Here is a 144,179-nt window from a genome sequence, read left to right as displayed (position 1 = left end):
ACTGCAGTAAAACCTGCAAAGTTGGTACCTACATGTATGTAGCTGTCAGTATCGGTCTTAAAGGTTAACTTTGTAATGAAGTAAAGTTAAAGACAAACCAAAAACAAACCAGCAAATAAAATGCTTTGCCAAGTTGTAGTTAAATATCAGGAGATGACATTACATATTTTTTCATTTCCAGTAAAGGCTATTTCAATTTTATAGAAATTATTGAAAATCTTGCATTAAAATTGCTTTTTGAACAAACCCCAAGAAAATATGACCGTGAGTTAACTCCCTTGATAGTGCAAGTTTCCCCATCTGCAGCTGAATACTAAAAATCATCAAGAATGATGTCAGATATAAATAACAATGTTATCCTTGTTTTTAAATTTGGAATGTTTAGCTTAGGTATTTCATAAGACACTTTGCAGAACTTATGTGAAAACAAAAGTAGGAAAAACACTTTGCTGATTTTTGAGAATGCAAACTATACAGTAACTCATAGTTACTAATTTTACTGTAAAGTTAACCTTTAAGAAGTCATTTTATTATCCCAAGCTAATCTGTATTAAACAGTCAACTGTGTTTATGGGGACATTTTCTGACACACAAAAACAAGCAACAGCCTTCACAGTTAAAAGATTAAGATACTTTTACCATTAATTGACAAACAATTTACCTTAGTAGGACAAAATTGCTTATTTTCAAGGCTACAAGGCTTTGCTGTGTTTCTCAAAAACGTTTAGGATGCTTGTAATAGTCATTACAGGAATTAATTTTTATGATATTAAATCCATGTGTTCAACCACCTGCTGCATGATTTATACATGTTTGATTTATAAATAACTCCTATAAATGAAAAAGTAAATAACAAACTTTATTGATCAAACTGTCCATATAAAAAACCCCTAAAAAACAAAGCAATACAAAACTGGAAAGATTTAATACACACTGTATTAATTTTGTTATATAATGCATGTTCTGCTTTTTATCTTGAAGTATATTGAGAAGAAAAAAGGTCGATTTGAGCCAGAAGGCGAGGTGATCAAGCCGAAAAAAACAGCGCTCCTTTTGGGTTAAGAAACTGCAGTGAGCCAACACAAGTAGGTGAGTTTTAATTGAGAAGTAACGTTGGTTATTTTTGGATGGGGTTGTTTTTGTTTTGTTTAACGACACCCCTAGAGTCACATTGATTTATTAATCATCGGCTATTGGATGTCAAACATTTGTTAATTTGACATGTAGTCTTAGAGAGGAAACCCGCTACATTTTTCTATTAGTAGCAAGGGATCTTTTATATGCACCATCCCACAGATAGGATGGCACATACCATGACATTTGGTATACCAGTCGTGGTGCACTGGCTGGAACGAAAAAATAACTCAATGGGCCCACCAACGAGGATCGATCCCAGACCCAATGCGCATCAAGTGAGTGCTTTATGCCCCTCTTTTATGATGACATCAGAACCATGAGAATTACTGTTAATAATGTGCATTTCCTATCATCTGTTTCTTTGCATCTGTTAGTTAATTTTGTTGTTAATTTTTATGACTGGCTAAAACATTTTAAATTTTTATCTTAATGCTCTTGATAAATTATGGTGTGGGATGTAGCTCAGAGATAAAGTGCCCATCTAAGGTGTGATGGACTTGGGGTTTTTCACTGTTCCTCAAAGGCTGTGGTATGTACTGTCCTGCCTAGGAAAGAGAAAATAAAAGATACCTTACTGCTTTATTGGTAAGAGCTAGTTCTAAAAGTATTTTTGAAAAAATCTTGACCTAAAAACTACAAGTTATAATGTGTTTGATTTTTTTTTTTTTTTACTGAACAGCTTTTGACAAAATGTATTCCTTGTTACATGATGGAAACTTTTGAACGTCAAAATCTATATCAACTGTGAATGTCTTGATGTTGAATTATTTACACAACAATATTTCTTGAAACTAAATTTGCTAATTTAATGACAGTTAAATAATAACAATTTGTAACAATATTATGTTAAAATGATACACTGAAATGAAATAAGATGTTAATTTGTTTGGTTGTGGGTTTTTTTTTCTTTTTCTTTGGTTGTTGTTGGGTTTGTTGTGGGGTTTTTTTTTTTTGTTGTTGGTTTTTTGGTGTGGGGGGTGGGGAGTGAGGTACTTTTTGTGTGGGTTTTATAAGAAATCGTAACACAAACATGGAATGTTTATTTATTGAAAATTTGAAAGTCCATCTTCTCTTAGAGTTTTGATCGGTAGTTCTGAAAGTTGGTACTATGATTTCCTGGACCAATCTCCACAAACAGAGATATTTTGGAAATTTGGAATTTGTGAATTTTATTAAAATTAAACATTTAAATAAAAAGTTAAGATTGAAAAGATAAAAGTCTATCACCTCATAGAGTTTTAATTCTATAGTTCTGAAACCTAGTCTAAATATTCTCAGGGGCAGCCTTATCAAACTAATAGAGAGAGATTTTGGAAATTGTATTAAATATTTAAAATTTTAAACATTTTCTTTAGTTCTGAAAGAAGTTATTACAATCAGAGCAAGTTTCCAAAAAATAACAAAGATAACAAATTTCATAAAATAATATTTTTAAAAGGTTACTTTACAAATCTTACAATACATCTCATGCAGTTTTAATTTGATAATTCTTAAATTTGAAACAAAAATTTAAAATTTAAATAAAAATTTCATGCTGAACATTTTCTTTAGTTCTGAAAGAAGTTATTACTAGACTTGCTCTAGTCTCCAAAAAATAACAAAGATCACAAATGTCATAAAATAATATTTTTAAAAGGTTACTTTACAAATCTTACAATACATCTCCTGCAGTTTTAATTTGATAATTCTCAAATTTGAAACATGGATATTCTAAGGTGGTCTTTATAAATTAATTAATTATCTACTACTGACAAAATTGAAAATTATATAGCGGAGCTCTGTAGGCCGATAGGCCTATTGTTCTCCTTTCTTCTTGTATTCTGCTTGCTCGTTATTATGTTTTTATTAATAATTCAAGTACTTGTTCATTTATTTTAGGATGTTGGAGGTGAATGTCTTTATGCTGAATTAATGAAGACTTGTCAACGCAGTTCCTATTTCCGTATAGAAGAAGTATAAATTATGAAGTGAACTAAATACATGTTTAAATCAAAATGTTTGTAAATATTTCTTTCTGCATCAGGTATATACCATGTACATAGGTTATGATTATACTTATTGATCCAACCATTCTTTGTACCAGACTTTTTATGATGTGTGTTATACTACCCACCGGTGACAACTGAAACTTGATTTTATTTGGATCTACCATGTTCATAAATATATTCACTGATGGGTTTTTTGTTCGTACTACAATTTACCATGTTTTCTATGACTTGATTTGACTCGGAAGCCTCTATTCTCTAAATATATTTTATTTTCAGTTCAAACTGAAACTGAATGTGTAGTAAGCACCATTAAATGAAAATATGTTCTCTGAGGAAATTTTATACTTAATGTATTTAACATACTGCTTTTGTAAATAGTTGATGTTACATCATCATACTTAAACTGAATTTTAAACCTTCTGTAAATAAGTAAAATTCATTTCATAGTGAAATTTGATTTGTCTCAGAAGTGTGGTATGTTATTGATAATTAAATACATACAGATGTTATGCTCATTTGTTACTAAAACAGAAATTTGTTTTAAATATGTTTTATACATGATGATGCCTTTATAATAATATGTTTTTGTTGACAATTAAAGTCGGGTTATGTTCAGTTGATACTTAAACTGAATTTTGTCTCCGATAAGTTGCATAGATGCCTCTGTGATAAATTGTGTTTTTATTGATAATTAAATAGGGGTTAAGTTCATTTGATACTAAAACTAAATTTTGTCTTGGATATGTTTAGTAGATAACCTTTTTGAGAACATGTGTGTGTGTTGATTATGAAGCTTGGTTTGACTGAAGATATAATTTATATCAATCAGTATTGTATTCACATATAGACAGTACTGGGTTATTACTGAAACAGACATAAAATTCAAGTTCTTAGTTCAAAATAGAATTTTTTTGAACAAAACTAATGACTTGATGAAATGTTCCCAAGTGATGTTGATTTTGTCACAGAAACTGGATTTTACTACTCTGAAGCTGCTATCCTGTAAATAGGTGTTAATTTCATTATATATTGAAACTAAACATGTTTTCAGAGACATTGTTATGTGGATTTTACTTTGAAACTTCTACTTTGTAAATGTTATGTTCACTTCATTAAAAAAAATTAATACCATATTGTGAACATATGCTATATATATATACACACACACACACACAAAACTGTATATTTAAATATCCTGTAAATAGGTGTTAATTTCATTATATATTGAAATTAAAAATGTTTTCAGAGACATTGTTATGTAAACTGATGTGGATTTTACTTTGAAACTTCTACTTTGTAAATAGATGTTATGTTCAATTCATATAAATACCAAATTGTGAACATATGCTATATATATATATATAGATAGATATTTTAATATCCTGTAAATAGGTGTTATTTGATTATATATTGAAACTAAACATGTTTTCCGAGACATTAATTGCTATGTAAACTGATGTGGAGTTTACGTTGAAGCTTCTGCTTTGTAAATAGATGTTATGTTCAGTTCATTAAAAAAAAAATTAATACCAAATTGTGAACATACATGTATGCTATATATATATATATATATTTTATTATTTTTATTTTTTTAAATATCCTGTAAATAGGTGTTCATTTCATTACATATTGAAAATAAACATGTTTTTAGAGACATTGTTATGTAAACTGATGTGGAGTTTACGTTGAAACTTCTTCTTTGTAAATTTCATACCAAATTTGTTTAAATACTAAGATGTGAACATATACTATTTTGTTTTTAAAGACTAAATATCTATTTTTAAATGGTATTGATAAATGAACTTGATTTGTAATTTTTTCACTTTTTCTAAATAGCTGTACTTGTATTCTATTCCTATAGTCAACAACTTCTGTATTTAATAATTGTGCTTTTGTTTTAATACTGCAACTGGATTTTACTGATCATGTGATGGTATCATTGGATGAACTGATGTTTCTTGAAAAACAAATTGACTTGAAGCAGCCTACTTGTAGATATATGATGTTCAATATCGAAACCTGTTTTGTAAATAGATGTTTATGTCAGTTTAAATCTTATGAACTAGTGTGTCCTTTTATACTGGAGCTTTATTTGACTTTACAATTATTTTGTAACTACCTGTATGTGCCATTTTGATATTGAAGCCTCTATTTATAAATAGATGCTTAGTTTAATTTGCATTGAAATTGAATTTAAGTCATACAAACAAATTAACAACAAAATGAACTGATATACAAAGAAACAGATGAATGGAAATGACAAAAGATATTTGACTTGAAGCAACCGATTTGTTAATATATGTGATTTTTTCATTCAGTCAGATCCATTTGATATTGGAACTCTATAAACTGATGTTTTACTTTGAAGTTTCTGCTTTATAAATAGATGTTCTGTTTTGTTCATACCAAAACTGAATCTGTATAGAAATACCATTATGTGAACATGTGTTTCATTTTAAACTAAAGCTGCATTTTATTTGTAACTACCATTTTTGTGAATAGTTAGATGTATTGTACTTAATAATGGTGATACTAAACCTGGATTTAATTTGGTTTGTGTGTGGTGTACTGTATTAAAGTTCTCATAGAGAGTGGATTTGTCTTGAAGATACCATTATTTAAGCTGATGATGTTTTCTTACCGGTAATAAATTTTAATATTATTGAAGCTTCTACTCTGTAAATACATGTATGTTAAGTTCAGTCATTAATGAAGTCTTGAAGTAATGTGAACTGAAGTGCTTTTGATTACACTTAAATTTAAGCTTATTTTAAGCTGATGATGTTTTCTTGCTGGTAATAAATTTCAATATTATTGAAGCTTCTACTCTGTAAATACATGTACATGTACATATATGTATGTTAGTTCAGTCCATATTGAAACTGGATTGTCTATAAGTAATGCGAACTGGAGTGTTTTTGATTATGCTTATTTTAAGCTTATTTTAAGCTATTATTTTTGTAAATATATATATATATATATATATATATATATATATTGTATTCTGTTAGCATTAGTATTGAGTTTTAATCAGTGTTTTTATGGGATAAATTGAAGTTAAAGATGTCTAATGATTTGATCATTATGTGAATGGGTGTTTTGGTTACAATGAAACTTTATTTCACTTGAAGTTACTATTTGTATAAATATGTAATGTATTCTAGTTTATGCAGAAACTAACCTGGATTTTGTTTTTACTTAAAAGTGAATTTGTCTTGGTGACTTGTTCATTTTAGTTTGTCTTGGAAGTTATAATTTTTTAAGTATGTTATTTATATTTGTGATATTTTTATTTTAATGTTATAAATTAATTTTCGTCCTTTTAAAGGGAAGCTTCCATTCTGCAACCTGAATGTGTTTCGCGATACCAAATGACAGTGTGGTGTTACGTTTCAGTATCTTTACCTTTATGTAAACCGCATGTTGCTTTGTTTTGTCATTAAGATTTATGTGGATTCTGAAACTTGATTTGATTTAAAGCTAGATGTAGATATGTGATGTTTTCCTTTTTATATTAAAAGTGGCTTTTAATTGGAGCTGCTGCTAAGTAGATTGGTGGCATGTTAAGTTCATACTAGAAGTGGATTTTATTAGGAGGTATTGCGAAAACTTAACTTGTATACATACTGGTAACAAAACTAAATTATTTCTTTAGTATTATAAATTTGAGATGTACATTGTATTCATATTTACAGAAAAAATGGATTTACTTTAAGAAGTACATATTCACAAATAGTTAATGCATATGCTCATGCTTATATTTTAAGAAAACTGAATGGACAAAATTACTATTGATATGTGTTTTTTCCTTCTTATTATTATTATTGATAAACATGTATATTGTTGAAGTTAATGTGATGTTGTTTTGTAATATATAAAGAGACCCAAGTTATTATTTTTCTGTTGAATTATTGATGTTAAGATTTCTGTTGATGCTAAAACTTGATATGATTGGAGACTATCATTTTTTAAATAGGTGTGATGTTTGCAGTTTATTAGACTAGAATCTATATTAATTAAATACTCGATTCATTTTAATAAGAAACAATTATACTTGGACAGAAATAGAAACAACCATTAAATGACATTGGTTCCAGTTCATACAAATAGTTCATTTGATTGGTCTACCATTTTGTGTATGTGTGTAGAAATATGTCTGTAATGATTATGTGCAGCAGATGCTTTATGTTTTACGTGAATAAATGAATTTATTTAGAGCTATTTCCTATTCTTAAATTTTTACACTAAGTCTTGTGTATCACGTGATAACATGAAGTATTATATTGGTAACATACACAAATAAAAAATATTATTTAATATTACCTTAATATTGTTTTTAATACAATGTATATGTATAAACTTTGTATGTTAACTTTACATGTCTTTTTGTTGTGTTCCATGATTGTGGATATACAACGTACATGTATTTGTATATGTAAATGTTATATTTATTTAGTTGAAAATATTGGGGTGTTTTTTATGAATGCACTTATTAAAGGAACATACCCTAGTTTTTAAACACTAAGGTATATTTTTTACTATTAGAGCCGTTTTTGACAACAGAAATTATACTTTACTTACATTTTATTGTTTAGATTATCAATTTCCATACATTCGAAGTATTTTTGGTCATCCTGGTGTTTTTAATATCACAAAATGCATTTCTCATATTTTTAAAAACGCATGTGCATCTGAGAAATAACAGCTATGGAGTCAAGTTTTAGTCTATTTTTAAAGCGTATTTCACCATTTTAAAGTCACAGACTAATGTTTCACTCAATTGTAAATTTATCCAAATGTATTACAGGTTTGTAGATTAACTAAACTTAGTGTTAATTTTCACGGGTTGAAACTAGGGTCTGTCCCTTTTGATTTTACCATGGTTATACAATTCATAAATATGCCATAAACACACAGTTTTTTTAATTTAATATATTTGATAACAATTGTTCAATAATATTTTCTGTGCAATTAAATCGGTTAATTCTGTGCTGGTATCTGCAATTAAAAACAACACCTCGTCATTTACAAGTCTTAGAAACAATGGCTTAACAGTTATCCAAGGTATACTGGACATGAACCTTTTTTCTTTCTTTTTTGGAATAACCAGGTCCAACAATGTTAGTAATTGTCTCTTTACATCAGCAAATATCTTTTTATGAATATAGACACCTTTTTTTTTAAACTTGCCTCAATTACTGCAAAGCATTTGCTTTGAATAAAACACTACTGGATATTTCATTTCAAATGACGTCAAAATTAACATATTATTTACATTGCAATATGATGTCGAAGTATTTATAAACAGTAACTGTTATTTATAAATCAAAATGATGTCATTACTATTTTTATTACATGGATGAAGAGCTGTTGTAAAAACTTTAGCCATGAAGTAGCCTGATTTATTTGTTGTATTTGAAAAAAACAAAAATGTAAAAAACCCGCTTGTGAGCCCTTTTTTTTCTAATTGTTTTTCAGTTATGTATATATATATATATATATATATATATATATGAAGAGTCCACAGAAATAATCTACAATGTCCACTTTTGACATATTTTTCGACTATCTGCACTAAGCCATATTTAGGGTATATACTTTTTTTTAACTGCAAACTACTCCAGTGATATAACATGCTCATTCACACAATATAAGTGTATTTAAAATGCATTTAACAGGAAACTCCACTCTAGCTATGTATATTTCAATGATGTTACGGAAAAATAGGTCACACAGGTGAACTTTCAACATGTGATAGCTCACTTTCGGTTGAGTTAATTATTGAACTCACTATATTATGGCAAATGTGGTGAATAAATAGAAAGTAGTCAATAATGAAATGAAAATAAGGTGGAGTCATTGTGAACCAGATGTCATATTATGAAAGAACATAAAATACAACAGAATAGCCTGTGATGTCCAAACAGAGAGTCGGTGCTATAAAAGTCATGTATGCCTAGGTCACAGTAACACAATGAAATAAAAAGCTATAACTATGGTAGGCCATTACGGGTTGTTGGCAAAACACACTTTCTTAGGAATAAATAGCTCATGATTGCATTACTACAGTTGAATACTTTAAAATTCAATTACATGTATCTCAAAATACCAAACGTGTGACATTGTAATTGTAGGTTATTCCTGTGTGGAAGAGAGAGAGAGAGAGAGAGAGAGAGAGAGAGAGAGAGAGAGAGAGAGAGAGAGAGAGAGAGAGAGAGAGAGAGAGAGAGAGAGAGAGAGAGAGAGAGAGAGAGAGAGAGAGAGAGAGAGAGAGAGAGAGAGAGAGAGAGAGAGAGAGAGAGAGAGAGATATTGATTGATTTTAAATTTGTTGTGTGGTTTGCAAATAAAATGTTTTGCTTACAAAAAACAACAAAACGTGATGTAGCCCAAGAACTTTATAATGATATGTTTTTTATTTATTTTATACACATACATTATCTGCATATAGAAGTTGATTTATACTTCTGTTAAGCTGAAGAGACATGGTTCTCTGTTGAATATTTTGTGTCAACTAATATTAAGCTGTATATTTTATACTGATATATAGATACATGTATATTTTACTGAGACATTGATACAGTACAAGAACTGTCCAAATACTGGAAGTATTACTTGTATAAGTGTACCAATGTCAGTTTAACCTGTTAATGTAAAAATGATGATTGATGTGAGTAATGCTAGTCATTACAATACAGTTATACATTTTGTATATTAATTTTTTAACAAATCGACTTGGATTTTGAAGAATTCTTATCATGTTTTAATACAAATTGAATTTATAAATGTTAACGAATTTAATGGAGTCAGACGGTGAGATATACATGTATATACTACTTTTATGATGGCAGAGAAAGCATCAACTTTTGCATTTAGATCAATAAAAGTTACTTATTACTTGCATATTTGTTTATCTCAAATTAAATTTACATGTGTGTGTGTATTTTATTTTATTTTTAATTTTTAAAACAAAATGAAATAACTAGCTTGTTTTAAAATTATAATTAATTAATTCCACATTCCTTGAGATGAATATCTATGGATACAAATTTAATATGAGAGACACTGGATTAGTTTATTGTAGGAGAGACATTTAGGGGTGAATGCATGATTTCCCCCAGGAATGGGTGCAACATTTAAAAAGGGCACCTCCAGTATTCAAAAATACTTTAGCCTACATTATACATGGCAATACTCCCCCAAACCAGTGAAGCTATTACATGTCCTCTGCGAAATTTAGCACACACTAGATATTTGGGGGAACTTTGAAATTTAAGGTGGGGTGCACCACACCCCCCCCCCCTCCCCACCCAGTACCCCCTGAATCTGTGTCTGTAGTAGATCAAAGGTTGTAGTAAATGTTGACCTGTCTGTAAGAAAAAGATACCCTAAACAACATTGCTGCTAATAAAAATAATAAAATAGTGGGGATTCTTCTTAAACTTAAAGACATAATGATGTCATTTACTAATACAACTCTAACTAATACCTAAGATCAGGGGTGTCATATGTTCAGTTTTAAAATCTGTCCATAAACCTGTAGACCAAGTCATATATTTTTTATCATATAAGGCCATAATAAAATAAATTCTAGATTTTCAACTCTACTCCAAGGGTAGAGGCCCAACCCCATATATTTTTTATTGACCAAAAGATTTTCTTTGCTTGAGTATTTTCAATGTCCTGAAACTATAAAATAACATAAAATTCCACCCACCACCCACATTTTAAAAAAAAAGAAAAAAGGATAAAAATATAGCTTCCATTTTATTATGGCCTAATAGGTAAAATAATATGATATGCAATAATTTTCAGATCACATTGATGATATCAAAACACACTTGTAATAAAATCTGTATATTGAATTTCATTCTCTTTTATATTAAATATTGTATTAGATATTGCATAGTTAAAACTGTACTGCATGAGTCAGACTCTGTGGTTCAGTAAGTAGATTCCATAATGTGCACAAACTCTGTTACATAATAAAGTATAAATCCAATATTTTAAATAAGAATATGTATGCATATAATTATGGTGAAGTAAGTATAGTATATGTGATACGTATTTATAGCACATTTTATTTTTAACCATACAAATAATATATGATTATATTAATATTTATGAATACATATATGCACTAAAAATAAATATTTCATTAGTTTATAGAGAAACAGCAATGATCTAATGTCAAATGTTTGGTGATAGTAGAAGAGTGAGAGCAACAAAGCTGAATATACAGTGTACCCCTCTAAACTGGACACCCACAGGACCAACTAAAATGTCGGGTTATAAGAGGTATCTGGTTTAGAGAGGTCAAGTTCTGAACTGATTTTTATAATGGGAATGTGAAAAACGTCTGGTTTTGAGGGAATTCCGGTTTACAGAGTGTCCGGTTTTGAGAGGTTTCACTGTACATGTAGTTAAATTCAACACTCAAAACCATTGTTAACAAAAAGGCACATTTTGTTAATTTAATTGCTGAAAAAAAATAAAGCTACCCTAATATCTGCATCCTGCAGATTTTTTAGTGCGCCTTTCCTGATTATTACTCGGTCGACTTCATAAATACAGAAATCAAACATTCATTTATAAATACTACTAGTAGTTTACATTTTTAGAAATTAGTTACTACCGGTATATATATATATATATATATATATATATATATATATATATACATAACCCATGGCCAATTCCAAATGTTTAAATTTGATATTTATTTTATTAGCAATCATGGCCATAAAACCACATCTGTGTCTGCAGGTACATGTAGTTGTTAAAAAAATTTTTTTTTAGAATAAATCTGTGAATATATATTTTTAAAAATATATATATTTATTCTATAACTTGCCCATGATGTCCATGTCACAAACCTGTGTGATGATTTATTTTATAATATAACACTTAGTGAAATATCTTAAAATATTAGTGAAATAAAAGTGTTGTCAGTCACTCATTGACGATAAACACATTTTAGAGTGAAAATTTCTCTATTTCACTCTAAAATGTGTTATCTTCACTGTAAGAAAGCCAGAACTATTTTGCTGCTGGCATTTTAAAAATAAAGGTAAATTGCCAAAAGTTATATAATAAATAGAAAATTTCATGTTTTTTGTCAAATATAATTTATATCTCATCTCATGAAGTTTGCAATCATAGCACACTCGTTGCGCAAGCGCGACTCGTGAAATATGATTTCAAACTTCACTCGATGAGATCTAAATCATATTTGACAAAAAACATGAAATATCCTCTATGTATTAACCCGGTTAGTAGGCCCTAATGGTATGCAAATTTAAAGGTATATGCAAATTTGCAAGGTCTCTAGTTGCTATGAATGGGTCATTTGTTTACAAGACAACAAGACCTGTATATCTGAGCGTAATGTTTTCATAAGATTTACTTAAAATGCGTGACGTTAAACTAATTCTAATCATGATGATGTCATATTATCGATGGAGGTGACTTTAGTACTGTAATTTACTAAATATCGAATGAAAATGTTACTGGTATTTTAGAAGTGTTATAGGATAAATAGAATTCGCTACTCATGGTTTTTTTTAATATCTAAAATATCAACCTCATCTAGTTAATCAGTATTTGTCTCTGCAGAACCTCAACAAATACCGATTAACAGACTTAGTTAATATTTTCCATATTAAAAACCACTCATGACAAATTCTCTATATATTCATGAAATGAAGTAAATAGGCAAACATGAGATGATGTTACAAACATAAAGTTAAACAAATGATAATCTGTGACTATACATTTTGACATGCTTTTTAAGCTGCAGTACGTCTCTTCCCCCCCCACCCCCCCACCCCCTCTCTTTTCAGTGTGTAGACATCGACCGGGAGGTACACCATCAAAGTGTCTGACAAATTGTTTTTTAAAAGTATTTTAACAATGTTTTTACAAGATGTTTTGCGGCACGTATACTTAAGACAATATTTTATGATTGAATGCATCACCGACCATATCCTTTATATTTTAATTATTGTATATTATATAATAGTTCACATTTGATTTTTAGCATAATTGTGTTGTACCATTTTATAATTTAAAGATCACAAGTAACTTACTATATTTTATATTGTTAACACAAGTTTATGTAGTAATAATAATATAGCTTTTTTAGTATTCATATAAGGCTTTTAAAATAAATAGCTCTATTGCTTTTTTGTTTCTTTTCTTGTTTGTTCATAGCAACATTTATCAATGAAATTTAACGAAACTTTGGGAAAGAGTGACGGTTAAAATGTTCAACAAAGGTGAAAATTATTAGCCCAAAAAGTTGGACACAGATCTTATCGAAGAGCAGGATGATGTGACTGTAGGTAACGGGCAGAACTTAGCAATGAACAAATGTCATAGACTCGGGCCGTAGCTAGCGAGGGGGCAAGGGGGGCAGTTGTCCCCCCAGAAAAAAGTCTGGAAAGCATTATAGAAACTTAAAGAAAATTCTCTTCTTAACTGTTTAAGGAGTTTTAGACTATTAACTACTCAATTGCCCCCATAAACAAAAAATCTAGCTACGGCCCTGAGACTGCAGTCTTATAATGAATTTTTTTCGTTTTGGACTCTTAGATAGGCTTTGGGAAAGAGTGACGGTTAAAGGTGAAAAGTATTAGCCCAAAAAGTTGGACACAGATTTTATCGAAGAGCAGGATGATGTGACTGTAGGTAACGGGCAGAACTTAGCAATGAACAAATGTTGTAGACTTCGGTGGCGTCGTGGTTAGGCCATCGGTCTACAGGTTGGTAGGTACTGGGTTCGGATCCCAGTCGAGGCATGGGATTTTTAATCCAGATACCGACTCCAGACCCTGAGTGAGTGGTCCGCAAGGCTCAATGGGTAGGTGTAAACCACTTGCACCGACCAGTGATCCATAACTGGTTCAACAAAGGCCATGGTTTGTGCTATCCTGCCTATGGGAAGCGCAAATAAAAGATCCCTTGCTGCTAATTGGAAAGAGTAGCCCATGTAGTGGCGACAGTGGGTTTCCTCTCAAAATCTGTGTGGTCCTTAACCATATAACCGTAAATAAAATGTGCTGAGTGTCGTTAAATAAAACATTTCTTTCTGGATTAAAAATCCCATGCCTCGACTGGGATCCGAACCCAGTACCTACCAGCCTGTTGACCGATGGCCTAACCACGATGCCGGTATGATGCTGCACAAGTCCCAATCTAATTAAAATTAGCTCCACTATTACATGTGGATCTAACAGCAGCCCGTTAGAGCTCATGTCCAGTTGGCCTTTCATTCGACCAATCAAAACCTTACTTGCAAAATCATGCCAGTGATTTGATGATGATGATGATGATGATGATAACTAGTTTAACGTGCCCATATACCACTAGGGTTTCGAACATGCCCATTCCGAGTCCGACCTCCGATAAGATCAGTGGCCTGACTCGGGATGTGTGGGTGTGTGTGTGTGTGTGTGTGGGGGGGGGGGGGGGGGGGGTAGGGGTAATGTTGAAAATGGGCAGAATATTTATATAATGTGGAGCATTTTAGAAGGACAGTCCAAAAAGAAATAAGAGAAAGAAGAGAGGATCAGACTATTTAATAATATTTTTAAAAAAGAAGTAATTTCGACATAAAATTTCTAAATGTTTAAAGTCCGATCTATATGTCCACGTGAGTGGCCTCGTTACGGCTGTTGGAGGTTGACCTACGGCGAACCGATGAGTGGAGAACCGGCAAAGGCGGTGTGACGGTACATGCTTTAAATTTGTTTTCGCCTGTGGCGATTTTAATTGTGTTAGAGGGCCGTGTGCAGTTTAATGCCCGTAGACCAGGTGGGCAACTTGTTACGTAATACTTCGCGCGATTGGACATTCCAATATGCACTTAGTCCAGCTGTGGAGGCCATGTGGTGAGTAGTTACGTAATACCTCTGCGAGTGCGGTTTTTACAACCGTGATTTGGCGACGTTGGCGTCAGTAAGTCTGACGATCAGAGAGAAATATACCGACTCTAGTAGAGTTGGAATATGAGATGATACGTGAGGTACCGCCTTGTATCCCCAGGCAAAATCCTGATTTATAATAAATAGCTAGTGTTTTAGAGATATCGAGGAGAACGAATTAGGAAGGCTCCAGGGGATCACGGACGTCGTCCACTGAACGAAATATATTAGTTCAGACGGGACTTTGGTAATTATATATTTTCTGCTCTGTGTATAACCTTGATGTGATTGATGTGACTTTAAATATTTTAATACTGTATTATACCAATATTCTTTAGACAGTGTCTTCGGTCATCTGACGAAGTAAATCGTAGACTTTTTGTTCTAACATTATACGAGTATTTGGTAATATAAAGCTTAGCCAGTCATCCTAGACGACCTAGGTACACTGTAGGTTATTGTCTTTATTGTGATCGGTACCAGTATTAATTCTGTGTTACAAGGTTACTGAATGAGTAGTTAGGGGTAATATTAAATTAACCAGTTAGGAATGGTGTTGTAATTCCTTTATTAATTAACTTCTCCTGTAAGCGTTTCTCAATTATCACACGTGTGGGTGTGGTGTAACGGTGAAGTGATTCGCATATTGTGTAACTAGACACCTAGAGATTAACTAATTAAGTGATCAGTTCTGGGTTGTTATTATTGCTGTTATTAATTTACTACTACGGCTGTACATTTGTCAGCGTAGGATAATACAGATTCCAAAGTGTATTGTGTTTTGTTGTGTTTCTAGTGAGCTAAACGGGCTATAATAATATATACTTATATAAGATCGTATCTCTGATCATACCTAGAAACGAGCCATACTAGGGTTTAACAGCCTGTTACAGAGAGATCTAATAGATATACAGTTAGGAGAGACATTTTGATAATCGTGTTTTATTCAGTTACGGGAATTATAGAATCCCCGTGACAGGAGTAGAAAATTGGGGCGCTCGTCCGGGATCTGAAGCGGGACATGCATATTTAAAAAAGTATTGTTTGTAAATGGGGGCTTTATACATTAATTTTACAAATTAACCAGAAGTAGCACGTTGTTCACTAGAAAATTAATTAATAATAAGTGCGTCATATCTAAACATGGATAAGAATTTGCTGGATAGGCCTACGCTCAGTGTAGTGGAGATTAAGCGAGCACGTAAGGCCGAGTTAGTTGAAATCGCGGGTGAGCGAGAAATTGATTTAACATCAGCTAAAACCTTAGGTGATATCAAGACAATTATTATCCAGGAAGTTTTTGGTGATAGGCCTGTTATGGAAGACAGTGAGATTGTTCCAGAGATAGAGATAAATGAGTTAAGTGTGGAACAACAATTAGCTTTTAAAAAGCTTGAGTACGAAAGAGAAGAGAAAGAGAGAGAAAGAGAAGAACGTGCATTAGATAGAGAGAGAGAGAGAGAGAGAGAGAGAGAGAGAGAGAGAGAGAAGAGAGGGATAGAGGATAGAGAGAGATAGAGAAGATAGACATAGAGATAGAGAAGATAGAGAGAGGGATAGAGAGAGAGAAAGAGAAGAGAGGGATAGAGAATTCCAGTTAGAAAAATTAAAAGTGGAACATGAGTTAAAGTTGAATACAGAAGAAGTCAGACGAGAAGCCGGAAATGGGTTTAACATGTCGGAGGCTTATAGATCAGTGCCGGTATTTGATGACCAGGAGTTAAGATATGTTCTTTCAACTTTTTGAACAGGCCGCTAAGCAGCTAAATTGGCCGCAGTCTAAGTGGACATTGTTAGCCGTGTCTAAGTTTAAGGGGAAGGCTAGTATAGCTTATAATTCAATGAGTGATGAGCGAGCAAGTCAGTACGACCTAGTTAAGGCGGCAGTGTTGAGGGCTTATGAATTACGACCTGAGGATTATCGTTTACGGTATAGCGAGTTGAGAAAAACGCAGGGTCAGTCTTATAGTGAGTTTGTGGCTAAGAAGGCAGGGATGTTTGATAAATGGGTGGTGTCTCATCAGGTAGAGTCATATACCGAGTAACGGGAGTTGTTGATCTTACAGGACATTAAAAATGGATTACCAGTTAGCTTACGTATTCATTTAGAGGATCGTGATGTCAAAAAGATAGAGGAGGCAGGTATAGTGGCAGATGATTACGTGTTAATACACAAAGCTCAGGCAGTACCGGGTAGCTCTTTACAACAGGGTGATAAGAAGAAATTTCAGCCAGGTTTTTCCCGGGAAAGTAACTATCGGGGAGAGTCATCTAGTTGGTCAGCTAGTCAGGCAAGGAATGCACCTGGTGGGCAAAGTAAGGATAGGCCTGCATTATCAGCCAATGCACGAACTTTTCGTCCACATTGCAGTTACTGTAAAAAGGATAACCATCTTATCGGAGACTGTTTTAAAAGGAAACGCGATAATGCGCAAGTGGTCGGTTTAGTGAGGTCAGCTCCGTTAGCGAGAGAGTTAATGGTTAGTCCCATGGCAGAGAAAGTAAACCCGTATGTGTCCACTGGTATGGTTTGTGATGTGAAACAAGAGTTGTGTCCTAAGGCAATATCAATCTATAGAGATACCGGGTGTAGTCAGAGTCTGATAACGCAAGAGTGTTTAGCTGGTATTGAAAATTCAGACATAGGACGTAGTTTGGTTTTAACCTCGGTTACTGGAGAAAATATGGTTGTCCGGTTACATAAGGTTTTCTTGTGTTCGAAGTTTGTGACGGGACCAGTCGTTATGGGTGTTGTGAAGGACTTGCCTGTTGAAAACATAGGAGTTTTGTTGGGAAATGATTTGACTAGTCAGTGTTGTCAGCCGAAATGTGACCAACTGTTAATTAAAGACAGCACTTTACCAATAGAAGAGTGTGAGGTTGATGAGATTAAATATCCTGCGTGTGTAATGACTAGGGATATGGCCAGTAAGTTAGCACGAGACCCAGAGGATAGTTGTGATTTGTCTGATACGTGTGTGAGCCATGAAATTGGAATGGATGAGGTTATCAGTAATTTGGTAGATAAGTCAACTGACGAATTAAATGTGGTGGAACCTGTTGTTCTCCCGCAGAGGGGAATTGAACCAGTTGTCTTTGATAGAGGGGATTTACCTTGTAATAGACAAGAGTTAATTCTAGAGCAGGGGGCTGATCCAAAATTGTTGGCAGTTCGCACTACATTGTTAACTGAGAGAGTATTAATAAATAAGAGAGTTAGAGATCGGAGGTTGCCGGCAACCGAACTAGCTAGGACGCAACTGAGCCAGGCTCAGAACAAAATAAAATCAGAGTTTGATAGGAAGGCTAGGAAGCAACTGAGCCATGCTCAGAGCAAAATAAAATCAGTGTTTGATAGGAAGACTAGGAGTCGGGAATTTAAACCAGGGGATAAAGTGCTGCTGTACCTTCCCGTTAAACGGGGTTCTGTGCAGAACAGGTATTTCGGGCCCTATGTTGTGCACAAACGGGTTAATGAGACAGGGTATATGATAAACACTCCTGATAGGGTTAGGAAAAGTAGGTATTGTCACATCAATTTGCTAAAAGGTTATTTTGACAGACTGCCGATAGTTCCAGAGAGACCGGTCCAAATTGAGAGACACTCAATTCCTGTGATGACGTCAAGACTGCAGAGGTCAAGTTGGCCAACGGCCAGATTCTAGCAGACTTGAGCCCCCAGCGAGCAAAGTTGACTACGTTGAAACAAGACAATGTTTCCATTTGTCAGAACCTTCCAACGGTTACCAACACCTTAAGCCAAGATGTGCGTTTGGAACCCAACGCTACACCGATTCGACAGCATGCCTATCGGAGAAAACCTGGAAAACGTGCGACGCTGAAAAAGAAGGAAACGAAGTTCCATTGGTCAGGTGAATGCGAGAAGTCATTCAACCGTCTCAAGCAGAGGCGCTACTCGTCTCCCGTGATGGCAGTACCAGACTACCGAGTGCCTTTCAAGCTAGCTGTGGGTGCCAGTGACGTGGGTGCTGGAGCTGTGCTGGAGCTGTGCTGTTCCAAGAAGACGAAGACGGACTGGACCATCCTATGAAAGCCTCCAACCAGAGAGTTTTGAGATGGAGTCTTCCTCTGCAAGAATACCCAATTACCATTGGACATATCAAGGGCACATCCAATGTAATCGCCGATGCCCTGTCCCGAAGTTGAACGTTATGATAATGTGTTGACATTCTTTATTTCTGTTTTGTTTATATATATTTTATTTGTATACCAGGGACTCAGAGACTCAGTGTGATTACTGGTAGTCACCTTATTATTACATGTGTTATAAATGCCCGTATGCGTCGGGTAACGCACCTTTTTATTTTAATGTAGTATATTTCCCTATTCCTAGAGTAGAGGAAATATCCTTTTTGAGGTGGGGGTGTGTGACGGTACATGCTTTAAATTTGTTTTCGCCTGTGGCGATTTTAATTGTGTTAGAGGGCCGTGTGCAGTTTAATGCCCGTAGCCCAGGTGGGCAACTTGTTACGTAATACTTCGCGCGATCGGACATTCCAATATGCACTTAGTCCAGCTGTGGAGGCCATGTGGTGAGTAGTTACGTAATACCTCTGCGAGTGCGGTTTTTACAACCGTGATTTGGCGACGTTGGCGTCAGTAAGTCTGACGATCAGAGAGAAATATACCGACTCTAGTAGAGTTGGAATATGAGATGATACGTGAGGTACCGCCTTGTATCCCCAGACAAAATCCTGATTTATAATAAATAGCTAGTGTTTTAGAGATATCGAGGAGAACGAATTAGGAAGGCTCCAGGGGATCACGGACGTCGTCCACTGAACGAAATATATTAGTTCAGACGGGACTTTGGTAATTATATATTTTCTGCTCTGTGTATAACCTTGATGTGATTGATGTGACTTTAAATATTTTAATACTGTATTATACCAATATTCTTTAGACAGTGTCTTCGGTCATCTGACGAAGTAAATCGTAGACTTTTTGTTCTAACATTATACGAGTATTTGGTAATATAAAGCTTAGCCAGTCATCCTAGACGACCTAGGTACACTGTAGGTTATTGTCTTTATTGTGATCGGTACCAGTATTAATTCTGTGTTACAAGGTTACTGAATGAGTAGTTAGGGGTAATATTAAATTAACCCGTTAGGAATAGAGCTGTAATTCCTTTATTAATTAAGTTCCCCAAGAAGCGTTCCTAAATTATCACACGTTACTGAACGAGTAGTAAGGGTTAATTAAAAATTAACCAGTTAGGAATGGTGTTGTAATTCCTTTATTAATTAACTTCTCCTGTAAGCGTTTCTCAATTATCACACGTGTGGGTGTGGTGTAACGGTGAAGTGATTCGCATATTGTGTAACTAGACACCTAGAGATTAACTAATTAAGTGATCAGTTCTGGGTTGTTATTATTGCTGTTATTAATTTACTACTACGGCTGTACATTTGTCAGCGTAGGATAATACAGATTCCAAAGTGTATTGTGTTTTGTTGTGTTTCTAGTGAGCTAAACGTGCTATAAATATATATACTTTATATAAGATCGTATCTCTGATCATACCTAGAGACGAGCCATACTAGGGTTTAACAGCCTGTTACAGAGAGATCTAATAGATATACAGTTAGGAGAGAGATTTTGATAATCGTGTTTTATTCAGTTACGGGAATTATAGAATCCCCGTGACAGGCGGGGATGAAGTGCTTCCATCTCTGGTCAGCGACGATGGTTATGACACTCCGGTAGTCGTTGCCGAAAAGGGCCTTGACGATCCTGTGGATGGTGTGGCTATCCATCTCTCTAACCAGGACCGCTTGTCGGTAGACTCCTTCTCGGCGCCGAGTTAGTACCAACCCCGTCTTGCCGGCTGTAGATTTGATGGTGTGTAGCTCGTAAGCGCTTCCATCAGGCAGTTGTTTTAACTCTGGTTTCACTAGTCCGCCCATCAGTGATGCCGGATCCGAGGTGTCCCCCTCCACGAACTTCAGGAAGCCGGACCTGATTTTCCCGATCTGAACTTTCTAGACGGCTTCCGAGTCGGAGGGGGACGGTGCGGGTGTTGGAGGAGGCCGGGCCTTGTCAGGTTGGTCGCTCGGCTGAGCGACGGCCTTCCTCTTTCCAATGGCGGCTGATCGGGCCGGTGGCTTGACGACTGGCAGTACCGGGATACCTGGCCAGTTCTGTCTGTCCCTCTCGGTGGTCGATGGTTCCGGCGTAGCTGGTTTCCTCGACTCAGGCTGGGCTGATTTGATGATGATGATAACTAGTTTAACGTGCCCATATACCACTAGGGTTTCGAACACGCCCATCCCGAGTCCGACCTCCTATAAGATCGGTGGTCTGACTCGGGGGGGGGGGGGGGGGGGGGGGGGGGTTGGGTTGAAAATGGGCAGAATTTTGAAAATAGCAATTAGTAAAAACGTTAATAGAATAAATAAAAAAATAAAAAGGTTACAAGCCAAAAATAAAAAAGAATTGACTGCTCGGCCGAATATTTATATAATTTGGAGCATTTTAGAAGGACAGTCCAAAATTAAATAAGAGAAAGAAGAGGATCGGACTATTTAATAATATTAAAAAAAAGCAATTTCAACATAAAATTTTGAACGCAGATCTAAAAGTTTAAAGTCCGATCGATATGTCCACGCGTGTGGCCTCGTTAAGACCGTTTGGGTGCACAGCTTAAAGGGACGAGATGGGTTGCATCCCGTCAAGAAAACCCCTAGATTCACAGTCGATAGACGTTGAAGGTGTAGTGCTGTGCTGAAATACAGATCTTGAGAAGCTGGATCCGTCTGAACGAGAGAGTATCAGACTAGGGTATAGTCCAGTCGTGATGGGTTGGTATAGTGGTGCGGACGGGCCCTACTCCGGAGGATACAAGATGGTATCACTATTAATCAAGGTAAAGTCTAGAAAAAGAGTAGATGGGGCCGACCCCGCTTCCTATTTCTTCCAGTGCTGCTAGGACAGGCTCGGACATGTTGAGACTAAACGCGAACAACCGTGGCGTTCTGCAGAATGGCCGTCATACGAGTCACGTAAAAACAAGTCGACAGTCAAACGGAGAAATGACGTGGAGGCAAGGAATCTCGCAAAAAAAGAATCCAACCTGGTGGTGCAGGCTGTCGAAACGAGAAGCGTTCCAGCGTTCAATCAGTTCCAATGGCCGCATACATCTCAGTAGAAAACTTCGTTTCGCTGACAAAAACAACGAAATGAAGGACCCCCAAGTCGAGCACACGAAAGCACTAGTTCATCAAGATTAACTTTGGCTACACGTGCAAGCACTTTGGTAGTGCTTGCACTTGTAGCCAAAGTTAATCTTGATGAACTAGTGCCAGGGATGAACATATTTTATAAATAGGGGAAGCTTGGGAGAGTTGGGCCACTTTTCACATTTTAACATATTGCAATCTTCCTATTCATGGCCGATAATTGCTTAATGTGATTATGACATGTACAGATATTAAAATACATATATGTACTAGCTGGTTCCGTATGCAGGCCAACCTGTAGAAGGTGAAGGTGATTTTCAAAAGGTGTCATTTTGGCCCAACTCTCCCTGGGGGTGGTGAGAGTTGGGCCATGTTCAAGGAGAGTTGGGCCACAAAAGGGAGACTTGGGACAGAAAATGTACAGAATAAAACAACTATCCAGTGAAGGAAAATGGTCTCAATTTATTTCCAAACTTATAAAATGACCCTTTAAACAGCATGTAACTAGAAAAGTATCGTTCAGATCCCAAACAGAAGCTTAAAAAACAATATTGAGAATCATAGTCAATCCCATGACTACGAGTAGGTACAATTGGTCCAGTAGCACTCCACTAGGACGAATCAACTTAAATCGGTAAAATATTCAAGTTCAATAATGTTTTAATGATGTCACTGATAGCTTGGTTAGAAAAGTACTTTCAGTGTAACAATCGGAGAAAAATAATACTGATGATGTGAAATTCACAGAAAGTGGTGGTAGGTTTATTGATGTTTTAATAAAGGGATGAGTGGAAATCCCATAGTGTGAAGTCACAAGGAAATGAAAATTTTCCTGCTCGACGAGCTGTGCCACCAAGCTGTTTAGGCGCAGGAAGCTTCTTGATGATGTCATTCTTAGGAAATGATGCATTATCATTGTTGTTGATGCAAAATGTAGGTGTCGTCTGCTGACGACTGAATTCTCGTTTAAGGAAAACCCCTTCACACTCATCCCCATCAATGACATCAATCCGTGCTATATAATGCACAATACGTGATTTGGCAGACTCAAATTTTACAACTGCAAAATCACCTTCAATAATTTCACAATCTAGGTCATCAACATCGCTATCACCACTTTCTGTGAATTTCACATCATCAGAACCACTTTCCTCTGATGAAGTTGATGGAGTTTGGCATTTTTTTGCTTTACTTTTAAACAACTTCTTTCTTGCTTTGGGTTTGACTGGTTGTTTGGCCTTCCGTTTGTTAGTTTGACTGGCAGCTAGTGCCTCAGCTATACTATTGCGTACTGGGGTATTGGTTAAAATTTTTGTATCCCCTCTTTTGCGACCTCTGTTGGTGACTTTTCGTGGCCCAGCTTTTGGCAGTGGAACAATATCAGCAGGTGATACATAAGTGTTACTTGGCCCTGGTTGGGAAGCTGGTGTTCCTAGGGAACTTGGACCTGGTTTGGCAGCTGGTGGTTCTGTAGTACTTGGACCTGGCTGGACAACTAGTGGTTCTGTAGTACGTGGACCTGGCTGGGCAGCTGGTGGTTCTGTAGTATGTGGACCTGGCTGGACAGCTGGTGGTTCTGTAGTACTTGGACCTGGCTGGACAGCTGGTGGTTCTGTAGTACGTGGACCTGGCTGGGCAGCTGGTGGTTCTGTAGTATGTGGACCTGGCTGGACAGCTGGTGGTTCTGTAGTACTTGGACCTGGCTGGACAGCTGGTGGTTCTGTAGTACGTGGACCTGGCTGGACAGCTGGTGGTTCTGTAGTACGTGGACCTGGCTGGACAGCTGGTGGTTCTGTAGTACTTGAACCTGGCTGGACAGCTGGTGGTTCTGTAGTACTTGAACCTGGCTGGACAGCTGGTGGTTCTGTAGTAGTTGGACCTGGCTGGACAACTAGTGGTTCTGTAGTACGTGGACCTGGCTGGACAGCTGGTGGTTCTGTAGTACTTGAACCTGGCTGGACAGCTGGTGGTTCTGTAGTACTTGAACCTGGCTGGACAGCTGGTGGTTCTGTAGTACTTGAACCTGGCTGGACAGCTGGTGGTTCTGTAGTAGTTGGACCTGGCTGGACAACTAGTGGTTCTGTAGTACGTGGACCTGGCTGGACAGCTGGTGGTTCTGTAGTACTTGAACCTGGCTGGACAGCTGGTGGTTCTGTAGTACTTGAACCTGGCTGGACAACTAGTGGTTCTGTAGTACGTGGACCTGGCTGGACAGCTGGTGGTTCTGTAGTACTTGAACCTGCCTTGGGGGTTTCAGTGGTTTGTTCAGAAGGAACTAGCAGTTCAACATTTCCCTCTAATTCCTCTGGAAGATCTCTATTAGTTATTGTGGCTGGCGCAAAGTCGGTTTCACTGAACACATCCCAGTTGTAGGGGTAAATTCCTGTACTTTGAAACGCAGAAATAATGTTTTTGGCAGTAAGACCATGCAACTGAGCATGTGAAGTGAATTCAGGGATTTCATAGATCGTAATTGTTTTTCCTGGATTTGAACGCATCCAATTTTCAACAGCTCGAGCATATGCCGTCTTGAAAGGTTTAAAACAGCTCACATCCAGAGGTTGTAACTTGTGACTAGTGTGTGGTGGTATTGTTAATAATATTACACCATTTTCTTTAGCCAAGTCGATGACTGCAAGAGAGATATGAGTCTCGTGATTATCTAAGATCAGCAAAACTTTCTTCTCCTTGCTGCATCTTGTATGGCGTATGAAATGTTTCAGATAACCCAAGAATAGCTCTTCATTGATCCATCCACTTGGATTTGCACCTCCAATACACCCGGGGGTACCATTTTTGGTGAAATAATCTCGGACGTTTTTCCGTGGGAAAATAAGCATTGGTGGAACGACGCTACCTGCCGCGTTAATGGTGTACACGGCGGTGACAAGTTGCCCCTTTTCTGCAGAGGTGATTGACCCCACTTGTTTAACTCCTTGTTTAGCCACAATGTTTTCAGGCGGCGAAACTGTAGTACACCCCGTCTCGTCGCAGTTGTAGATATCATGACATTCAAATTTGTGCAGGTCCATAACTTGTCCGAGGTTATCATAAAATTTGCCAACGTTATAACGATTGAAGGCACTTGCCCTGGCGAGAGATGTTGCCTCTGGTGTTCGGATTGCAAGATGATTTCTTTCTTTAAATGATATCCAAAAGTGTTCACCAGTCATTCCATTTTCTTTCCACGAATTAGGCACCGTCACATTGTTTCTCATAGCATATTCAAAAATCAGTGAGCGACATTTATTCCTACTAAGTCCGTGAAATTGTTCCGCTAAAGTCTTGATATGTGTCGCCAAGTCATCTTCCATCACTGCAGAAAAAATCATGTTTGTCAGTCGACATTTTTCATAGCCAAAAGCTTCATTTCGTTCATCATGCTGTCCAGTTTGTGCATTACACTTATCCATGTATCTCGTGAGGGTCATTCTTGCAATATTAAAGTCATTAGCAGCTGCACGGATGCTACTTCCTCCCTTTACTTGTTCACTTGCTCTATGTAGAACGTCCTCTGGTGCCCCTCTATTGGATATTCTTTTATATTTTCGTGGCATCTGAAAAAAAATACTGACATCACTAAAGCAAACTTGAAGAAACATTTCAGTATAATATGCAGTACTTTGATCTAGGCCCACAATAATTCTCCCACACACTATCTGTTAATAATAATCCTTAACAGCATGTAGTCAAATTAATAAGCTTTAGAGAAAGGATTATTCATCAAATGTAAATAATGGGAGAGTTGGGACACCATGCGGGGAGAGTTGGGCCATTGCCCAACCCTCCCACCCTGGACTGTCCCAACTCTCCCAAGTCTCACCATTTTTAATTTCAACCAAATTTTCATCTTGGGCGGTGATCACATGGATTTCAAAACTGCCTTGATGGAAGAAGACTGTCACAGCTATCACGCAGAATACACTAGAACAGTGTTCTATATACTGTTTAAGAGATATAAAAATGCTTACCTTGGAGTAAAAATTGTGTCTTTTGTGCGAAAAATGTATTTTTGTCCACAATATATGGACAAGAGCCTGGAAATTCAAGTCCCTTATATCAATAGAAAGATAATGCTTAGTGCTTCAAATAGATGGCAGCACCTGTCTCAAACAACGAGCTATGACAATGATATTAGGGGTGGCTCAACTCTCCCTGTGGCCCAACTCTCCCAAGCTTCCCCTAATTATCTGGCGGCCGCTACTTAATTATCTGGCGGCCGCCACTTAATTGTCACGTGACAAGAAAGACAACTCCATACCACAACCATTACATCGTGGTAGAAATTCAAGGCGAATTTACATTTGTTGGGTACTCGGAGGTGGTTCCCCGGCCATGTTTCATTTAAGTGAATATATTTTGGCACATTCCCATCAAATACAGGTAACTTTAGTGTTAAAGAATCTACGGCATATGTGTAGAAATAGTTATAATATACGGTCGTGTAACAAATGTAGACTGCAGACTGTAGGGCCCGTGCTTATAAAACTTGAAGTTGAAGTCTAGACTTTAATCTAATGCTATTTGAATGACTTTGTCATGGCAACGCCATTCAAATAGCATTACGTTAAGGCCATGAGAATGAAAGTTATAGATTTGCGTCCACCGCCCGCATGCCGTGAAAGGTACCGCTGAAAATTTACATTATTTGCACAAAAAAGGCACTTAATGATCATCACACAAATTCAAGTTTCAAATCGTCAATAGTATCGTCAATAGTGGTAATGTCTACAAGAATTGCCGAACTCTGGATGTGTGGAACGATGTGATTGGTCCTTCTGTTTCAGCACATCCAATAGACCAATGGAAAACTTCGACTCTCGCAGGTCCACCTTCAAACATGTCAAAGACCTCATTTGGACTTTAATCTACTATGGAAATAATAGATCAATAAAAAATAATGAATAATGAAAAAAAGCCTCATGTGTTTTTAAAATTGTTCGGACGCACATCTATAACTTTCATTCTTTTGGCCTAAAGTCTGGACTTTATTAAAGTATAGACTTTAAGTTTTATAAGCATGGGCCAAAAACAAGAAAAGAAAACAATTATTTACACTCTGCAGTCTCTGGCCCAGAGACGTATTTGAGTACTTGGCGCCCCCAGTCCACTAATATTTTTAAACGTGGCGGGGGTGGGGTGGAAGGAGTGGGCGGCTGGATCTGGCATCAAGAATAGATTCTATTACTTAGTGGGGAAAGTGGAATTCCGTGCAGCTTGCAAAAAGAAAAAATTTCCGCCCCCTTTAATTTGCGACCCTTGGCCTGGTCCTAGTCGGCCTGTACACTAATGCGGCTCTGCTCTGAAATTTTTGTCTCTCTAATGTTTGTGGATTCTGGTTCCATAGGGCATATATATGAAGAATCAGCTTGATTAAATATTGTCACCCTTGGGCAATTTTTCTAATTTGCATAAATCCAAAATGGCCGCCTTCCAATCTTTTAACTTACAATTTTTTCATATCTTTACTTTTAGATTGAATTTAAGTTTGATCTAAAATGCTGTTTTGTTGGTATTAGCAATTAAAAACCTAACAATACAACTTTATTTGCATAAATCCAAGATGGCCGTCACTTAACAACAATTGAAGATTTCTATTCTCACCATGTCTCCACTTCTAGAGGGAGTTTTAGGTCAGTGTAAATATTATTTTATTGTTTTTCATTATGCTAAACATAACAAAACAACTATAATTATATTTTGATGAATACCTCATTTGCATAAATCAAACCTTTTAACATGCCAATTTCCCATATCTTGACTTTCAGATGTAATTTCTGATTAGTCTAAAATGCTATTTGTTTGTTTATAAACATTATAAACTCAATACAACAAATTTTGTTACAATTTGACAAATCTTACATTTGCATAATTCAAGATGGGGTCCATCAAACCTTTCAAATACAGTTTTGTCATATCTACTTCTATAGATTGTATTTGACTAACTTGTCACTGTATTACTGCCTGAAACATGGAAAGAAACAAATTCAACCATGTTTGTATGCTGTGTCCAGACAAAAGAACAGTATAGCACTAAGTCTGAAACAAGACAAATCTGGTGGCAAAGGGGACAAAGAAAAGAGATCAAGACCAAAGCTTAATTCCTTGCCACCCACAACCAAGGCAATTCTTGAAAATGTCAAATGAATGCATCTACAGGCTGTTAATTGTGTGGAAATGCTTTGGGTCTAGACCTCTCGCTAGATTCATTGCAGCATGGATGTGTTTGTGATAACAGATCAGTCTTTGTTGCCCAAAGTTACATATGAATATATGTCTCTTGCACCAAAAAAAGATTCTAAAACTGAATTGATGCTGTGTCAACAAGATGCGGATTTGTAAGTGGCAAGCTGCCTTGCCCTGTATTGTGGTGATTGTCATGCTGAGGACTCAATACAAGGTACTAAACTGACAAAATTTGATATGGTATCTGATGTACATTACTTGTAATTATGCGTAATAATGCAAACCAAATTACATTGTAGTTATAAAAATTGCTTTTCCCTAATGAAACAATAATTTAAAATATAAAGTAATCATCTATGAATGGTCAGGAATTCATTTCCTAAACTGTGTTTTAAAAACAAGTATTTAATATCTACTTAGTCAAATACATTGAATCTACAAAAGTAGATCTTGTATTATGTCATCTTGTATTATGCACATGAAGGATTTGTCAAATTATAACTAAAGTTAACTTTATTATTCTTATAAAAATTAAAATGACATTTTAGACATCAGTAATTTTATCTAAAAGTGGAGATATAGGCTAGAGAAAATGGTATGTTAAAAGGTTGGTGGGCCACCATCTTGGATTTATGCAAATGAACAATTAACTTGTAACTAAATTTGTTTAATTAGGTTTATTATACTAAATTATTTTTAAAAACCCCCAATTGAAATAGCATTTTAGATTTTTTTATTAGTAATAAAAAAATCCATCTAGAGGGGGAAATGTAGTGAGAATAGAATCTTTAATTTTAAAATAGTGGCCATCTTGGATTTATGGAAATGAATGGAGTGTCAAATGGCAACTAAAATGATCTTATGTGGTTTTTACGTGTTTAAAGATATTTAAATTGAAGTGAAATTGAAGGGTGTGTCAAATTAAAACTAATTTTGTTGTTTTTCGCTATTAAACCCATTTTTTCACAAATAAATTGCACTTTACTTACATTTTATTATTTAGAATACACATTTCCATTCACCTGAAGTTCTTTTTGGTAATCCTGGTAATCCTGATGTTTGTAAAACCACGAAATGCATTTTTTGTATTTCTTAACAACAGGCATGCACTCGAGAAAAAAACGTTAAGCAAGCGAGGTCCAATCTATTTTTAGAGCGAATCTTCCTGTGTAAACGTCACAGACGTTGGTATACCACGTGACGGTTCGCGCAATCAACATCCGATTTGTTGTCATTTGCTTGTTGTTCATTTGTGAGATTTTTCTTCACAGTTAGTGAAAATTTTCAGTAACAATAAAGTTCAGACAAGTAAGTGTCTCAATACAAAACGTTACAAACCCTTAAAACCAATAATTTTGCTAAGTCTTACGATATCTGGAGAAGGGATACAACCAGGACAGAACAGTTGGAACATGTCCAGGAGAGGTGAAAAGAACGCACCCCAAGTCTGTGCGCACTCTGTGAAATTTGTCGTGATGTAGGCATTGTTGTGCTTCGAACGACATCTACCGGTGACATCAGAATACTAACTTTCAAAATTATTTCAAGCAATTGGGACATGGGGATTCCCATGGTATTTATCGATATAAAACCTGCTTTTTCACTCCATTTGATAAAAACGTGATCTAAGTGTGTTACAGGTTTGTAGATAAACCAAATTATAATTTATTTTCGCTAGATGGAACTAGGGTGTGCGGCTTTAAGCAATAATGTGCATTATATATCGTTGAATATGCATACCAGGCCAAATGCCTTAAATGTCACTTCCTTTAAAGGAAAGAAATGTGTTGTGTTTTTAAACAACACACAACAGTCAGTCAGTAGGTATATTATATTCAACTTGGGAACACACAACAGTCAGTCAGTAGGTAGATTGTATTTAACTTGGGAAAGATGTTTAAAATCTGTTAAGGGGGATAAGGACGACCAGCTGTAACAACATATTATATTTGGCAGGGGGAAATTGATTAGATTAGATTAGATATGTTTTAAACGTCCTCACATACCTCTATGGTTTCGAGCACGCCTATCCCCAGTCCGGCCTCCGATATAATCGGTGGTCTGACTCGGGGCAGGAAAAACCTAACTATAATAAAAAAAATGAAATTTTAAACTGGAGGTCAAAAAGAGTAAATATATTATGTCGACATTAATAATTTTGAATGCGTTCCCAAAAGAAATACAGAAATCCCTACTCTACACCTATATAATTATTTAAAATTAACGCAAATTTAGATGGGGAAGTCTAAAAGTAAAAATACCAAATTTTTAATTTATTTAAAAAAAATAAAAAAATAAAAAAATATTTGGTCCCCAGAGGCAAGGGAAAGGGTAGAGGGGTAAGCAGGGAAATTGATGAACCATTACTGCATTAGCCAAATACATTTACTATGTCCATGACTAAACGAGTCACGGATGAATTTGCAATGCCACTGATGGTCTGTGATTGGCCCCACTCTCCTTCAAACATTCTCAAAATTCTTTTTTTTTTAAATTCCCAATTTTGGACTTTTATCAGATGAACTTTTAATTTTTTGAGAAGGATATCTTGATTTTTAAAACTCATGCCATAAGATCATTATCAAAACATCTTTTGAACACTTTCTTATGCAGAGCTATGGTTTCATGTCATACACCAATAATTCATACATGTACATTAAAATGCTTGGATGGTACAGTATGTTTTATTGAAACAAGGTCATTGCGATTTAATAAACATACAGTTAAAGGTGCATTGTCTGTTTTTCTATTTTTAAATATCTTTTACTAATGAAAAAAACAAGCAAAACTTCAGTTTTAATAAACTTGTGTGTCTGTTCTATCAACAGATATCGTCCACTGTTAACACACAATGCTCAGATTTTTATGCCATTTTCTCTTTGTAAATAGCAGACCACTTTTGCCATTTAACGTAGAGAAAATGTTGTCGAGATTTGAGAGTTGGATATTGGCAGTGAATAATATTCGTTGATAGAAAACAACACACGATTAATTTTTATTAAAACTGCAGTTTTGCTTGTATTTTGCAATTTAGTAAAACATACCGGTAATAAAAGATAGGAAAATAGACACTGTCACTTTAATAAACATTCATTTACAAACAGTTAAATTTGTCTGACTTTAAACATTTTTTATTTCAGTTTTGCGAGCTGGAGTGGTTCTGCTCACTTTGAACACAATCAAACCAAGGTTATCTGTGCAGTGTAAGTTTTAAGTCAAGAGTGTGATATAAGTATGCCATGCCTGAGACTTTCTAAGTCAATGGAATGAATGAATCAATGAAATGTTTTATGACACCTCCGAACAAACGGAAAAATGTTATATCAGGTGTCAGTGGAAAAATTTGCCAAATTATCCATGAAATGTTAATAGTTGGAGAAACCCATTGCAGGGATTAAGCTACCATGTAATTTGGGGCCGGTGACCGGCCCTATTCCCCTAAACTGGATTCCCAATTAGGAATAGAGCTTTTTCCCAATTAAGATTTGCCGATTTCCCAATTACACTTTGACAGTTTCCCCAATCGGCTCAGACAGAGGTTTCTCCATCAGGGGGTCCGGCATGTCCTGGTTTGTGAAATTGGAAAACAAGGCTAGTCCCACTTGGAGACCGGAAGATAGGTGGTCAACACTTGATTTCTCAGGCTATAGTCAACTCTTTTTTTTTTTTTCGAAACTAGTACCATTCGGATCCTTGGTTATTGGCGATTCATCGTTACTAACATAATTAACACAATATTAATACTGAAAAAAAAATATTGAAATAAAACCGGGGGCGAGTGAGGCAAAATTTGTGTCTGTTTCACATAAAATGTTTTATCAAGCAGCCACCTGTCTTCAAATGTCACCTTTATTTTCTCCCCAATCAGCTAATTTGGAAGGGGCGGGATGTAGCCCAGTGGTAAAATGTTCGCTTGATGCGCGGTCGGTCTAGGATCGATCCCCGTTGGTGGGCCCATTGGGCTATTTCTTGTTCCAGCCAGTGCACCACGACTGGTATATCAAAGGCCATGGTATGTGCTATCCTGTCTGTGGGATGGTGCATATAAAAGATCCCTTGCTGCTAATCGAAAGAGTAGCCCATGAAGTGGCGACAGCGGGTTTCCTCTTTTAATATCTGTGTGGTCCTTAACCATATGTCCGACGCCATATAACCATAACCGCACACACACACACAAACACACATAAACACACAAACGCATATATAAATACATATATGTTTAGTTATTGCAAAATTAATGAGGATATCTTTCCAAAGGGATGCATACGTCGTCTTTAAATAACTGATTTGTATACTTGGCACCCCATAAGGTAGTACTAAACTAAATAACTTCCGCCTGGGTCAAAGTTGGAGGTGCACCCAACTTTTGATAGAGAAGTGAACACCACAAGTCCTGTGATTGGTTATAAATGTGAGTGTGTTGGTTGTAAAAAATAATAGTTTCATCTGGGTAAAAAAATATGCAATTTTATTTCATCTAGTACCAATGTGTCAAGTAGCCTTGTGCTTGAAACATGTATGGGGTACCTGTAAAGAAAAGTACTCGAATTTTGTGTGGAACTATGGTAGTCATAGACGCTACCCGTTATCTCAGAAACGAGCAGCTTGACCCCAATTTTTTTCTGATTCACTTTAAGTGTGCGGAGTGGTAGTATTTATATCCATGGTGTTTATGTTGATTGATACGCTGCAGGTAGGAGTTTTAGCCACATATGTTACTATTGTCGTCTATGGGATTTGATTTGGTAGTATACACCCATAAGTGATAGACCTCAAATAGACAGCTGTCAGAGAAATACACTGTGAACAACCTCAGGGCAGGGTAACATGAAATTGGGGCAAGGTAGCCAAAAACGTGACTGGCGCATTACATTATATTTATTGTTAGCTAGAACACTGACTTTTTAATTGTCTTTATTAAATCAATGTTTATGGTCAAGATCAGTCCACGTTTCATCTGTGTATCATGTGTCAGTCCATCCATCTGTCTATTAATAAAATGTCACATTTCTCAAAGACGTTTGGTTTAACTAGCACCATATTGACTGAGAGTTAGAGCTCAGGTTTGAAGACTATCCTGCTTTCTCTACTATATTATTTTTACTGTGATTTATAAATTTTACATTCCAGAATGTCTCTGCAGACTTTCCTGAGAAGCAGGGGAATCCCACCTGAAACTGTTAATAAAATGGAAGCAGATAAGGTGCGTATGAGGAAGAATCTAAGGCCTAATAGCAGTGTTCGAGATTAAAAATTTTGGCCAGTATCCCAGTTGGATACTAACATTTCAAAATCTGGTATTCCACCTGAGAATTTAGTATTATATTGTATCCCGGTGGGATACTGGGTTCTTGAAGTCTGGTATCCAAAATTAAATTCTGGTATCCCCGGGATATCGGGATACCGTTAATCTTGAACACTGGCCTAAGCCTACGATGTAATACCATGTTGGCAACCAAATACACAGGCAACCATCATTTATTATTCTTCTGCCTTGTCAACCGTTTAAGATGCCATGCATTCGAGTATTCAGAGGGTAAACTACAAAGGAGATTATCATCCAACTCAAATTAGCATTAAAATTTCAAAACATAGAGGAATGTACAGTAAAGAAACTAATACATAATCTACCCATAAATCTTTGTTGTAGATTCGAAGGTATCATCAAATTTGCTAAAACAAAATAAAAATAATTGAACCTGAAATAATGGTAATTGACTAAGTAACATTGTTAATAAACCAAATGGTAAATTCTTAGATTTTTCCTAATAAAATAAAAAATTCTTGAGTAATAATTACAATATTTAAGAAAGAGGATCCCATATTATTTTAAAGTTATATCCTATTTCTCTTATCACAACAATATCAAATATCTTAGAAAAAAAATTCATTATTCCGTTATCTTCATACTTTACTGAATAGAAACTTATTTTTGATAATCAGTATTGTTTTATACCTGCAGGAGCGGGATGCAGCTCAAGCGGTAGCGTGTCCGCCTGTGAAACGGTCGATTGTTGGATCAATCTTTTTCAATGCACTCATTTGCAGTTTGGGCTATTTTCCGTTCCAACCTGTGGTCCACAACTGGTTCATCAAAGGCCGTGACATGTGCTGTTCTGTCTGTGGGAAAGTGCATATAAAAGACCCCTTGCTGCTTAGAAAAAGTAGCCTATGTGGCAGCAGCAAGTTTCCTCTAAAAAAATATCACAATGACCATATGTTTGATGTCCAATAGTCGATGATTAAAAAGCATTTAATGTGCTCTAGTGGCGTCATTAAAACAAAAAGCTTTATTTATTTTGTCTTAAACCTAAGCACTGCAATAGTAGATGTAAATAATTCGCCCATTTGTTACTGTTTTTGTTTTACTGGTTTGTTATGCAATAATATACTTCTAAAAAGTATGCAATATACTTCTAAATAAAACATTGTGTAATTTCATTTGAGATATTTGGAGTCAAATGAACATCTTGTTCTTCTTCTTGAGAGCTTTCTTAATTCCTGCGATTACAAAAATTACCTCTCGCAAACCAGATGAATGATTTTTAGCAATGTTAAAATGGTACATTATTTCTTTTTTTTCAGATTGACATAGATGTAATCATTGAAATGAGTGATTTGGATCTCCAGGAATACCTTCCTAGCAAGGGTGACAGGGTAGCTCTCCAGGCTTTTGTCAATAGACAGCAATCTGAAAGTGAAAACGACAAGAGGAAATTATCCCTGATTGAAAACCTAAGAAGTCACATGAAGTTAGCATCCAAGTCGAAATACCCATCAGATTCGGATGATGAGAAAAGCACAGTATCCAACCTGAAGAAACACAAGAAATTGCCTTTCTTCTCCAATTTTCGGAACAATAAAAGTATTAGTGCAAAGCAAGCAGCAATTGCTTCAAAAAATGACCGATCGTTGGTAGTTGGATTTTCTATCTGTGACCCTACTAAAAACAGTGACTCAAAGTACCACCAAGTTCGAGCACCCATGGGGTGAGGCATCAGACATCCCAGTGTTAAGAAACATACAAAGAAAGAGGAGCTAATAGAAATAATTTATCCTTTGTTTTTTACAGATGGAAAGAACTGCTATGGCACTGTCAGTGAATTTGTCTTTGACATATCCAGTGATGTACATGGGACGCAGCTGATGCATACAAGCGAATCAGTGGAAGACATTATCAACAGGCTACATGTGAAACACCTCAGGTGTTATCTTTTGGGTAAAAAAAAGAACTTTGACAATTCTGACAGTGATGAAAATCTACCTGAAATGATTAAATGTGGTGACAGGAAGAGAAAAAGTGTTGGTTCAACCATGACACCAGTATCCGAAAACTTTGTGGCAACTGAATCCATTGCAAACACTGTGGACAGCGTTCAAGTCTTACAGTATTCAACATCAAATGACATGGAAGCTTCTGCAGTTGAACCACATGAGGAATTAGCACATGATGATCAAATGGTCCAGAGTGAATTGATCCTTGTCAAGCATGATGATTCAGTGGATGGAGCACTGCAGTATGATGGCTCTCATGATATGATCGCTCCTGGATTATTTACACTGGCAATAGACCAAAGAGATCTAATGAACCTCGATTACAGTGTTCCATGGGCATGTGCTGATTTGCCCCTTTATGAATTCAAAGCACAGAAAGAGACCCAAGCAAACCAGACAACCTGACACGTTGAAATCAAAATGTTAAAGGATGACGGAACACCAGAGTACTGAGGAATGGAGGCTCCCTGCGAGATGCTCTTGCACTGGGACACCTTGATCTGCATGACATAGAAGGTAACACATATCCGGTTTCAGTTGTTCGCGCTGATATGACAGAGGTACAATGGAAGGCTGTCGTTTAGAACTTTCCAAAGAGTTATGCCAAGATTATGTTTCACTGAAAGAAGAAGTCTATCCATTGATCAAAAGGCTGTCGCAAATCCTTTTATGCAGCAGGAACATCTTTGGTACATGCAATGTTTCTGATTTGCTCGAGTCCTTTCTGAAGTTTGTGCACGAGATGGACAAGACCATTCTTCAAGCTGCTTTGAAGGACTTTGCATTTGTAGATGAGGATGACCTTCTTGATATAATGGAACAGCATGGAGCTAAAAAGCTGATACATGCAGACAATGTTGAACGCATGTATGTGAAATAGCTCACAAAGAACTCGTGCAAACACCAATATTTATTGCTGACTGCTTCTATAAGGTGCTTCACAGCACTAGTCTAGCCCAGGAGGATTTATTTTAAAATTTCTCTACTGCAAGCTGTATCCAACTCCAAGAAAAGTGCTGAAATCACTCATGTTCCCAGAACAGATGAGCCAAGATGAAACGGTGCTGAGTTCACATATAAAGAAACTTGTACGTAAAATGGATGACCCAGAGTACTTGGGACTCTTCCTTAGATTCTGCACTGGATCTGATATCCTGACCAGCAAGGCTATACATATCCGGTTCACCTCAGATTTCATTTCGGCCAATGTGCGCTGTCATCATCACACACATTTGGATGCGTTTTAGGAATTCCAAAGAGTTCTGCACAAGATCCATATGTTTTACTGAAAGCCGATTTCCTTGCATTGCTCAAGAACAGATATTGGCAGATGGACATTGTTTAATGTCCAAGACTGCTCTGCTTTTTTTTACAGATTTGCTAAAACATATTTAAGTTCTTTTTGAAAGTGTTGTAATAGATCAATTTACCAATGCCAGGTGGATGCTGATTTTAGTTTGCCAGAAGTGCACAGGCAATTTAACAGAAACTTACTGTCGGAGAAATACTATTTTTTTTATTCGAGAACTGTTAAATAGTTTACCAGGTAGGGGTAATTTTAATATTGCCAAGTACATGTTGAGTTTTAATTGCCAGGGCAAGTGGACATTTTAAAATTGCCATGAGCATTATGTATTTCAGTTCGTCATTTTATAGTTTGTCTATTTTATTTTGAGTGGATGTTCAGTGCTGTCCTCATAAAGGTACTCAATACACCAACAAAGTAACAGATTTGTTGCATCGATTAACCAGTGACATTTAATATCTTAACCTTGAAGACAGCAAGGGCTTTTTTTTTAATCTGCCAGCAGGTTTCATTTTAGCCTAGTTGGTCAATATTCAGTTATATTTATCAGTTCACATGGACATTGTAATGTTGCTAATAACATGTTTTACTTTGCCAGCAGTGTGCTCGTGTTAATAATTTTCAAATCCATGTTCGGGTTAGTTTACTAGGCACATGTATGTGAAGATATTTTAATATTTAACAGATCTATACATACTGTATAACATTTAACATATGTTCAAATCTTTTATAAATATGTCTAAGCAAATTCTACACGAACTAAACATTTTCCAGTCATATATCCCAGTAATGTCCACATTGGGAGCACTGTACCAGTTATCAAACGATAGTACATTTTGAAAATTTTCAAGTGCAAACATGAATAAAAAAATTTCTGATCTTGATTTTTTACCCTAAAATATTGACTGTCTTTCTTGGAACATTTATAATAAAGTGCCTAATTCAGTGTATACACTTGTATTTCTTTTCTTAAAGTTAATACCCAGGCAGTTCATGATTAACTGGTAGTGGCCTTTGATCAACTGACCTAAAAACAAAAAAGGTTCTTATAGCCCCATCGGTAACGAATTCCGCGTGTGGTTACAGTTTGCAACTTGTACTGAATACTGTGAATATCTACCATATTTCACTAGAGAACCTATCATCCCGTAGCTTTTGTGAAAATTACACTGAAGGGTGTGCTAAACCCAATGTGTGTGTATGGAAATCATGCAGTTCCATGGCACCTCTCAATTTTGTCATTTTTAAAAGGCTGGAGAACCAACTTTGTAGGATAATACTTGGAATCAATGTTGATTTAAACAGTTTCCATATTTCATATTAAACAAGATTGTGAAGATTAAAGAAGATAACCAGGGCAGAACATATTTGATAGACAAAAAATAATAGTTTTGGGTAATATTCAGCACCTTTGGCCGATTTCACCAGCTAATTTCAAGCTAACCACATCTAACTGCTTAGACCGAGTCTTCTTAAATATAATTTTATTTTAGGCATGATTTCTGTTTCATCAACTGTGGTGAATGCTCTTTTTATTCGAAAACATTAGCAATGATAGTGTTTGCGCTGATTTTGCTAATTGAATCAGTTTGAAAATGCTCTATCATTGTATAGCCAGGATTCTTAAAAATGTCTATTCTTCTTGTTTCAACATCTACCATAAGTTAATTTGACATGTGTATGTCACCCACATCTGCATCCTCTATGGTATTTGTCACAAGTGATCTTAACAGAGAACTTAGACGTGGGTAGAAGTTACATGATTAATTCATCATGTTTAGACCACACTTTAAGAGACTTAGACTTTTGATGAAATTAATTCAACAGTTAGACCTGCTTTAACATCATTTTTGACCCGTTTTAAACGTTGTACTTGGTGAAATTGGCCTCTGGTGTCTTAGGGTCCTGTATGTTCTAATCATACATTCTGTTTAACACTGATTAGTTCATTCAAAGGGATTGGACATAATTAAAATCCAAATGTATCTATGAATATGTACTTTCTTAGTGGCACCAATCCACGATGTATGTCAAGTGAAGAGTCGAAAGAAAGAAATGTTTTATTTAACGACGCACTCAACACATTTTATTTACGGTTATATGGCGTTATAAGGACCACACAGAGGTTGAGAGGAAACCCGCTGTCGCCACTACATGGGCTACTCTTTCCAGTTAGCAGCAAGGGATCTTTTATTTGCGCTTCCCACAGGCAGGATAGCACAAACCATGGCCTTTGTTGAACCAGTTATGGATCACTGGTCGGTGCAAGTGGTTTACACCTACCCATTGAGCCTTGCGGAGCACTCACTCAGGGTTTGGAGTCGGTATCTGGATTAAAAATCCCATGCCTCGACTGGGATCCGAACCCAGTACCTACCAGCCTGTAGACCGATGGCCTAACCACGACGCCACCGAGGCCGGTGTGAAGAGTCGATAAATATGATTTTACGTGGATAATTTGAATTTTCAGATATTTCAGAATCATTAAGAAAGCTCATCCGATGCTTCTTCAATTTCTGCGAGAAAGAAAACGTCTGAGTAAAGAGCACCAAATGACTATTCCATATGTCCACAGGAATACGTATTTGATAAAATATACTGTTTACTAAACGCTAACAGAATGGTAACAGTGGTATACAGTAGCAATTAAAAAAAACCCAGACAAGAGTTTCAATTTACATCTGCACCAATGAACATTTAATATGATCAGAAGGTGATGTCACATCAGAGACCTTTCGGTTAAACACTAATAAAAAATATATTCCATTACATCTAAATATGCATGTTTTAATTCCATACTGCGCAAACCAGATCACATTTTGTGAGAGTATCGACCAGACAATAGCTATACACACCAACATAACTAATATTAATACCATTCAATAAATTGATGAATATAGGGTGTATATGTCAAAAAGAAAAGTGTATTAATACGAGCGTCCTCTTTTCAAACAATCTGTATGTTGATTAATTTGTTTAATAATCAACGTAGTGTTTGAGATCATAGACATCATCAATGATGCCCGTTCGTGTCCTTCATTTATAGTATCTCTATGACTAACAATAAGAATGAATGTATCCTGTGATCACGTGTCTGAGCATGCCTGGTGCAACTCCAATACATATGTGTCTTCCAAGAGATTACTATGCCACCAATACTGCCTTAAAGGTACATACAGTGACTGTATGTCCTGTGGTCGTCTGGTAAATGTTTAAATACTATAACTAACTTTAAACTACATAAGCAGAGTAGCGTCATCAAACAAATCACGCAGAACTAGCGGTTTCAGTGTAAGGTACAAATCTACTCCTTCTTGTGCGTTTGTTGGTGGTTCAAGTCCATATTGCAACATGTACATTAACAGTAGTTCAAACATTTCCTGATCACAAGTAAATTCATCTCGGAATAAGCAATCCGTTCTGCAAATATCGACGTCTGTTTGGTTCACTGCTCTCATGTAGTTTCTGACCGAAAACACCTCGGGCATTGAATATAATACCATAGGTCTTCCATGTGGAACGTTTTCATTTTTGCTAGGACGAATTCGATGGCTGTTCCAGACTGTCACAATGCGGTCTAAGTCGTTCTGAAAGTATACATTATTTTGGTTAGAATAACAAAATGCAGTATGGTTAAAGGAAGGGACAATTAAGGCATTTGGCCTGATATGCATATTAAACGATATATAATGCACATTATTGCTTAATATCAACAAGTATAATCGTATAGTTAATTAATAAAATGGTTAAATGTGACGGCTATTATATATATAACGGGCGCAGCCATTTTGTACCATACCAGTGAATACGCCCTCTGACGAGCCTGTGGTTACGTAATACTTAGCGTGTCACGTCAGGAAGTAGTCTTAGAACTGAAGAAACAAAACGTACCTGATTTTTGCGGATGCATCGCAATGTTCTGTAATAATATCTATCCCAGTAAGCCAGCAATAAGTATATATTATTTTTCAACACAAAATAAACCATCATAGTCAAAGTGTCGAAATAACTGTATTATGTTTTGTCACTACATTAACCTATGTACCGAATTGATAATCGGAGTGTTTTCTTAGTTAATTGGGGTTTTTTTCCCCCGTGGCCTGTAGTACCCGTAGTTCCTGATTGGCAGGTGTATATTTTGGATGGTCACCAGCCAGTCAAGTTGTCTAGTCACAAACAAATACGAGCACGTTTCATAAAGATCACAGGGTATTGTGGGGTAGCCGCGCGGCCACCCCTAAAATGATAATGGACATTATCAGCCGTCCTGCTTTATTACTGTAAATAATTCTGTAAAACCCTTGATTAAGTAGACTTTCCCATCTAAAATCACAAAACTGACCAATTACGTAGTCCCAAAGAAAAGAAAATTATCGTGAGTGGTAGTTTTTACTCCAACGTACCCTACCAATAGGCCTAATAATATGCATTTTTCTTGGGATTTTTTTAGAGAGAAAAATACTATAACCCCATTTCGTTTTATTAATGCAAATTGAAATATATTTACTTAAATAGTTTATTATATTATCAAATCATTTATGTTATTTTACAAGTCAGGTTGATAAAGCGAAGCGCCTAGTCGTAAATGACTGCCTTTGTTTACACTTTGCATACTGGAGTTGGATGGAGCTGACGTCACTTCGCCCCAAGCTAGAATTCCTGACGCACCGGAAACAAAAGAAAATGGCTGCCCCCAGTTAGAAGGAATAATCACGGTTTTTTTTTTTTATTAACTGTAAAATTACGCGTTTTTCATTTCTTAAAGTGTCTGTATGTGTTGGTCGTCCGGGTTTGCATCTTTCCCACACACCAGGTTCATATTTGAGTTGACCCTCCCTTTAATACTAGCATTTGTGTGTGTTTAAAATAACACGGAGTTATCATTTTGCATTCGTTGAGGCAAACTTATTTTTTAAAGTGGAGGGTTCATATCCCCTCCAAGCATCCTACTACGACGGCATTTTTTTAGTTTACACGTTAGAGGCCATCCAAATATTACGTAACGCTCGGGTGTGTGTGTGTGGGTGGGTGGGGTCTAATTTTAACAAAAATAGCTTTACGCGCCGTTATAGTCAGCAGTACAAAGCGTTACAGTGGGCGGGGGTCTACTTTTGACAAGAATAGCGTTGCGTAATATTTGAACGGCCCCTTATATTAAGTTGAGTTGACTTGTCTGGAATTGGAATTGGCATAATACCTACTATAACGTTGTGCAAAGTTTCCATAGAACGGGTATCAAACGAGCAATATTGCTCAAATCACAGTTTCAAAAGTCAGTTCTATTTGACCTCCATGCAAACCCGAACCCCCACAGCAGGATAATTCGTAGGGTAACCCATATGATGGCAAAGCGACCTTAATTGCAATTATGTTATATGCAACAGTTATCTTACCTGCACCAAGTTGGAGAAACAGAACTGGATCAGATTTGTATCAGTGGCATCACCAATGAAATCACCTTGGTCTTTCAAAGCTCTGAGAGTGTCCATCCAGAACTGAGCACACTCCTTTCTCAAAATACACCAAAAGCTTTCTATTCTCTGGTTGTGCATGCTTGCTCCATAGAGGAAACTGTCTTGTCCTGATAACAATGTCTGCATTCGTGCTAAGTGACCATTTTCAGTCCCCATGTCTCCGCGCACCAGTTGTGGACAACAGCAAGCTCGCCTACAGCTTCCATATAGTAGCCAGCAATCAACCTGGGATTGCTACTTGTATGAAACACATTCAACCATATGATATACCTTGAAAATCCATCAATGCACCCATTGATACACAAACCGTATGGCTTAAGTTTATCGTATGAATCCACGTGCCAAAGGTAATTGGGACCCTTAGCAAAATACTGTCTCCTTTTCAGTCGACCTTTTTTTCTCAATTTGATACCTTCTGGATCAAGAATTTGCAATATGGTATAGACCATCTTTCTTGAAACAACCATCCCAGCCTGCAGGTACTTGAGATGCATCCATCGGTAACCATGCTGATTCCCAGAACCACGGATTTCTTCATTAATGTAAAGAGCAACATCTAATATGTCAGTGTAATACCTGCGTCGAAACAAATTTTGTCGACTCAACGAGCGTTTAAGCGTCCTCATGCTAATCACAATGCGGTGGTTGACTGCTAGTGCACCGAGAATTTCCATGTAACTTAATCCAGTGTGGAAATACAGAGCAGTCGCAACGTCACAATCCATATTTAAGCACATGTTATGCCGTAGCTTCTTTTACACCAAATTTACTCGCCAGATAAATAAGTAGCGGCCGCCAGATAATTATTTTATAAAATATATTCATCCCTGGCACCAACGGGCTTCCGTAATGTCCAGTGTGCAGAATGATGATTATTTTTGTGTGGAAAAAAAAGTGTGCATTTGGAAATAGCTGAGATAGATGCTGTAAAATATAGTAGGGTGCGAGAAAATAAAGAGGGGTACGCGCAGAAAAAAAAAGGGCGGGCGGCAGAATGTGAAAGGAGAGCGGCAAAATGTAAAAGCGGGGCCGCCCCACTTATATGGAGCAGCGAGAACACTGAATTATTATACTAATAATGTAGATGATCATAACAGTCTTAATACTACAAAGGCCAAGTTAAAAAAAAGAGAAAAAAGTTTGATTCCAGCTACATATCCCCCCCCCCCCCTCCCCCCGGCAAAAAACGGTACGGTTGTGTGATTACGGTATTTGCTGAATATTATTAGGCTAGGATGACATTAAAAGAACATTATAATTTGTTTATTAAAAAAACAACCCACCAAAAAGAGTTTAATATGAAATCTGACAAAGGCAGGGCTTGAAATAAGGAAGTAAAATATTAGGGCCTACCCTTTTCTTTTCTTTTAAATATCGGGGCAAAAGAAGTATATCTAGCTAAACAATAGAATAGGGCCTGCTAGAAATAGGAATAATGGTGTGTGAAAAGTTAGGACCTCTAAGATGCCAGCATGTTTTTTGTTTTAATTTTGATAATTAACCACGTATTGAAATATGGTGAAAGAAACATTGGCTTTGGGTGCGCTGTCCAAAATCACCTTGCCCTGGATGTTTTTGTTTTGTTTATTCTACCACTTATCAGGTTTAATATGGTTGCAAAACTGTTTTCTTCTTGTTTATAACTGCAAATATAACCACACCGTCCCCAATCTCACCCATGGCTGGGTCATTCTACAGAAAGCGTCACTTTTCAAAATAGGCCTACAAATTCAAGATAAAACAATTAAAAGATATCCAATCCAATATTTATTTACATGCTCATATACCACGAAGGTTTCAAGCATGTCTGTCCTGGGCATAATCTCTGGCCTTTGCCAGTGACTAAGTCCAGGACAGAAAAGGGTGGGGGATAAGTTTGAAGTGGGCAGATTTTGGAATAAGAATTTAGTTGTGTCCAGCGACTGCGCGGACCGACTAGTAGACACCGAAAATGGGCCGTGTTCTGACTGGCTGAATTTCGATTCCTTCGGGTCTAACTAGAAAAAGCTAAAGTCTACGGAGAATAACTGCTCCTAACATCATGTCCGGACTAAGAATTTAAACCCAAAAATAAGTTTGACTGCTCGACCAAAAAGGTTTTAAGGTGATTTGAGCAATTGAACGGGCGCCAAAGTAAATTGCGTTGGACTATTTATAAAAAAATAAACATACGAATTTTGAACTCGATCGAAAAGTATTTAAAGTCCAACTAAGCCCAAAAAGGAGGTTACCTGTCCTAGTTAAGGTTGGCGCAGCAGGACTCATGGTGAGTTGATGGGCTGATGGGTGAGAAGTTGGGGAGTCCTTCCATCAAATACTCGGTGTTACATTCAAGGGCTCCTGTGTAGCTGTCCCGCAGCACCATCTTTAAGATGCGATGAATGGTCGCGTTGGGCATCGCAGGCATCAGGAGTCCTTGTCTGTACAGCCCGTCCTGCTGGGCTGTCACATAAAGTTGTTTGGAGTGGGGGGAGCCCCGGATCTGGTACTTCCCTTGTCCTGTCGGAAGTTGGCGCCATTCCTTTTCTGTCCAGGGTCCCTTGAGTTGTTGTGGGTCAGTGAAGTCCCCGATGACCGCTCTTCTATATTTTGCTGGGAGCTTGTCACAGACGATAGTCCAATCGGTTTGGTCGGACCTCTTCGGTGAGGTAACCGAAGACATCTTCCTCCTTTTGGACTCTCGCTGGATCTCCGCTCCAACAACAACAACCGGAGGTGGTGGTGGACTTTCCGGCGGGTCAAGAACGACCACGTGTCCCGTGTCCATCGATGTGGTTCCCTCAACAGGAGGAGCCTCCACTGTCAGTGGAACTGACAGCTTTGGCCCCCCCTGGATGGTTCCTGGCGAGTGCTTCGGTCGAGTGGGTGAAGCCGGTAAAGCAGAATGAACCGCCCCCGGTGGTTTAGCCACCGGGTTTGGATCACCCTGCACCGTTCCGCGTCTCGTCCTCCTCTTCGGAACAGGTGGAACCGCCCCTGGCGGTTGAGCCGCCAAGTTAGGCTCACCCTGTGTAGACTTAGGTCGCCTCCTCCTTCTTCTACTCGGTGCGCGTCTCTTTGTCTCATTGCCGTAGTATAAAGTCACGGTCGCTGATTCACCATTGTGCTCTATTCGGTACTTGGCCAAAGGCCCAAGCGAACAAAGCACAGCCCCTAGGGTGGGGGGGAGAGAAATCGCCACGTTCTCAGAACACAACCTCATCGTTCGAGATCAACTCATTTTACTCAGATATACATTTTATTATTAACTTTTGAAAACTAGATGAAAAAAGAAACATAAAATTATATCTGGTAACGCAGAACTTTAATCGGCCTGCACGTGCAGACACAATATGCAACTATGATGTTGTACAAGTCCCTTTACTTTTCAAATCATCTTCAAAAATAGACAAAACGAGGAAAACGGCATTTTATTAAAACGCATTGTCATTGGTGTTACTAATGGTCATTGGTGTTAGGCTACTCAGTAACTGGTAACACCAATGACAGGTAACACCAATGACAAATACGTGCATAATTAATTCACGTTCTCTAAAGAAACAGTTGAGAAAACTGAAAAAGTGCATGTTGTAGCAGACATACGATGTCTATAATAACATTAAAAAAAAAGTTTCTTAAAATTATTAACCATTACATAAATACGATCGTAACACCAATGACAGTGAATAAACATACTTTTATATTTTGACAACACATTAATGACATTTAAAGAAAACTATTCACAGTTGTTAATATGTCTGCTGTTTTTGACAAATAAGTTTGATGACTGATATCTACCGGTGGAATGTTTCATCCAGAGTGCATTTAGTTTCTTTTGTTTTTGATAAGTATATACAGTAACACCAATGACATAAAACTCCAGGGACAAGCTTATATTGCGCACCATCTTTTGAATACGGAAACATATTTACAAGATTCCTTCTTTAGTGTGTAAGTCAGCCATCAGTACGTATTACATTAAAGGTATTCAGTGTTATGTCTTCTCTTACATATTTTAACAGTGCCTGTTATGTATAGTGTTGTGCTAGGGACAGGTAACACTAATCTCGAATAAAATCTCTATCACAGCTGGTTACCAGAGAGAGAAAAAAAATGCTAAGACAGGATGATATTATTAATAAGGTATCGTTAAAGACAACAAATTTAGTTTTCTATATACATGTATAAATAAAAAAAGAAATTGTGCAGGGACATAAAAGTGACACATTCTGTAGAATGACCCGGCTATGTCAGCGACGGTGTCACAACCAACTTTCTAACTAACGTTTTGCGTTCAACTTCTCATTAAATCATATTATGTAATTGGTAAAATTCACAAATTATCACACAAACTGTTCCAAAGAGAACAGTAGCAAAATAACACTATACTGCCTCGAAAACGCGTCTGTAGGCATCTATATTTCAAAACTTTCCTGAAGGGGCATGCCTCCAGACCCCTCGCTCCCTCCAGGAGCTCAATTCGTTTGCCAAAGGCAAACTCAAAGTTTTTGTAATGCTTTGGAACCCCACCCTTTTAAAAACACTGGATCCGCCCTAGTAATAATAATAATAATAATAATAATAATAATAATAATAATAATAAATAAATATATATATATATATATATATATATATATATATATATATATATATATATATATATATATATATATATATATGTATATATATATACATGTATATATATATATATATATATATATACATACATGTATATATATATATATATGTATGTATATATATATATACATGTATATGTATATATATATATATATATATATATATATATATATATATATATATATATATATATATATACACACACACACACACACACACACACACACATATATATATATATATATATATATATGGTGCATATAAAAGATCCCTTGCAACCGGCCTTTGTGGCGCAGTGGTTAAGCCATCGGACTACATGCAGGCTGATAGGTACAGGATTCGCAGCCCGTTACCGGCTCCAACCCAGAGCGAGTTCTTAATTAAGGGCTCATTGAGTGGGTAGATGTAAAGCTACTATACACCCTCTTCTCTCTCACTAACCACTAACCCACTATCCTGGACAAATAGCACAGATAACTGAGGTGTGTGCCCAGGACAGCGTGCTTAAACCTTAATTGGATATAGCACGAAAATAAGGTGAAATGAAAATGAAATAATTCGTTGCTACTAATGAAAATGAAAAAATGTAGCGGGTTTCTTCTCTAAGACTATATGTCAAAATTACCAAATGTTTGACATCCAATAGACGATGAATAATAAATAAATGTGCTCTAGTGGTGTCGTTAAACAAAACAAACTTTGACCCTATTTACCATCACCCAATGTAACGAATGTTCATGGTCGAAATGGGCCTCCATAGATAATAGACTGACTGTTCAGTCCGGATTCACTTTCGTTCAATGATCGATATTATGTCGGGCAAAGAAGTAACTAAAGTCGTCATTAAGTGTAATCAAGCAAAAGAAGACGGACGTTTAGGTAAATAAATACTAAATGATATAAAGATAGTATGCAAGTGGTAGACCAATTCATTTAGATATGTCAAATTACGCAATTTGAGCGAGGTGTCCAGAAGGAAAAGCGCTCGCTATTAATTTGACTGGCACGACCGTCTTCTATCATACCGCATTCATTTGAACGTTAGGAGCAAACACCAGTCTAGCGAAAGACCGCGATCGCTCGGCCTCCTGAACATTTCTTTTTAACCAAGCAACTTTTACAGATATATGTCAAAATTATTTAGATATTATCAATAATATTATTTTTCAACATTGACTGACTGTTTTTTTATAGTATAATTTGTCTTACCCGTATCATAAAACTAAAAAAATAAAATAAAAAAAGGCACTTTAAAATATTTATGGGGGTGTCTGCACCTCACCCCTTATATCATAGATTGTATTTTGTTTTTTATGGCCTGCAATACTCAAAATAAAAGGATCAACCATTATGGACTAGTTCGTAGCCCAGTGGTTTAGCGCTCGCTAGATGCACGGTCATTGGACTATTTCTCACTCCAGCCAGTGCACCATGACTGGTATATCAAAGACTGTGGTATGTGCTGTTCTGTCTGTGGAATAAAGCATGCTTGTTCAAACGTTACATGTTTTGCATCCAGTTCCAAAAGTGAAATGTTTACATGCAATAAAGTTTATTTTTATAAAGGGCTGCATGCTTGCTGCTAATGGAAAAATGTAGTGGGTTAATTTCCTCTCTAAGACTAAATGTCAAATTACCAAATGTTTAACATCCAATAGCTGATGATTAATAAATCAATGTGCTCTAGTGGTGTCGTTAAACAAACAAACTTATGGACTACCAGTAGTTGTTTTCTTCCTCCCAAGAAATCGGTACATCAAATGCCATGGTACATATACATGTATGTACTGACCTGTAAATGCATAAAAAAAAAATTCTTGCTGCTTTTTGGGTGGAAGTATAGCTTCAGCAGGTTTCCTCTTTTTCTCTCAACACCAAATAGCCATTTTTGATGTGACGTTAAAAATATACTTTTTCCTCAAAAGCTGGCCAATGTGTTGCATACCATAACTAGATTGCTGTGACCTACATTAAACATGATACTGAACACACCTTAATTTTTAAGTAATGGAATGTCCTAGAATATATCAGACATGTTCTTTTTAAGGTCTAAAAGAGCCACTATATATTATTATTACCCATATGGTTAAAAATATCTAGATACATATCAAAGTGATACGTCCCACTAGAATGCCAAGTGGGACGTAACACTTTTGACGTCACACGATGATGTCATCAATTGGCGCACTACAACCAAACAAGTTACAGGAACGTCAATGAAATGAGATGAGTAATATAAATTAAGATTGATTATGGGTAATAAATAGGATATTAAACTCACTACCATTTCGTATCATGTTTAAAGCTCGTGACAATTGAAAATTATTTCACTCGGGACATAAACATCATACGAAATGGAAGCTCGTTTAATATCCTATAAATCTGCACTGATTTAAAAAAAAAAAATATTTTTGGTTAGGCATGGCCTTGATCTTTTTGCTGATGTGATATCAAATCTACATGTAGGTCTCTGTGACAATTTCTTTTCCTTTGCATTGTCATTAATAAAAAGCTAGTGTTAAAGTAGTATGTTTAAAATTAAAACACTAAGTAGTTTTCACTTCTTTACTATTTTAGGTTAGGCATGGCCCTCATCTTCTTTTCTTTTTGCAGAGGTGGATCCAGGGGGGCCCTAGGGCCCCACCCACCCTAAAATTTTATTATATATTAATTTTAATTTTTTAACAACCCCCCTCCAAAAGTTCCCTTAGCATTCCACCTCATGTCTTTGCCCCCCCCCCCACCCTTCCCCCAAATGGATTTTCTGGATCCGTCACTGCTTTGCTACTGTCATATCATGATTAGGTCTCTGTGACCCATTTTTCTCGCATTGCCATACACAGTGTCATCAGAAAACATACATTAAAAATTAAAACACTATTTGCAGTTTTTACATTTTCAGTACTGGGTGGTACTATTTGCAGATCTTTCTGACTGTCAGCTGACACAAATACCTGATGCAATATATATCCTGGTGCGCAGTACAACAATTGAAGTTTGCAATTTGTCTAGAAATCTTCTCAGACAGATTCCACCTAAAGTTGGCACCACATTCCCCAACATCACAGGTAAGCAGGAATTGGGATTCATGTTCAACTTGTTCAAATATTTCAACACAGGCCTACATATCATGTTAATTAAAAAGGAGTGGGTGGGTATATTTAAACACTCTGTCACAGGGACAATATTTAATAGCTAGATGTTGAAATGCGTATCTGTGCTTTGCCAAATCGCAAAACAGTACATGATACAAGTAAAGTTTATTATTTAAAACATGAAATATATGGATTACTTTTGTGTACTAAAGCTTATTAAATAATGTCAGGTCCTTCCCTTTATCACATCTTTCCGACGCCATATAACTGTAAATAAAATGTGTTGAGTGCGTCGTTAAATAAAAAATGTCCTCCTTTATCACATCTTTAAACACGTTTATGAAACCAGTTGAATCTAAGAGGTTTCTGACTGACAACAAACTTTAAATACGGAAATTATTAAGTGAATCAGTACTGGCTGGCCATGGTATGTGCTATCCTGTCTGTGGGATGGTGCATGTAATAGATCCTTTGCTACTATAATGGAAAAATGTAACGGGTTTTGTCTCTAAGACAGTATTTTAAAATTGCCAAATGTTTGACATCCAATAGCCGATGATTAATAGATCCATGTGCTCTAGTGGAGTCCTTAAACAAAACAAAGAAACAAATGGTACTAGCTGGGTGTATTGTAATCTATATTATGTTTCTTTTGAATCATAATATATCCATATACCAATAATACCACATATCCGTAGAAATTGTATATATAAAAGATCCTTTGCTGCTAGTGCGGTGGTGTCTGGTTAGGCCATCGGTCTACAGGCTGGTAGGTACTGGGTTCGGATCCCAGTAGAGGCATGGGATTTTTAATCCAGATACAGACTCCAAACCCCGAGTGAGTGCTCCGCAAAGCTCAATGGGTAGATGTAAACCACTTGCACCGACCAGTGACCCATAACTGGTTCAACAGAGGCCATGGTTTGTGCTACCCTGCCTGTGGGAAGTGCAAATAAAAGATCCCTTGCTGCCTGTCGTAAAAGAGGAGCCTATGTGGCGACAGCGGGTTTCCTCTAAAAAACACCAGTGTCAGAATGACCATATGTTTGATGTCCAGTAGCCGATGATAAGATAAAAAATCAATGTGCTCTAGTGGTGTTGTTAAATAAAAAACAAACTTTACTTTTTGCTGCTAGTGCTAATGGATAATTAAATGTTTGACATGTATGATGTATCCAATAGTCGATGATTAATAAATCAATATGGTTTAGTGGTGTCGTCAAACAAAACAAACTTTAACTTGTTTTGGTACCACATTCAGGCCTCTCCATTTGGAAAAATATTGAGAGCAAGCCACTGCTCTCTTGATAATAACTCCAGTTGAGAAAAATTCAAATATGGAGTGCATTTCCACACATTTAAATGTAGCAAAATGGTGAAAGGCAAGTACAGAAACACTTGCACTTTTCATGAGCAACTACGTCTCCTCATGAACATACCTGACAATTCCATAAAAAATAGAGATTATTACACTTGGGTGTGAGTCATACTGATTTTACGAAACGAGTATCAGGATTTTTGTATTGCGTGAGCAAGAGCGAGGGTAATACATGAATCCTGACACGAGTTTCGTAAAATCAGTACGACTCACATGCGAGTGTAATAATTTCTTTATTATCCATATTATTATTGTTGTTTTCTTTATGAATAACAAGACCCAACTCAAAATGTTTTTGCCACAACTAGAAGAAGATGAAGAAATGATGTCATATTTCAAATGCACAGTCTGAGCTAGGACTGGTCATGGTATGACATCACTTCCCAAAATTACGTCATTACACGTGTGTTTTGCATGATTATTGTTAACTCGGTTATGTTGAACCATATGGATAATAATAAAAATATATATTCTGATTCAGAATGGGATCTACATTTTCATGTTTCAGGTACATATATAATTAGTCGCATCCCAAATTTGCACTGTATTTGAATGTCTCATGTCAATAGATTATAAATCATATATAGGCCTAGTTTTATTTCATTAACAGTGTTACATCTGAGCGGGAACAGATTATCTACGTTGCCAAATGAACTTGCACAAATGACAGGTCTCTGCAGTTTGGATATCGCCAGCAACAATTTCCGCAGCCTTCCGACAGTTACCTTCAGTTTTACAAGCCTTAAACATCTAAATGCCGAAAATAATAACATAACAGGTGAATAGCATAATTTTATGACTGGTTATTAATATTATTTCACCAACTGTGTATTCAAAACTGTTTATGTACAGCTGGGAACCCGTTCTTGTTGTAACACTGTGTGAGGCAGTGTGGGATTTGAGAAAAGGAACATGTGCTTGCCTCTTTGAAACGTATAGGAACATGTTCCGTGCACAGAATCGACAGGAAGACATATACATGCACTTTGTGGCAACAGAAAGTATAAAATTAATGGGGGAGCCTTAACTCGAGCATGCATTTAAAGCAAAGTATACAAAAAATACCGCTTGATATCAGTATTGTGTCATTACAGAATACTGTACAGATACCGAGGTAAAACACCCCTTAAATATTGATACCGTGGTCTAGTGAATAAGCTGCTTACAATCAAGCTGATGACAGTGGTTCAAATCCCATCAAAGCTGGCTCACACTTTCATTCATCTTTCTCATCTATCACCCTCTGCCTATCATTCTCATTATCTTAATATAAAAAAACTTTCCAATTTCTCCCATAATTTCAATCTGTTTCGACCCGGTCTGTCAGTTTCCTCCGACTCTGTCTTCTGAGCTGTCCACACCATCACCTATCTGTCTCAACTTCCTCCATGTGTGCAGTCTCTGCATACTTCACTGCATCCACCTGATATCCTCGTCCTCTGCTGCTAATAAAGCTGGTCTGACCCATGGAACTAATAACAACCGCCAGTAGTAGGGGAGCATAGTAGGTGATTACAAGTTGCTCTTAACAATGTCAGAAGTAACTACTGAACACTCTGAAGTGCCCAAAGCCCACAGCTAAAAGCTGATGGGATATGGCAAACGTGTGACACACAGATAGTTACAAGAGATTGGAGAGACAAGGACTGAGATGTGGAGGTGGACAGCAAAATAAGTTGAAAGATAGGAGCTGCCAGATTGGGAAGAACTGAGATGGAAGTCAAAGGAGAGAAAGGAAAGTGGGCAGTGGGATAAACAAAAATCTAGTTTGAGCTTCTTGAATGATTAGGACAACAAACACCTTGTTTATTCAGATACTGACATTTTAAACAGAAAATTAGCTTTAATATGAAATTTTATCATCCATTGAAGGCTTTTGTAGGAGATATCGTTGGCACTATAATTTGCAATATCTCCTGTGATATACTCCTAGGAGATATCGCTTCTTTTGTTATGTCACTGTGTATGTTTCAATGCTAAACCTATCATTAGTGACGTCACGCCGCTGTCGTTCTGCTATTTAACGAGTCTACCGCTGCCAAATATAGTGAGATTCAACCCACATTACTGACAATTGTTTACAATTGTAGCAAATGATAATGGATGATAAAAAGAATACCCCCTCATGTCTTGTGATATCATAATTTATCAGCACTCGTTGATAAAAGTATTAAAAAGTCTTTAGCCAGCCTCAGATTTCACACTTTTATCAACTCATGCTGATAAATTATGATATCACAAGATACTCGGGGAGTATCCTCCATTTAGTGAAGAAAAAAAAAAAGATACAATGGCAGCAAACTCAGGACAGTCCCTTTAAAATAATATTCTGTAAATATTCTGTTCTTTTTCCTTTTTAATATGACAATATCGCAATACTTTAAGGATATGAATAGGTTTCATTTATCACAATCAAAGGCATATTGTCACAGACCACTGACCTATTTAAAGCCATATTGTCACAGACCACTGACCTATTTAATGGTCTAACAAAGTATTACCTGATCAACAATAATTTAATTTGTCCCTAAATGTACTTTATTCAACCATCTTCATAACCACCATAATCCATTTATTAATGACATTTTGTAATTTAATAATTGAATTATGGCAATGGTCCATAATTCAAAAACTAAAATTGCCGAGAGGGGTGACATGGATTTCACTCTATCATGGTTCAGTTACGGTGATGCGATAGCTAGATTTGGTTTCCAACAATTAATGTAATTTTTATTTATTATCCATTTTAGAGAAATAAGGTCCTTAAATCCGTGACAGTATGCCTTTAAGTAAACAGTGTGTATATTTTGTTTAGATCTGGACGTTGAACGACTGAAATCTCTGACATGCCTTGAAGAGGTTAATTTTGAGAACAACCCATTGACCTCATCTGTGTATAACGAACTTCTTAACATCAAGCTCTTCATCGCCTTGGTTACACCGCAAGACCAGGATCTGGATTCTGTTGACTGACGACTAGAAGAGTCCCTGTAAAACATCTTGAGCTTCTCTTTACCCCAGTAAAGAGTAATAGTATGTCTGTTATAGCCATAATAAAGCAGACTGGTGAAAAGATAAAGGTGCATCACCAAGGGAAGTTTGATGGATGTGAATGAATCCCATTTTCGACAATTGTTTTTTTTCTCCGTTTTTCTTTTCTTTTTTTAACAGTTGATTGCTTTGAAAAATTAAAAATTCCCGGTAACATCCTTGAGTTTACAATATTAATTGTACATCAGTAGATCTGAAAGAATCCCAAACTGCAGGGCTCATTATTATGTATGTTTGTGGTTTTGTTTTTAGACAATTTTTTCCAGAATGCATCTCGTTTTAAATAACCAAACAAAATCAAAAAATAATTTAATATTACATGCGGGCATCCAAATAAGTGGGGCGGGGCGTAGCCTAGTGGTAAAGTACTCGCTCGATGCGCAGTCAGCATTGGATTGATCCCTGTTGGTGGGCCCATTGGGCCATTTCTCGTTCCAACCAGTGCACCACAAGCGGGCACTCAATTGACTACGCTAAATCATGCCCCTCTTATATAAAATGAATGTACATGTCTTGTACAAGAACAGTGAGGTGAAGTCATAAAAACAGTATGTCTGTGAAGGATTGTTGTCATAGTAATAACAATTGGAAATGTAAACTTGAATGTGTTGTGACCTATTGGATACCCATAATTTATTGTAACCTGTACGTGGATTACCTCAGACTGTGCTGTTCTTATTTCGATGCCCGATAAAATTTAGCAGTTGTCCAATTTTGCTACTTGTATGATGGATTTGATGTCCAAACCTATACGATCATATAAAAAAAGATACAAATCAGGGTCCAGTTTCACAAAAACAGCATAAGCCTAGTTTTGCATGTAGACATAACTCTACAACTACACCACAATTCTTATTACTATTATTGTACAACAAATAGTTTAAAAACACATATTTTATTTTGTACTTAAAATGCTCCATCTTCTGTAATGATGTAATATGACCGGTATAACTGGTAGTCCCAGACATAAACTTACAATGTTTTGTGAAATTGGCTCCAGCTGCGTCTTGAATGAAATTTAAAAAAAGAAAAAGAAAAAAAAAGATATGAAATTAATAAATTTTCAGCTCTCAATCTAATACTAATATTCCATTGTTTCCATCTTAAATCTGGTATTTGGCACTGCTAACAACTGGGTATTAATTGCCATTTAATCTTTTCCTCCACCATTTACACTGGAGAAAAGTTGTTCTTATGCAGTATATACATTATATTGTACATGATCATATATTATTTATATCATTTGGATTGTTATAAAATTGTGCTGTTTAAAAGTATACATTAAATATTTATTGTACTTTAGTTTTATTTGTTGTGCTTGTGTGACAAAACAGGATAATCAACACGGCTTCCAATAAATGAATTGCAACACCCCATTACGAAAAAGATACCAGCTATTGGATTTCAAACAAATTGAAAATTGATATCAATAAAAAGAAATTCTGCAATTATACATAAAAAGTGTAAAAGTCAAACTGATGAAACACAAAATGATGCTTTCAACAACATAACTAGAAATAAAATCTTTAAAAAAAAAAAAAAAAAAAATGAATGAAAATGGTTGAACCACAGAAACAGTTAAAAACCCAATATAAAATAAAAAACTTATTTAGAAACATTATCATGGATGCATGTAGATATAATTCTTTTAATTTTAAAGGGATGCTCACACAAAGCTTTTGGACTGGTATGCATATTCAACGATATATGATGCACATTATTGCTTAATATATACAAGTATAATCATATAGTTAGTTAATAAATGGTTAAATGTGACAGCTATTATATATAATGGGCGCAGCCATTTTATACCATCCCAGTGAATACGCCCACTGGAGAGCTAGTGGTTATGTAATACTTAACGTATCATGTCAGGAATTAGTCTTAGAACTGAAGAAACAAAACATACCTGATTTTTGAGGATGCATCGCAATGTTCTGTAATAATATCCATCCCAGTAAGCCAGCAATAAGTATATATTATTTTGCAATACAAAATAAACCACCATTGTCAGTGTCGAAATAACTATTATGTTTTGTCCATAAATTAACCCATGTACTGAAATAATCAGTGTTTTCTTAGTTAATTGGTATTTTCTTTCCATGGCCTGTACCTGTGGTTCCCGATTGGCAGGTGTATATTTAGACGGTCCCCAGTCAACGTATCTAGACACAAAAAATATGTGCCTCTTTTCTTAAGATCACAGGGTATTGTGATAACCGCGCAGACACCTGTAAAATCGTAATGGACATTATCAGCCGTCCTGCTTTATTACTGTAAATAATTCTGTAAAATCCTTGATTAAGTAGACTTTCCCCATCTAAAATCACAAAACTTACCAATTACGTAGTCTCAAAGAAAAGAAAATTATCACTTGGGTATCGTGAGTGGTCGTTTTTGCTCCATCGTACTCTACCAATAGGCCTAATAATATGCATTTTTTCTTTGGATTTTTTAAACGTGAAATACTGCAACTCCCATTTTTTCTATTGATGCAAACTGAAATATATTTAGTTAAATAGTTTATTATACTATCAAGTCATTTATGTGTCTTACAAGTCAGGTTGATGAAGGCGAAGCGCCTTGTAAATTAGAGGGTTTGTTTACACTGTGCAAACAAGAGTTGGTCGGAGGTGACGTCACTTCACCCCAAGCTTTTACACTGGATGCCACAAAAACTAAACAAAATGGCTGCCCCCAGTTAGCAGGAATAATCACGTTTTTTTTATTAACTCTAAAATTACGCATTTTTCATTTATTAAAGTGTCAGTATGTGTTAGTGGTCTGGGTATGCATCTTTCTAACACATAAGGCTCTTCTTTGAGTTGACTGTCCCTTCAAGAGACACTGAGTGTCTTGTATTCACCACTCTCAAGTAACGTACTGAGAGTATTGCCACATCATGAGGAGGAACTGTATGCTACTTCCATTATGTAATAATAATTTCATCTGTGTACGGTTTGCACTGACAAAATATCTCGCCTGAAACATGAATTATATCTAAACAAACGACAAGATCATATTTGTACATGAAATATTTTATTACAATGGTTTTCCCTTTATACCATAACGTAATAATACAGCCTCAAAATAATTTAATAATAAATTAATCATCTTCTTCATTTAGCAGATGGTGTAGTCAGAAATATTTTAATACTGCAGCAGTAGAACACATGAATTGGGATGGAAACTTGACCATGGTGTCCATCTTTCAACATACATGGGACTTTTAAATCCTGGAGTAATAGTATGAAAATTAGCAACTGTACCCCCGTCTGTTATTTTTCTTAACTTCAACCCCCCCCCCCCCCCCCCAATTCCTAGACACTGACTGATACGTATGCTGAGGGTTTTTCCAGTCATTTATTCCTTTTCATCTTAAAAGATTTTTGTTTGTTTTGTTTAATGACATCACTATAGCACATTGATATATTAACCATATGCTACTGGATGTCAAACATTTGGTAATTTTGACAAATAGTCTTAGAGAGAAAACCCACTATATTTTGTTTCATTAGTAGCAAGGGATTTTTATATACACAATCCGACAGACAGGGTAGCACATACCACGGCCTTTAATATATGGCTGGAATGAGCATCTTAAAAGAAGATGAAAAAGATAGGCTGCCTCCTTCTGATCCACTATTTTAGCAACCCCAATATATTTTTTAAAGAATTCTTAAACGAACAATACATTCTCAATTAGAAATACTGTAAATTATTTTAGACCTTCATATAATTTAACAATCGAAAGAGTAACAATGAACTATTTGTTAGACACCAGATGGTCAAAATTTAAAGTATTCTGAGATGTTAAACAAATATTTTTTTTGTTGAGCTTATTAATCAATGTCATTGTAAAAAACCTTTATTTTCAACATTGTTAGGAGACAAAAGTTTCATTCATCTACCATTGTGTTCGAAATAATGATGAGGCAGTAACTAATGAAGCAAAATTAACTTTTCTATTTGATATAAATAATTTTTAAAAACGTTTTCACATGCACTTCTTGAGACAGTTGAAAATAGTAGAATTATGTTTACAATATGGAAAATATATAATTTAATATATACTTTCCATAGCATATTGAAATTATAACACTGCTGGATATATTTATCCTAAATGGTATAATATTGTAGAAATGTGTTTACAATATCAACACTTTATATATTGTCCACAAACTATTAAAATTATCATTGGTGAATGTCAAAATATTTAATACTGTAGAAACATGTTTACTATGTGAACCCTTTATACATTTACATTCAATTTGTAAACCATTTATACATTTTACACACAAACTGTATTATTGAAATTATAACATTTATGTATGTTTAAGTATTTAATACTATAAAAACATTCACAATATGCACCCTTCATACACTGTACACATAACATGTTTACAATATGAATCTTTTGTCTTTTTTGTTTTTACATTTTATACAGATTATAACACTGTAAATACATTTTGTGTACTTACACATTCAGCAATATAAACCTTTTTTTTTTTTTTTACATTTTATACAGATTACTGAAATTATGACATTGCTGAATGTGTAAGTAAATAGAATGTGTTGACAGTCATGTGAATCATTCATACCTTTGTCACAATACTATAACTGAAATCACAAAACCATTGTTGAATGTGTAAGTACACAGAATGCATTGACAGTCATGTGAATCATTCATACCTTTGTCACAATACTATAATTGAAATCACAAAACCATTGTTGAATGTGTAAGTACACAGAATGCATTGACAGTCATGTGAATCATTCATACCTTTGTCACAATACTATAACTGAAATCACAAAACCATTGTTGAATGTGTAAGTACACAGAATGGTTTACAGTCATGTGAATCATTCATACCTTTGTCACAATATTATACTTAAAATCACAAAACCATTGCTGAATGTGTAAGTACGTAATACTGTTGCTGGGTGTTGGTTTAATACTGGACGGAATGTCATAAACCATGTCATCTCCATGCTTTACCAGGCTTTGTTTTCACCTTGGTGACTGGTGCCACTTTAGCCTTGGTCGAAGCACCTCCAGCAGCCAGTTTGTTCTGCTTACCTGCAATCGGAAACATTTTATAGACTGATGGTGAATTCTGATCAATGTCATTGTCTGATCTGCAACAAGGTTTAAATTGGACCTCCCTCCACCCTCAAAAAAACAAAAAAAAAAAAAACAAAAAAACCCGAAAAAGAAAGATAAAAAAAAGAAAAGAAAAACGTTAGCTGTTTGATACACCTTAGCTATTATCAAAATGTCATGAGTGATAAATTTAAATTTTTTATTTAATGCTATAAAAATATATATGCCAAAGATGGAGAGAAAGAAACTGAAAATATATTGTTGCTAAAAACAAAAAACAAAACTTCAGTTCATAATCTTCATATGAAGACCTGCTATCATAAACATTTTTATATTTAATCGGTGTTTCATTTTGAGCAATCAAAAACATTGTCCTTGCACTTGAATAAAACAACTTTTTTGTACCAGTGAAAATATTAGCAGACAATTAAGATTTGTAAATGTACTTGTCTGGTGGACTAGTGAATATTTCTACTTATTTCTATCGCTGTTTAATATAAATGTACATACTTTGCTGAAGCCCACCATTCCAGTGGTCAGTTCCTAGAACAACCTATTTAACGCTAACTACATATTACACAATTCATCGTTAAATATCTGACCATTCAGTCGATGCTTATTAGTTGACTTTGAAAAAACTTTTGATTCTGTGTCATGGAAATTTATTAAATAAACTTTGGAGCTTTTTAATTTTAAAACATCAATAAAACAATGGGTACAAATATTTTATAAAAATTCAGAATCTAGAGTAATGCAAAATGGTTTCTTATCGGAAAGCTTTAAATTAGAAAGAGGCTGTAGACAAGACGATCCTCTCTCCCCTATATTTTTATGTGTGCTGAGGTACTAGCAATATTAATAAGGAATTCTAAAGAAAATTATTATTAAACGTATTAAAGCCGCACACCCTAGTTCCATCCAGCAAAAATAAATTATAATTTGGTTAATCTACAAACCTGTAACACACCTAGATCACGTTTTTATCAAATGGAGTGAAAAAGCAGGTTTTATATCGATAAATACCATGGGAATCCCCATGTCCCAGTTGCTTGAAATAATTTTGAAAGTTAGTATTCTGATGTCACTGGTAGATGTCGCTCGAAGCACAACAATGCCTACGTCACGACAAATTTCACAGACTTGGGGTGCGTTCGTTTCACCTCTCCTGGACATGTTCCAACTGTTCTGTCCTGGTTGTATCCCCTCTCCAGATATCGTAAGACTTAGCAAAATTATTGGTTTTAAGGGTTTGTAACGTTTTGTATTGAGACACTTATTTGTCTGAACTTTATTGTTACTGAAAATGTTCACGAACTGTGAAGAAAAATCTCACAAATGAACAACAACAAATCGGATGTTGATTGCGCGAACCGTGCACGAGAAAACAAACCAAACCAAAATGATAACGGTAACGTGATATACCAACGTCTGTGACACTGAAATGGAAATATCCCCTCTAAAAATAGATTGGACCTCGCTTGCTTAACGTTTTTCTCTCGACAGAACGTCTTGTGAAAAAATGCAAAAAATGCATTTCGTGGTTTTACAAACATCAGGATTACCAAAAAGCACTTCAGGTGAATGGAAATGTGTATTCTAAATAATAAAATGTAAGTAAAGTGCAATTTTATTTGTGAAAAATGGGGTTTAATAGCGAAAAACAACGCCGTAATGGTTAACAAATAGCCGTAACTAGGGTGTGTCCATTTAACATAGAAGGTGAAGAATACATAATATCTCAGTAGGCAGATAATACAACCTTCAGTTTGGATGGATCTCTCAAATCTTTGGACAGAACTCTGAAGAATATTAGATCAGTATGCTAATGTTTCTGGTCTGAAAATTAACTATTCAAAAACTAAAATTATTTGGATTGGTAGTAGAAAGTTTTCCAAAGAGGTATTTCATCATTCAAAATGAAAACTAACTTGGGGCGATGAAAATTTTAATCTATTGGGTGTACAATTTTCAGTTAATATTGAACAAATTAGTACAAATAATTTTGAACAAAAACTACTTCAAATGAAAAAATTAATAAAACAGTGGTCATCAAGAAAGTTGACTGTTGTGGGTCGAATTGTTGTTAAAACTTTTAACAGTACCAAAAATAATCCATTGACTTATTTCCTTACCAAATCCATCCAAAGCAATAACAAAACAAATAAATACAATGTTGCAGAGTATGACAAATATTTTGAAAAGTCACTAGCCACAGGGCTAGTGGGTTTGTGAAAACCACTAGCCCACCAAGATAAAGCACTAGCCCAAATTCCTGATCAATTATAACTGGATTTTTATATAATTTTTGTAACATTACACATTTACGAGTACAACAGTAAAATAAAACAAACACTTAAATTATGTTGTAACTTTCAGTTTTTTGTCGTGTTTTGTCTTTTGTCAAGTGTGATCCATCGTCAATGTCCCGTTTTCGTTTTTGCCCCCGCCCCCCCCCCGTGGAAAAATAATTGAGCAAACTCTTGGTTGGTATCTAAACACACTATCAAAATAATTAAATTTAAATGAGAGTACGACAGTGTGACACACGGTAATAGATGGTTCAGTGTATTTGGTAATTGGTTATATATTTAGGGCCTACTATTTATGTCGCCAGGAACGGTGATGCCAAATACAGGGCATTATCCCGTGTCAGACCGATATCAAAAGAATATAACGGCGACATCTAATCCGTTGTTAATTGATGAACAAAAAAGGTATTATCTTGTATCGGCAGCTGTGACGTATTATCCAAACCGCTACACGTAATAGGCCAAGCCGAGTCATTGCATATGCGGTTACCATTAAAGTAAATTGTTTTCCTGATTGCCGATAACCACATGTTAGCGAAGTGTTAAATTAAAAAACAATAGGTAAATAAAACAAACACTGAAATTCAAAGCATGGCTGGGGTTTACTTGATTGAGATTAACCTGTCGTCGCGATTGGTGATTTCCAAGTTCTTAGCCTAAAACATATGTGCGAGATTAACCAATCAAAACACGCATGTCATTAGACTTTATTTCCTGTGCCAGAAACTTGAAAGGGAAAGGTAAACAATGCATGCTGTAACTGTGACGATGTAGAGATAGCATGTTAGTGCAGTTTGCAGACCTATCTCAAGTGGATTATTATTATATACTGATTGCGTTGTTGATATTATTCGATGACAAACGTCACAATCAAATTTATTAAACGAAATTTCAGCCGAGAGAAAAAGAAAGAAAGAAAAAAAAACCCACGATCGAGCGATGACGAGAGGAGGGGGGAAACCACTAGCCCGCAGGGGCTAGTGGTTTTGCGTTTCTCACTAGCCCGGACTTAAAAACCACTAGCCACGGGCGTCGGGCTAGCGGATTTGTCGAACTCTGAATGTTGTATACTTTTATATGGCAGAACAAATCAAAAATGATTAAATGAGAAGTATTAGTACAAGAGTATAAAAATGTAGGCATTAAAATGTTACATTTTAAATTTTTTTATGATTGCATGAAAAGCCTCTGGGATAAGAAGATTTTTTACTTCAAATTCAAAATGGAAAACTTTATTCCAGGCAATAACAGGATTAAAGACAGAAATTATATTGAATTACGGAGATTATTTCTTTCAGAAAAAACAAAAACTAATTAAAAATCTGTTTTGGAAAAATGTATTACAGAGTTGTTAAAGATACAACAAAAACAGACTTGGGGAAAATAATAATGAAATAACAAGTACAAATATTTGGTATAATAGTCATATAATTAAAGATGATAAACCCATATTGTACAAAAACTATATTGAAAAAGGCATCATTTTTATACAAGATTTATTGAATGAGCAAGGAGAGTTTATGAATTATGAAGTTTGTAAAGCAAGGTACAATATAAAATCAATTTTTTTTAGAATATGCCACTTTAGTAAGAGCAATCAGAACATTTATTTGCAATATAAAAACTGATAATCAAATATTTGTACCCTTGAACAATCCAATTTTCCCTTTCAATTTAAGAATTTTTCTAAAAGATACAAAAGGAAGTCAAACAATATACCAATTATTGAAAAAAATAAAGCAATGCCTACTTCACAAATAAAGTATTGTAAATTAGGTTGCACATTTTCTCCACAAATATGGGGATATTATTACAGCTTACCATTGTCAGTTTTAAAAGACCCATCTTTATTGTGGTTCCATTATAAAATCTTACACAGAATTATAGCAACAAATACTTTTTTTCACATAAAATAAAATATATAGATTTTGATATTTGTCATTTTTGTTTTCTCCAACCAGAAACATTGGAATATTTTTTTTATAATTGTACAAAATTTGCTGAAGTCTGGAAAGCTGTTGAACATTGGTTACAAGCCAAAGGTGAACACATCTCATTTGACAAAAATATAATTTTATTTGGACATAAACTAAAATATACAGATTTATTAACTGGCTAATTATTAATGTCAAATATTATATTTATAGAATGAAAATTCAAGTCCAGATTAAATGTTGAGGCACTTCAAAAATATAATAAAAAATAAACTACAAATTGAAAAATATATATTGTAAAAAAAAAAAGGGTAGAAGAAAAGAAAAGCAAAAAAAAGAATAAAATTTTACAAAATAAATAATATATACATATGCATAAACTGTAACTATTAAAAGGTGATATTTGCCAAATAGTGTAAAAACAAATGATCATCAAGGTGATGTTTTGCCGTTTGTATGTTTTTATCTGGAATCATGAATGGAAAAACAGAAAAACATGAAAAATTTAAAAACGTTTGATCACACTGCAAAGTAAAAATAATCAAATTGTGTACATTTAGCCTAATGGAATAAATAAATAAAAAGGAGCAGATATGACACCATTCGGGTTTTTGACAGCTTGACAAAGCATGTGTTTAGACTAAATGATTACTGACGACGTTGTGTAACCAGTCGCAAACTCTGGGTCCTTTGTTTTAGTTTTAATTGGAGTGTACTGCCTTGATAGCTTTCTCACCGAGAATGGTGTTATTGTTAATGACTGTTTAATCTCATGACCGACTCTGCGGTTTTGTCTAGCCCAGTAGAGTAGTGCATACAAGTGACCACCTTTTATTAAATTTGGGACCGGTTCAAGTTTTGAGCATCAAAATGCACATCAGTTTATTGATGTAAACAAATAAACATTTACAGATGCACCGCCAAAAAAGTGTGTGTTTTTTTTTTCTTCAAATAATAAAAATGGACACATGCTTTGGACTGACAAGAATAACAGAAGTGGAACCGGCAAACATACATTAAAAAAAAAAAATACTGGTCTCGGAGATCGAGAATCGCCACCAGTGGTACATGTATATTTAATGTTATAAAGGTGTTATACATGTATGTATAACACTCATACAAAAAGTAATGATTTCAGGGCCCCCAGCCCTGACATTACCGAATGGTTTCTGGGGTGTAGGTGTGGCGTAAGGCAGCACATGTTAATACATACCAGAAACATTGTTTGTAGAGGCAGACAGTGTGGGATCTGGCTTCCTTAACTTTGTGTGGTGTATTATTCCTCCTTTCTCTGGAGCACTCTTGGGTCGATCTGGTTCAACTCTTTTACGAATAACAAAAAATTCCAATCATCAATCTTAGTAACAGATGAAGTATAACCTTGAAATAATTTATTAAAGGAGCAAATCTACCCCTGAATTTATAATAATAATAATAATACTACTACTTTAACTCAATTTAATTTAGTACCACTGTTCTTCTCTGAGATGGTGATATTCAATGTTGGGCTAGTAAATAACTACTATCACCATGCCAGACAGCTAGTGAAAAACTAAAAAGTTGTCAAATGCTGTCAATATTTAATTTTGTAAATATGAATTTCCTGCCCCTCCCCTCACATCTAAGGGTTTTTAAGATCTATCTCCTTTAGGTGACATATCTGATTATTCCCATTAGTAAAATCGTATTTACTTAAAATAGGGTGAGTGAATTTTTAATTGTGGCTAGTAAAAATGGTTAGTGGATTTTTATAAAAATTCTTAAAGCCTTGATATACCAATAATAACACACACTGGTTTAATATGAGAAAACCCATCAACTGCGACACATTGCCCTTGAGGGACGTGCTCCTGAAAAAAACTTTATCCTGCTTCATTTTGGTTGGATAGAATTCCCATTGTGAATTGTAAAACATTTTAGACGTAACATGAAATATTTAGCATCAGTTTCCCTTATTAAAGTCTTTAAATTGTGTTTACATTATTTTGATTGGAGAGTAAATGTGGGTTTAAACTTGTTTGCCAAATGTGATTTAAAGTTGATTTTGGCCAAAAAGCTAATTTCAAAAACCACGTGTCGTTTATATGTGGATAGCCATTTTACAAAAATAATTCTGTTTAGCTAAATGATTCATAAATTTGAATAAATATGATGAAATTCGCCAAACTGCTATTAATTTTTGGCGTTCAGCTTAAACCCTAGTAAAGAGCCAGTGATAAAATGAGGAAACAACAATGGTTAAGTGTACCTTGATCTGGATGAGCCTTCTGCTGTAATGGGGGATATCTGACCTTGAAGTGGCCTCAAAGCTCTAGAGAAAGAAAATTGTTAAATAATCACAAATGGAAGAACTCCGAATTGGCAAAGAATTGGAAGTATATGGAGAAAATAATGCTAAGTTAGCTTAACATTAAAACAAGAATTCTGCAGAATTAAATGTCTTTCCTACCATAAACTTATTTGATGTATGCTAACAGTTACATCTTTATGCACGTTTACAAAAAAACAATTCAGTTAAAATCTTAATTTAATTTTTTTAAAATTGAACATGCACTGTCAGCTGTAAACCAAGTTTCTTTGATGTAGGACTTAACAATTTGTGAGAAATGAAGCTAAACATGAAACAAAAATATATAAACGTACAACAGGTAATACACAATGTAAACTGACGATCAAAAGAAAGTATACCAATTATTTTTTCAAAGTATTAAAAACAACACAAAACACAAGTTGATGCAAATGTTATATTTTGAAAGTATAATAATTTGGCGATAAATAAACACGAGTATACTCAATAAAACCAATAAAATAATAATATCACAGTTCACAACAGCACTAGGGGTGAAATGTGCGATTTCATAAAGGACCACTCATAACGAAGGTGAATAAATTTGACCACAAATAACATGTTTTAATAGGGTGCATGTCCACCATGTGCAAGTATGTAATCATGGACCTGACGTCTGACGGATTTCCGTCAATGACAATAAGGTCTGTCCGCTGTTGGCCACAGATACCACCCCAAACCATCACAGATCCACCACCAAACAGTTCAGTCTCCTGAACACAGCACAGAGATGTTCTCTCTCCTGCACGTTGGTGTATCCGAGTTCTGCCATCAGCTCTGAATAACTGGAACCTGCTCTCATCAGAAAAAGAGTACACGTTGCCAGTTCCGATGTTGCCAATGTTGAAACTGACGTGCACAACGTAAACGTCGAAGTTGATGTTGCCTCGTCAATGTCATCCCTCTGAATGATCCATAGGCCCTGATACCATGCTGTCGTAGTCGACGACGTACAGTGTGACGACTGATGACACGTCCAAGGCCAGTCACTGAAGATGACGTCATAGTGAGGAATCTGTTATGTAAATGTAAGATGCGAAGATGGCGGTCCTCGTTGGCTGTCGTGATGCGTGGTCTTCCACTTTGTGGTCTGTCTGCAGTCCTGCCAGTCACCCTGTGACGCTGTATCAACCTGGTGATCGTCAATTCAGGATTCTTGCCACATGGGCATAACTCGCACCCAACTGTACCATACCAATAGCTCTCTCTCTTTCTTCAGCAGTTAGCCTTGCCATATTCTCTGGTGTTTTACTGTTGACCTAGGCATGTTCTAAGCAATGGCACCCTTTTTTACACCCTTATTTGCATGAGTATCATTTTTCTCGTGCAGTATAAATTTGATGAATAAACACATTTTGCACGTGCGGCATTGCCCAAACGCAGCAATGTGCGACTATTCGTCATTGACTACATTATAACGAACAATTCTGGAACCTATCTAATAGTGTGGTATGACATGTATTCCCGTAGGATTTGAATGCTGAAATTGTTTTTTTTTACTTGTTTAGGTTCATTTGGGGGTCAAACTATTGGAAAATGATGGGGTTCAAATTTTCAGACCCCTCCACCCCCTTCTGGGGGGCCCTTTTCATCCCGGGACCCCCAGCCAATTACTCAATTTCTATCTCCGCTAATACTGAACCGATTTTTGTGATCTTAGTGTCATTTTAGGGATTCTAGCTAATGCTGAGTCTATTTATCATAATTTCGAAGCTACCGGAAGTGCCCATCACTGACTTCCAGTTTAGGACATCAGCGAAATCAAGGTTGTTATCACCGTAGCGATAAACCTATACATATAGTACCTCTTTTTCAGGGTTTTCAGGCACGAGAAATCGATTGGTGCATTCCTTTTTGCGATCAGACTATCCTGTTAATAGATAGCCATGATAAGGGTATGTAAGCGTAAGCATGATGCATATTTGTACTGTTCTGTAAATTTATCTGGCATTTTAGTTGCGTAAAAGTGTATGCACGCTTTATTTCAATATAAGTAAAAACTAATATTCAAAATTGCACACAAATTTATCAACATCACAGACAAAATTGGCAACATAATAATACCTCATGGAGTCTACAATAAAGCATAATGAAAATTAATTCAAATAGCACAAGTGCATCACAATTATCGTTAGTGCATGATAATACACCAGGGACACAAAATGTAAATAATAAAAATAATATAATAATTACAGGGACAGAAAATGTAAATAATAAAAATAATATAACAATTACAAAACTAGATAATAACATAACTAGATGTATGTCTAAGTCACTGGATGGAGCTACAGATTGCTGGATGGATTACTCATCCATGTCCTCCTCGTGGATATCATCCTTGAACACATTCGCCAATATAGCACTTGCAGAGGAGGGTGCACGGAAGACTATTCTTGCGACAACTGCACCTTCCCTGGCATCCTGATTTACAGGCACATTTGGTCAACTCGACCACAGCGCGAGGGGCAGGCAGGTTGAGACACCCGACAGGAACATGAACTCCTTCCTCAACGTGCCAGCCATTTTGTTCAATTGGAAGAAGAGTCGGAGATTTAGTGGTGTAGGATTTATCACGCATGGCGATGTAGTTCATGCGTATGATGTGGCATCAAGGCTGCACGCGCAGGAGGCAGGATCTCTCCCTCCCAGTTCTTGGAACGAAACAGCTCCCATCTCAGCTCTGGTATTGTTGTGGTACCTGTCGGGCAGTAGACGCGGCACACAAACCGCTTCAAAACCTTGACCTGCAGTGGCAGTTGACCACTGACTAGCTCTGTCTGGATATGATGGTCCCCAAGCTCCCGGAAACAGTTGATGGCAGGGTCATCTTCATCTAACTTCATGTAGGTGCCAACCCAGGTCTTCTTGGTAATGCCCACAAATGTTCCACCCCAGTCACCTCCAGAGAAATTGTGAAGTCCAATAAGGCCTTGACATTTGTGTCGTCCAATTACTCGTACCCGCTCCACCACATCGATTTCACAGTATTTTGTTCCTCTGCCTGTAAGAAACTTGAGACAATTGTGAGATCCTAGGCGACCATGGGACACGAGGTCGAGAAGAAGTGTCAGCACATCCATGTCGGGTGACCAAACACATGCTTCTTGCTCAGCATTCTCATCTGTAGCAGCCAGGACTTGATGAGGAATAAGTATATCGGCCTCTTCATGGGAATGATTTTCTTCAAAATCGTGGCCCTTGATCTTTGTGTCATACATGACGAGCTTGAAGGTGTTACTGCTGGAGAAGTGTTCCAGGAGGCCCCTAGCGAACATGGTTGTCAAACTACTCTTGGTCTTTGAAGCAGAGAGTATCTCCTTGATAGACATCGTGAGCTTCATTTCCGGGTGGATCTGGAATTATGTGGATGTTACGGCTCTCTTCTGGCGTGTCTTGTTCTTTAATGACTGATCAATATAACGATCAAAGATCACTCGACCCTCATTGTAGTCGACATCACTGGCTTGAATGAATGCCTCTTGAAGGTCAGATAGCTTCCGCATGGTCTGTGTTTTCTTCATGCTCTGAAGAACTGCCATGGCATCGACAATCAGTACTCTGTACGGAATAGGTGCTTGACCAAGTGCAGGTGCAGCTTGTACAGGTTGAGCTTTCACTCCTTCAAAGCACCACTGACATCTCATACTCCCCAATCATCTCCTCTAATTTTGGCACCAGGTCGGGTCTGCTTCCTTGGATGATCAGAAATCGACCTAGCAGCTCACGTTCCTCTCGCAACTTGGGTGACTTCATCACCCAGGCGAACTTTCGCTTTCGCCATCCAGTTCAAGAACGTCTTCAGTTTGAGTTTTTTCATAGGATCCCATACTGAGAGTGTTGACGTTGGCAACAATCTGTCGTGAATAAAGTGTTCAAATCGCTGATGTCCCTTCTCTGTAAAATACAGAATGTCGTCCTTCGCATCTGCTGGTATAAAAGCTGATTAATCTAGGTTCTTCAAAGGAGACTTAAGTTTGAAAGGTTTCCCAGCACAGTGCAACTCGATGCAGTGATGGAGCTTCAGTCCATTGGCTCTTAATGTTACTGCTACACTACCTGAGAGCTGGTAGTGTTCACTTCGCTTTGAAGATTTGGAGACTTGAGGGAAGCTATGTAGGTAATTCTTCACTATACGTGCGAGATGGGGTGTTGTGGTAACAAGGCAGTCCAAAGCAGCTTCGTCTCGACTTAATCCAACCATGCCACCATGGCACTTCTACCCCTTAATCTCTTGCTCAAGGGTCTGAGCGGTATATAGGTGAGTGAAAGGAACTTCTGATTTTGCCACAACAAAATCTCCTGACTCCAGTGCTTCCCAGGTAGCTGGATCATCTCATCAGGCGAGTGTAGTTGAGGAGGTCGTGGGCAAAGAAATACTTGATCAGGTTCTCTAATGCACCCAAGTACTCTTCCCAGTCACCCGAGTGGCAGGCAATGATAAGATTCAAGAGGCTTTCCACCTGTTCGACGTACTGCAATAGAAATTGGGCGAGCTCGTCTTCCATGCACCCATCTCTTAAGTGCTATATTGGTGAATGTGCGAATGTGTTCAAGGACGATATCCACGAGGACATGGATGAGTAATCCATCCAGCAATCTGTAGCTCCATCCAGTGACTTAGACAATACATCTAGTTATATTATTATCTAGTTATGTAATTGTTATATTATTTTTATTATTTACACTTTCTGTCCCTGTAATTATTATATTATTTTTATTATTTACATTTTGTATCCCTGGTGTATTATCATGCACTGTAACGATGATTGTGATACACTTGTGCTATTTGAATTAATTTTCATTATGCTTTATTGTAGACTCCATGAGGTATTATTATGTTGCCAATATTGTCTGTGATGTTGATAAATTTGTGTGCAATTTTGAATATTAGTTTTTACTTATATTGAAATTAAGCATGCATACACTTTTACGCAACTTAAAATGCCAGATAAATTCACAGAACAGTACAAATAAGCACCATGCTTAAGCTTACGTACCCTTATCATGGCTATCTATTAACAGGATAGTCTGATCGCAAAAAGGAATGCACCAATCGGTTTCTCATGCCTGAAAACCCAGAAAAAGAGGTACTACATGTATAGGTTTATCGCTACCGTGATGACGACCTTGATTTCGCTGATGTCCTAAACCGGAAGTCAGTGTTGGGCACTTCCGGTAGCTTCGAGATTATGATAAATAGACTCAGCATCAGCTAGAACCCCTAAAACGACCCTAAGATCACAAAAATCGGTTCATTATTGGTCGAGATAGAAATTAAGTAAGTCGCTGGGGGTGGGGGGGGGTGTCCCGGGATGGAAAGGGCCCCCAGAAGGGGGTCGGGGGTCTGAAAATTTTAACCCCATCATTTTCCATTAGTTTGACCCCAAATGAACCTAAACAAGCAAAAAAATCAATTTCAGCAATAAAATCCTACGGGAACAGTATACGTGACATGTCATACCACACTATAACCTTCCATGAACATGTATTGTGTTTATTTATAATAAAAATAATTGGTATACTTTCTTTTGATCATCAGTTTATAGACATAAATTTACAATGTCTTGTAGTAAACTTTGTTGTATAATGCATATGACAAATAGTGCTGAAACAAAATATATTCGGGGGGGGATCACTCTGGTAGAGAGGAGGTAGTGTGGCTAGGAGGGAAATAAAGTCGACAACATCTGACAAGTTATCTGTCACAATATAACAACCCGTACATGGGTTACCAGACACTTCGCTTATTTCAATGCACCTGACATCGGTGGATGGATTGCTTATTTTGATGCCCCAATACCTGACATTGGTGGATGGATTGCTTATTTTGATGCCCCAATACCCGATATCGGTGGATGGATTGTTTATTACAATGCCCCAATACCTGATATCAGTGGATGGATTGCTTATTTTGATGCCCCAATACCTGATATTAATGGATGGATTGCTTACTTTGATGCCCCAATACCTGATATTGGTGGATGGATTGCTTATTTTGATGCCCCAATACCTGGTATTGGTAGATGGATTGCTTATTTTGATGCCCAAATACCCGATATTAATGGATGGATTGCTTATTTCGATGCCCCAATACCTGATATCGGTGTATGGATTGCTTATTTTGATGCCCCAATACCTGATATCGGTGGATGGATTGCGTGGACTGCTGGTACTCGGTGGGGCTGTTCTCGGACGTGCATTCATCACTGCACACAAACTATCTCCTCTGCATCACTGTTAAGCTTCAAACAGTTTTAATTAGTCATGGACATCTTAAAAGTAGACAATGCATATGGTACTCCATTAGAGAATTCAGTTTCAGGAGTAGGAACTCACTAACACAGAAATGTGATTTTTCAGCTTTTTAAAAATCTGAGTTTAATTTCTTACCCTTACACCTCTTTTTTTTCTCCCATAGAATAATTATCACAAATTTGGATTTGATCAGAAATGCTAAAAATTACCTATGAAAAAGTAAAAAATAGTTTTTTTAAATTACCGATTAAAAAACCCCAAACCAAACCAAAAAAGAAGTTAAATGACAATGGTGGGCTACTATCACTCTAGAACATTGGTCCTTAATCCCCTTGTTATTAAAAACACACTCCCAGTAGTCGATAACCTAAAGCTGCATTAACAAATTTTAGTTTCTACTGACCACTCTTGCAGTCTTCAATGCTTTTACAAAATCGATCTGCAATAATATTTTTAATATTACTTGACATTAACTTTACTAAAATGGTGTTATGAAACTATCTGAATGTCAATGGCTGCTCATGCACCAAATACTCTCCACCCTAAATTTCACATAACAAGAATTTCATGTCATTGAATAAAAAAATATATCGAATTCCGATACTAAAGTTTAAATGCCAAAAGATTGGACACTACTTTAAATATCAAGGATACTGTGCTTTCTTCTTTCTCTCAATAGCCTTCATTGTTGCAGTGCTGATGCGCCGGTGAAATCTTTGAAAATTTCCCTGACTAGTCTACAAATAAAACAGCAATAGGTTAAGCCATCAAAAAGCCATATTTGTAAAAACATTTATGATTTTAAATATCTGTCATCTTTTTCAATTAAAAAGATATGTATTTCTGCGAATCAACCATGTCATTCCATTAATTTCATTAATGTCTTATTTGCTACACATAAAGCTGCATATATGTAGGCCAGCTTTTTTAAAAAACATGAATTCCACAGAATTAAATATTTAGCCTACTATAAATTTATTCAATGTCATCGACATTTGCATTCATAGCATCTCATCTCAAAGCATGTTAAGAAATATTTTTTTTAAATAAACAAAATAAATTTACCAGTAAATAAAAATTTAATTTATTTACAATATTCCCAATATATTATGATGAATAACCATAGGTTCATTGATCTAGTCCATATAGTTTATAAAAACTGGTGTTAATGCAAAACTTTAACACTGAACTAAACACAAATATTGACACCTATACTTTGCCTTTTACTTCATAAAGGTGAGAGAAAAATATAAAATACTGCTTTGCTGTGAACTCAACTCATCATATTAATTACAGTGAAAGCAAGAAGAAAACATTTAGTTGAAAAAAAAGTGAAGCTATCTGAATTGTTTGCTACAAGAAGAAAACATTTAGTTGAAAAGCAAAGTGACGCCATACGAATTGTTTGCTATAAGGTAGTACTAAACCAAATAACTTCCGGCTGAGTCAAAGTTCGAGATGCACCCAACTTTTGATAGAAGTAAACACCACAAGTCCTGTGATTGGTTATAAATGTGAGTGTGTTGGTTGTAAAAAATAATAATTTCATCTGGGTAAAAAAAATTAGCAATTTTATTTCATCTAGTACCAATGTGTCAAGTAGCCTTGTGCTTGAAACATGTATGGGGTACCTGTAAAAAAAAAGTACTCGAATTTTGTGCGAAACTAGGGTAGTCATCTCAGAAACGAGCAGCTTGACCCCCATTTTCTTCTGATTCACTTTAAGTGTAAGGGGTGGTAGTATTTATATCCGTGGCGTTTATGTCGGTTGATACGTTGCAGGTAGGAGTTTTAGCCACATATGTTACTATTGTCGTCTATGGGATTTGATTTAGGTAGTATACACCCTGTTGCACATATTCAGTGCATAATAAAAAATATTATGATTTTGTCATTTTATTTAATTAAACTATACTGGTTGATTAATTAGCCATCACTCGATCATGCAAGTTCACAATGACCTTGACCTTGACAATAATCTCTGTACATGGCTCTGAATGGAGTTTGAATCAAAGTTAGCACTGAAGAAAAGTTTGTTTTGGCCTATAATTCATACTGTAAAGATTTCAATAATTTCTTTTTACATGGTATTTGACTTGCCATATACAACTGCTCTTAAATATGGTATTATATATAGGCAACCTGAACTAAGATTTTAATAGCAATTTATTTTTATATTAAAAATAGCATGTGCCAATAGTGGGTTAATGTCTTTAGTTTCCATTAACATTGTTAATTTTTTATGTATGAAATTCTGAAAACTCAAATTTGTAAAGAACTTGATTTTTATTGTCATTTTGACATATTTATAGGGTGCTAAGTTATATTTGAGACAAATTTGTAGTTTTATGCAAAATTTAAAGTAAATTTGAAGAAAAACTTTACCAAAAACATAATTAAATTTGTTGTCACTATTGTGCCTTCTGTTCTTATTTGTACATAACAATAAGGTTGTTAAACATATACTTAGATTTCTAGATCATTTTTTTTTTTAATAATCACTTAGTTAGCTCTCATGAAAAGCATTTTGAGTTTATACTAGATTCAGAACCAATTTTTTCAGATTTGATTATCTGCCTTGGATTAAGTTGATAATTTATTTTATTGTTAAAGCTGTATTACCTAATATTACTAGCTAAATAAAATGCTGGATTACAGATTGTAGGAATACATCTAATGTACATATTGTATTCATCCGGATTAGAAAATAATGCAAGAAAATAGATGTTCGGGTAATTTTGTCATTTTTTTCAGTAATTAATCAAAAATAAATGTGTTAAAGCTGCATGATTATTCCAGATATCACAACTATTAAAACCTCCAACTACAGTAGGCTATAAATAAAATATAGTCAGGAATATTGGTGGCTGCCAATAGTTTTGATGGTTCATTATGAAAATCAGCATGGCCGATGGATTTGAAATTCCCACACCCAGCATACAGGATTTCCTCCCAACACTAATGTTCAGGACATTAAGTCATTACTTCATACAGGTACAGTCATGTTTGTGTTTCCTTCCTCAGACAGTGTATTTTTTTAATACTGATATTTCTTTGTTGTGCCTGTTAAGGTCTTCATAATCTAGGGGTCAATCAAGTGCATGTGTTTTAATGGAATTCTTTAAAGGGGTAGAGGTACTCTGACTATCTCTGTTGCCTCTACATATATACCTGAGTACACACACCCAACTGAAAGTAAATATCTTCAGGAGTTTTATTTTAAAACATTTTGTTGTTTAATAGGACATATTGCATTTGTACAAAACTATATGCAATATATATGCTTTTTGAGGTGTACATTATATTAGGTTGCACTGTAGAAACAACAGTTTCAGTGAGGTTGTCAGTTTATGTCAGAATACACCAGATCCTGGTTGTCATAAAGACACATAGCTGGACACTTTTTGAAAAATGTATGTTATCAGTATAGGTAGTACTAAACCAAATAACTTCCAGCTGGGTCAAAGTTCGAGGTGCACCCAACTTTTGATAGAGAAGTGAACACCACAAGTCCTGTGATTGGTTATAAATGTGAGTGTGTTGGTTGTAAAAAATAATAATTTCATTTGGGTAAAAAAAAATTGCAATTTTATTTTATCTAGTACCAATGTGTCAAGTAGCCTTGTGCTTGAAACATGTATGGGGTACCTGTAAAAAAAAGTACTCGAATTTTGTGCGAAACTAGGGTAGTCATAGACGCTACCCGTTATCTCAGAAACGAGCAGCTTGACCCCCATTTTTTTCTGATTCACTTTAAGTGTAAGGGGTGGTAGTATTTATATCCGTGGTGTTTATGTCGGTTGATACGTTGCAGGTAGGAGTTTTAGCCACATATGTTACTATTGTCGTCTATGGGATTTGATTTGGTAGTATACACCCATAAGAAAACATTTACTTGAAAATCAAAGTGAAGCCATATGAACTGTTTGCTACAAGAAGAAGACATTTAGATGAAAAGAAAAGTGAAGCTATATGAACTGTTTGCTACAAGAAGAAGACATTTAGATGAAAATCAAAGTGAAGCTATATGAACTGTTTGCTACAAGAAGAAGACATTTAGATGAAAAGAAAAGTGAAGCTATATGAACTGTTTGCTACAAGAAGAAGACATTTAGATGAAAATCAAAGTGAAGCTATATGAACTGTTTGCTACAAGAAGAAGACATTTAGATGAAAATCAAAGTGAAGCTATATGAACTGTTTGCTACAAGAAGAAGACATTTAGAAGAAAATCAAAGTGAAGCTATATGAATTGTTTGCATCAGGTTCCAAGAGATCGGGATTTTTTATTTTTTTTTAAATTATAAAAGCAAGTAAAGTAGGAAAGTACTTTAAGTCGTTTGTACTCTCTGTTCTGACGTGTGCTGGCGATCAGGGACATTTGTTCTGCTTGTGAAAGACTGAAGAAAATCTCATGTATATCCAGTTTGGCGGCTTGTAACTGAAAAAATAACCAAAAGGAAAAAAGAATAAGCACTTTACACTTTTAAATGCATATATTGCCTTTTGTATGCAGCACTATACTATTAATACATGCTTGTATATGAGAGGTATATTTAATTAGTCTTCTTGAATACAGATCCGGACACTACATGTCTCAATGAATCATGACTTAACATGGATTATTTTGTTTTTGAAATGTTAATTAGCGGCAGTTGATCTAATTTTGATTAGCAACAATAGCTGATAAAATTTTGATTAGTGACAATAGCTGATCAAATTTTGATTAGTGACAGTTACTGATCAATAAAAAAAAATAAAAAATAAAAATATCTGGTACACCCATCACCTTGCTTATCTGTGTGCTCTCTGTACTAGGGCTCTGTTTGTATTTACGGAGCAGGACATAGCCCAGTTGTACAGTGCCCACTTGACACGAGGTCGGTTTGGGATCAATCCCTGTCGATGGGCCCATTGGGCTATTTCTCGATCCAGCCAGTGCACCATGACTGATATATCAAAGGCTGTGATATGTGCTATCCTGTCTGTAGGATGGTGCATATAAAAAGATCCCTTGCTATTAATGGAAAAATGTAGCAGGTTTCCTAAGAGTGTTAAAATTACCAAATGTTTGACATCCAATAGCCAATGATTAAAAAACAAAAAACAAACTGTTACTTCACTTCAAATTCGTAGTATGTGGGGTTTTTTTAAAAAACAGATTCCAAGATACATGAAAGTGTTCATAATTATCAGATTTTTTTACACCCAATATCCAAAAACACATTAAAATAATAACGATGCATACTGCATTTACCTGTGCAGTTATTCTCTCAAGAAGGTCTTTATCCTGGTTGGAGAAAGTGCCTTGTTTTATGGGAGTTTCAGTTGTAAAATTCACTGCAAATTCCTGGGTATCCTGAAACAATAACTGTGGTTTTAAGTTAAATAATGTTAAACGTTAACTTTATAATAAAATGAACTATGAGCTTTACGGTTTAAGTCGATTTTACTGGATACTTTGTATTCACAATAACTAGTAACAAGTATTATTCCTACTTTTTCTTTCACATAAGCATCGCAAATTGTGTTACAAAATACCTAAGCTAAATGTACCAAACTTTATTCAAAAACAAAGACGCCTTATACATGATATCATTTTAATGTTTTCAGTGCATACACTATACAAATAATAAAAATTACATCATCATTCCACTAGAAAAAAATGCAGGATTTTCAAAAAATGTTTTATAAAACTGAAATAGCCTGTATTGGAAATGAAAACATATATAATGTCATTTCCTGATATTTAACTACAACTTGGCAAACAAAACATTTTTTGTTTAGTTTTAACTTTACTTGGTTATAAAGTTAACCTTTAACAGACAAATAGAGGATCAAACATCTGGTAATGGAATTGATGATGACTTTGCAAGTGGTGATGAAAATAAAAAGACTAAATAAGCAATAAATGGAATTTAAAAACCCCCAGATTAACACACAAAGATTGCTCTACAATTAAAAAGTATCATGGAAAAAAAAAATCATAGTAGAGGCGTCATTAGTGGATGGGAAAGAGGGTCTTATTAGTTTATAAATTTAGATTGCAAGTCTTTAAAATATAACAAATAAAATCAAACCTAAATTTAAAACTGTACATTGTTATTTACCAATGAACCAAATATATTATACCCTAATTGTTTTCATCAGTTCCTGAACTTTATCCGTCTGCATGAGTCGGCGTATGAGAAATCCTTTTGCTAGAGCCGAGATCTTTTCAAACTTACGTCTCATTTGAGGGAGGTAAGCCTGCAATAAAGAAAATATTTAATTTATAATATTTAAATTAGTATCATACAGTCATCAATTTCTATTGGATAATAAACCAATTTTTTAAATCCCAAAATGGTAAAATAATTAAAAATAAGGATTACGAAATTAGAACATAAAATAGGTGGCATAAGAAAACACAAATATTAATAATTTGATTTATTTTTAGACAAAGCATGTAAGAGAATGATGTTAATTGATATAATGTTTCCTGCATTAAACACTGCATATGATGCACTGCACAATGCAATAACCAAAAACAAATTACTTTTTCTGGAGTGATGACTGTTCCTGATCGCCTTGGCAACGGCCGTGACTTCGCAGGAGACCTCAGAACGGGACGATACACTTTCGGACCTGTCGGACTGGGAGTTGCAAGTTTTTCAAACAGATTCAACTTGGGCTGGCTTCCACTCCCGGTACTGAGATTGTTTCTGTTCTCCGCACCCATGGCAGTAACCTGGTCTCCAGCAGCAAAGACCTCCTTCGACACGTGTTTGGATTTCTTCACTGTCTCTGGTGCATTCTCCGCCAGGAACTCCTGCTGCTCCTGAAGGCTCTTCTGGTGCATCTTGACCTCGCCCTCGAGACTCAGCTGCTCCTTCCTCTGCCGTACAAAGAGCTCCTCCAGTTCCTTCTGCTGCTGCGAGATCACCTGCTGTTGAAGAACCTGGAAGTGACTGGCCTGAATCTTGAGCATCTCCTCCTCGGTCAGCGTGTCGGGAAGAGAGTTCATATTCTGCAGTAGCGACTGGATCATGCTGATGCTGTTGCCGGCAGGATTCTGAGAATACATCGTGTTTAGATTCTGTGGTCTCGCCTTTGGGCTGACGGGCAATTTGTCAGCATTCTTCAAGTTCTGTTGGTGAATCTGAGAAAGGTATCTGTTGATATGTTCAGCTTTTCCATCATGTTCAGGTCCTGGAGGCAAGGGAATGCTCACAAGCTCTATCTGGCCGTCATTACCTCTGCAGTCTGCTTTATGCTGGAGATGTTTTTCTGCACTCATAACTGAGTGGACCTTCTTCTCAACATTTGATTCTTTGTCAGTCCTACACTGTGACCTCATAAGAGCAGGGGATGGTTCACTTAAGGTGTAGGACTCTCTTAATGGATGGCTTCGTTTCAACACAGGAACATTAACGTCATGATTGTTACAACCTGTCTCATTGCCAGCACAGTGGTCCTTAGAAGAGGAACAAGAGTGGCTGACACTGCCTTGAGAACTGATCAGAGTCTGCATATACTTCTGTAAGTTTGTACTTCCCGTATCAGAAGAAATGTATTCCTGCTGATCAGTCAACTGTAAAAAATGGTCACAACCCCTTGATACATTACTCTCCTTTAAGGTGCTGCCCTCCGATTCAGATGTCCTCCCCACTGTCCTGGATCCTCCAGACATAACTGTGCTGCTGCTATATGAACCTTGTGAGTCAGTTACTACGTTAGAATGATACAGCTGGCTAGACGTACGTGATTCTCCAGACACCGACTCTACAGACATGGATGGAATACGATACTTGTGACTATGAGAAGCCTGGTTTTGATCGTTTTCCTTGTCAGAAGTTGAAAGTTCGGCGTCTGTAAAGTAAGCCTGGAATGGAACAGTCACAGCCTGGACCGGGGATGGGGTAGAGTCACATTCGGGACTGAAATCAACTCTGCTCAGCAGGCTTCCGGATTTTATGCCGGGTGAACTTTCAGCAGAATCATCATGGTTACTGTTTGAGGTACATAAATTGGAGAAACCATCGCTGTTGGTAACCATGATCCTCGGACTGTTTGTGGGAGTGAGGTCTATTTTTCTACATGTGATGCTGTCCTCCACGGATTTGCGTGTTATTTCGGTGACGTACTGCGAAAAGTGCACAGTGTTCTTCAGCGACTTTGGACTGCTTTTACTGCTGTGATGACTGTCAGCAGTATTGGTTGAAGTGTTGGCCGAGTTAAAACTAGAATTGACACCCAAACTACCAGAATCATTGTGCGACGTTTGCAGTGGCGCATTCTGGGAGCTTGTCGCATCAGGCTTGCTACCACTGCTGACGTTATCTAAAAAACCAGACGTTGAATTTCCGTCAACCTCCTGCGAAACTTCGATTATTGTATCCTGGCTGTCATGAAAAACACTGGAGTTGTTCTCGGAACTGATCTGCCGATGGACCGACTGAACTGGCTCTCCAGCTGACGCAATCTGTGGTACGGGATTATGACCCGGAGGCTGCTTCAGCGACAGCATTTCACTGAACTCACTGTTTCCTGTCGAATTCAGACTCTGGGTATCCTCGAGCTTCAGTGCTTTAGACAGCTTACGAAGGCTTTGAGAAATCTGTTGTTGTTGGACGGATGTGAGAGGAATGCCATTAAAGTCAGTGGGCAAGGGAGTTTCTTCTAGCGACACGAAATCGGAGGACAAAGAATCCAAGGTCTGACTGCTAGCTGGATCGCCACTGCCTAGCATAGCGAACGTTGATCTGGGGTTAGTGCAAGTTAGAGGATCGGCCGAGTTCTCACCACTGTCTAGCATAGCGAACGTTGATCTGGGGTTAGTGCTAGCCAGAGGATCAGCTTGATCGCCACTGTCTAGCATAGCGAACGTTGATCTGGGGTTAGTGCTAGTCAGAGGATCGGTTGAGTTCTCACCAGACACACGAGACATCTCCAAATCGGTCTCTCCAGATCGCATATTTGGGTCCAGGTGGGTGTGTGCATCTTCAGGATTCTGCAAAATAAATCTTGATGTATAAATCTACAAGTATATACATGTATATATATATATATACATACATATATCAGGATTTCAGATTAATAAAAACATGGCAGCATCATGTATAATTAACACTGATATCGACTGATATGTTGTCATTTCATCAGCATGGATAACTGAAAAATATGTCATCAGTGCTACTGTTTTACTTTTTACTGTTCTCAGTTTTACAAACTTGTACATTTCAATTAAAAAAATGAAATGATAATTGGTCATAAATAGAATACCCTACTCGCTACTTGGCAATGCTGTTTTCCTATAGTCCATGATTTGATATTGCCGTTAATTCGTCAAAGGTTCTCAAAGGACATCAGTTGACTCATGCAATATAAAACAGTAATGTCTCATAGTTGGTTGAGTATTATCAAAATATACATCCAAAAATACTTTGTGGCAAATGAAAAGTAAAAATCTTTTGGAAATAACAAATTTCTTTTTACTATTTTTGTGTCCAGTTTAGAAAACAATCGGCTAAAAGGTAAATAACTTGTAGTAAATTCCATAGCATGAAAAAAGGTATTCCTTGTGGGACAGACTATAGTCAATCATTTTGTCATCTATCTGGAAGGAAATATTCTGTTAATAATTTTTAACTTAATATATACTAATTTTGGTTGTAATTTATCTAAATAAATGTAATTTAAATGATGAATTGATGAGTTATTGAGAATGCATAATAATTTTACTATACCTGTGTGGTGTCAACAATCGACTGCACTCTTGCCATCAAAGTGTGTCTCTGTCTGGACTTGACCCGCTTCTCGGACAGCTGAGCCTGTCGTTTGAGAGTCTGCATCTCATCCCGCCGCTTGGCTGTCATCTGTGAATATATCACATAATGACATTTTAAAGGAAGGAAATGTTTTATTTAACGACACACTCAACATATTTTATTTACGGTTATTAGCGGCACTGTTTTCCGTTTCATGTTACAAATTCAGTTTTTTTCCGTTTCAGTATTAAACAAATTCTGCTTTTGTTTCACTCACACACACACACACACGCTCAGTGATGCAAATGAGCCAGTGGCATATAACATCATGGCAATGCCGCAAATGTTAAAAATTAATAAGCAAACATAACATAATATATCTTTCACTTGAGTAAATATCGGACAATTTTAGCTCACAATGTTCGGTTTTCCCCGTTAAATCACCGGGAATAAGCGAAGAAAACACGACTGGTAAAACGTCTAGATACTCTACATTAAACATTTGGCGTAACATACAAAGGTACTAGTGTCGTAGCGTAGCACAGGCAAATGTCGGTGTCCAGTTTCTAGTTCGAAAAATAAATTTTAATTAATCAAAGGCGTTATTTAAAGTTAAATAATATTTTGGAAAAAACATCGGGAATTCCATTTCAGATAGGTATTACTGCGATTCCACGATCGTGGAAAATCAGTGCCTCTAGGTTATATGGCATCGGACATATGGTTAAGGACCACATAGATATTGAGAGAGGACTCCCGCTGTCACCACTTCATGGGCTACTCTTTTCGATTAGCAGCAAGAGATCTTTTATATGCACCATCCCACAGACAGGATAACACATGCCACGGTCTTTGATATACCAGTCGTGGGGGCACTGGCTGGAACGAGAAATAGCCCAATGGACCCACCTACGGGGATTGATCCTATACCCGTGTCGCTGAAGAACACTGTGCATCAAGCGATGGCAGTACCACTGAGCTACGCCCCCCCCCCCCCCCCCCCGATATTTTAAAGAAAAAAATTAAGTAAATATGTAATAGTAGTCGCCAAGAAGGCTTTGTTAGTCAGAAACATTTACAATGGCTGCAAACTACAGTCTTTTTAATAAATACACAAAGGGTTTTACGGCCACAAAGTATAATACATTCAGGGTATGTTTTCAATCACGAAATGCGAATTTAAAGGTTAATTTTATAATAAAATTATGGACTATGAGCTATATCATTATATATGGGCCCACTAGACTATTTCTCGTTCCAGCCAGTGCACCACAACTGGTATATTAAAGGCTCTGGTATGTACTATCCTGTCTGGGATAGCATATATAAAAGATCCCTTGCTACTTAAAACCATACCATTTACTTGGGTGTTTACAAGGGTTTCACTATTTTCAACTAGTTTTAAGCATTGTAAATTTTATAGGTGGTTGATTAGATTTTAAAACTGTCAGTCTGACTTTTATCTCCAGCTTGTTAGTGAAGTTTGATTAAGATTTAGCATATGTTTTAAAATGGCTGAATTGTGTGTTCAGTACAGTGTAAATACTTACGACTGGCGGTAGTATGGGCACTCCATTAAAAGTAATGCAGGAAATATACTTTGAGGTTAAGGTACTGAGAATGGCAGTGTTGTCAAATCGGTCTAGAAGGTCACTTTGGCTCTCAAAGTATCGAATGGTTTCTTCCATTGTAACTGGTAAGAGAGACTGTACCAAAGAAAAGTAATCAAAAACCGTGTTACAATATTTAGTATTTTTGCACCAATTATACAAATGTTCACATACCAAAGTTAAACATACATGTATGTAGTTGTATTTATTTTCACATACATAAAAATTATGTGTGTATTTGGAGACCGTGTTGTGTTTTAATGTAGGCAACTGCCTGTGCAAGCCATCGCCAACATAAAGTGCCAACCAAGCAGGTTACAAACTATGGTACCCACCAATCCTAAAATAATGTTAAAAATCACCCATTCCTAGGCAATGTTTAACAAGTGTCTTAATATAAAACCCATTCAAAATAAAGAAACGTCAACGGTAACATACAAAACAAGCATTCTGAGAGTACTGCCAAAGCAATACATGTCCCCTACCGGGCCCACCAAATTATTGGATTTTTAAAACTAAGTTCAAGGGCCAAAACTGGGTATATTGCTGTGACATTCACACCTGATCTGTAACAGTACATGACAAAGCTATACACAAAAATCAGCTCAATATCTTGAGGCATTCCGGAAAAAAAGAAAGAAAAAAAAGAAGAAACATATAGTCCACTCTGGTTGGACTGATAAGGGACTTATATAATGCACAGGCAATTTGGTTGTGAACTTGTTTAATTTCCAGGACCTTGGAGCATGTCATTAGGGCACTCCAGCAATTTTTCACATGGTTGCCATTAAATTCGAACCCTGATTTAGACACAACTGGGTTTTTTCGTCTGTTCAGAGCACTCGGTGGTCTTTTTAGTGCAGTAATAAATTACTGATACATATAGCCAGTAAAGACGTGTACATGTAGATTGTCAGAATTTATACATTTCAAATTACTTAAATCTAATTACAGGCAATCATTTCAGTGGTTCTGAGGCTTAATGTTTTCTACTTGATCTAATCCATACCTTTGATGTCACACTATTATTCTAGGACGTCCAAGTCCAATATTTTTAACATGCTCATATACCACTAGAGTTTTGAACATGTCTGTCCCGGGTCCGGTCTCTGGATAGCCAGTGGTCTGATCCGGGACAGATTGTTCTAGGAGCAGATTATTTTTCAAGAATCAACACCTGTGAAACAATGCAATTTGAATCTTTTTATGCATTCAAGTCAGGGATATGGACCCTCTACTAATAGAACTTTTACATGAGGCCAAACATCTGCATTACAAATAAACATGTAATTTAAGCCTTATAAACCTGATACTTGTGATAGTAATATATTTTGGTTGGAACACAGTGAAGATTTTCGGAAACTAAATAAGAAATTGGAGATTACATGTTTAGTACATGCATCATGCTTAATGCCAACTATCCATTTCTGTGGATTTACTGACCGAATCATTCAGGTTAGGTCCGAAAGGATCCTATCATTTTTGGTTATTAGTTTTGTAAATAGTCTTTAACATTGTAACCAATATTTTCATTAAAAAAGATAAAATAGAATAATTTTTCACAATATACATACATATATATATAGTCAAACGTCGGTATCTCGCCTCAGTAACATCGAGTACCCAACATATCTCGAGGTCCATTTTCCTCATGTAATGTTACCAAATCGAGCACTGTTATCTCGAGCACGCTAACCTCAAGTACCACGCTTGAGCACATTTTGGTGTCCTTACGTACAGTTTGTTGGGGTTTTTCCTCAAAGTATAAAAAAAATTACCTGCTTTGACTATTGCTTTTATTTGCCATTTTTGTTCTTCCCTAAATTCCTACCAAGTAATAAAGAGCACTGTATACATTGCATTAAACTGGAGCAGGTCCAGGCGTTTATGAAAGGGAGATGCCAGTTTGAAGGCGAACTCCTCAGCCCCCCCACCACCACCCCCAGATCCGAACCTGTTACAAACTAATAACATTGTTCTTAGTAACGATAGCTGTTTCAATGTTGTTTTCATTTAACAAAATAATTTGTCTCCATATGGTGAAAATAATGTGGCAGGTAGATATGCCTAATCAACCAATCAAGTATGGGCTCCATGTGGACTTTCAAGTTGCTGTGTCAATTACTATTTACTAACTGCCCATTTAAATAGCAATTGCGGGGATTATCAGGACTATAGAAACTTAATTAAGTTACTAACGGTGCAGACAATAAAACAGGTAATGAAGTATCATATAGGTTATTGCCAACAACTGTTTTAACATGCCACTGCAATTTATGTAGTGTTTACTTACCTACTAAAGATAAATTAATCGGCACATGTAACAAAAAATATGTAACATTTATAAAAGCAGTGCAAAGTTTAGTATTATTAAACAGCCAATGGATCAAGGTATTATTCACAACTTCAAAGTTCATTACTGCAAGCTGGTAATTATGCGTCAACTGAAAGCCTATGATGAAAAATGAGACCTGAAGATAAGTTTGCTTGATGCTTCACGCATGGTCAATCAGGCATGGCAAAATGTAACGCTGACCACAATTAAGAACTGTTTCCGACACGCAGAACCAGAACCAGACAGTGAAAATGACTCAGACGACATTCCATTAAACAGACTGTATGTACCAATTGCCACTTATGCCAGCTTGGATGACTATTTGAACATATGTGAGACCGCGACTGATGACAGCATTATTGACACAATAATCAGTGCAAGAAACACAACACCAGATGACGACAATGATGATGCTAGTGATAACGACGACACCACTGCCCCTCCAAAACGACCTACTACAATGGAGACGGATGCACTTGATGTTGTGAGGAACAGGATTGAAACGACAGAAAAAACTGACCATCTACTAGCCGGATTAGCCCAGATCACAAGTCAGGTTATGACAGGGACTTTAAAGCCACAGTTGCAAAGCAATCAAAGGTCACAGACTTTTTCACCGACTTAGTTTCCATCACTGACAAAAATGACTGATGAAAAAAAAAAATTGTGTTAAATAAATATAACAAATAACATTGTTTTAGTTTCATTTTGTTTTAATATGTTAGCTATTGTTAAACATATAAACGAATAACATTTGCGATTCTCATCCAACACAACCCGGTAATAACCGTGAAACTGATTACCTCTGATGTCCGGATTTATATTCCGATTCGACATTATTTGACAGGTTATTGAATTTGGCTAGCTAGTATTGTCTACAGGCTTGGCAAAGTGACTGTTTGATGTTTGTATATTAGTATCTTTGGTATACTCATGGACATAGACTGGGGATGATGTGTGTGTGTGTGTGTGTGTGTGTGTGTTCGAACGAACAATGCAATATCAGGCTATTCACAAAAATGTCCAGAGAAAATATAGATAAAACAGTTCATATTCGAATCGTCCTTGACTATATCGTTGACTGTTGTTAAGTTTGCAAACACATGTTTGGCATAATTTGTATCATCGACTATTATGTTTATCTCGAGCCACGGATATCTCGAGCTTGGTGGTTCGGTCCCTTCAACATCGAGATACCGAAATTTGACTGTATATATACACATACACATTAAATTTCCATAAGATTCATTGCGATATAAAGGCATCCCATTGGTCCAGACATAGCAATGGGAGTTTGTTCAATTCTCAATGAACATAAAAATTACGTTGTCAGGGAATGTCATATCTGATGACGTCATTTTATACGGACAAGTTGTCTTATTGAGCATCATGTTTATGGATCAAAAATAATTGAAGTATGTTTAGTATCATTCAAATTTAATTATAAGTATTTAAGTATTGTCTGTTATTTCTTTTAGGTTCATCTGGGTATGAAAAAAAATTCACGATAATCAGGTCACCCATGCCATACATCCAATGAAAAACTACATGATGGAAATCGATTACACTGTGATGTATAGTTAATCTGACAATCATGGGTCTGTGATGCGTAAGTTAGCTACAAGTGCAATGGTTGTAAATAACTTTTATTCCAAAAAGATGTTAAAATTTGCTTAAAACCTGGTTTTTGAGGATATGTAAGAAATAGAATAATACATTCGTGTCCGTTAGATACCATTTATCTCACAACTCGTTTAAAAACGTATCAATCTCGCTTTCGCTCATTACAAACATTTTAAAACAACTTGTTTTGAGATAAATGGTATCTAATGGCCACTCATGTATTATTCTCTATATATACATACAAGTATGTATTAACTTTAGAGTTCAAGAAATTATATATTTTCACAATAAAGGCAATTTGGAAATGTCTGTAAAGTCTAAACAAAAGGGGACGTGTATGTACCTTTAATCATGGTTCAAATAAAATAGTCACACCTAGCAATAAAGCATACCAATTATAACAAAACCACCCACACCAGTTCAAAACATAAATTTGTATACAAAAACATAAACAGCTGATCTTTACAACAAATATACATGTATATACATGTATACACATAGTTACACACATAGTAAAAACAATTCAATATTAATTTAATATATATATACACATTACTATTCTTACCATTTCCTTGAAAACAAACAATGTTGTGGTTACAACAGACATATTAGTTAGAAAAATATCCAGGTTAGTAATATTTTTCTGTGATTCAACATACACACATGACAAGAGCACGGTCACAAAAGAATGTTATATTTAGAATTCCCTTCCTTATGACAAACTTGGCAACAGTTCAACTTGAATTAATTGTCACTGTAAACAAGAACCACACATGTCTACTCATTATTGTGACACGCACACGCACCATACACTACACACAAAAACATAAATATGTTAAAGGAGTGTCCAAAAGCAACCTCTTAATAAAACATTTAATGACACATCAGTACATTAAACTATGACCCACTGGCATCTAACATATGATACCACTTAATCAGACTGTTAATTTGTTTTGAACTGTATTAAATAATCTGGGAGAATAAAGCAGGGTTGATGCTATACTCCCAAAACAAAGAAAGGAATGTTTGTTTAATAACACCTCAGCACATTTTAAATTATAAAGTCTGTTAGGCCAAACAAAAAAATAGGTGTGTTTCTGGTCCACCGACCATCCCTAGTTTTACTCTCCCCGAACCTAAACTTAAAAAAAAAAATTAAACAAAAAATAATAATTAAAAAAAAAAGAAATAAAAAAAAAGAAGTAAAAATAAAAGAAGACAACATCACCAAACAAGAGTATTTCCTTCCTTGCACATTGTGTACGTACTATTATACGATACATTTTGCACACGTAATTCCCTTCCGAAAAACATAGAGAAATTATGGAAAAGCTTTTGTAATAGAGTTCCTTCCCCTGATTAGCTACCACCGAACAGCTTGGTCGGTCACGGAAGTAACCGAATATACGAACATAGCCTTGGTACAGGTTATTTCGATATTTTAAACATCTGTTTATGCCACAAATCCATATATATTATTTATAGAAATGTTATATAAGTACACACACATTAAGGAAGAAAGGGAAGGGGAAAAAAACAACAACAAAAAAACAAAACACCTACCTACCTACCCTAATTTTTGGGGGGATGCAATCGGAAACACGCCTATTTTTTTGTTTGGCCTTACTGTTAGTTGTCGAAGCATACTGTTGTTACTTTAGACATTTGTTTCCAAGTCAAAGGAGAATCCAACATTATGTAGGTCCCATATATCAGAATGAGATCTTTTTACAGACAACTTCCCAGACAGTGCAGCACATACCACATCCTTTGATGATGTACTAGTTGATAAAGGGGGTGGGATGCAGCCCAGTGGTAAAATGATCAATTGATGGATGGCCGGTCTGGGATTGATCCCCGTAGGTGGGCAGACTGGGCTATTTCTTGTTCCAGCTAGTGCATCATGATTGGTATATCAAAGACTGGTATGTGCTATCTTGTCTGTGGAATGGTACATATAAAAGATCCGTTGCTGCTAATTAGCAGGAAAAATGTAGGTTTCCTCTCTAAGACTATATGTCAAAAATACCAAATGCTTGAGATCTAATAGCTGATGATTAATTAATCAATGTGCTCTAGTGGTGTTAGTTGATAAAAACCCAAGAATTCTAAACCCATCACATTTAAGGCCATTGAGATATATACACTAAGTCTTGTATAGCTTCTTTCGAACTGAATCGGGTCTATTAATAGCAAACGCGATGGCATTCTAATGACTGTACTTAGTGTTGGACAAAATGACTGCTAATTATATTAACTTTGTGACTGTCAAAGCATGCCAATACATAACCTCATCTGGTTCACGCGAAGGTACCTGTGTAGCTACTGTTAGATTGATTTAGTTTAAAACCCATTTTGCCTGTCACAAGAGCATATGTACCATGTATTACGAATATGCACCGTGGTGTGTGAGAACTTGCCTGCCCGTCGCAGGAAAAATTTACTATGAATAGCATTTTACAGAATTTGTAAGGTCGACAACAGTCACTTTTCGCACCCTTTTTTGGCTTTGTACATAATAAATATAGCACATATATAAGTAATTTCACTTGAAATCCATATTTCGTAAAAGGTACAATTTTTAATCACAAGATTTTCTTCAAACACATTCAGGTACATTAGTAATGTTCAAACAAAAAAAATTCATTTGGCATTGGAATTTTTACAGCATTCTTAAAATGGAAACATCATGTACACAATTTATGGTTATTGTAAGGAGATGCAAAGTGATGTCATTCGAATACTGACGTCATTCAAATTCAAAACTAGCTATATTATTACAATGCTTTGCCATATTAAAATAAAAACTGGTCTACTAACCTTGACCCGTCAAATATACAGGTTGTATTTATATATATTTTTTATAATTCTGGCCAAAATATTAACTTACAGTTTTAAAACATGAAAGAAATAAAAAGTACCGTTTTTCAGATATACCATATAAAAAAATTACCATTCGATATGTATTATTTATTGTATACGAAGCCAAAAAAAAAAAAGAGTCCAAAAAGTGACTATTGTCTACCTTAATTTCCAATGAATCGAAACGGACATTATAAATTTTGATTAAATTATATCGAGGTTTCAAAATGTTTGACAAATATCATCTATGTACAGATCAATATTTACGCCCTAACTAAAATTGGTTAAATATTTTTTAAATTAATAACAAATAATAAAAATTCTTCCCAAAAGAAGAGAAAAAAGATTTTGACATGGGTCAATTTCCCTGGGCTGGTCGGGTTAGGACAAACAAACTTAATTTTTATTTTCACCTGGTGGCTTCCAAGTTAGTCCCAGCACACAAAAAGTATATTTTTGTATTTATGATAGGAAATTTGACGGAGAAAAACTACGAAAAAATTTCATCTTAGATTCTCGTTGACCATTAACCTTTTCATTTGTATCTGAACTACAGAAGAAAATTGTTCCTGTAAACACTAAAACCACACAAACAACATACCGAATAGTGACGTTGGTTGTCTAAAAAAAATCATATTATAAGCTCTGTGGAAAGTAGGCCTACATCCGCAAACTTATGTGAGAACGGCTTCGCTGATTCTTAGTTTGCAGATTATTTTGTTTATTCATATGATGAATGTAAACGAAATAACTGACACTCCTTAATTATTTTTATTATTTTTAATTTTTTAATTTTGCTAACCCTTCCAGCTTAAGACTTTAAAATACAAAGAATTTGTTTTACCAATTAGCCAAATGATTTTCAATCTGACGTGACATTTGACACCAAAGTTACATGTAACATTGGCTGAGGAAGATACTTAGATAGTTTGAAAGATAGGTCTTTGGGCCTTTGATTTGAAGTACTATTGGAGACAGCGTTTCATAATTAAAGGGACACGCCCTAGTTACGGCTAGTTGTTAACCATTACGGTGTTGTTTTTCGCTATTAAACCCATTTTTTCACAAATAAAATTGCACTTTACTTACTGTTTATTATTTAGAATATATTTCCTTTCACCTGAAGTGCTTTTTGGTAATCCTGGTAATCCTGATGTTTGTAAAACCACAAAATGCATTTTTGTATTTCTTAAAATGCCGCGCGCACTCGAGAAAAAAAGGTCCAATCTATTTTTAGAGGGAATCTTCCTGTGTAAACGTCACAGATGTTGGTATACCATGTGACCGTTATCAGTTTGGTTCGGTTTGTTTTCTCGTGCACGGTTCGCGCAATCAACTTCCGATTTGTTGTCGTTCATTTGTGAGAAGCCGTGCTTTAGGACTACCAGGAATACACCCATACTGATGACGTAGTTCACATTTACCTCTAGCACTGCGTCCTCGAATTTTTACAGTCGGATTTTCAGAAGTGAAAAAAATATCCATTCAAATTTTTGGCCGCTAAAGTCATCGGCACAGTACCTAAAGGTATGTTTTGATAGTTTTGAAACTAATTTAATTTGTTTGTTTATACACTCCATATCAGAATATAACTTGAGGCAAATTGGAGCATCGTAACATTGTTTTTGACGGCGGGGAAAAAAGTATGTCGGGGGGCAAATTATGCAAAATTTTGTCAGATTTCACTGAAAAAGGATCACATTTTTGCAATGATTAGATAATCATAGCATACTATGATTAAGTTTAAATGATAAATTAGGATGTTAACAACTTAATCCTGGTAATGTTTATTAAAAATAATACTTAGATACGCCGCCGATGGACGATTTTGATGAATATTTTACCTACTAAAATATGGCACGCCGTCCATCTTGAGGTCACGTGACCGGATTCTAGCAATATGATTGGCCAATACCAATGTTTACAAACACAAGTAGACGTGCTTTTTTTTATCTTCTTTATTTATGCTCATAATTGGATTATTTTTGTGTTTTTTATTTTAATTTCAGATTTAATCATAATGTAATGCACTTACCTGGATGTTTTTTAAAATTTTGAAAATAATTTTGATAGAAATGAGAAGTTAACTGACCAGGCCCCAATTTTTAAAAAGTTATGACAGTTTGTGTTCAGAGTGAACTGTGATAAAGTTTGTTTTATTTCCGTAAAAAAATACTTAAAATTATTAATTAGGTAATAACTTAAACTATGAATTAACAGAAACTGCACCAAAAGGCTCTATTTTGAATGAACTACCTTTCCTGAAAGTTTCATTAGAATCTATCCAATTTTTAAAAAAGTTATGACAGTTTGTGTTCAAAGTGAACCGTGATAAAGTTTGTTTTATTTTGGTAAAAAAAATAATTAAAATAATTAATTAGGTAATAACTTAAACTATGAACTAACAGAAAACTGCACCAAAAGGCTCTATGTTGAATAAACTACCTTCCCTGAAAGTTTCATTAGAATCTATCTAAAATTTTAAAAAGTTATGATACTTTCTGTATTAAAAGTTACCGGTAATTAATCGAAAAGGTCACAACTTTTCTTTTGTTTTAGTAGTAAAACAAAGCCAAAAAATGGGCGTGACGCCACATCTTGAAAATGTCATAACTTTTTAAATATTGAACCCAGAACAAAAATTAAAACTGCATTTTAAAGCATTTCCTGAGCTCTGTAGAATGATAACTGATTTATCTCTATCTTTGCAGTTTAATTTTTTTTGTCACGGAAAAATATCCGCCCGGTCCCCCCTTCCCCTAACCCTAACCCCTAACCCCAACCCTAGTCCTAACCCCAGCCATAACCCCAACCCTAACCCTAACCCTAACCCTAACTAAAAATAATAATGGAGGGGACCGGGCGAATATTATACCAAAACGTGATCTAAGTGTGTTACAGGTTTGTAGATTAACCAAATTATAATTTATTTTCGCTGGATGGAACTAGGGTGTGCAGCTTTAATTGAAACTAAAAACAGGCCTCAACATGCTCACGACAATGATGACGAAAGTAATTTAACTTACCAGGGGAATTAAATTATAGATATTAAAATTATGTCACTGTATGTGTTATTCCTCCGAAGCACTGAGTCGATAGCTCAGCAATCGGGTCTTAGAATGATGTTGGAACTTTTCCAAGTTTCGCAAACATTACTATTCCCTCCATTTTGAAACAAATGATAAAGTATTAAACCAAGATAGAAAATCAAAATTGATTGGACAATTGCCAAATTAGTAGGCGAATCACAGCAACTATAACAAACGGTTTAGACAGGTATTACGAAATTACGTCTATTTTTGTTTTTCGCGGAGCGAAATGAAAAGGACCAGTTATATTAGTAATGTATGGCCTTGTTTGGGCGCTCTAAAATGCAGTATGTATTTAACTGGCCCCAGTGGCTAGTAGGGCTGTGTTGGCTAACTGGCGGGTGTGTGTTTCGGGGGGGGGGGGGGGGGGGGGGGGGAGGGGTTGTAATTCCACTACATTGACTTCTCTCTCACTAACTATTAACAACACATGCCTAACAAACTTGTAACAATTATTGAATTAACTCAACTCAGTTATATGGGTAGGTATCGGAATTGGGGGATATCCAGGTCGGCGTGCTTGAACCGTAACTGGACAAATATATGAAAATAAATACAAATAAAATGAAGCAAAACTTCTGGTTAAAGTTTGATCTTCTACGTGCATTGCAATGGCAAATTAAAGTCTTCTACTGGACTAACATATTACACTAAAGTTACAGATACAATGCGTCCGAATGGAGCCTTTTAACACAACATCACATGATTTTTAACAATAATTGGTTGTGTATCACTGCTTGCTGTGGTATGAATTTATCAAGCGACTCATTTCAACGATTGACATTTTAATTACACTCAATAGTCAAAACGTGTGTCATACGAACCAAGACTCCAAGTGGTAAGTTCTGTTTTTAAAAGCAGAATTATTGTGACAATTTGATATAAAATTAAGCCTGCTACCCAGGTCAGCTCTGCCATTCATTAAGTTTGTTTAAAAGTGTGTTTTGTTTAATCAATGACACCACTAGAGCATAGTGATTTATTAATCATAGGCAATTGGATCATGGATGTCAAACATTTGGTAATTTTGACATATAGTCTTAGAGAGAAAACCTGCTACATTTGTCCATTAGTACCCATGTGTACCGAGTTTTCGTGGCATTAGCGAAGAATTGGTTACTATTATAAACAAAGGAAACATACAGGTAATATTTTTTCACTAAGTTAAAATTCACTTACCCTACTATGCTTTGCTACATAAAATCAATTCATCCCCGATGGAAATTGCCGACACATGATCACTGTCGAGGCCTCTGGAAAACCCGTCTGCATAATGACGTACCTATCAATTCGGGGTATACGTCATTCAGTCAATCTATGGCAGGCCAGTGATGGCAACCAGTTTCTGTTGTCGCGAACGTAAAGTGGGAATTTCCATAAAGAATCGAAGCACAAAATATGTTAGTCATTGTTATAATATAACTTATATTTAACATGTATCCAAACACACAAACGTCCAACATAAATGTAACTTATTTACAGGTCTGGTTTCTTCACAGCTGCTCGAAGATACATGTATGTTTATTCTTCCTGCTTGCATGGCAAGCCATGACACGGGCAGAAAAACACGTCATGTCGTCGTAGACATCGTACATCACAGCAGTACTTTAAATGAACCCAGTGATTACAGTTTTGGAACATGCACTGTCCCCACAGAGTAAATACCAGTGAAGTGCATCTTTTTAATTCAACTGGTTGAAAAAGCCCACAAACACAACACTTTTCGTCATCTTCAGTTTCCGATTCCGAGAAGTTGTCACTTGATATCAGCCCGTTATCAACTCCTGAGGGCCCTGGCTGCGGTGAATTTGATTTTTTAATTGGTACTACAGCTTTTGTTTTTCTTGAAGAAACAACTTTGGGTTTTTTAGAGGAAGAGACATTCATACAGTTGGGATGATACATCTGGCTCTGTAATTGGTTTTCCACCAACAACTTGTGAACTGAACGCCTGGGTTTAGACTGATTGGGTTTATCGTGGTGTACAATTGGCAGGTGACTTGAAAAGAAATTGTTAACAGTGTTTCTGTCTTGTGGTTGAGAAATATCGGCATTGTTACTCGCAGTTTCTGTAGATTGTTCAGCTCTTCTCTTTTTGGCATACTGGGCAGGTTTCAACAGAGATGAATCAATTGCTATTGGGTTAAATGGATAAATCCCACTCTTCCTGAAAGCACTCTGAAGATTCCTGGGATTCAGCGAGATGTCGTAAGCTCGACGTGCAATAGAGCAGACATTGTAGCGGGTGAGAGTTCCAGAATGAGAACGTTGCCATTTTCGAGATTCATCACTGAAAACTTTAGAAAACGGTCCAAAACAACCCACATCCATCGGCTGAAGGATATGGCTTGTATGAGGTGGTAGAACAAACAGGATGATTCCATTCCGCACTGCAAAGTCAACCAAATAAGGTGAAATATGGGATCTGTGACCATCATACAACAATAATGTCTTCTTATCTCCACCAACTTTTGCGTACTTCGCAAAATGATCTACAAGCCATGTTTGAAATATGTCTGAATTGGACCATCCTGACTTACTAACAGTGCCATTCGTACCAATGGTGGCTCCTTCTAATAGTTCTTGGCGCATTCGAGCCCCAGGAAAAATGAAATATGGTGGGATTTGTTGACCCAGTGCATTGCCACACCCTATCATAGTGACTGTGGATGATCTTTCTGGCGATATTTCAATTGGAACTTCGTCTGTGGATCCTACAACATACGGAGGTGCGTGAGTCATACTAATTCCCTTCTCATCCACGTTATATATGTTTTCAGGAGATGATTTGAGGTCATACTTTTCAAGAATTGTCTCCAGTTCATCAAAGTATTTCGTTATGCTTTCCTCTGAAGTAGCGTAGGCTCGAAGCTCTGACAAGGATTTGGGTCTTCTCAACTTTAATTCTGGCCATCTTCCCATGAACCCATAAAACCACTGTAGAGAAAGAGAGTTGCAATCGTGTGGCCGTTTGTTTAAGTGGGTGGCATAGTCAGTTCCAAGATTTAAAACCTGCGCTCTTGTGTAGCCATAGCCAACAGACGCCATCAACTTCAAATGTTCTGCCAGTTTGTTTTCTTCTTCCAAGGAAAACATTGGACCAGGTCCGGACCTTGTCGTGTCTGGGGAAATAATCCCGCATATTCTGTCTCTGAGTGTTTGTTCAGGAACGGAATACAGCCTGGCAGCCTTATATACAGAAGTTCCCTTTTGAGTGACATCTGCATATGCATTTTTAAGTTGAGTAGGGCTATATGATTGATAGCGCTTTTTATGACGTGACGTGAAATCCTAAAAAAACACAAGGAATCAGATATAAGAGATAGCCCTTATGCGATTCCATAGTTTCAAAAATTGGCGAAAGCCACGTCACATATGTCATGTGATTATAATTTACAATAACAAGGTAGAGCAGACGATGCATACATTTTCATGTTACAGGTCTTGTACTAACTTCGGTACTTTATTTTGCTCAATGGTATAAAATGCATTTTGGTAAGAACAATGTATTTTACTTGTTTGACAATGTAGTTTAATAATACTTACATTAATTGATGCAATCTTGAACATTTTGTTCTCCGGTATCCAGGGACGCTTTCTCTTCAGAAACGTTCGCTAGGTGGCGCAGTACACATGAACTGTCGCGAGATATGACGTTTTTGGGAAATACCCCGAATTGGTGAGTACCATGAAGTGGCAAGACGGGACGGTAGCAATTAAGGTACAGGATAGCACATAGTGACATACTACGGCCTTTGATATACCAGTTGTGGTGCACTGGCTGGAACAAGAAATAGCCCAATGGGCCCTCCGATGGGGATTGATCCCAAACTGACTGTGCATCAAACAAGCATTTACCACTGGGCTACGTCCGAAGGGACGTAGATGTGGTTCTTCTACATATTGACATAATTGAACAGTTTTACTGTCCACTGGACAACCGTTGAGGTACATTTTGCTTGTCCGAGCAGATTTTCACTTGTCGGGACAAACAGACAAGTGCTTATTTTGAACAGTGGTTATTTAAAACATTTCATATTTTGTAGCTTGCGACGATGAAACAAACTGTGTGATAATGAATGCCATCATTGCCTTGTGTCATTTTTGTGAAGTACATGGTCCAAGGATTGTGTTTTGCACACAGCCCTTTCGCCAGCAGGAGCCGACGACAGAAATAGAAAGTGATGACGCCAGTTTATCGTCGTATCGCCGGGTGAAGTCGAACTCTGTGAGTTCCAACTCATCATGTGACACTCCGTCTTGTGCCACTCCATCCCTTCCCAGCATGAAGAATGATCTTTGTGAGGTTCGTACTTTTGATACACGGTTTTATCACCCATGTTTCTAGACTCCGACAATTGGCATCATTCCCCACCATTCACAAAAGGCTATGCTGTTTTTTATACCCAATTTTGGACTAAAACATTCCCAATTTGAATGTACATATTCGTTTTGTTTATTATATACAGATATATTTTGAAATCGATACATAACACATGACCTAACATTTTTTGTATAGCTTTATCATGTACTGTTACAGATCAAGTTTGACTTTCATAGCAATTAATTTACCCATTTTTGACAGCCCTTGAATTTTAGGAGATATGAAAAAAAACAAAAAACATTCCAGGGCTCTAGATTGCATCAAAGTCAAGTCCATAAATATTTTACCCAAACTACATATGCTCAAAATAATCGTGCCCAAATTAAGTACAAACCTGCTGACCTCAAAATATTTCACCTCAAAACCACTGAAATTAGATTAAAATATCTTGAAATGCATTACTGAATATTGACAACTCTCCATCAGCTGTTTATGACAGTACTGAACAAAAACGTCCTTCCTGCAATCAGAAAAGACAAAAGTCCCTGTTGTGGTCAAATTATTGAGATCTTAAGCCATGTAACGTTGGCTGAAGGTGAACAAAATTGTTTGATTATAAATGGGATCTATATGTAAGTTGTTTACAACTGGAAGTCATATGTTAGTAGCTCCAGAGCAAGTTATAATCATGTTCTATAGTCTTGAAATATCAGTGCTTCTCAGGGTTCGAACTTAAGAATTTATCACCCACGGCAATTAAAAAATAAATTGCCATCGGTGAAAGGGCCCACCGACGGCAATTTTGAGTATGCAAATGGCTATTTTTTTTTTAAACTGATTTTTGCAGTAAATAAACTTGACTGAAAAGGTTATTTTTCTGTATGTAGGCTACATGTAGTCAAATGTCTTGAATTTATGTCAATAAACTTCAATAAACAAGAATTTATTATAAATGGAATCATGCACAGGGTATGCGCATGACTAAATATAGTTCCGTTGTGTGGTACAAACTAAACACCAATTAACTCCAACCAGGACCCAAATATCCATGTTAAATACTGGCAGATAATGTTCATACACGTTTATACATGTTGCCATCGGTTAAGAGCTATACCGACGTCAGTAATTTTTTTAAAGCGGCACAAAAGTGCCATTGGTGACACCCCCAACCAACGGCAGTTTATATGTCACCGACGGCAATTGCCATCGTTGCCGCCGTTAAGTTCGAGCCCTGGCTTCTGGTCGTCTATATTTTTGGTATTGTATTGTGCTTACATCGTCTGTTATATGTGTATAAATTGTGTCGATGCTTTGTGAAATGTGGTTTTCAAAGAAAATAATAAAATGTTCTAAATTAGCTTTAGAAAGCACAATCCTTTTAACTTAACAATAAATTGCTATTTCTACATGTTCGTTTTTTCTCAGCTGTTGGACTGCATTCAGCCAAACCGAGTTGACAAATGTTTTCTAGACTGGTTTATGCACTTCATGTTAAACCAAAGAACCACACCGAGGACCAGTCAAATAGTTCTGTCACTGAACACAGGGTTCAGAATCACAAATTTTGGTTCATCTCAATTTATAAACAATGTGCTGAAGAATAAAAAGATAAATACATGTGCTATAAAATCACTTTTAAAGGTAACAACATGGTGTATTTAATTTAAAATTGCAATTTTTAAAACATGATCACCATATATTCTTCTGTCTAATTCATGTTGTGTGTTTGTTCCAGGGATGTTACTCTATCAAAACGGGATACTACAGTCAAGACGACGATGCCCAAGTCAGTTATGTGAGCAGACAGCAGCCACATCATCCTCGAGTGTTCAGCCGCATTCGCCAAGCTTGCATCAGGAGTCTTAGTTGTGAGGTTAGAGCAAAAATTAAAATAAAGAAAGAAATGTTTTATTTAACGACGCACTCAACACATTTTATTTACTGTTATATGGCGTCAAACATATGGTGAAGGACCACACAGATGAGAGAGGAAACCCTCTGTCGCCACTTCATGGGCTGCTCTTTTCGATTAGCAGCAAGGGATCTTTTGTATACACCATCCCACAGACAGGGTAGTACATACCACTGCCTTTGATATACCAGTCGTGGTGCACTTGCTGGAATGAGAAATAGCCCAATGGGCCCACTGATGTGGATCGATCCCACATCGACCACACATCGAGCGAGTGCTGTACCACTGGGCTACATCCGCCAACAAAAATTAAAGGAGTGATGAACTTAATGCCCAACATAAAGATGGCGCTGGTTATCAACTGACTGCCCGGTCCTCTCATGACACAAAAGCATAATAGATTTGGGAACACAGTTCGATCTCACACCACAGAATAATAATTGAACTAAATTAAACTTCAGGGCTTTGTGGTGGCCCAAAAATTAATAATGGATGTTGGCAAATTAAGGTAAGCGAACCATGAACCATGAGCAAGATTTTAATGTGGAATAAATATATGCAATACAAATATTAATAGTGGCTCATATATTATAGCTCTAAAGAAGATCACCCAAATAATATTATTTGTGCAGCTAATGCCATTATTTTTAATATTTAAGTCGCCCAAACAGGATGTTGGTCGCATTTGGCGACCTGGCCAAAGGCCGTTTTGATACCTGAACTTAATGATATCAGTTTACGACAAAAAGGGACTGTCTCAAGTTAGTTACAATTGCCAGGCTTTGAAATAAACCTAGTGCCTGGTAACCCGTATACAGGTTATTATAAATTTAGCTCAGTTGGTCGAGTGCTTGCTTGAGGTGCTTGCGTCATAGGATCCATTCAACTGATTGGTTTTTCTCAAGCCAGCCAGTGCACCACAACTAGACAAAGGCTGTGGTATGTGCTTTCCTGTCTCTTGGAAAGTGCATATAAAAGATCCCATGCTGCATTAGGAATTTTTTTTAGCTGGTTTCCTCTGATGACTATGTGTCAGAATTACCCAATGTTTGACATCTAATAGCCGATGATTAATTAATCAAGGTGCTCCAGTAGTGTCGTTAAACAAAACAAACTTCAACTTTTACACAAGTAAATGTAGTTAATGTATAAAAAGTTTGTTTTGTATAATGACACTACTGGAGCATCTTGATTAATTAATCATCGGCTATTAGATGTCAAACATATGGTAATTTTGACAGTCATAGAGATGAAACCCACTACATTTTTCCAGTAGTAGCAAGGGATCTTTTATATGCACCATCCCACAGACAGGATAGCACATACCACAGTCTTTGATATACCAATCATGGTGCATTGGCTAGAGTGAGAAATAGCCCAATAGGTCCACTGACGGGAATCGATCCTAGACCGACCGTGCATCAAGCGAGCGTTTTACCACTGGGCTAAGTCTCGCCTTCAGTTAATTTATAATTTTAGTCATTAAAAGGGAATATGAGTGGAAAATGTCTTACAAAATAGCAAACTCAGGACAGTCTGTTGAAATACTTAGATGTCTAGCCAGACATCTTTTCTTTTTGTTTCATCTTCTCAACAGAACAACAGCTGGCTTCTAGATATGGTAGCCTCACTCCCATGGCTAGTGATATTCAGTGTTGGGCTAGTAAATAACTACTATTACCATGCCCTACAGTTAGTGGAAAAAAAGTGGTCAAATGCTGCATTTAAGTATATTTTCTAAATTTGAATATCATGTCCGCACACGCACATGCACACACACACACACACACCCAATCTTAGTGGGGTTTTTTTTTCTCTATCTCCTTCTTTAGGTAACTTATCCAATTATTACTATTAGTAAAATTGTATTTAGTAATGTAGTGCTAGTGAATTTTCAAATTGTGGCTAGTAAATGAAAAAAATCACTGATCCCATGGCTAGTGGATTTTTATAAAAATTCAAGAAGCTCTGCAACAAATTTTCCTTATAACAGACAGAGGCTTTCTGATTAAACAAATTCATCAAATCATGCTCATTTGACCAGTTAGTCAGTGTCTTGAGTGAGTACAGAATTAATGAAGTGTCATGGTCTAATGAATATTATGTAGTTGGAACAAAACAACATTTCAAAGATGTTTGGAATGAAGTAACAGACATATTTAGGTTTTCCAAAGTATAATGTGTTTAATCAATTATTAGTCGATCATCAAACTTTTGTCAAATTAATAACACTACTAATAATACATGTACCTCACTTCCACATTATCTATCATCCTGTAAAAGATGTTTTAAATCTCCCAAATTTATCCAGTGAAATTAATGGGGTGTTTTTTTGGCGAAATCTTTGAGTACAATCCAAGAGAAGGTAATATTTTTGATGTAATACCAAATGGCAGTGACACATCTATGGGTCAGTTTGTTTTAAACATGTTTTTATATTTTTATGAATGACCATAAAAAACCTATTTTTTAAATCCTGCATCATGAAATGTTAAGAAGAGTATATCATATATGTTGGAATTTTTCCATACTGTACAGGGTAATATTAATGTGAAGTGTCAGGTAGACAGTAAAAGAAGGTAAAAAATTGAACGAGCTACCAGTTAAGGAAGAAAAGAGATGGAAATTGAACTAAAAATCAAAGAAGATAAAGGAATGGCAGGGCTCACCCTGGAACAAATTTAGATTTTGCCGGTTTTCAAATGTGTAGAGAATTTGCTTAGTTTAAGGAATATTTTGTTAACCAAAGACTAAGGGCCGATTTCATATGTCTGGGTTATATCAAAACCTAGGTTTAACACTGGTTTACGTAAAATGCTGAAAAACCTGACCAAGACACACCCATGGTGTATTTCACATTTGTGTGTTTTACCCGTGTTTACAAAACCACGCTTTTTACATGGGTTACCCGCAGATTTGGAAAGGGACATAAGCGAGGAATAGCTTACACTTCATCACTTTGTAGTTGAAACTCGTTACCGGTATATTATTAGCATTCGCGTTCGAGATGGAGGATTAGCTACCTCCTCCCCTCCCCCCCCCCCCCCCCCCCCCCCAAATGTGGAGCAAACCTTCACATTCTGTCAAAAATGATGGACATATTTGGGAAAATTAACTGGCCTGAAAACGTTTCACCATGTATTTCCATCATTTTACTCACAATATTAGTTATAATCCATGTCAAATGCTTACAGAACCCTAATAGCTGTTGGTAATAATGCAAAAATGCTTACAGAACCCTACATAGCTGTTGGTAATAATGCAAATATGAATAAACGTTTTGTTATTGGCATTTCCCTTTAATTCTAACATAATATTAAAAAACAAAAGATGGGACACGTACGCCTGAGGGCATCGAGATAACGTATGGTTAAATTTTCAAAACTGGGGGCCTGTACCGGTGGTAACCGATCAACTTTCATTACTAGTTTTTCCTGTTTTCGTGCAGTTCATACACCATGAAGAAAATGTTTATTTTTACTAATTTAATGAATAACTATATTTATTACCCCCAGTGACCACTCATAACAGGGAAAATATTTCCGTATTTTCTTAATGAGAAATATTATGCAGTGTTGTGATGTACAATATTACTGGATGATTTGACGTTTACAAACCAATGACTTTGTCAGTACTAAATATATCATCATCGCGATTTGGCAAGACACAAAATGACATCATGTACTTTAATGAGTTTGCGTTCACGACTGTTTTAATATTAAATTTATAACAAAATGTCATTTTAACACAAATCATTATTTATATTTTTAGCACCCTGCCCCCCTGGCTATGCCACTGTTTCTGTAGTGGCTTCCAATGATCTCTAAAATACGTTCACATTTCATGGCTCTGCAATACTGACGTAAAACACGATTTGGCTGCTGAAATTATCCATGAAGAAAAGTTACTTTGAGCAAACCCAGCGAAAAATCGCCTCAAGGGCAGGTTTAAACAAGCAATACAATTGTAACCCAGTGTTAAACTAGGATTACTGAAAACCAGACATGTGAAATGCACCATAAACATGACCCAGGGTTTAACCTAGGTTTAAACCATATGTTTCCAAAATCCACCAATAACCTAGACATATGAAATCGGCCCTATGTTTTGTTGCCACTTTAATGTAAAAAGTAGCAATTATCTAATTTGGCAATGTACAGGGTGAGACCTGAATGGTATAAAAAGAACATTGTGAAGCTGTATCAGATATTGGCTTGTATTGGTATACATTTCAGTCTTCTCCATATAGATTCACTGATGTACAGTTTTAAGATCACTTTTTTTCTTTTCTTTTTTTTCAGGTTTGTCCTGGTAAAGAAGGCCCAATATTTTTTGGAGATGAACAATATGGACATGTTCTGAGTTACACATTTTTTTTAGCCGACAGTCAAGCTCGCGGCATTAGACGATGGAACAGTATTTTGGTGGTCATGATGGACAAAATATATCTGCTGAATTCGTGGCCATTCCTTGTGCCCCACCTGAAAACTGTGATAGATAACCTGCAGTCGAAGGCTGACAGAGTGTTTGAAATGGACGAGAAGACGAATCCTCAGCGATTGCACAGGTTGACATCTTCAAGAAGGGGAGGTAAACCTGCCCGCTCTCTCGTGGAACTGACTGGGTATAATCACGTGTTCAAACTTCTGCACCTGTCGTTTGTGTGGATTTTAAAGTCGTGTAGTAACCGCATTTCAGAGACCTTGCTGGAAGGTCCACCAACGGAAGATTCCATTATAGATATGGAAAAACAAGAAGGTAGATCTCTTTTTATTTTTTAATGTTTTTGTAATTTGTAAAGTACCATTTACTGTTTTTTATTTTTTAATCTTTTCATTTTTGTAATTTGTAAAGTACCATTTGCTGTTTTGGCATGCCACAGTGTTACCGTTAAACTGCTGGATTTGCTTTGATCACACTTGATTTAAAATTTGAATGAATGAATATTGAAATCACATTTAGTACAAAAACTAAATATAGTTTATGATGTACATTTTTTTCCCCCAGTGCATGATAATGATTGACATTATTTTATTTGAGCTTTTAATTCTGATAGAAAATGTTTTGTTTGAGTGATAAACATGACTCTAAATGTTAAAAACAATTAATATATAATAATTCTTCCAGTTTGGGAAAAAGACACTTTTTCTTGTATACACAACTGGTCTTCCTTTTGAAAATGTCAATTTAAAAAATTTAAAAATGACCCTTTATGAAAAGAATTACCTCCGCGCATCACAATCCCTGAAATAAGTTATATTTTTACAAAAGAAGGTCATGGTGACCCTTAGTTATTTCACATAGAAGGATTGTATTTAAATACTACCTATTCATAATTATTTTATTGTAGCTCCTTTGGGTGACCATAATAAACAATGCTGGCTATATACTTATTTGTTTTGGCTTTGCCTTGTGTGTGCAGACACTTGATAATCTCTTGGGCGTGAGGTAGCCCAGTGGTAAAGCACTGGCCTAATGTGTGGTCAGTCTAGGATCGATCCCTGTCAGTGGGCCCATTGGACTATTTCTCATTTTAGCCAGTTCACCACAACTGGTATATCATAGGCTGTGGTATATGCTATCCTGTCTGTTGGATGGTGCATCTGTGGGATGGGAGGGAGAGAGGGAAATGTTTTATTTAACGACACATTCAACTAATTTTATTTACTGTTATATAGCATCAGACATATGGTTAAGGACCACACAGATATTGAGAGGAAACCTACTGTGAGCTACTCTTTTTGATTAGCAGCAAGGGATCTTTTATATGTACCATCCCACAGACAGGATAGTACATACCATGGCCTTTGTTACACCAGTTGTGGAGCACTTGCTGGAATGAGAAATAGCCCAATGGGTCCACCAACGGGGATCGATCCTAGACTGACTGCACATCAAGCGAACACTTTACCACTGAGCTACGTCCCACCACCTGTGGGATGGAGCATATAAAAGATCCCTTGCTACTAATGTAAAAATGTTGTGGGTTTTCTTTCTAAGACTATGTCAAAATTACCAAATGTTTGACATCCAATAGCCGATCGATTAATAAATCAGTGTGCCCTAGTGGTGTTGTTAAACTAAACAAACCCTTTTTTTTTTTACTTGATTATATCATATCTATCTTGATTTGTAGAAACGGAGGATGGGTTTATTAAGGTCTACACTAGAAAACTGGGTGATGGTGACACACAGCATCTGTCGGGTGATGAGAGCGATTCAAGCATCGATATGGGCGTGGGTGACGTGTCTGTGCCTGGTATTAAGAATATCAGACATCTCTGGAAGGTAGGCTGAAAGTGTTCGCTAGGGATGGATATACCAAATATATGTCATAATAAACAATTTGTGCACATCTTAAATTTGTGCAACGTTTTTATTTATTTATTTTTTATTTACGATTATATAGCGTCAGACATATGGTTATGGACCACACAGATATTGAGAGAGGAAACCCGCTGTCGCCACTTCATGGGCTACTCTTTTAAGGGATTTTTTATATGCACCATCCCACAAACAGGATAGTACATATCACAGCCTTTGTTGTGCAACGTGATCAAATGAAACTAATTGGTTTAGATGTTCTGTTTAACTCACCATAGTAATGCATGACTATAATTAGATAATATGTCTGATATCTATCGAACATCAGTGTTTCTGGTATGGTGCTGTTGAATTGAATGCATCCACAGTCAACAGGGGGTGTGGGGGGGGTGGGGGCCTCCTCCAGAAAGAAAATGGGTTACGTTTAGGGTTAGGGTTAAGAAAATCATACAGTAATGATACAAATAATTAATTTTGTCAAAAGGTTAACTTAAAAAAAAAAAAAAATCTGCCAAATTTTTTGGAATGGCGCCATACCTGTTTTACCCTCTGGCAGAAACCCTGAACATTATAAATGCAGTTGCTTCACTTGACATATAACAATAATATACAAGAGGCCCCACACCCATCCAGTTGTAGATTTAAGGGGAGGGTTTTGAGGTGGTACACCCCCAACATTTGAAGTGCTCTGAAGAATCCAGTGTTTAGTGCCAAAATACAATCAATTTATTTATTTTTATTAACAGACAGGTAATACTTTGAAACCCCTCTAATTTAGTTTAGAGTCTAAACCAGACACCCTGGCTTTAAGGGTATCTGGTTTAGAGAGGTTCTGTCATGTATTGATAAACATCCAGTATTGAAAGAAGTCTGGTTCATAGAGGGTCCAATTTTAAGGGGGTTCGTTGTATCTTAGTTGGCTTGGTGTGTTTTAGGGAGAAGATGGCCATATGTGTAATTCATCTTATTTTTTACATAAGGTGCACATTTTAATTGTTGTACCCTTTTCCTAGAGGGGCGGGACATAGCCCATTGGTAAAGCATTCACTTGATGTGCAGTCAGTCTGGGATCGATCCCCGTCGGTGGGCCCATTAGGCTATTTCTTGCTCCAGCCAGTGCACCACGACTGGTGTATCAAATGCCGTGGTATGTGCTATCCTGTCTGTTGGATGGTGCATATAAAAGATCCTTTGCTGCTAATCGAAAAGAGTAGCTTATGAAGTGGCGACAGCGGGTTTCCACTCTCAATATCTGTGTGGTCCTTAACCATAAGTCTGACGCCATATAACCATAAATAAAATGTGTTGAGTGCGTCATTAAATAAAACAGTTCCTTCTTTTTCCTAGATAAATCCTGCATCCAACCCTGAACATTCATGTTATTAAGGGTTTTGGACATCTTTGGAAGGCAGGTTGAGAGGAAATGGACACTTTTTAAAACATATCTGGGCAAAAAAAATTCAAATTAGCTGCTTAGATATTAACTTAGTAAAGCTTAATTAGTTTTGGTGTCGGACATTGATAGACATCAGGATGCCAACTTAACAGAATCAATGAAACATTCTATCAAAAGTATATGAAGGAACTTTGATTTTAAAACCAATATCCTGCCTCCTACAAAACTATATTTTACTTCCTAATGTGAATGACTTAAAAGGAATACAAGGGCAATGTTTCAAATACCATCCGACATCAAAACAAGTACAATGTATTTTGAAATATGCCCATCTCATATACATACACTTGTTCCTTAATGGCCAACTAGGTATCAAATCAGTAGTAATTTTGACATTGCTATTCCCACATTTCTCTATACTGATCTGAACATCCCAACAAATAATAAACCAGCTACAGTCATCCTTGACTCAATGGGAGGTACTGTACATTATATATTCTGTGTTTAGAAGTCAATATTGTACTTGTTCTTAAAGCCAGAAATTATTTGTTTGCATTTACCATAGTTTGACACTCAATAACATGTATTTTTCATGCTGGGGTGTCATTCAACATTCATTCATTCATTTATTCATTCATTTAAAGCCAGAAATGAGTGTCTTACATTATGTAGGGGTTTTAATAGTTTGGTTATACTTTATAGGTTCTTGGACACAATCAGTTTCACACTCTGGCTCACCATGCTGTGATTGGCAACCAAATCATTGTCACAGGATCACCGAAATCATTGGTCAAATCAATTCTGATTGCACTGAAGGTGAGTCATTTGTATATTTACATGGATTACTTGAAAGAGACAGAAACATGATTTTCAATTACATAACTGATATTTTCTTTTCAACATTACCTGTCCTCAACAAGTTGGCTGTTGGGATGTTCAGACCAGACCACTTGCGTATGGGGGAGGTGCACTTGTTGAGGACAAATAATGTACCTATAAAAGAGAAAACACTTCCTAGTTTTCTCCATATTTTCAACCACTGCTATACTTGAAATTAGAACAAATTTTATTGAAAGTGTTTTAGTTTTTTTCATTGTCTCAAAATTTTGTGTACATTTTAAGATGAGTAGAAAGAACAGTGAAATAATTAGGTGGTGTTTAAAGCAACCATCATGAGTTTTCTGTTATTGTAACACATTTACGACATACAGAGCCTTTTTGATGACTAAAATTACATATTTAAGATATTTTCTTGTTTAGTATATCAGCATCTGTAAACAAAGTGTTTGTTGTTGTCCTAATGTTTGTAATTGCCAAAACCAGATTTTACCTGGTTTTGTACGTACAAAAAAATATATATTACAGAGTTAAATGAAAAATGACTGCCACAAACATTAGCACATGTCTTGCAAACACATCGGATATACAGACACTGGTATTTCAGAAAATATATTTAATATGTGATTTTAGTTGCCAAAAAACCTCTTAATAGTCGGAAACTTTTTACAATGGCTGCAAGCTGAAGGTAGTCCCTTTAATATGTTCAAAATGTAAAATACTGCATTTGATCATGTTCCGGGTAGTGAATGAATGTTGATCAATGAATGAGTTTTATCATTTACAGATTTGTTAAGCAAAATTATTTCAGAACTTGGATGCCTTTTACTGGGAAACATCAATGTGCATAATATTATGAGGTTAGTTTATTATGGTATTGGGAGGAGGAGGGTTAACCATCATTTTTTCCAGTTTTGATTCTGAAAGTAGTTACAATATTTTCACAAATATCATCATTCTGGGTGGATGGTTCTGATAACCCTTTGCACTTTTACCTTGTGTGACTCTGCAAATTATATGCGTTTCTATTTTGTTTTTCTTTACAGTGCCTGCTACCTAAAGGTTGTTGTCGTACCATATGCTACAGCAGCAAGTATGAAGAATCATGGCGCTGTAATTTCCTCGGGCTGAAGCCAGGCATAATGGTGCCTAAACACGTAATGTCATCCGAGATGTTTGTTCTTGTGGAAGTAAAAACGTTGGGAATGACTGACTCGGACCAGATAGACAATTCTTTGAATTCTCTCGACTCGGAAAAGGGGGAGATAAACGATTTGCTTTCCACATACACATTCAAGATGTCCAGCCCGGTTGTACTTCCTGCTAAAGGTATTAATAATTAAGAGTTAACTTTACTATTAAGTCTTCCTACATAGGCATGAGAACGAATTCTGTGATTGAGTTTTTCCCATTCCAACTAGTGCACCACAATTGGTTCATAAAAGGTTTCCGTAGAAAAAAAAAAAAAAAAAATTCAGAAGATGTGTCAGAATTACTAAATGTTTGACATTAATAGCCGATAATTAATTCATCTGCATAGAAGTAGAATCTTTGTTGCTGTCCTCTAAGCTCACTATAACTGTGTTTTCAAAAGTTTGTTCTGGTGCAGGGAACATGTTCCTATACATTTTGAAGAGGCGAGTATGTATTCATTAACACTGGCATGCCACCTCTCCTCCTCCTCTCCCCCCCCCCCCCCCCCCCCAGTTACGTCAGTGTCCATTCTTAAATCCCACACTACCGTAACATGCAGTTTCAAATACATGGTAGATATAGCACAGGATATTGCTTAATTGTATCTGTAAAGTGCTTTCCCAAGGTGAGATGGGTCGCAAAGTCAAACATCCTTAATGAACTCCGGGTTGTTTTTTCTTTCCCGACTAGTGCCCAACAACTGATACAGCAAACACTGAATTATGTACTGTCCTGTTTGTGGGAAGGTGCGCATAAAAGGTTCTTCGCTCTCTCCTGGACTGATGCCCAATAGCTGATGTGTATTTTTGTGCTTGGGTGTCGTTAAACATTCATTCATTCATTCATTCATACTTTGGATAGGATTTTCTTATTAATGTTATAAATCTAATGAAATTAAAAATTGTGATCATTAGTTTGCCATTTAGGCTAATTTAAGTTGCTGCAGTATTTATGTACTTAGCTGCTGTTAATTCATGTACACTCATTGTTTTTTTTAGCTCCCATTGTACTGAAGAAAATGAAGTTAGCTATTCAGAATGAAAATCTTACTGAGGAAGTTGTCGAATCATGTTTTGTGTGTTTGAAGGAAGAATGGATGAAGTAAGTACTTTTGGCTAAGAAAAAAAGTCTCAGAACATTTACTTACAAAAACAATTATTATCTGTGTTAAACCATTTAAACCTTAAGAGGAAAGTATGCGCCAAATATCATCTCATCGGGCAAACATTTGAATGTTGCATTAGATAAAACCATGTCTTCCATTGGTGATATATTTGACAGGACTTGTTGTCGTAAAATATTCAGGGATGTGAGAGCTACGTGGAAACGCGTAAATGCACTTTTCAATTGCATCTTAAAACCCCCCAAAACATGATGTTCAATACTGTTGACCACACATTGTTCATTTACATGTTTTCACAGTTTCAAGTTTATGACGTGTGCCATATATTATAAGCTATAACCAGTTTAGATTTGTTGGCATTGAATGCAATTTTTGGCAGGTGTTGCAAACACCAATTTTCCTTGGACCCCGGTGGCAGTAAGCTTTTTTGTTCCAGCCCTCTCACATCCCTGAATATTGCTTCACCTGGTCAGTAAATTCCTGTAATTTAATTTGAACTAGTGTTAGTTTTCCAGCTACAATTGTGCTTCAAACGTGTAGGATCCTGCTAATATTAGAAATTAGTGTCGTCAAAGATTGTATTTTTCTAATATATATATTAAGGGTGAGAAAAAAAGTGGAAAAACCCCCAAAAACAAATCCTTAAATGTGACTGTTTGGCATGAGATTATTTTAAGGGTTGTCTGTTATTTCCTTTAAGTTCATTGTGGTATGAACAAAAAAAAACATCTGCAAACTGTGAATCAGCAAAGCCATTCTCACATATATTTGCAGATTATTTTTTTGTTCATACCCGGATGAAAGTAAAACAAATAGCAGACAATACTTATAATTAAATTTGAATCATACTTGCTAATAATAACACTAAAACTTCATACTTTATTTTGAATTATTTTTGGCCCATAAACAATAGACAACTTGCCCATATGAAATGACGTCATCAAATATGATGTTCCCTGACGATGTAATTTTTACGTTCATCAAGTAATGAGCAAACTCTTGTTGCTGTCTCTGGACCAATGTGATGATGTTATGTTGTAATTAATGTAATGGAAATTTAATTATTAATATATATTTTCAGCAAAGTGAAAGTGCTGTTTAAGTTCACGAAAGCCGGAGGGAGTCGGTCGAAGGAGGACACAGCCAAACTGCTGCAGGTTGTTGGGGCCCGGGATGAGGATCAACAGCTCCTCAAGTTCTGGATGACTGGACTCAGTGTGCAGTATCGCACACACATCCTCTCTTCGTCCATGAGTCAAGTTTCATAGGACAATATTGCACACACATCCTCTCTTCGTCCATCAGCCAAGTTTCATAGGACAGTATTGCACACACTTTCTCTTCCATAAGCCAAGTTTCATAGGACAAGTGCTTAACATTCTCTGTGATGTTAATTTGTGCACAGTATAGCAGACATGGATTCTAATTTTCCATGAATCAAGTTTCATAGGAAAAATACTTAATATTAATTGGTGCAGTATAACAAACATGAATTCTTGTCTTCAACGAGTCCAGTTAAACAGGACAAATATTTAACATTCTCTGTGATGCTAATTTGTGCACAGTATAGCAGACATGTGGATTCTAATTTTCCATGAGTCCAGTTAAACAGGACAAATATTTAACATTCTCTGTGATGCTAATTTGTGCACTGTATAGCAGACATGTGGATTCTAATTTTCCATGAGTCCAGTTAAACAGGACAAATATTTAACATTCTCTGTGATGCTAATTTGTGCACAGTATAGCAGACATGTGGATTCTAATTTTCCATGAGTCCAGTTAAACAGGACAAATATTTAACATTCTCTGTGATGCTAATTTGTGCACTGTATAGCAGACATGTGGATTCTAATTTTCCATGAGTCCAGTTAAACAGGACAAATATATAACATTCTCTGTGATGCTAATTTGTGCACAGTATAGCAGACATGTGGATTCTAATTTTCCATGAGTCCAGTTAAACAGGACAAATATTTAACATTCTCTGTGATGCTAATTTGTGCATAGACTAGCAGGCATAGATTATAGTCTTCCATAAGTCAAGTTTCATAGGACAGATACTTAACATCCGCTGTGACATTAGTGCAAGATAACAAACATGAATTCTCATCTTCTATAAGTCAAGTTTCACAGGATAAATACTTAACATCTTCTGTGACATTAATTAGTGCACAATATAGCAGACCTAATAGATTCCATTATTTCATGTAGTGATGTTTAACATTCTCTTCGACATTAATTAGCGTATAAAATAGCGAACATAATGGATTCCATTCTTTCGTCATTCAAATTTTATAGGACAAATGCTTAAGATCCTCTGTGACATTAATTTGTGCACAAAATAGCAGACATAATAGATTCCATTCTTTTATGAGTCATAGGACAAATGTTTAACATTCTCTTCAACATTAATTAGTGTAAAAAATAGCGGACATAATGGATTCCATTCTTTCATCATTCAAATTTTATAGGACAAATGCTCAACATCCTCTGTGACATTAATTAGTGCACAGTATAGCAAACATTTGGATTCTCATCTTCTAAGAGACAAATTTCATAGCCAAATGCTTGACTTCCTTGGTGACATGGTATGGTGCAAGGAAGAAACCAGGATTACCAAGTGTAGTGAAGTGAGAATTCTAAAATGGGAGTATTTGAACATTTGAAATCACTGTGTCGGTGAAAGACTTGTTTCATCTTAATAATCTAAAGCATCCCAGTGTTTACTTGAGATAGTAAAACTATCTTAAATACATAATATATATATATTAGTGATTTCCCTAGAAATTTGGCAAGGCATGGTAGACCAAACATCTTTGGGGCATTTTCATAATTTTCGGGGCACTTGTTTTTAATTAAAAATACACAAAAATTAATTGAAATAAACATTAATGTAATTTATGTGCTTGCCTTAATAAATGAATGGCAAAAGATATAAAATGCATATTTTATTAATTAATAATACCTTTTTTGGTGTTTTATAAAGGCAATTTTAGAATGGCTTGTTCAATCTCAGGGCCGCATGGTGCTGATTAAGGCAAGATGGTGCTAAACTATTGAGGCATGGTGCTGCACCATGCTAAAACAGGCATGGAAAAACACTATATATACTAGTATATATATTTAAATAGCAATGCTATAATGTAGTAGTTTTGGTGTAAATGCTCCTACTGATAGTAGCTTGTGGGAATTTTCTTATGAACTCGGTTGATAGAGCACTGGACTCTCATTCAGATCCCTTCAGTAGAGGTTGATTTTTCTGTTGTGATAATGAAAATGATCTACATGTAGGTATTCCAATGCCCTCCCCTAGATCTGTCCCTGTAGTTTCATACACTCATTCTCGTTTTTCACGAGTCGTATGTCATAGGACAAATGCTTAACATCATTGACACATTCTCAAATTCTGTAAATCAAGTTGCATACAACAAATGTCTGATGTTGTTGACTCGATATAGAGCTTAATATTACAGAACATTTTGTTCAGTATCGCGTCACAATTTGCTACACAAGTTTAAATGTTGCTACACTATTGTAAAATGTTGAATAATATTTGCTAATAAATTTTTTTATTGATTAACTATTGTTGTTACTATCCACCCCCCATCACTATTGATTAACAACTGTTGTTACTATCCACCCACCCCACCCCACACCACTATTGATTAACAACTGTTGTTACTATCCACCCACCCCACCCAACCCCACTATTGATTAACAACTGTTGTTACTATCCACCCACCCCACCCCACCCCACTATTGATTAACAACTGTTGTTACTATCCACCCACCCCACCCCACTATTAACAACTGTTGTTACTATCCACCAACCCATGCCACCACACACCACTATTGATTAACAACTGTTGTTACTATCCACCCACCCACCACACACCACTATTGATTAACTATTGTTGTTACTATCCACCCCCCATCACTATTGATTAACAACTGTTGTTACTATCCACCCACCCCACCCCACTATTGATTAACAACTGTTGTTACTATCCACCCACCCCACCCCACTATTAACAACTGTTGTTACTATCCACCAACCCATGCCACCACACACCACTATTGATTCACAACTGTTGTTACTATCCACCCACCCATCACACACACACCACTATTGATTAACAACTGTTGTTACTATCCACCCAACCCACCACACACCACTATTGATTAACAACTGTTGTTACTATACACCCACCACACACCACTTGATTAACAACTGTTGTTACTATCCACCCCCACCACTATTGATTAATAACTGTTGTTACTATCCACCCACACCACACCACTATTGATTAACAAATGTTGTTACTATCCACCCACCCACCCCACACCACTATTGATTAACAACTGTTGTTACTATCCACCCACCCCACACCACTATTGATTAACAACTGTTGTTACTATCCATCCACCACACCACACACCACTACTGATTAACAACTGTTACTATCCACCCACTATTGATTAACAACTGTTGTTACTATCTATCCCCCCCCCCCCCACACACACACCACTATTGATTAACAACTGTTACTATCCACCACACCACTTTATTAACAAATGTTACTATCTACCCCCCACCCCCACACCACTATTGATTAACAACTGTTGTTACTGTCCACCACCCCACCCCCCCCCCACCACTTGATTAACAACTGTTGTTAATTAAAATTTTAAAAATAGTATGTGATCTGTGCATTTCAGCTTCCATGAGTCCGTTCCAAATCTACAAATTCTCGCTAGGTGACAAGAGTGACAAGAATTATTATTTATTATCCATACAGTTTAATATAGTTAATAAAACCATACGAAGCACACATGTAAATCACTTGACCAATCAGTGATGTGATTTTGGGAAGTGACATCATAACATGGCATGACTTCCCCCGTCTTAGATAACGTCACTTACCGAAATGTCAGAAATGATATCATTTCCTCGACTCCTAGTTATGTTTGAAATGTTTTGATACTGTCCTTGTTATTCATTAAAATAATACTAAGATGGATAATAAAGAAATTATTATGCGAGTCGTATTTACTTTACAAAACTTGTATCAGGATTCGTGTATTACACTCATTCTTGCAATACAAAAATCCTGGAGCCTAATTCACAAAGCTCTGTTAGGCTCTGCAACAAAGCATCCTTTTTGCATGTCTTTTTGCATTGCCCTGCAAGATTGCAAATTTGCAAGAGTTTAGTGAATTAGGCCCCTGGTAGTTATTGAGTACTGGTTTCTGTCCAGAGTGAATTTTAATGGCTCAAAGTGGAGGTGCAAGCTCACAACACAGACTGCACATACAGGCATAGTAGGCATTTGTGAAATTGCACAAATCCACTGCAGTAAAGAAAATCCACCACCCCCCAAAAAACCCAAACACAGAAAAAGAATGTAAACAATTCAGGAACTACTCTTCCAGAGGCGTGTTAAGAAGTGCTGGTTTTTATACCTCACTGATGTGCCACATCACAAACCATAATGCATTTGTCACTATTAATCCCTTGTCCAGATGACTGAGGTTTGTGTTCAGAACAGGTTGCTTGAACCGTAATTGGATATAATGGACACAGTTAATTAATAATGATGTTGATCATTCTTCGCAATTGTATACAAAACACAAATCTATACATGATGCAGGGCTTCTAGAATTGTTATAAAATTCCACTAGCCATGGAATCTGGCATCAGATTACAGTTATCTTCCCATTTGGTTGTCCAAAATCCGGAAGTTTCACCGCGCAAGTAGTCTGCTGTTTGACTGTGATTATTTCATGGCAGACAGCTATGAAGTGGCAACTGTTTGACTGAAGTGACAGGGGATAGCATGTAGTTTGTAAACATGTGTAACTTGCTGACATTGAAGACTTGTTTGTGGTAATTCCGGCCCATGCAAAAGTAGTGCTTTTTGTGTAAAATGGGTGTACTCCGGCCTGGTTTAGAGGGTGTGTCTGTTTAAACCAATATGCTGGGAGAAAGAGCTAGACAACAGGGGTTGTCCTTTTCAGGGTATGTGTCCCCCATGCAGGCAAAGGTACATACAAAACTTCACGGGCCTGCTGATATTAATAAAAATGTTATAGCCACTAAGGCTATATAGAAACATATAGCGAAATTAATTGTGGTCTGAGGGGCCATCTGTGATTACCCGGTAAATTCTTTTTTCTAGCTATCCTTAAAAATTCACAAGCCCTACTTTAAGTAAATACGTACAATTTTACTAATAGGAATAATAGGATATGTCATCTAAAGAAGCAGATAGAGCTTAAAAACACTTAAATATGAAGGAAGGAACGGACAGGATATTTAGATTGAAATGCAGCATTTGACAAAAACAAAAATCACTAGCCATCGGGCATGACGATGGTAGTTATTTTACTAGCCCAACATTAAATGTCACTAGCCATGGGAGTGGGGCTACCATAATCTAGAAGCCCTGCATGATGTTATAGGACTGCTTACTATACACATGGCTTTGTGATGGAAGTTGCAGGACAGTTTTCTGTATAAAAAGTGAACATTTGTTTTGTTTAATGACACCAGGAGAGCACATAGATTTATTAATCATCGGCTATTGGATGTCTAGTTTTCTGTACACAGACTACTTGTACAAGTCAACCAAGGTGCTTTGGTAATATGATCAGACTTCCCTCCTTGGTGGACTCATTCTCTGATAGAGTTTTTCGAGACCAAGTGTTGCCTTTAGTTAGGGTGGCATAAAATATTCCTTTTCTTTGACAAATTAAAAAAGGAAATACACATGTACTTTTCCAACGAGTCAGTTTCTGCATATAGCTCAATGTAAGTTTTCATGTTACACTTAACTGCTCTCAAACCACAAGTCCTAGGTCAATGAAATTTGGTTTATAGCTGCATCTATGAATGTTCATTAAAATACATGTTAAAAAATGTTTATTACTTTTTTTTAATTACTTTTTTTAAATTTAATTATTTAAAAATAAAAATCAATACCATGCATCTGTGGATGTAACTAGTAGCAACATCAAATATGTTTAAGTAGGCGAGACATTTAACTCCATGGAAGTCTAGTTCTAGTCTGTTCATTTCTGTTTTGCATGTGCATTTCATTTTCAAGTATCAATTACAAGTCGAACAGTCGACAACAATCACAAAAAAACCCAACCAACACACACACTAAAAAAACCCAAAACTTTCAAAAAAATTATTATAATTTAAATACACTCTTTTGCACAGACCACAAATAACCCTTTTCAGGTTATGCTAAATTTGAATATGTGCATACCTCAATGACATGCTTTCTTCTATTGTGTCAGTCTGTGCACAGCACAAAGTCGTACATTCTGGTTGATCAGACATGGTGAACAGTTGTGAATATTCACACATTTTCTCACTTTCCTTGTATTTCTGCATAACAGTAAAAGTCAATGAAGAGGAATTTTATTCTCTGGCTATTTTGTGTCTTAACTTTATGGTTATTTTGACACTTGGTCTAGATTGATTGAGAGGAGACCTGCTTCTGTTAGATGGGGTATTAGCGTATACCAAATAGCAGAGGGTGATCTTTTAATTTGCACTTTTCCACAGACACTACAGCCTTTGATGCACTAGTTATCCAACCTCGCTGTGAAAAAAAAATGAGGGAGTTATTAATTAAAGTTAAAAGTTAGTTTTGTTTAATGACACCTCTACAGCACATTGATTTATTAATTATCAGCTATTGTATAACAAACATTTGGACATTGTTGACGTGTAGTTTTAAGAAAGCAAAGCCGCCTCCTTTTTCCATTAGCAGCAAGGGATCTTTTATAGGCACCACCATACAGCCTTTGATATACCAGTCATGGTGCACTAGCTGGAACAATTAGAAATAGCACCAAGGGCCCACCAATGGGGCTATTTCTCGCTCTAGCCAGTGCACAACGACTGGTATATCAAAGGCTGTGGTATGTGCTATTCTGTCTATGGGATGATGCATATAAAAGATCCCTTGAAGAGTAGCTCATGAAGTGGCAACAGTGGGATTCCTCCCTCAATATCTGTGTAGTCCTTAACCATATGTCTGACGCCATATAACTATAAATAAAATGTGTTGAGTGCGTTGTTAAATAAAACGTTTCCTTCCTTCTTCCACCAATGGGGATTGATCCCAGACTAACCAGATATCAGGCAAGTGCATTACCACTGGGCTACTTCCTGCCCATGTTAATTGCTCTGAAACTCTTGATTATATTAGTAGCCATTCAAGATATTATCATCTTGATACAATATAAATTCACATGCTAAAGGGAAGGAAGGAAGGAAATGGTTTATTTAACGATGCACCCAACAGATTTTATTTACGGTTATATGGCATCTAACATATGGTTAAGGACCACACAGATATTGTGGGAGGAAACTTTCTGTGGCCACTTCATGGGCTAATCTTTTCAATTAGCAGCAGGATAGCATATACCACGGCCTTTGATGTACCAGTTGTGGTGCACTGGCTAAAGTGAGAAATAGCCCAGTGGGCCCACTGACTGGAATCGATATGACCGACCACGCATCAAGCGAGTGCTTTATCACTAGGCTACGTTTCACCCCCACATGCTAAAGGGAGTTAAAAATTACTCTCCCTGAACTAGTCTCATGGGAATGATGGGTGGGGAGTCAGGGCGATAGCTTCCCTTAAATGGCGAGGTCCGAGTGATGTGGCACTGTTATGGGCAGGGTGGGATATGTAGCTCACTTGGTAGAGCACTCGTCTAAGGTTCTTGATTCGTAGGAGCACATCACCTCAGTGGACCCATTCTCTGAATGGTATCAGTTAGGCCCAAAGGCCTCTTGTTTAAGATTGGCCTTGCAAAACATTGTACCCAAGTATCAGACATCCTCTCATTGTTCTTATTAATCCATAAGCAGACGTATGGATTCCATTCTTTTATGGGGTGGGATGTAGCCCTGTGGTAAAGTGTTTGCTTGATACACGGTCAGTCTGGGATTGATCCCCGTCCATGGACCCATTGGGCTATTTCTCACTCCAGCCAGTGCAGCACAACTGGTATATCAAAGTCCATGTTATGTGCTATCCTGTCTGTGGGATGGTGCATACAGTGAAACCCCTCTAAACCGGACATCCTTGGGACCAAGACAAATGTCCGTATATAAGAGGCATCTGGTTTAGAGAGATTGAGTTCTGTCCTGGCTTTTAAAAAGGGACTTTGTAAAACGTCCGGTTTTGAGGGAATTCTGGTTTACAGAGGGTCCAGACTTGAGAGGTTTCACTGTATAAGAGATCCCTTGCTGCTAATCGAAAAGAGTAGCCCATGAAGTGGTGACAGCGGGTTTCCTCTCTCAATAACTGTGTGGTCCTTAACCATATGTCTAACGCCATATAACCGTAAATAAAATGTGTTGAGTGTGTTCTTAAATAAAACATTTCCTTCCTTCCATTCTTTTACGAGTCAAGTTTCATATGACATTACTTAGTGCACAGTATAGCAGACGTGGATTCTTGAGCATAGATGTTCTGGGTGATAAAAAAAACCCAGCACAAGAGTTGACAAGCTATCTGAGAAAATCTAAAGGGTTTATGATAACAAATGTAATCTGCAGTTCATACAATACAGTTTTTATATAACTCTTATGACAGCTGTGCTGAAGGTATGAAGAAGACTGTGAGTCAAACAATAAATCGGTCACGTAAGTGATGCATAATGTTTTACATAATTATGTATTCATATTTAGCATTTTTATTATATTATTATGCACTGGGCATGTCCACACCTTACTGTGAGACGAGGGGCGGGACGTAGCCCAGTGGTAAAACATTTGCTTGATGCGCAGTTGGTCTGGGATCAATCCCTGTCGGTGGGCCCATTGTGCTATTTCTCGCTCCAGCCAGTGCACCACGACTGGTATATCAAAGGCTGTGGTATGTGTTATCCTGTCTGTGGGATGGTGCATACAAAAGATCCCTTGCTGCTAATCAAAAAAGAGTAGCCCATGAAGTGGTGACAGTGGGTTTCCTCTCTCAATATCTGTGTGGTCCTTAACAATATGTCCGACGCCATATAACCATAACTAAAAATGCATTGAGTGCGTTGTTAAATAAAACATGTCCTTCCTTCCTTACTGTGAGACAGTACATTATAAAACACCCCTCACTGATAATTAGTTGCTAGACTGTGATGATTTTCTTTCATGCTAACCTATAAAATTATTTATTACCCAAGTGGTGAACATCTGGATGTGTGGTACAAATTTTGTATGCACCACCAGTTGGGTATTAGTTGCTATGGTGAATGACATCATAAATGTTATCTTACATCATGTTAGTTGTGTGCATTCGCATGGCTTGTTAAGTATTTAAGTAATGGTCAGATTTTACTTTATTTGACGGTGGGTAATCAATAAAAACCATACTCCCTTTCGTTTGGTCAGATACTAACCATTGGAAGTTACTTGTTTCGTAAAAATTACACCTAGCAAAAACCATTCTTTTCAAGTTATTTTTGTGTTTATATTCAATTAAGGTTCAAGCGTGCTGTCCTGGGCATACCTCAGCTATCTAGGCCATCTGTTAGTGGTTAGTTGTTAGTGAGAGAGAAGTCAGTGTAGTAGTCTTACACCTACCCACTGAGTCATTTAACTCAATCTGGGTGGGAGATGGTACCAAGCTGCGAACCCAATACCTACCAGCCACATGTCCGATGGCTTAACCACTACACCACTGAGGCTAATAGTAAAAACTTATATAGTATTCTATATATACACTACTATTAGACTGGCCTTAAGACCGGTAGGTACTGGGCACAATACATCAGAAGTGATACTAACAATTAACCATTAATCATCAATTCTGGACAGACAACCTACTTAGCTGATGTGACAGCATGTCTGAACATAAAATTTAACCCCCCCCTCCCCCACAAAAATCAAAACTTGAACAGATTTAATGATATCACTAGATACTTGAAAGATTGAAAGCAACTATTTCATTGAAGCCCACCAGAGCCATGTTTTACACCAATGATCACACCTTGGTTAAATTCAATATAGCCACCTTAATTGTTGGGGAGGGGGAGAGCAGAGATAATTTTCTTGCCCACTGGACTGAATTTGCCAGCTTTTGCACAGTGCTAGATAAATCTGTTTAGCACCCCGGTGCTGGACAATTTCTACATACTCATGACGTTATAATTCAAGATGGCCACTAAAATATAATAATATATAAAATTGCTTCAGAATCCTAACAAATTTTACAAGCTTTGTTTTCAAAATGGTAATCCAATAGTTATAAATACAAGATTCATACAGATCATGGAATTCGTGGAAATTAGTAATCAAATTCGCAATCCCGTCGGTGGGCACATTGGGCTATTTCTCGTTCCAACCAGTGCTCACAAGGGTTGTGGTATTTACTATCCTGTCTGTGGGATGGTGCATATAAAAGATACCTTGCTGCTCACGAAGTGGCGACAGCGGGTTTCTTCTCTCAATATCTTTGTGGTCCATAACCATATGTCTGACACCATATAACCGTAAATAAAATGTAATGAGTGTGTCGTTAAATAAAACATTTCCTCCTTCAAATACGCAAATACAATTTTTCAGACCTGAAAAGTCGACGACAAATTTTATGAGTCTGGCCGTGGAAAATAAAAATGTTTAGCAAGTTAATAATTTTGACAATGTCAATAACCCCGCAATAAAATGTGGCTGCTAGATAATGGGGGTACGTAAATTATTAATAATAATCGCGCGCACATTTAGCCCCACGAAAATTGAACACTCGAATGCAAGTAAAAGACCACATCAAACTATATTGTTTGGAACCCCGGAAGTTTTGGTAATTAGCGCATGCGCAGAAGTAAAAGCAACTTTGGTAACGGGAGAACTTGTCAAAAACGATGATTTCATAAACGTGGTAAGTTGTAGACATTTGTAGCATATTTTAGCGTGTTTCCTGTTACGTATGGTGTGTTATATCGAAGATTCAGCTTCGCCACAGTTTTGGGATACGTAATAATCTTGGTAACAGTAACATACAGTTGGTTCTGGATCCGTGATTTTCGCACTTCTACTCGTTCCAACTCTGCAGTCTCAGATCTGCAAGCCAAGTGAAAATCAGTGCATTATTTGACCAATTAGTGTTCACAAGCTGTTAGCTAATCGAATTTTTAAAAACAGAATGCCCCTGCATTTAGTATTATAAACACAAGTCTAAATTTAAACAAAACGAAATAATTTAAAACCATACTCAGATACTGTGCAATTTACAAACGTTTTAGATTTTAAAGATGTAGTGTAATTTTTACATGTGCAATATTTCTCAAATTTTTAAACATATATTTGTGATAAATAACCATAAGTTAATACATCCCACACATTTTTTGGCATAAATAAAATAATTAACTGTAAATATTAAAATTATATTTTGCTTGCATAGGCCCTATGCTGTGTAGATCTAGGGACCGCGGACACTTTTTAAATATGACAAGAATGATATTGATTGTTTGCTATACTGAAGAAATACCTTTAAAAGAATAACAAAAATTCAATTAGCCCTGACCCCAAAAATATATTTTTTTTAATCAGGGTAGGTAACTCCGTTTTGCAAAAAACAAAACAAAAACCCCAAAAAGTTTGGCACACTCAAAATTGTAGGAATGTATTCATTATTTTCAAATAAAATACTTTCAGTACCATTAATATAATCAGTATAATCGACTAATTGGTCATTATAATACCCATCCACCCCCAAAAAGGGTTCAACATAAGAAAACGCCATTTTTGTTGCATAAGCATATATCATACAACATGTGGAATGTAATAAAACTCATTTGTGCATTACAAATGAACATTACCATCATCGTCATGTGCTACATGTAACTCCTCATTCGTTACCCGCATTATCACAGCATTCAATTGTACAGAGTAAAGAGCATCAGTCGGCCATGGAAAAAAATGATATACAGGTCAATGGTCAATATGTAAGAGGACAAAATGTGTACCATTAATGTTGTATCTCTGTCAAAATGTCAACTTGTGTGTGTGTGTGTTATATATGAGAGAAGTGAGACAGTGAAAGGAGGGGAGAGAGGAAAAGAAAGACAGAGCAAGAGAGATAACAGATGTATATGTTAGGTTTTGATAAATTGAGTTTCTTCATAATTAGAGAATGCTTCATTGTTGTTTGTATGGCTTATTAGCCAGCCTGTCTTTGATTTTTAAAAAATAAGTTGGTGGCATTAAAAAACAAAATTACATCATCCATACTGTGTTATTGAGACAATTATATACACATTTAGTGCTGTCAAAGGTGTGCAAACAGTGGTTTAATTGGTGAAACGAAAAGTCTTAACCATATGTCTGACGCCATATAACCGTAAATAAAATGTGTTGAGTATGTCGTTAAATAAAACATTTCCTTCCTTCCTTCCACTTTAATAGTTGATATTTTGACTTAACATTTTTTCCAGTGACATTTTGTCCTACAGACAAACAGGAAGATGTTGTTAACGGGCAATCACAGTTATACAATAAATCAAAACATCTAAATTTTGTAATGTACTGCAAGAGTAATAAATTAAATATAATTACCTCACAAAAATAAATACTTGCAATAACGACAACAACACTATTTTTCAATAATTAAATGCGATATCGCTACTTTTTCACTTTGCCACTGAATAAAACGTAAAGTGGCAAGTAACACGAGTGCTATATTTGTTATAAAGTTTTATCAATGTATTTTATACCTGTTACAAGTACTGGTATTCTTCCAGTATTAAATAATAAATGTTTTATAGACGTTAACTAACATGTGCTTTTCAAACCTTGCATTCGGCAATGGTGTAACGGATGTGAGTGGCGCTACCAGTCTTCCGGTGCGGTCTCTAGTAGAACACCAAAACCATTGCATTTCACTTTAAGATCAACGATAGTGACTTTTTGCACCCATATTTTGGCTTCAAACACAATATATGTAACATATCTTACTGTAATTGCACTTGAAAGCCAAATTTCATAAATGGTAAAAAAAAGTAATTACAATATTTTCTTCAAACACATCCAGGTACATTAAAAAAGATTAAAATTCATTTGCACTTTTGCATTAGAATGTTTCCAGCATTCTGAACACGTCATGTATCCAGTTTATTTATATTGTAAGGAGATGTAAAGTGACGTCATTCAAATTCAAAATTAGCTGTATTATTCCAATGCTTCGCCACATTAAAATAAAAACTGTTCTACTAACCTTAACCCCTGTAAAAATTCTACAACAAGCAGACCACACTGTTTACAGGTCGGTAATTTTTTTTTTTTTTCTTAAAGTCTGGACAAAATATTAAGTTTAAACTTTAAATTTTAAAAGTTAAAAAAAATAAAAAGTACCTTTAGCTTTTGTCAGATATTTCATATAAAAAAAATGACCGTAGGATATGTTATATTTATTGTGTGCGAAACCAAAACAAAGGTGCGAAAAGTGACTGTTGTCGACCTTAATATGACTACTATCCAGTGTCAACATATCGTAGCAAATCTTATGAAATTGGAGAATTCATAAAATGTGACACTTTGACTGTCGGCAGCTAGATAGGGCTGTCAAAACAAATGTGTTGTGCTAAGACAGCAAACTTGTCTGCATCATTCATCTGGCTAATATTTCAGAGTATTCACCTCAATGCACCCATTTTCATCCATTGTCCAATAGTTTTTTTCTTTCTTCTATTGAATTTACTTAATTGTACATTTTGTGGGCATATACAATACATGTATGTAGTTATTAGGTTAAACTTAAAGTATTGAGCCAAATTTATGAAGCCTGTTTTTCATAAACGCAAGTGTTTAGGCTTTGTAAATGTATGTAGTGACATATATATGTGTGTAGGACAAAAACAGGCATGTAAACTTGGCCCATAATATTCACATTTTAAAGTATAGGTTAATAAATTATTTTTGGTGGGAACCGTTCTTATGCAACTTGAGATTTTACCTTAATGGCACATATGGTAAAGTGTTGCAACCAAAGAGTTCATAACATTATTAGTTCACTAAACATTAACATTTATTAACATCTGAAAGCTCCAAAAGAATAATTTCATGAGAGTGAAGAAACCAAATAGAACACAAGTTTGTAAGTAAAATACTGTGATTTTAGATTATTGGGTATACCTGTCATTCTGTATTCTTCTATATTATACATAATGTGTATTTATTCTTTTTATTTTTATTTCAGTGTCAACAGAATTAAATCGGATGAGACATGATACGATCTTGATTTCATCGTCTCTGTACTTGTCAAACAGCATCCTTTCCAAATATGACATTCAGTGCTCCAGTATCTGCAATGGTTGCCCCTGTTCTGAACAGCCCCTTTCCAGAATCCTTACACAGTATTATAGACTGGCGACAGACCAAAACAAGATGGATTTCATGAACTCGATTTCATCCTCGTTTTTAGATGGAACTTGAAGCATGTCTCCATAATTTTAGCTTTTACCCGTGTTCCTTTTTATTTTTATCTTGTCTTATTTTGAAATTGCATATACCATGTTTTTTAGACGTGAAATAGTCCTTTGTCGTACTTCCATAATACGATGGCTTTGCTGCAAAAGATTTACCCTTATAAAGGGACTTGTTTTTGTTCTAGCATTAAGTTTGGTCTCAAGCTTTTTCTTCTCATACCATTTGATGTTTTTTAACTTCGGGTTAGTGAAGCGCCAGGCAGACCCTCCGCAACCCATTGTCAGCTGTCGAGTTGACAATATCATGCCAAAAAACCAGCTACGTCTACCAAAGGACCACAGTTCAGAAGCTGGGTTACGTATTGGCAGAAAGGTTTTGATAATGGTGGAGACCCAATTCTCCAAGTCTGGAACAAAAATTACACATCTGCTAGAAGCCTTGCGCATTGATTTTAAAGTTGAAACCACGGGTAAAAATATTCCAACATTGACTCATGCTGATAAAGGAAAATTTGCTGTTATTATTTTTGAAAATTTTGATGCATATGTCAACATGGACAACTGGAACAGACAACTGCTTGACAAATATTGCAGGGAGTACGACGTTGGCATGATCGTCTTTGTTCCGTCGAAAGAGGACTCTGATGAAGAAATAGTACCTGGTTTTCCACTGAGGCTGCAGTACAACCTGGCACTGGAAAACTACAAACTGAACGAGTTTTCCAACATATGGCGACTCACAAAAGCTGGCGAGACATTTCAAGGCAGGTTGCCTGGTAATGACTGGACCGTGTTTCATACAAATCATTCCACATACGAGCCGTTGTCATTTTCACAGCTGGCGACACTTGACGATGAAAGTACCGTCTCCAGCACGAACCAGAGACACCTGGTGGCAGCATTATATGATTCGGGGCAGTATGATGGGATACGGCGTGTTCTGTACGGAAACTGTCTTAATTTTTGGATTCATCAACTCATTTTCATAGACAGCTTATCATTTTTCTCTCATGGCAAACTAAGCATAACTCTTCATAGATACATACAGGTGGATGTTGACGACATCTTTGTTGGGAAAGAAGGCATCCGGATGAAAGTTGTTGATGTTGAGGTAAGATTTAAGTTTATTTGTAGTCTGGGTTACAGGCCTCTGTGAATTGAAAATTTACTGTTATGGGTTACACTGAAACAAATTCAAGTAACTATATAGATGATGACCTAAACTTTATATGCAAACAAGAAATGAGTTATGCAAAACATGACTTGCACAAGCAATGCATGAAGGAACCTACATGTATTGTTCTCGTACTTTTCAGAAACGTGACTGATGATGATACCGGTGTGTGTGTCTATATATATAAGTTTTTAGTTATACAATAGAGTTTGCCTGAGGTACGATGGGATTCAGGATCGATTGTGAACTTATAAATTGTTTTTTTCTGTTCCAACCAGTGCCTCACAACTGACACATGTATCAAAATCCATTATAATCTGTACTGTGTATGCAAACATGGATATAAAAGATCCTTTGGTGCCAGGGGTTCTAGAAATTTTTTTTTAATTTACTTGCCATAGGTGCAGTGGATTTGAAAATTCACTTACCCAATGTTAATTTTTAATAAAACAAAAACCCTTTAAATTAAAATAATTAACTTTTTAATGTACATTTTTCATACTGAGATAATGTTTAATTAATTTGTCAATTTACACAACAGATAGGCTCATTGGGCATACTTTATGGTTTGTTTAGAATTTATATAAATATGCAAATAATTTTCATCAGTTTAGAATAAAGTTACTTATTAAAATTTTAAAATAATTATAAAAAAATAATCTATGTTACCTAACAATAATGCATTATTTATTTACTTATGAATGGGAACTCTTCCCCCCCCCCCCCAAAAAAAAAAGAAAGAAAGAAAAAGAAACAAGAACCTTTATTAGCATAAAGTGTACATGCATTACAGTTTAAAGTTACATTCTCTGGTTACCATACTATAACATCATGTACAAATGTGAAATGCAAGCTCAAATGCACTTTAAAAAAACTTGTGTGTGTTCGCTATGAACGGATATCGTCAAACGTATACGCTTGATTCATCGCCCGTGCCGCCATAGCTCGGCAAAGCACAAATGACAGCCTGTTGTCAGTTTCATTTAACACGTGCGTTTGCCGATTTCAAATTGTAGGGTTCGTCTCAAAAATTTAAAAGAGAAATCTTGCGCTGTACGAAGAACATTCAGTTGAGGATACGGTACTAGAGTCTTTAGTTAAAACCGGTTTGATCTTGATAACGTATTATCGACAGTCGTACCTTCCTATTTCAGAATTGATATTTTATAAAGTGTTAGTTGAACTTTCAAAGTTTAGTTTGTATACTAGTAACACATTAATCATGTATATATTTTTAAAATAAAATATACTAAAGTAGACAATGAACGTTTTCACTTCTTAATTTTACATGTTAAAACCGACAAATTCAAATAAATATTATTTCCTTTGGAAAGGGTAAAGTTAGGGGGTGGGTGTTGTTTAACGACATCAAAGATAAAGCATGTTGATTTAATAATCATCCGACCCCCATACAACCGTAAATAAAATGTGTTAAGTGCGTCATTAAATAAAACATATCCTATCCTTCCTTCCATCTGCTGTTGGGTGTCCTAACATTTGGTAATTTTGACATATAATCTTAGAGAGGAATCGGGTGCATGTGAAGGGGGAGGGTATTGGAGGTTGAAACCCTTAATTGCCCAAGCTTAAGAAAAATTGAAATGTATTTTTTGGGGGAGCATGGCCCCATATAAACTTCGCTCAACACAGTCTATAACCCCAACCCCACTGAAATCCCTGCACACGTGCCTTGGAAACCCGCTAAAAAATAAAAATTTTTTAGCAAGGGATCGTTTATATGTACCATTCCAGACAGGATATCACATACCATGGTCTTTAATATACCCGCTGATGGGGATCGATCGTAGACTGATAGCGCATTTTAAAAAAACACCTTTTTAGGTCTAAGTAATGAATAAAAATAACATATAGTCTTGAAAAATGTTAAGTAAATCGAACACAGTACCCTCTTCCTCTACCCCTAGAGCGTTACGTAATTAGTAACACCCCCTTACATGTAACGCATATGCCAACAGCTGGCCACTGTCAAAATTTCACGGCAAATCCCCCACCCATCGACCCCTGGAAAGGCGTTGTACCATACCTCTATGGATATAAATATGTTTTGGAGATATGAGACGACCCCTCAATCAAGACAGTTAAATTTGTTTAAAAATTGCGAAATCTCACATGATCTCTTTTTGGGGAATTCTATACTTGTGATAAGCCAATGAAAACCGAGATTGGTACTAGCCCGTCAAAAGTGTCCCACTTTCAAAATACTGGCTTTGTTTTTGACCTGGATAAGCCAGCGTAGTGAAACCAATGAGGAGTGCGGCATCATATATGCACCAAACGTAATTGGATTTTCTGTTCTATATGCTTAAATAATAAAAATATTCCGGATACTCCACTTTAAAGGGTCATTACTGAGTTTGCTGCATTGTAAGATGTTTCAGACTAATTTCTACGATTAAACTTACTTATTAAATATATTTTCTTGTTTAGAATATCAGTGTCTGTACATTTGATGTGTTTCTGGTCGTCATAATATTTGTAAGTAGCCCAAATTGAATTTGGTATTCCACTAATTTTGTATGTACGAAAAAATATATATTAGGGAATAAAATTAAGTTTGACCTTCTACAACCATTGGGACGATTAGAAATATGTTTAATATATAGTCATTAATATTTTATTTAGAAAAATATAATTTAACATGTGATTACAGTTATTAAAAAGTCTTTGTTGATTGACATCATCTTAGCAATTGCCTAAAACTTAGGAATGTCCCTTTAACTTTAAGGCTTACAACACACACCCCACAAACACACTCATTTATCTATTTCATTATATCTGTTCCTAATTTTTTTTTTTTTCTTCAATTTATGTGATATTTTATAAATTAAAAGAAGTTACTAATTTACACTTTTAAAGATTTGCAAATGTAAATGGTGATATGCAACCTTTAAAACTAATAAAAGACTGGTTACCGGTTTGCATATTACGCTTGCACTGCACTTCTATTAGTATTAGAGTAATAAATCTTTGGATTCCAGTGTAAAAAAAAACCTAAATGGCAGCAAAACAATGAACTTTTGTTTTTCCAATGTTTATACTTTGTAACTTAAAGGTAGGGTCAACTCAAACAAGAGCCTTATGTGTTGGAAAGATGCATACCCTGTCCACCAATACATATTGACACTTTAACAAATGAAAAACGCATAATTTTCAGTGTTCTCGCTGGGTGAAAATTAAAGGAGGGTGGCAGCTTGGCACCACACCCTTCAAAAACTCCACCAATAAACGAAAAGCAAAAAAAAAAAAAAGGGGGGGGGGAGTAGTTTGGTTATTATATTGTTGTGTGTTGGTAGACTGAGAAAAGACATACTCCTTATTTTGCCTACGAAAAAGGGCAAAGGGGTTTATAAAAAACCCTCGTCTTTTAACCTTTAGACTACTGGATTAATTTTTAACAAAAACCTCGTTGAGTGGGTACAAGTTTATAATTTTTACTCACATATATTCACTTAAATGTTTCATAAATACATGAAATAAAGTTCATATATGAATCGGTAAGTATTATTTTCGTGTCTTTTTTTGTAATTTTTATTATTTTAGATCGGCTAATGGTGATTAAAATTAGGCAAAAAATCGAAAAAGTTGTGTTTACTTACGGGCATTTGTGGCCAGCTGTCCAGTATTTATGTCCATTATTCCCGATAACAGTGGTTTTTTGACCAGATTTTTTTTTTAAACCCGAACTACGATTCATATTGCAATATTTGGTAATTTTCGTTGTTGGTAAAACGATCAAATTTATTATCAAATTAGCTGTTACAATCAGCTATCGATCCCTGAAAATTACCGCGACGTGCCGCCATTGTTGTCAAGCGAAAATACTTGCCGAAAACCACTTTTTGAACTCAAAATTTCAAGGTATTTTCAATTGAAAAAATCAAAACAAAAACCACCATTTTGAAAAAAAAAATCTTTTCTTTAATTATATTTCCGTTTCCGGTGAGTGTCGTGTGCAAAACGGCGGGAAATATGAATTGGGGAATGCACTGTATACAGTGTACAGTATATCGACTGACGTGACGTCGGGCAAGATATCTCGCCTGCAGTAGTCAGAAGGTTAATTGAACCGAAGATGATATCGGTCTGACATTCACAGGCAGTTCTGGTTTTGCTGGACCGATCAAAGTTTTAGTAGTATTATTTTTAATAAAAATTTAAAGATATATGAAAAACAATAAAGATGTTTGTAAAGTGATCTCATAATGTCAGATACATTTTTACTATTTCCATCTTCATCGAATGAATCGATCGCTGTAATAAAATATCACCAGTTTTGTTTTTGTAAAGGCGGTGTATATATTATTTGGCACTCAAAATAAATGATTTTAATGATAAACACTACCACTTCCGTTGTTTTTATAATCGTTCATATCCCCTCAAAATGAAAAGTTTACAATATTTTATAAAAAACTACTGAATAAACAGAATAACAGAAAGTAAAAATCATCAGTTTCAACCAATTATATCTGCAACTGAGGACACAATATCAAACGATAGTTAGTGGAAACAAAAGACAGAATTACCGTTCTGATCACGTGACATATTTGGTGCCAAATAAGAGGGTTTTTTCAATCGGAGATTGCCGAATCCGTAAAAAATGAAATGTTTTCATTGCTTACATAAAACATAACTTTTATTGTGTCTATCAAACATACAAATGGATACAGATATTGGACAATGGCGGCGATATAGGTGCTGGAAAATAAAGAGGGGCGCTAAAAAATAAAGGGGAGCGTGAAAGGAGGGCGGGGAGCGTGAAAGGAGGGCGGCAAAATGGAATAGCGGGGCGTGGCGCCCTGCTTAAATGGAGCAAGAAGAACACTGAATTTTAGAGTTAATAAAAAAACATGATTATTCCTGCTAACTGGGGGCAGCCATTTTGTTTCGTTTTTGTGATGTCCGGTGGTATAGCTTGGGGCGAAGTGACGTCAGCTCCATCCATCTTCTCTATGCACAGTGTAAACAAACGCTCTAATTTACGACAAGGCGCTTCGCTTTCATCAACCTGACTTATAAAACAACATAAATGATTGATAGTATAATAAACTATTTAACTAAATATATTTCAGGTTACATCAATAGAACGAAATGACGTTATAGTATTTTTCTTTTTTCTTTTTTAAATCCAAAGAAAAAAAGCATATTATTAGGCCTATTGGTAGGGCACGTTCGAGCAAAAACTACCACTCACGATACCCAAGTGATACTTTTCTTTTCTTTGGGACGACGTAATTGGTCAATTTTGTGATTTTAGATGGGTAAGTCTACTTAATCAGGGCTCGCGCTGTCGGTAGCCAAATTAGCCATTGGCTAATTTAAAAAAAAAACGGCTAATAAAATTTGCAAGTGGCTAAAATTTTGGCTAAGCCATTTTCTGTCTTCTGATGTGAACAAACAGATACATAATCTATCCGACACCTCAAACATAATAATACTACCAAATATTCAATTAGCGTAATAGCGATCTCGCAACCGGTAACGAGAAATGGTGTCATGCAGAATAGGCCTACAGCGTAGGCCTTATGTTTGCTTATTTTAATAATCACGGTTATTAATTTTAACGGCATGCATTCAACATTTTTATGACAGCAATGTCTGGAAGATATGTAACTTGTTATTTTTAATTTGTAAAATCTTTGAACCAAAGTAATAAAAACAGACCGACAATGTGTGTCAATTTGAATACACATGCCAGTTCAGGGCCAAAAGACATGCAGGCCATCTCAAGGTCTGAGTTCAGCCAGACCGAGCGAAAACAAAACGTTCGTTAGACTGTTTTGTGCGCTTCACGTTAAACCAAATAGACACGACGAACACCAATCAAATAGTTCGCAAACGTTAGGAAGAACGTTCGTTGGCTGAACTGAGGACAGCTCTCGGTGCGAATATACGTCACGCTTCAGAGTCAGCTGACACCCGCTGACACCTAACTGCAGTTTTTGTTTATTCCTTTGTCTTTGTTAGTTTCGTACCCATGGTCGAGAGCACGCATGCAGATCGCGATCGCCGGACATTATACAAATTGCACTTAAATGTACACTGAATAAAATTAGTTTACAGTAGATCCTAATCATATTTGTTAGATCATTTTAGATATAAATTTGTAAGACTGTGAGGTGACATTTAATAAGTTAGCTGGATTTTAAAAAGACCCTAAATTTTAATTTTATTAAAGGATTTGTTGTTGGGGTTTTTTGGTTTTTTTTTTTAATAAATGGAGTATACTGTGGTGAAGTCGGCATTTTCAGCTGAGATATGTTGTAAGCAGAAATCACAACAAGCATTTAACACGACACTGAAATCAACAGCAACAACATGGCACAAATTATGAAATCGTTTGGGGTGGGGAATTGATGGGTCACTTAAAAAAAAGAAAAGAAACAAACAAACAATTCAAATTAACATAAAGATTGCTATTTAAAGAAATAATGAGCTCTATATATAAAAAAAAAAAAAAAAAAGCTCTCAAATTTCTATTTGGGAAAAAAGGAAGAAAGAAAAAACACCATCCATAAACATCCACCCACCCCCATATTTCTGTATGTTTGTAAAAACTCGAAGTAATATATTAACTGCCCCTACCCCCATTAAGGTTTTGTTATTCCTATTTATTCCAGTTTGTACACAATTAGCTGAAAAAGATACATTTTCATATTCATATATAAATACTCTATACAGTACTGCGTAAAACAAATTTGGCTAAATCATTTTCAATATGGCTAATAAAAATTCCATTTGGCTAATATTTTGGCTACAGGTATTTTTGATCCAGGGTGAGCCCTGCTTAATCAAGGGTTTTACAGAATTACATACAGTAATAAAGCAGGGCGGTTGGTAATGTCCATTACGATTTAAAATGTATCCGTGCTGTTATCACACAATACCCTGTGATCTTCATAAAAAGAGTCACGTCTTTTTAGTGTGTCTAGACAGTGTCTGGGGACACTCTGAATATACACCTGCCAATCAGAATCGCTTGCTATTGGGATTGCACAAAGTAACTTTTAATGCCCAGAATCCAAAAAAAAGCACTGGCATTGGGCCACCGTATTCTAGATCCTCTGGGTGCTTTATTAGTAAGAGTACCTTGTGTGGTGGCACAGGTTTTCCCTTTTTCTTGACAAAGTGTTGAAATTACCATTTTTCACCACTAAATGGCCATAGTTTAAAATGTGCTGAAGTGTCATTAAACAAATGCTCCTTTTCTCTCAGTTGTGCATTGAATCTGCTATCATGATAATATGTTTTTTTTAAATTGGTACTAAGGGTAGGGTGGTTCTAAAGGTGAATTACCCAATTTAATGATGAAGATGTTGATGATGATGATAATGATGATTCACTGTTCTCTAGAACATACTGAACTTGTGCTTTATCCTACCAACAGTTCCCGGAAATTGTCAGTGATATAATCATCATTTCAATTTATAAATTTCTCAATTTGTGTTGATGGCAAATTGGCAAGTTTAAACAGAATAAAATATAAAAGAAAAATATTGGTTTTCAAATCATAAAGAACAGTTTCTTTGATGCTTGTATAGTGACATTCAGAACATGCTTACAACAGTTTACCACATAAACCAGTTGATGGTTCAACTGTCAAACTAATTTGTATACATATAGAACAGAACAATGGTTTGTGTTAAATATTGTTCCTTGGATTGCAAATTGCTTTTAAGATATAAATATGATAGATGAGACTTCTGCCTTACTGTCCAGAGCGGGATCTAGAATAGTTGGTAGAGCATTCGCACAAGGTGCTTCAGAGTTCGACAAATCCGCTAGCCCGATGCCGTGGCTAGTGGTTTTTAAGTTCGGGCTAGTGAGAAACGCAAAACCACTAGTCTGCAGGGATAGTGGTTTCCCACCCCCTCTCCTTATCACTCGATTGTGTTTTTGTTTTTTTTGTTTTTCTCTCGGCTGAAATTTCGTTTCATAAATTTGATTAAGACGTTTGTCATAGAATAATATCAACAACATCATCAGTATATAATATTAATCCACTTGAACTAGGTCTGCAAACTGCAGTAACATGCTATCTCTACATCGTCACGGTTACAGCATGCATTGTTTACTTTTCCCTTTCAAGTTTCTGGCTCAGGAAATCAAGTCTAATGGCATGCGTGTTTTGATTGGTTGGACACGTCACGTGGTATAGTTAATCTCGCACATAATTATGTTTTAGGCTAACTTGGAAATCACCAATCGCGATGACAGGTTAATCTCAATCAAGTAAACCCCAGTCATGCTTTGAATTTCAGTGTTTGTTTTATTTACCTATTGTTTTCTAATTTAACACTTCGCTTACATATGGTTATCGGCAACCAGAAAAACAATTTACTTTAATGGTAATCACACTGTCGTACCCTCATTTAAATTTAATTATTTTGATAGTGGTTTTAGATACTGAAAGTTACAACATAATTTAAGTGTTTGTTTCATTTTACTGTTATACTCGTAAATGTGTAATCTTACAAAAATTAGATAAAAATCCAGTTATAATTGATCAAGAATTTGGGCTAGTGCTTTATCTTGGTGGGCTAGTGGTTTTCACAAACCCACTAGCCCTGTGGCTAGTGACTTTTCAAAATATTTGTCATACTCTGTGCTTGTGTCATAGGATCAATTCACATTGGTGGACCTAGTCTCTGAAAGGAGTTTTTCCCACCCCTAACAATGCCCCATGACTGATTGTGGTAGGTGTTGGTCTGTTAGTGCTTTTCATAAAAGATGCCTAGCTGCTAATGGAAAAAATTGATCAGGTTCTTTTAAAGACTATGTATTAGAATTACCAATTATTTGACACCCAGTAGCCAATGATGAATAAATCAATTTCCTCTAGTGGTGTCTTTAAATGAAAGTTTTATTTTGTTGTCCGTTACCGACCAGTAAACTCTGTTCTGAACAGTTAACTCATGTTTATTTATAAGTTCTAAGTTGTGTGCCTATGACAGCATGCTTAAACCATAACTAGATATTTAAGCATGAAAACAAATTGGATCTAATTTCCTGTATCATTGAACTCACCTGCTGAAACAAGTTATTCTATTCTGAATGTGTTCCAACTACCATTAGCACCTCTTGCATCTGCCAGTTAGACATAATTTATGACTAACAGCCACATGCAATTAGTTCCTGTCAGCATGTAATGTACATTAGCATATTCTTGTCTTTCTTTGAACTTTCTGCTAAGTTTATATAAAGCCTATTTTTGGACAGTTGCAGTGTCTTGGAACAAGTACAGGGTGCTTGTTTCAGCTCTTAAATCTCTGTGTATATTTAGAACAAGTTTTGTCAATTTGTTTACTGGTATACTTGGTAATGTTCATGGGCTTCTGTTTTGTGTGTCTGGTTGTTTTTTTTGTGTTTTTTTGTGTGTGTTTTTTGTTGTTGTTGTTTTTTTTGCTTAAAAGTAAACCGTTTCTTTTTCACTAAATAAAATTCAAAATGATGTAGTTTTACATGTATTTATAAACCATGTTTAAATTAGCCAGACTCTGCAGGGTTTTATCACCTATGTTTTATAGACTGATAATCGGCACCATTCCTCAACGGCTATGTCGGTTTTTGTACCCAATTTTTAACTAAAAAAACTCCCAAGCCGAATTTAAATAATTCCTTTTTTATATATATTATAAAAAGTTATATTGTGAAAACGATATGTATCACTTGACAAACACCCCTTTCCCCATCCATAACATTTCATAATGCAAAATAGATATATTATTTTGAATAAATCACAAACTTGTATAGTATTACTCTTTTAAATTCTTACTTAGCTTAATAAGTTGCTTGAAGTAGTTATAGTATATGTAAATGTAGATTGTGTATCTTGATCCTTAAAAATAGTTCTGCATGCATAATTGGTTTCCCTGGTAACTAACCTGATTGTAAGCCTTCTTTATTCTAAAATTAAGTTTTAGTACTGCCATTCAGGGGACAAGAAAGTAATAACTAGTTGCCATTTCTCATTCTGAATATTTATTGAGGTCACAGGGTGCTAATAAAGTTGATGTGTGATTTGCACGCCTGTATACCTGTATTATGTAAATGATTGCTAACTTGATTTGCAGTTGTCGGTGTCAGATTTTCCCATGTTATGTCTGAGTCATGGCGTACTATTGGTGTGAACTGTATGTTATGACTGTCTCACTACTCTCATTAAATGAAAAGTGTACCATGACAGGTGATATGCACTATTGAATTTTGAAGGATCCTTGTTGCAAATTAAAATGCACTAAGTCTGTACATGTCAGAGTTCACCCAGTCCATTGCCAAATTGGTCAAATTGCAAAAAACTAAATGTTTAAGCAAATTGGTTACAACATTTAATCTTTGGTCCTAAATATACCACATTTTAATAATTTTCAAAGAAATACTATATATATCTGAAAATTGACAAAAAATGTGTTCCATGTGCCAGTCCTGCATGTAAATTTTTTGTTGTGTAATATGGTGATAATTCAGTAATTTTGCTGAAAATAATTTCTCATGAATACTATGCCACTTTGATATAGATAGTTATCAGTATTCGTTAATCAGTGTCATTTGGTACAGTACCACAGTAAGCATGTGTTATATAAGAAATTTTATGATGTTGCAAATTGTTTTGTTGAATAGTAAAATTCCCAATGATATTAATGTATCATTAAAGTTTAAACACCACATACACAACTAATAAAAACATATAGTATATATATATACTGGTATAAATGTATGTACTTAAAAATCTAAAAATACTGAATATATTCCCTTGCCTGTGCTCATAAAACTCAGAGACTAAACTAAAATTCAAATGTTTAATGATGTCAAATTCATGCTTCCTATATGCATAACCATGATGTTACAGGGCTTGAACTTAAGAATTTATCATCCACAACAATTAAAAAAACAAATAAGTGGTTTTTCAGTCGGATATTACCTAAACGATAAAAATAAAATGTTTTCATTACTAAAATAAGATTGTTTGTATAAAACATACAAATGGATACTGGTTTGGTACAAAACAGAGGCTGTTTAATTATGTTATGGTCACTGTCGTAAGCTACTTAAGTTTTTCGTCAGTTGTGCTTTTGTTTGTACACAACATGGCATGTTTCCATTGATGTTCAGTATGCAGATTAACCAATGTTTCTCAGTGTGAAAAAAAGTGTGCATTTTGAAATAGCGGAGCTGGGTGCTGTAAATTATATTAATAACAGGATGCGGATTGCCGAAAAATAAAGAGGGGTGCAGAAAAACAAATGGGGCTGCTAACATGAAAAGAGGTGGCATAACACGAAAACAAGGCTGCAAAATGCAGTGAGAATGTATATTATACAACAACACGGTACGCGCATGACTAGTTCCATCGCGTGGTACTTACTAAACACCCATTAACTCAAACCAGGACCCAAATATCCATGTATAAATACTGGCAGATAATGTTCATACACGTTTATACGTTTTTCCGTCGGTAAGGAGCTTGACTGACAGCAGTAATTTTTATTCAGTGGCATGAGTGCTATCGGTGATGCCCCCTACTGATGACAGTTTATATGTCACCGACGGCAGTTGCTGACGTTAAGTTCGAGCCCTGATGTTAAAGTCTCAAGACATGACTAGAGATTGAGACTTGAGTCTAGACACATTATCAGGGCTCGAATAGCGGCCTGCGAAAAGCAGTCCACTTTTTAGACCTAGCAGGTGAAATGAAAATTTCCCTGCTAAAAGTACCAAAAAATCTTAAATTATTTTCCAAGAGACAAATCAATGTATGATCATCTCACCTTTTATTTATTTGAGGCTGAGCTTTTGATTCTGTTATATTTTAATTTATAATGCTCTAAAATATATCAGAGGTCCTAATATTCCACATACTCGCAAACACTCCCCTTCCCTCATGCTGTGTTATTTCCAACAGGCCATATCTTTTGTTAGCAGGCCATATCTTTTGTTAGCAGGCCATATATCTATGTTAAAAAAATACAGCAGGCTATATTTTACTTCCTGTTTCGAACCCTGATTAAATAGTGTTTTCCCTAGCTTGTTTTAGCATGGTGCAGCACCATGCCTCAATAGTCTAGCACCATCTTGCCTCAATCAGCGCCATGCTGCCTGAGATTAAACAAGCCTTTTTCAGTAATTAATTCTAAAATTAAAGGTATTATTAATTAATAAAATATGCCTTTTATATCTTTTGCCATTCATTTATTAAAGCAAGCACATAAATTACATTAATGTTTATTTTAATTAATTTGTTTTGTATTTTTAATGAAAAACAAGTACCCCGAAAATTGTGAAAATGCCCCAAAAGTGTTTGGTCTACCATGCCATGCCACTCCCAAAAGTGGTATATCAAACGGTGTGTTGTATACATGTGTGGTAAAGTGCATATAAAAGATTTGCTAATGGAAGAATGTCACAAATATTATACATGTGTATTAAATATTGTAGGCAATGGCTGCTGCACAGACTAGACTACAGCAAGACATTGATGGTTTCCATTTTAATCTTGGTTTTTCTGGCAAATACTACCTCCATGGACTTCCAGAAGAAGATGACGGTGATCGCAAACTCATCGGTATGGCCTGTCATGTTAAACATTACAATGTTACATCATTTTTCATAAACGTTTACTTTGATTGATTGATTTATTTATTTAATGAAAATTGCAGTCACCATTATTGTACAATTTGTTTGTAATTAGGAGAGGGCCTCACAAGTTGGATAACTTGTGCCCAATCCTTGTGTATATTTATTATATGCAATAAAATATGTTTTCTGTCAAACCATTACAATCAATCAGTGCTGTGGTGCAGATAGTCTCGGCCGTCATTTATAGTATTACACAATTGTACTTGTGTTTACATTAAATGAACAAGTGTTGTAGTTCCCCAATGCTGACACTAAATTCTGCACTTCTCAAGGGTTAGACAAAAACTCTAATGATAATGGTTGGGGGTACATGTTCAACTATTTGAAGATTTTGAAAAATAATTACCTCTATTAAGCTTTTTGTCGAGAATTTATTTTTGATAATATATCATGATATGGTAAGAAAAAAATAACATATAATAGAAGTTGATCATGTCATGAAATTCTGATAGTTTTTGATTCAATATTAATATAGTCAAAAGTTACTTGATAAGTTTTAAACTGCAAAATGTATGATGGATCACGTAGCCCAGTGGTAAAACACCTTGCTGATGCATGGTCTGTATAGGATCGATCCCGTCGGTGAGCCCAGTCAATGTACCCTAGTGGTGTTGTTAAACAAAACAAACTTTACTTTATGCTAGAATCCGAAATCATTTCAAGGTTCAGACACATATATAAGCTCTGACATCACCAGAACTTCCGCTCAGAATGGAAACACCACTTGTCAGCAGTTTTAGAAACTTTAAATCAAGTTTCACAACCTTTACATTCTAAAACTATACCTGTATGTCACTCTGACACTTTAAAAGTGATCACTTTCCACTGGTACAAGTTGACATTATTATTTTATTGCATATAATGTTTTTGTTTTTTAGAATACAGAGACAAATTCTGGTGGTTTGGTCACATGTGGCGTCATGAACAAGCACACAAGTTTGATGAGGCCTACTTAGCAAAATCCATGCAACTGAACTACCAATTTGCTCGGGTAAGATTGTATGAAATATGTGTTTGTGTCACATGCTGGGAGTTGGACGTAGCCCAGTGGTAAAGCATTCGCCTGATTGGTCTAGGATTGATCCCTGTTAGTGGGCTCATTGAGATATTTCTTGTTCCCGCCAGTGCAACATCACAGGCATATCAAAGGCCATGGTGTGTGGCCGTCTTGCTAATAATAGAAAAATGTAGCGGGTTTCCTTTCTAAGACTGTATGTTAAAATTACCAAATGTTTGACATTCAGTAACCAATGATTAATAAATCTATGTGCTTCACTAACTTTTTGTCACTTGCCTTACCAGCATCTGTCTGTTTATGTCTTGATTCATTGTCATTAACTTTTAGTCTAATACATTTTTGTTGTATGAGATTATTAATATTTAATACTTCACTATAATTGTAATGCATAATTAAAACTTTTCAATACATTTTCCAGGGGAGCATATCTTGACCACGTCCTAGCTTTAAAACAGTCATATTATTTGCTGCAATTTGACCAATAATGATAACTTTTGTTATTAAAGTCATTACAATTTATTTGGTCACATTTTTTATTACTCCTAAAATTATATGTTCACCTTTTGCTTGATTATGATGTATCTGTTTTAGAAAAATATCTGGATACGTATCTATTGGGTAATATTGCAATAAACACGAACTATTTTTGGTCCTAATAACAAATTCATTTGCATGCAAATTAAAAAATATATAGTATTATATACATGTGGCCTTTACTTTTTCTTAATAAATACATTTAATTTTTTTTGTGCAGTCGCATGGTATCTCGGTGAACAAGTACTATGCAGTGGCGCCTCACCACTCGGGCGTGTACCCGGTGCACGAAGAACTGTACAATGCCTGGAGGAATGTCTGGGACATCAAGGTGACCAGCACCGAGGAGTATCCCCATCTTCGACCGTACTGGCGCCGCAGAGGTTTCATATATCGAGGAATAATGGTAAACATATTGGTTTTACCCACTGTTTATATATACTGTTTTACCCTCTAATCCAAACACCCTTGGGACCAAGAAAATATTCTGTTTCAAGAGGGATCCGATTTAGAGAGGTTAAGTTCAGTACTGATTTTTTAAAAAGGGACTCTGTGAAACATCCGGTTTTGAGGGAATTCTTGGTGTACAGAGGGTCTGGTTATGAGAGATTTCATTGTATATACAATACTATTACTATTCAAGTAATTGAAATTTCATTTAGAGTTAGGAGTTGAATTTAATCTGGTGGTAGACTGTTTCCCAGTGTTTTAAGAAGTAAATTAGTGCAGGAGATGAGTCAGATTGTATATATCATAGTTGTGCTAGCACGGCAAGATAAATAAGACTATAGTAGAGCTGTTGGTGGGGTTTTCTTTCTCTGTTACCAATCACCAGAGATGTGCCCGTACCAAGCATTTTCAACCAATTAAAGCTTTTTGTCCGGCACTAGTATTTTGTCAGTAATTAAATAATTTAATAAAATTTTTCATGCCACGAAAGATGCCTGAAAATCTTGTCTTTTGACCACATGCATTTGCTCAACATTTTAAAATGCTCTAGGCATAATGTTGAATCGGTACATCACAAGTAATAGATCAAAGGCTGTGCTTTCTATTGCCATGTATGGAATACATTATATTACAAAACTTCCTTTGTGCTGTGAGAGCAGTGGGTTTCTTCTCTGCTTAAGATAATAATAATAATAATAATAATAATAATGACAGTAGTAGTCATCAACTGCCATTTATGTTGGAGTGTTATTAAGTTATTTATCCTGTAACTTGCCCATGATATCCATGTCATAGACCCATGTGATAATTTAGTGTATTAACCTTAAAGGTCTTTAAGTAGTAATGTGTTGCTGTCAGTGGTTTATTTGTTTACAAGCCAACAAGACCTGCATGTATACCTATTACCTGAGCATAACGTTTTCATAAGATTTAGTTAAAATGCGTGGCGACCGGCCTCGGTGGTGTTGTGGTTAGGCCATCGATCAACAGGCTGGTAGGTACTGGGTTCGGATCCTAGTCGAGGCATGGGATTTTTAATCCATATACTGACTCCAAACCATGAGTGAGTGCTCTGCAAGGCTCAATGGATAGGTGTAGGTATAACTGGTTCAACAAAGGCCATGGTTTGTGCTATCCTGCCTGTGGGAAGGGCAAATAAAAGATCCCTTGCTGCTAATTGGAAAGAGTAGCCCATGAAGTGGCGACAGCGGGTTTCGTCTTAAAATCTGTGTGGTCCTTAACCATATGTCTGACGTCATATAACCGTAAATAAAATGTGTTGAGTGCGTCGTTAAATAAAACATTTCTTTCTTTTCTTTCTAATGCGTGACGTCAAAGTAATTTGTGCTAATCGTGATGATGTCATTAACGATGTGATTTACTAAAAATCGAAATTAAAATGTTATTTTAGAAGTGTTACAGGATAAATAGAATTCGCTACTCACGTTTTTTAATCATTTAATTAATTGGTAAACCAGTTAACATAGACTCGGTTGATATTGAAAATCACTTGTGCATCCTCTATATATTAACAGTTTTTTCCCTTCTGTATTACACACCTGGAGAATGTTGTTTTAAAGCAAATAATGATGCATGACTGGTTGGATATAAACCAGGGGCCTAATTCACAAAGGTCTCTTAGGCTCTGCTAGAGAATAAAGCATCCTCTTTGCAAGTCTTTTAGCACTGCACTGCGAGATCGCAAAGTTGGGAGAGTTTAGTGAATTAGGCCCCTGATTCTTGTTCCAGGTGAGGGGTGGGACATAGCCCAGTGGTAAAGCACTCGTTTGATGAGCAGTTGGTTTGGGATCAATCCCCATAGCCAGTGCACCACGGCTTGTATATCAAAAGTCATGGTATGTGCTATCCAGCCTGTGGGATGGTGCATATAAAAGATCCCTAGCTACTAATGGAAAAATGGGGGGGAGGGGGGTTCCTCTCTA

General features: G+C 36.1%; 9 protein-coding genes across 10 annotated transcripts in view; 5 read left to right on the top strand and 4 right to left on the bottom strand.

Moving 5' to 3' along the window:
• LOC121378222 overlaps positions 1–4,736 on the top strand; it is an 11,798-nt gene extending 7,062 nt beyond the window's left edge. The window contains exons 2-3 of one of the 2 annotated variants that reach the window (XM_041506300.1): positions 982–1,085; positions 3,016–4,736. In XM_041506300.1, the coding sequence (XP_041362234.1) occupies positions 982–1,062 (81 nt within the window). In that variant the 3' untranslated portion in view covers positions 1,063–1,085; positions 3,016–4,736. Of the gene's footprint in view, positions 1–981; positions 1,090–3,015 lie in introns of both variants that reach the window. The other variant, XM_041506299.1, reaches the window with a different exon arrangement.
• An 18,061-nt stretch (positions 4,737–22,797) lies between these two features.
• Positions 22,798–26,082, bottom strand: LOC121378292. Its single transcript, XM_041506394.1, has 2 exons — positions 24,490–26,082; positions 22,798–24,381 (listed from the first exon to the last, which is right to left on the bottom strand). Exons 1-2 carry the CDS (start codon positions 25,850–25,852, stop codon positions 23,024–23,026), a joined length of 2,721 nt encoding a protein of 906 aa, XP_041362328.1. The 5' UTR covers positions 25,853–26,082; the 3' UTR covers positions 22,798–23,023.
• A 7,059-nt stretch (positions 26,083–33,141) lies between these two features.
• Positions 33,142–36,020, top strand: LOC121380062. Its single transcript, XM_041508803.1, has 2 exons — positions 33,142–33,639; positions 35,022–36,020. Exons 1-2 carry the CDS (start codon positions 33,568–33,570, stop codon positions 35,427–35,429), a joined length of 480 nt encoding a protein of 159 aa, XP_041364737.1. The 5' UTR covers positions 33,142–33,567; the 3' UTR covers positions 35,430–36,020.
• A 3,406-nt stretch (positions 36,021–39,426) lies between these two features.
• Positions 39,427–42,633, bottom strand: LOC121380210. Its single transcript, XM_041509025.1, has 2 exons — positions 42,411–42,633; positions 39,427–40,604 (listed from the first exon to the last, which is right to left on the bottom strand). The coding sequence occupies exons 1-2, from the start codon at positions 42,615–42,617 to the stop codon at positions 40,254–40,256; spliced, it is 558 nt and encodes a 185-aa protein (XP_041364959.1). The 5' UTR covers positions 42,618–42,633; the 3' UTR covers positions 39,427–40,253.
• Positions 42,634–47,888: 5,255 nt separating this feature from the next.
• Positions 47,889–55,929, top strand: LOC121379075 (leucine-rich repeat protein SHOC-2-like). The gene is made up of 4 exons (XM_041507538.1): positions 47,889–47,987; positions 50,033–50,176; positions 52,192–52,359; positions 54,397–55,929. The coding sequence occupies exons 1-4, from the start codon at positions 47,909–47,911 to the stop codon at positions 54,552–54,554; spliced, it is 549 nt and encodes a 182-aa protein (XP_041363472.1). The 5' UTR covers positions 47,889–47,908; the 3' UTR covers positions 54,555–55,929.
• Positions 55,930–57,654: 1,725 nt separating this feature from the next.
• On the bottom strand, positions 57,655–93,924 carry LOC121379122 (centriolar coiled-coil protein of 110 kDa-like). The gene is made up of 12 exons (XM_041507603.1): positions 93,787–93,924; positions 83,881–84,036; positions 82,310–82,438; positions 79,120–81,573; positions 78,714–78,830; positions 77,839–77,940; positions 76,912–77,022; positions 73,236–73,318; positions 72,463–72,552; positions 66,228–66,290; positions 65,193–65,302; positions 57,655–59,712 (listed from the first exon to the last, which is right to left on the bottom strand). Exons 2-12 carry the CDS (start codon positions 84,016–84,018, stop codon positions 59,615–59,617), a joined length of 3,495 nt encoding a protein of 1,164 aa, XP_041363537.1. The 5' UTR covers positions 84,019–84,036; positions 93,787–93,924; the 3' UTR covers positions 57,655–59,614.
• A 611-nt stretch (positions 93,925–94,535) lies between these two features.
• LOC121378808 (folliculin-like) lies at positions 94,536–113,835 on the top strand. Its single transcript, XM_041507133.1, has 9 exons — positions 94,536–94,687; positions 97,896–98,155; positions 99,909–100,046; positions 104,387–104,843; positions 106,222–106,373; positions 108,508–108,621; positions 109,689–109,971; positions 110,835–110,937; positions 112,041–113,835. Exons 2-9 carry the CDS (start codon positions 97,925–97,927, stop codon positions 112,225–112,227), a joined length of 1,665 nt encoding a protein of 554 aa, XP_041363067.1. The 5' UTR covers positions 94,536–94,687; positions 97,896–97,924; the 3' UTR covers positions 112,228–113,835.
• On the bottom strand, positions 95,332–97,889 carry LOC121378809. Its single transcript, XM_041507134.1, has one exon. The coding sequence runs from the start codon at positions 96,943–96,945 to the stop codon at positions 95,371–95,373; it is 1,575 nt and encodes a 524-aa protein (XP_041363068.1). The 5' UTR covers positions 96,946–97,889; the 3' UTR covers positions 95,332–95,370.
• An 8,980-nt stretch (positions 113,836–122,815) lies between the features above and the next one.
• The window catches only part of LOC121380119 (bifunctional heparan sulfate N-deacetylase/N-sulfotransferase-like), a 30,750-nt gene continuing 9,386 nt past the window's right edge, over positions 122,816–144,179 (top strand). Inside the window, exons 1-5 of the mRNA XM_041508892.1 lie at positions 122,816–122,862; positions 126,178–127,517; positions 140,034–140,160; positions 141,113–141,225; positions 142,007–142,192. Coding sequence (XP_041364826.1) covers positions 126,492–127,517; positions 140,034–140,160; positions 141,113–141,225; positions 142,007–142,192 — 1,452 coding nt within the window. The 5' untranslated portion in view covers positions 122,816–122,862; positions 126,178–126,491. The remainder of the gene's footprint in view (positions 122,863–126,177; positions 127,518–140,033; positions 140,161–141,112; positions 141,226–142,006; positions 142,193–144,179) is intronic.

Source organism: Gigantopelta aegis, chromosome 8 (assembly GCF_016097555.1).
Source record: "Gigantopelta aegis isolate Gae_Host chromosome 8, Gae_host_genome, whole genome shotgun sequence".
In the NCBI taxonomy this organism is placed as follows: Eukaryota; Metazoa; Mollusca; class Gastropoda; order Neomphalida; family Peltospiridae; genus Gigantopelta; species Gigantopelta aegis.
This window is presented reverse-complemented; position numbering and strand designations above follow the sequence as displayed.

Coding starts and splice junctions, on each gene's coding strand:
- LOC121380062 (XM_041508803.1), top strand. CDS start 33,568: ATGTCTCTGCAGACTTTCCTGAGAAGCAGGGGAATCCCACCTGAAACT. Junction 33,640..35,021: donor ATAAAATGGAAGCAGATAAG/GTGCGTATGAGG, acceptor CTTTTTTTTCAG/ATTGACATAGATGTAATCAT.
- LOC121379122 (XM_041507603.1), bottom strand. CDS start 84,018: ATGGAAGAAACCATTCGATACTTTGAGAGCCAAAGTGACCTTCTAGAC. Junction 81,574..82,309: donor CGATTGTTGACACCACACAG/GTATAGTAAAAT, acceptor TTTATTTTGCAG/AATCCTGAAGATGCACACAC. Junction 65,303..66,227: donor GAAGGCTCATCCAGATCAAG/GTACACTTAACC, acceptor TATTCGTAAAAG/AGTTGAACCAGATCGACCCA.
- LOC121378292 (XM_041506394.1), bottom strand. CDS start 25,852: ATGTTTCTTCAAGTTTGCTTTAGTGATGTCAGTATTTTTTTTCAGATG. Junction 24,382..24,489: donor CACTGAAACCCCCAAGGCAG/GTTCAAGTACTA, acceptor CTGTCCAGCCAG/GTTCAAGTACTACAGAACCA.
- LOC121380210 (XM_041509025.1), bottom strand. CDS start 42,617: ATGCAGACATTGTTATCAGGACAAGACAGTTTCCTCTATGGAGCAAGC. Junction 40,605..42,410: donor GTTTCTCCAACTTGGTGCAG/GTAAGATAACTG, acceptor GTATACTTTCAG/AACGACTTAGACCGCATTGT.
- LOC121378808 (XM_041507133.1), top strand. CDS start 97,925: ATGAATGCCATCATTGCCTTGTGTCATTTTTGTGAAGTACATGGTCCA. Junction 100,047..104,386: donor TCAGGAGTCTTAGTTGTGAG/GTTAGAGCAAAA, acceptor CTTTTTTTTCAG/GTTTGTCCTGGTAAAGAAGG. Junction 104,844..106,221: donor AGATATGGAAAAACAAGAAG/GTAGATCTCTTT, acceptor CTTGATTTGTAG/AAACGGAGGATGGGTTTATT.
- LOC121378809 (XM_041507134.1), bottom strand. CDS start 96,945: ATGTTTTCCTTGGAAGAAGAAAACAAACTGGCAGAACATTTGAAGTTG.
- LOC121379075 (XM_041507538.1), top strand. CDS start 47,909: ATGATCGATATTATGTCGGGCAAAGAAGTAACTAAAGTCGTCATTAAG. Junction 47,988..50,032: donor AAAAGAAGACGGACGTTTAG/GTAAATAAATAC, acceptor TACTATTTGCAG/ATCTTTCTGACTGTCAGCTG. Junction 52,360..54,396: donor CGAAAATAATAACATAACAG/GTGAATAGCATA, acceptor TATTTTGTTTAG/ATCTGGACGTTGAACGACTG.